The sequence below is a fragment of the Typha latifolia genome, chromosome 1 (genome assembly GCF_019914945.1).
Source record: "Typha latifolia isolate L0001 chromosome 1, TyphaL0001v2, whole genome shotgun sequence".
NCBI classification, from domain to species: Eukaryota; Viridiplantae; Streptophyta; class Magnoliopsida; order Poales; family Typhaceae; genus Typha; species Typha latifolia.
In genome coordinates, this window is record NC_133086.1 from 9,347,785 (window position 1) to 9,490,117 (window position 142,333).

General features: G+C 38.2%; 5 protein-coding genes and 1 long non-coding RNA gene across 9 annotated transcripts; 4 read left to right on the forward strand and 2 right to left on the reverse strand.

Annotated features, from left to right (window-relative positions):
• Positions 1 to 36,982: 36,982 nt before the first annotated feature.
• LOC140782120 (probable sarcosine oxidase) lies at positions 36,983 to 38,476 on the reverse strand. Its single transcript, XM_073128521.1, has one exon. The coding sequence runs from the start codon at positions 38,401 to 38,403 to the stop codon at positions 37,171 to 37,173; it is 1,233 nt and encodes a 410-aa protein (XP_072984622.1). The 5' UTR covers positions 38,404 to 38,476; the 3' UTR covers positions 36,983 to 37,170.
• A 6,756-nt stretch (positions 38,477 to 45,232) lies between these two features.
• Positions 45,233 to 61,962, forward strand: LOC140799117 (uncharacterized). Of its 3 annotated transcripts, none has more exons than XM_073153285.1 (9): positions 45,233 to 45,611; positions 48,620 to 48,829; positions 48,939 to 49,041; positions 49,129 to 49,208; positions 49,289 to 49,366; positions 58,251 to 58,342; positions 59,713 to 59,824; positions 59,946 to 60,071; positions 61,499 to 61,962. In XM_073153285.1, the coding sequence occupies exons 2-9, from the start codon at positions 48,683 to 48,685 to the stop codon at positions 61,619 to 61,621; spliced, it is 861 nt and encodes a 286-aa protein (XP_073009386.1). In that variant the 5' UTR covers positions 45,233 to 45,611; positions 48,620 to 48,682; the 3' UTR covers positions 61,622 to 61,962. The 3 variants fall into 3 exon arrangements, with proteins under 3 accessions (XP_073009386.1, XP_073009372.1, XP_073009380.1); XM_073153271.1 differs by having other exon boundaries at positions 45,235 to 45,527; XM_073153279.1 differs by having other exon boundaries at positions 45,249 to 45,555.
• Positions 61,963 to 64,854: 2,892 nt separating this feature from the next.
• Positions 64,855 to 67,250, reverse strand: LOC140801619 (transcription factor bHLH35-like). The gene is made up of 5 exons (XM_073156820.1): positions 67,189 to 67,250; positions 66,894 to 67,065; positions 66,555 to 66,806; positions 65,463 to 65,633; positions 64,855 to 64,991 (listed from the first exon to the last, which is right to left on the reverse strand). The coding sequence occupies exons 1-5, from the start codon at positions 67,236 to 67,238 to the stop codon at positions 64,893 to 64,895; spliced, it is 744 nt and encodes a 247-aa protein (XP_073012921.1). The 5' UTR covers positions 67,239 to 67,250; the 3' UTR covers positions 64,855 to 64,892.
• A 15,130-nt stretch (positions 67,251 to 82,380) lies between these two features.
• On the forward strand, positions 82,381 to 86,853 carry LOC140780559 (probable inactive purple acid phosphatase 28). The gene is made up of 4 exons (XM_073126193.1): positions 82,381 to 83,028; positions 83,122 to 83,269; positions 83,828 to 84,219; positions 86,298 to 86,853. The coding sequence occupies exons 1-4, from the start codon at positions 82,840 to 82,842 to the stop codon at positions 86,736 to 86,738; spliced, it is 1,170 nt and encodes a 389-aa protein (XP_072982294.1). The 5' UTR covers positions 82,381 to 82,839; the 3' UTR covers positions 86,739 to 86,853.
• Positions 86,854 to 87,256: 403 nt separating this feature from the next.
• LOC140780560 (uncharacterized) lies at positions 87,257 to 90,872 on the forward strand. Of its 2 annotated transcripts, XR_012107531.1 has the most exons (5): positions 87,304 to 87,441; positions 87,545 to 87,631; positions 87,736 to 87,815; positions 87,886 to 87,984; positions 90,669 to 90,872. It is a non-coding gene; the product is annotated as an uncharacterized lncRNA (long non-coding RNA). The 2 variants fall into 2 exon arrangements; XR_012107532.1 differs by lacking the exon at positions 87,736 to 87,815 and having other exon boundaries at positions 87,257 to 87,441.
• Positions 90,873 to 118,579: 27,707 nt separating this feature from the next.
• Positions 118,580 to 122,574, forward strand: LOC140781396 (protein SMAX1-LIKE 4-like). The gene is made up of 3 exons (XM_073127344.1): positions 118,580 to 120,235; positions 120,665 to 120,893; positions 120,980 to 122,574. The coding sequence occupies exons 1-3, from the start codon at positions 118,896 to 118,898 to the stop codon at positions 122,477 to 122,479; spliced, it is 3,069 nt and encodes a 1,022-aa protein (XP_072983445.1). The 5' UTR covers positions 118,580 to 118,895; the 3' UTR covers positions 122,480 to 122,574.
• Positions 122,575 to 142,333: the final 19,759 nt, after the last annotated feature.

The window sequence follows — 142,333 nt, forward strand, 5'->3', positions numbered from 1 at the left end:
CTCTATCGAAAGGTGACAAGATTTACCAAAACCAAGTCTATAGGGACGCGTACCTAAAATTATTTTACATGTAGTACGTATACCCAAAGTGTATTAGTAAGCCACAAAGACCAATCCTCACAATTAGGATTATGATACGATCTCCCCTTTTGACTAATGTTCAATCTCTTCCAATTCTCAGATCTGGACTAATTCTAGTACGTAACTTTATAAATAGATCCCAAAAGATACGACCGTCGGATCGATGTGAACTCTGGATATGTTGTAGCCCCGGAAAAGATCTTTCCAACAAATTAAGTTTTAGGCAGATCAAATTGGGGATCTCGAGATATCATCCGATTAGTAGACGAACATCAAGGGGTTTGATCAGGATCCGTGGATGGAGGCACGAGATCCTATATGATGGTGGTTGGGAGTGGACCGACGTTAATGGGGTGGCACCGGTGAAAAGTGGTGGTGGAAGGGTTATGGTTGATGGAAGGGTTAGGGCAAGTGTTGGATAGATTGAAAGAAGGGGGAGGAGAGGGCCACCCCTAAGGGACTAGGGGGAGGAGAGGGCCACATCGTTTAGAGGCTAACCAAATAATTCAAAATTAATCCTAAACAGTACATTATCGCCGACCGCGTTTAAACGCGCCTGCTTGCATTCGAACGCACCTAGTTCGCTTTTTGATGGATTTGCGAACGCGATGTAGACGTTCGAACGCGCTGTAGACGTTCGAACGCACCTGTTTTCCACTTCTCTAGATTTGCGAACGCGATACAGGCGTTCACAGCGCGTTCGAACGCACAATTCACACTCTCTAGACGTGATGCAGGCATTCACAACTGCGTTTGAATGCACTCAGCTCGCATTCGAACATGACTTATAGAAAACTTATATTTTTAGGAATTAAACATTAAAACAAGAAATAAAGACACCCCTAAAGTGAATCCATGCTCGAGACGACATCGGTGAAGTCCGAATCATATCAGATTAATTATTTTTATCAAGATATGTTTGATCTCCCTATTGGCAAGCTCTGGTTGCTCATTTGTTTGTGGGTGATAAGATGTAGAGATTTTATGAATAAAACCATATTTAAGCATCAAACCTTCAAATGGACGATTACAAAAATGAGAGCCTTGATCACTAATAGTCACTCATGGTGTCCCAAAATGTGAAAAAATATTTTCTTTTAAAAACTTGACAATAGTAATATGATCATTATTTCTACATACTATAGCTTCAACCCATTTGGATACATAATCCACTGCTACAAGAATATAAAGATGACCAAATGATGGTGGAAACGGTCCTATAAATCTATTCCCCAATATTAAAAAATCTCAATCACTTGGATTGGGTTTAATGGCATCATGCATTGGGACACTGCTCCTAATTTGAGGCATCACTCACAGGCTCTACAAAAGTTGTTTGTTTCATTGAATAAAGTTGGCCAATAAAATCCACAATGCAATATTTTTGCAGTAATTTTCTTTATAGAAAAGTGGCCTCCACAAGTTTGTGAATGATAAATTTTTAAGATACTCAAGATTTTATCATTGGGTATGCAATGTCTTATAATTAGGTTAGGATAGTACTTAAAAAGATAAGGATCGTCCCAATAGAAGTTCCTAACCTCGACCAAAAAACTTACGTTTATCTTGTGTACGCAGTTAGAATGTATTTCACCTATTGCCAAATAATTAACAATATGGGCAAACCATGGCAGGCGAGTGATAGAAAATAAATGCTCGTCAGAAAAGATATCCTAAATTGGTTGTTCACTAGTGGTTTCCTCAAATGTTAACCTAGAGAGATGATCGGCTACTACATTTTCTACAAGCTTTTTATCTTTAATTGTTAGATTAAATTCTTGTGGAATCATGATCCATCTAATCAATCTTGCCTTAGCACCCTTCTTCATAAGAGGGAATTTACGGGCTGAATAATCAGTAAATATGATGATAGGGGATCCAATCGAATAAACACAAAGTTTATCTAACGCAAACACTATTGCTAGTAGTTCCTTTTTAGAAGTTGTATAGTTCATCTGAGCACTATTCAAGTGTTTTTCCTCTTGTCGTTGTCCTAACACCATCCATATGGCTTAGTCACTTGCGTCACCCATAATTTTAAAAGGAAGACTCCAAACAGGTGATTGAACAATAAGTGAAGAAGTCGACTTGCCAATTAGTGTTTTGAAGGCTTCTTGACAAGTTAAGTCCACTCAAATATTTTTGATAGCCTTTGGTGTAGGAAACTTCAAGATCAGTTCTATCTTGGATTGATCGATCTCTAATCTTTTGGAAGACACTATATGTCTCAATACTATGTTAGAAGATGCCATAAAATGACACTTCTCTCAATTAAGCACAAGGCTATTTTCCTCACAGCGAGCTAAAACTCTTTCTAAATTTGATAAACATATGTCTAAAGAGTCTCCAAAAATAGTCAAGTCATTCATAAATACTTCCATACATTTCTCAACCATATCACTAAACATACTTAACATGCATCTTTGAAAAGTAGTAGGTGCATTACATAGGTCAAACAACATCCTACAAAATACAAAAATCCCAAAAGGATATGTAAATATGGTTTTATCCTAGTCTTCGAAATAAATCTCTATTTGATACTAACCAGAGTAGCCATCAAGGAAACAGTAAAACAGATGGTCAACCACACTTTGTAAAATTAGTTAAGAAAAGGAAGTAGAAAATGATCCTTTCTTGTTACGGCATTTAACTTTCTATAGTCAATGTGCATTAGTCATTCAATCACGAGTTTAGTGGAAATGGATTCTCGTAACTCATTTGTTTTTACAGTGATCCCTGTCTTTTTAGGGACCATTTGGATAGGACTTCCTAATTTACAATTAGAGATAGGATAGATGATATCTACATCTAATAATTTTATGACTTCAGTTTTCACTACCTCTTTCATGGTGCGATTAAGTCTACACTGTGGATATCTATGAGGGTAAGCCCTTGCTTCCATATGAATCCTATGAAAACAAATCAAAAGACTAATACCTCATACATTTGCTAGAGTCCATTGAATGGCAGATTTGTGTTTTCTTAATATTTGAATTAATCGCCTGCTTTGGGACGAGGTTAACTTGGAAGAAATTATAACAGGAAATGAGTTCCCTGTTCCTAAAAATAATATGCTTTAACCCTTTTGGCAAAGGTTTGAGCTCCATTTTAGGAACTTCCATACTTAGATTTGCTAGTATGATAGGAAGCTCCTCAAACCTTGGTTTCCAATATTTCATTTCATGAATGCGAGATGTGATAGGCAACTAGCTATCATTACGAGCTGCATTTTCATTATAGATGCCCCTGAAATTAGAATTTACCAAAAGATAATCAAGGAGATCAGTTCTACATGACGCAACAACCAACTCTTCTATAAGAGTGTTAAGTAGAAAAGTATGTTGCATTGTCAAATGGTTGTTTGCCAATTCTGAAAATGTTAACCTCTAAGGTCATGTTACCAAAAAATAATTTTAACAATCCATTCCTACAATTAATAATAACATTGGCAGTAGCAAGAAATGGTCTACCTAAAATGATTGGAATTTGTGAAGTGAAGTTAACTACATATTGATTATTTAATACTAGAAAATCAATATGATAATAAAAATTTTCAATTTGGATTAAAACATCTTCAACTACCACTATTAGTTTTTTTCATAGATCTGTCAGCTAGTTAAAGTACTACTAACGTGGGTTTGATCTCTCCTAACTCTAATTGCAAGTAAAACGAATAAGGCAGAAGATCTATACTTGCTCCAAAATCAAGTAAGGCTTGCCCAAACTCTTGCTCCCCTATAATACAAGTAATGGTGGGACATCCGGGATTCTTATATTAGGTGGAATCTCATGTTCAAGTACATCACTAACTTGCTCAGTCAGAAAGACAGTCTTTTTGATATTATGCTTCTGTTTAATGGTGCGTAAGTCTTTAAGAATCTTTGCATATGTAGGTACTTGCTTGATTATATGCAAAAGGAGAAGATTAATTTTGATCTACCTAAGGTTCTCTAAGATTTCATTGCTAGGATCCAATACCCTTAATTTGGATTTCAAAGCTTCTGGAAAAGGTATCCTAACAGAGGCCTTTGTGATTTCAGGTTCTATCGACGTTTATTTAACCTCATCATTAGGACCTTCTACAATGTCCTCAGGTGTGTTGGATACCTCGATAACCTATAAAGTTTTACCACTTTGGATAAGTGCTACATTTACATTCTTTAGGTTGTTTAGGTCTGGGCTAAAAGTGTGGGCCATATGTTGATCCTAAGGGTTGTTTTGAGCCTAGGATGAAAATTTACCCCTATCATAAACATTTAAAGAGTTTGTCAACATAGACAAGTGACTCTCAAAGTCTTTTTGTTTATTAGCAACCTATGTGATTAATGATTCGTCACTAATTCATTTTATTATGTGCCTATATGAATAAATGCATAGTTCATTCTAAAGGATTCCTTAAAAAGGGTTGAGGTTGGTAGGATGCAGAATAAGGGCGATATTGTTGTGGCGACTGAGATATAGGTTGCTGCTGAGCTTGTTGCCCATTTTCCAACTAAAGTTGGGATGGTTCTTCCAACCTGATTGTAAAGCATGTTCACTCATGATAGGAGATTGGTCAGAATGTTTACTCATAATAGAGATATGTTGTGCTTCTAAAAATTGTATTATAGGCCTTTTAGCATATCTACCTAACTCGTCCCTATACCTTTACATTAACTATAAGATATCTCAACTCTTTTTTGCTGGAAAACAAAGCGTAAGAAGAGTAAGACAAAAAGTATAAACAAAAAAAGAGAGTTGACAAGAATATACATAACAGAAAGTGAAGGAAGTAAAAGACAAAATGTAAACTAAAAGCCTATAAAGAATAGGCACTTATATGTTCCAATAATGGAACCAGTATAAATAAATGACTAAAAAAAAATACTGATATGTAACGGTAACGAAATCAGTATAAAGTAAATGACTGAAAAAGGCACTGATATGTCCTAGTAATGGTACCAATATAAAATAAATGATTGAAAATAAACACTGATATGTCCTAGTAGTGGAACCATTATAAAATAAATGACTGAAAATAAATACTGTTATGTAAATTAAAAAAGAAAAGAAAATGGTTATAATAATAATAACTAAAAAGTAAAGGTAAAAAGAATATGTTTTTTAATATATATATACATATATATCAAATATCTTTTTAACATTTTTTTGAACTATCTCTCTAGCAACGAAGCCAAAATTTGACTAATGCTCAAAAATACCCTACAAGTACCGTGGCCATTTATAGTATATAGTAGGGTTGTCAAATCCACAAGGAGATGGTGGCAAAGAATACACTGAAAGGATAGAAACAAGTACCAAATAGATTACTTTGTTTTAAAAAATTAAATAAACACAATAAGCAAGTAAGATAAATTGAGAAAAGAGAGTGACTAGGCATCGAGGCTCTTTCAAACTATTTAGATTTTATCTGATTTTAAATCCAATATTTATAACTCAATTTAGAAATTTCATATCTCAAACCCCAAAATTGGATGATTTAGTATTATAATATGGAAGAAAATCTAAAGCAATTTTATCGACTTTTTTTTATCACTTATAACTAGTTCTATTTAGTCTAGTCCAAGGTTGACAATGTATCTGAAGGTGATGATGCAAGAGGAGATCAAACTACTAAATAGAGATTAATTTATCTAGACATAATTATGTAGATATTAACTATCATAGAGCAAGTTAGAGTACTTGCTAGACGCCGACGACGACATAGTACCAGATTGGAGATGGAGATTCTAGTAGAGTGGCTTGACCAAGCCATCTGATAAGGCTACATGAGAGTTGGAGACTGAAATTTTGGAGCATTTTCCCAACTTTTCACCTTGAGGGAAAGGTGGGGAAAGCGTGGTGGGCTGATACATTTAGTTAAGATCTTTTCTTACTGCATTAGTTATTTATTTTTATTAAAATAAAATTTCTGTAAGTCGCATTCGAACGCAGGTGGGGTCGCATTCGAACGCCCTTGCGAACACCTGCATCAAGTTCACAAATACAGAGAACGCATATTGTGTGTTCGAACGCGGTCGGGCGAGTTTGAACGCCCGCGTTAGAACGCCTACATCGCGTTCGCACATACAAAGAACGTCTCTTGTGCGTTCGAACGCAATCGGCGGGAATATTTTAGAATTAGGGTTACATATTATTTTAGGACTTGTTGGCTAGCCTCTATATATATGTGGATGGTAGCCAAATTCATTATGCCGTTAGAATATTGATATCTTGCCTCTCTATCATCTATCTACCCTAATCTCCCTCTTCCCTCTTCACCATCCTTCCACCTTTATCGTTGGCAAGGTTTCTCCTAACTTCTAATCTTTCTCGATTGTCGAGCCACCCCTCTTCTTTGGGATCTCGACCACTTCGTTCCCTTTGTCTATATCCCTTAATCACATGCACAATCCACCTTCATCTCCATACCCATCCATAACCCTAACATCCACTCCACCCATCACCACGACCATCACCCACGTTATTCCATGTTTTTGTTTTAGTTACAGTTCGAATCTATGAATGGCATAAATACAAAAGTTGTAGATAAGAAATTTACGGATCTAATCCACTTAGTTTCATAATTTTATGACTACCGGAGAATATGTGACGAATAATTTTCCACGGTTGCGTGGACTGATTCCTATAATACATCCAGATCTTGAAGAAATCGTTGCGTAGCCTATCTTTAGTTCGAGAACTTATCATAGAGAATTTTATCATCTTCGAGAAGAAGATAGCCTTAGAGCTAAAATTGCTCTAACAAAAGAGACAGAAACTCTCAAAATGAAAAAAAGGTAATGGTTATTGTAATATTCCCACAGAGAGGTGCATCCCTTTTGTTTTATTTGTCAAAGGGTAAACTATCCATGTAACGATTGTCCAACATATACTGAAATGAGGAATACATATGAAGAGCAATGTAATACGTTGGGGGTTTACAAAAAAACCTTACTCTCTTATTCAGACATTTCATATGAATGCAATGTAACTGAGCAATATCTCTAACAAAAATTTCAGCTAGCGACTTGGCTGAAAAGGGATGTGACAATGTCGAAAAGTGCAGATACTTGTTCAATCTATCAACCACCACAAAGATAACAGAATAACCACATACTAGTGGAAGACCCTCTATGAAATCTATAGAAATGTCTTCCCAAACACGGTCCGGTATAGGTAAAGGCTGTAGTAATCCGGCCGGTTTCAATATAGTTGCCTTAGCCCTTTGACAGACTTCGCAAGCACGAAAAGAACTCCTCACATCCTGCCTCAATCTTGGCAACGTGCAACTCTGAGATATCCTCCATAAGTCCTCAAGACACCATCATGACCAGCCTCTAGAGTTTGGTGAAAGCGCTCCAATAATTTCTGCCGCAATCCATCATTTGCGGGCACCCAAATGCATCCACGGTCCAGCAGCAGACCGCCTTGATTCTCCAACTCTAGATGGCGCTCCGGATCATCCATCACCTCCTACAACAACATTAAAATATCTGGGTCAGATGTACATGCATACCTCAGCTCATCAAGGAAGGAAAAGGTAGGAGAAGAATAGGCTGCAAGCTCGGCAGTATCGGATTGCCGCGATAGTGCATCCGTCGCTCTATTTTTCGTTTCCTTCTTGTATTAGATTTCATAATCATACCCCAACAATTTTGTGACCCATCTCTGCTATGCCGGAGTGTGTATATGCTGTCCCATAAAGTATGGAAGACTCCTTTGATCGGTTCATATAATGAATCATCTACTGATCAAATAAGGTCTTCACTTTGTCACCACATGCAGAATTACCGACATCTTTATCACATAAGTCGATAATTGCTGAGATTTTTGTGATAAAACTTTGCTAAGATAATTGCTGAGATTTTTGTGATAAAGCCTTGCATTAGTACAGCTCCTATGCTAACACCCGACGCATCACATTCCAAAATGAACTCTTTGGTGAAGTCCGGTAGCGCTAGAACGGGTGCCGTCGTCATTGCTATTTTTAGTTTTTCAAAGGTTAAAGTGGTTTCATCCGTCCATATAAAAGAGTCCTTCTTTAACAAAGAAGTAAGAGGAGTAACGATCTTGCCATATTTGGCAATGAATCGGTGATAATATCCGGTCAGCCCCAAAAATCCTCTCAATCCAGTGGTAGTAGTAGGACTCCCCATAAGCACTTGGACTTTTTGATCTTCAATTGGTTTTGCGTCAACAAATTTAGCACATACTCCAAATGTCGCCAATGCTCCAATTCAGTCATGTATACACCAAAATATTGTCAAAAAATACCAAAATACCTTCGTAAGAGAGGCCAAAATATATCATTCATGACACCTTGAAAGGTAGCTGGAGCATTGGTGAGACCAAAAGCATCACCCGAAACTTGTAATGCCCGATCGGAGTTTGAAATGCAGTTTTGTGCACATCCGCTGGGTGAACTCTAATTTGATGATACCCGATCCTCAAGTCAAGCTATCTAAATATAGTCGCCCCTGCAAGCTCGTCCAGCAACTCCTCGATAACCAGAATAGGATACCGGTCCTTAACGGTAATAGCATTTAGTGCCCGATAGTCGACACAAAAATCCCATGTCCCGTCCTTTTTTTCGCACTAATAGCACGAGGGATGAGTATGAGCTATGACTTGGTTGAATGAGACATTGCTCTAACATCTCCGCTACCATCTTTGAGATAACTTCTTTTTGCACATGTGGATACTGATATGGCCTCACGTTCGCCGGTGCAGCCCTAGGTACATTCTCTATGCGATGGTCTGCCACTATCCTTAGTGGCAACTCCTATGGCTCTTCAAACAGTCTAGAAAAGTTATCTAATAAATTAGATAATTCAATGGTAGTACCTGAACTCGTTTGAGGCTCATCTCTTGCTGGTCCTAACTGAAGAAGATAGGTTTAATCATACGCACAAGGCAGCCCCACCATAGGCTGCATTGTAGGAATTGACGAAGATCGAACACCATCCAGCTGCACATCTTTATTTCCTTGTTTAAATTTCATTCACATGCTTCGGAAATCAAATGTGACGGGACACAAACTCTGTAACCACTGAGTACCAAGGACAATGTCCGCTCCTCGTAGCGCCAACAGATACAAGTCCACAATGATGTCATATCCTTGCACCTATATACTGACTCAGCGTCACAAGCTCTCTGCCTTAAGCTTTGTGCCTTCTCCAATAGCAACGTCAAATCTCATGGTCGGTTCGGCATCCAAACCTAATCTCCTCACTAACCATCCCGAAAGTTGTGTGTACTCCCCAAATTAATGAGGATGTGCACATAATGCTTTCTAACGAGTCCTCTACTCGTAACGTCCTCGGTGCGGAAGTACCTAAATATGCATGCATCGATATTTCAACTTGGATATCTTCTTCCACACCCACCTCAATGGCCTCCTCTGGACAATCTCCATCATCAACAAGCTCATCATCCTTCTCGAGACCATCGATGAGTATCACACTCCCGATCGGTTTGGAACACCGATGACCTAGGGTGAAACGCTTATCACATCGAAAGCAAAGGCCCTTCGCTCTTCGCTCCTCCACCTAGGCAGGTGTAAGAGTTCGAATGGGGGGTCTTGTGCCTCTAACATTAGTAGCAGCCGCTGTCCTTGAATCTGCAGAATTTCCAGCCGGCGTTCTAGGTGCAAACCGCCCATCTTGGTTGCCCCAATTGATTTTCGCTACCATCTTTAGAGCCTTACGCTTTTGCCATATCCTCGCGGCCTTCTCAAAAGCCTCCTCAAGAGTAGTAGGATAAAGAGCATGAACATCTGCCTGAATCTCATCCTGCAGCCCTGAAATAAATGTGCTCATTAATGTCAGTTTGGGCCAAGGTTGCTCACAATGACTACTAACTCTTTCAAACTCAGCTTGGTACTCCAATACGGTCGTCCTCTAAACCATCTTGCTTAATATGGGAGCAAAATCTACATATGGCGCTGTCCCAAATCTACGTGTAATCTTCCTACAAAAATTAGCCCATCCGGTAAATCTTTCACCACGAATAACCGATCTATACCAATGCAATGCCGTTCCCTAGAGATGAAAGCTTGCCATCTGGACCTTTGCATCTTCCGCTACACCTTGACAATCAAAATATTGTTCAACTTGAAATACCCAATCCGTTGGATCACCGCCTTGGAATTTAGGAAAGTCCAAGTATGCGGTTCTTCCCCGAATAACATTGTCGGGTTCACGAAAGTTCCTTGGTTCATGTCTAAACCTTTATGCATGTTGATCACCTTCCCTAAATCCTCGAGCATGTCCATCTCCATCTCCATATGGATCAACCTCATTCTCAAGGTGCCAATTCTCCTCATCGTCAAAGCACACCGGTGCCGCAAGCCTCTCGGGTTCCACCACCGCCGGTCTTGGGTTTATAACAGAGGTGGGGGATGATGTGTCGGCATAGGTAAGAGGGGATTATTGGCACTCATATGATGCAACTGGATCTGTGGGGTATCGGTTCGATGAGGTCCCATCGCTGGTACTTCTTGAAACTCCGATCGTTGTCAAGGAGATGACGAATCAAATCGGTTCATGACATATTCCTTGAAATCATTGTGATCCTTTTGAATTGAGTCAACTTTATGCATCGAGTCTTCCCTTGTCGGTGTGCTCTCCATAGGTCTTCTTATTGATGTCATCTTCCTTATTTCAACCATTAATGGAGGTCTGAGGTTCGCCTGCTCTTATACCAATTAATAAGTTCTCGAACTAAAGATAGGCTACGCAACGATTCCTTCAAGATCAGGATGTATTATAGGAATTAGTCCATGCAACTGTGGGAAAATATTCGCCAAATATTCTCCGGTAGTTATAAAATTACTAAACTAAGTGGATTAGTAACTTCTTGATCTACAACTTTCGTATTTACGCCCTTCGCAGATTCGAACTGCAATGGGGACGAAAATATGAAATAACATGGGTGATGGTGGTGGTGATAGGTGGAGTGGATGTTAGGGTTATGGATGGGTATGGAGATGAAGGTGGATTGTGAATGTGATTAAGGTATATAGACAAAGGGAATGAAGTGGTCAAAATCCCAAAGAAGAGGGGTGGCTCAATAGTCAAGAGAGATTAGAATTATATCATGAAAGGAACTCATGCTATTGTGAGTCTTGATAGAGCTGACCCTAGGAGCCCTGATTGGCAGTGGTTTATGCTTGTCGGATCCGATGTAGCACCTTCCTCTTTTTTGTTCTTTTCTCTTGTTTTATGTAGGTTTGCTTCCTGCCTGGCCCTATATAATTATCGGAATATATAAATCATGCGATAGAATAAATCAATATTTAAAATTATATAAGCATTTTAGAATTATAAATTTTAAAAAAAATTAAATATATCCTAAATAGGGGAGAGGCATCCCCTAGCTACGTTAGTATGATTAGCTACTCATAGTAGCTTCCTTCTTTCTTTTCTCTCTCTTCTTTTATTTCTTCTTTTTTTGTCTTTTTCTTCTTCCTTTCCCTTGTCTCTACTTTCTCTCTTTTTTGGCATTTTTTTGGGGATTTTTCTGATATTTATTTCAATGCCTGTACCCCTCTATTTATAGGAATTTCTAAAAAAATTGTTTATAGATATATTGCAGGAATACAGTGCGACCGGCTAGATGGGCAACACGGCGTATGCTGATGCCACATGGCTAGGCATGGCCCGCTAAGGCGTGCGCTGCATATGGCATGTCAGCAGGGGATTCGCTGCAAGGAGATTGACTGAAATCGGTGCGTCCGCTTGCGTGACTTTTTTTTTTTTTTTTGAAATTAAGGAGCTGAATGGCCAGACCCGAGCTAGCTAGCTAACCCGGGTTTTCATAGCCCAAAATGGTACAAAGATCTGGGGGAACCGGGCTAGCAAGATCCAACTTACCGGTGGCCCCTGCCACCTTCCCCCGGTTGGCTGCCCAGTCCGCCGCTCTATTTGCCTCTCTGAATACATTTAGTACATTCCATTCCCTACACTCCCTAAGCAGGCTTTGGCATTCTTCTATTATGTTCTTAATGCACCACGGAGGGCTCTTCTCACTTCGCAGGAATTCAGCGAGCTCCCGGGAATCTATCTCGAGGTGCAGTTGGCTCACTTTGCCCGCCGACCGGAGACCAAATCTTGCTGCCCACGCTTCCGCATATAAGGCGGACTTATTAGGACATGGCTCCCACGTTAGCTGCAGCACCTTGCCTGCCTCGTCCCTGAGCACCATGCCTACACCCCCTTGGTATCTGCCTAGTTCATAGGACCCATATGTATTAAGCTTTAGCCAGCCCGCCTCCCGAGCTTGCCATTTGGCATGCGCCCTTTTCGTGACCTCCTTAGCTACCTTCTCACCCTTGGCATATTCTTTGGCCATAGTCATCGCCCTCCCCGTGGTTATCCTCGGCCTAACTCTACCTCCATCGAAGGTCACTGCATTTCTTTGCTTCCAGATCAGCCACAACATCGATGCAATAATGGCCTTCACTTTCACGTCTTCCTCAGGGATTGCATGCCAGGTAGTGGTCAGCTAGTTCTCCTCCACTTGCGTCTCCAGCCTCCCCATGTAGGCTTGTAGCTTGGCCCAGCATTCGAGGCCGTATCTGCATGTGAAGAACAGATGGTTGATAGTCTCTTCATGCAACTCACAAAGCGCGCACAGCGCCCCGTGCCTTAGGCCTAGTCCTCCCAGCCAAGCATTGGTGGGAAGCCTTCTCCAAGAGAGTTTCCACATGAAGGTGCGCACTCTAGGTGCAACCTGGAGTTTCCACAGCAGCTTCCAACCCGGCCAGTTATCCTCCGCTGCTGGGTTGAGGAAGGAGTAGATGGATTTCACTGTTGGCGTACGTTGCGGGTGCGGCCACCAAATCCACTGATCTGCTGTTGTAGGGCTCCCGGCTTGGAACGTCAGTATGTCGAAGGCCAGGTCTTCACCCACCTCAATGATTATCTGGTGTTCAGACCACCTCTGACGATCCAACAGGTCCCTAACCTTAACAGTCTCGTCCAGAAGGCTTACATTCATTATCCTCGGTAGTCTGCTCCATGGAATAGGTGAGAGCCAAGGCTCTGCCACTGCGCTGGTCGTGCTGCCGTTGCCTATCAACTTCCTGAGACCGAGCTTCAGACTTCTCGCCACTCCGTAGATCGACCTCCATAGCCATGAGACATTCTGCCCTCCTATGCGGGTCCATGGATTTAGGAGACCATACTTAGCGATAAGTAGGTTTACCCATGGAACCCTCTCCTGGTTCAGAACCTTTAATGCCAACTTTCCTATGTGTGCGGTTCGAGCTCTCCTGAGATCTCTGATTGCCAGACCTCCTTCAGCTTTCGATCTGCACACGTCTCCCAGTTAACTAGGTGCATTCCACGTTCGGTTGATTTATCCCAGAGAAATGATATGGCTATTTTGGTGATCACCTCCAAGACCGAGTCTGGGATCCAAGTGCTCCCTAGCCAATAGGCTGGAATTGCTAAGAGGGTAGAACTGATGAGAGTGCACCGACCCGCCGTAAACAGCACCCCTCTCTTCCAGCTCGCTAGTTTCCTACTCACACGATCTACCAAAGCTTGGTGTTCGTTGACTTTCACCCGTCTGCCTAAGATGATCACCCCAAGGTAGACGAAAGGTAGAGCCGCAATTTGTAGGCCGAGGCTACCACTAAGCTCTGCTTGCTGCTCTTTAGGCATCCAGGTCGGTAGTTAGAGCGCAGATTTTTGGAAGTTCACTCTCTGGTTTGACAGGGCCTCGTAGCGGCTGAGGCATTCCATGATGCAGTTCGCATTGGTCCGCGATGCCTGAGCAGTTATCAGGAGGTCATCGGCATATAAGAGGTGGGATATCTGTACCTCCCCGACCTTGAATGCTAGCATCTCTCCAGTCCTCACCTTCTTGTTGAGCAGACCGGACAGCAGCTAGGACACCAGGATGAATAGGTAGGGGGAGAGGGGGTCTCCTTGCAGGAGCCCTCTATGCGGTCGGATCCATTTCGACGGTTGCCTGTTGATCATGATGGCGTAAATGGGCGAAGAAATACATGCCCTTATCCACTTTCGCCAGGATTCCGGGAAGCCCATCCTCTCAAGGGTGCCTACGACCGCCTGTCAGCTCACCCTGTCGTAGGCTTTTTCCATATCTAGCTTTGCCATCATCACCGGTGGGGATCGCTTGTTAGAGCACATAGAGTGCGCCACCTCCTGAGCTGCTAGGATGTTATCAACAATGCTCCGCCCTGCCACGAACGCCGCTTACTCCGGCCCTACCAGGGATGGTAACACCGGCTTAAGGTGACCGACTAGAATTCTGGCAATAACCTTGTAGGCCACATTACAAAGCGATATCAGTCTGTATTCATAAACCCAGGTGGGGTGATCTTTTTTAGGGATGAGGGTGATGTAGGTTTGCCCCCATCTGTTGGGGAGAGAGGAGTGCGTGAAGAAGTGGTTCACTGCCCTCATCAAGCTTGCACCCATGATATCCCAGAACTGGATGTGCACCTCGGCTTGTAAGCCATCCGGCCGAGGTGCTTTCCCGCGGGGCATGTTCCACAATGCAGCCTTGATCTCTTCCTGGGACACAGTGGCCTCCAACTGCTGGGTGTCTTCCCGGGACAGCTGCGGCAGCTCTGGCCAAGCATCTTCAGAAGGAGAGGTGATGACCTCCGATCCCCACAAGGTCTAATAGAAGTCTGCGAACAGCCTGCCTACATCCGCTGTCTCTTGCACCCAGTTGCCATTAGTATCACACACACCCGGGATCCGGATGCGTTGTCTCCTAATCGTGGCCGAGAGTTGAAAGTACTTTGTATTTCTATCTCCTTCTTCAACCCAGCGCAGCCGCGATCTCTGCAACCATTTTAGGTTTAGCTGTCTGGTTAGGGCAGCCTTCTGGTTGTATAGGCTTCTCATCACGGCCAGGTCCACCTCACTTAATGGTCTTGCGGCATCACGGCCCTCCATCTCCATGATTCTCTCCCCAGTACACTTGAGACGTTGATCGAGGTTACCAACTTCATGTTTGGCCCATCTTCTAAGCTCTCTTTGAAGTTTACTGATCTTGTGCATGAAGTCATGCATGGGGTTGGCTCTACCCCCCCTGCCTCTAGATCCGCTCCATGACACTCCCACAGCTTTCGTACTCTAACCACATCAGCTCAAACCGAAAGGGGCGTGGTGCTCTTTCAGGGTTGATCTGCACCGTGAGGAGCAAGGGTGCGTGGTCAGAAGCCGATCTGTCCAGGTGTAACACCGTGTAGTGTGAGTTGTCCCCCATCCACCGTGCATTTGCTAGCATCCGGTCTAGCCTGACCCAGATACGGTTGGCTCCAACCTAGTTGTTGCACCAGGTGAACGGACTCCCTACGTAGCCTAGGTCACATAAACCGATGTTCTCTACAAAGGCTTTGAAGGCCTTACACTTCGGGCCCAGCTCCACACCTCCTTCGCTCTTCTTTCTCTTGAACCGAGATATAAGCGTTGAAGTCCCTTCCGATGATCCACGGCACATCTATGCCCCTTAAGGATGCCAGTTCCTCCCATAGTTCACTTTGAGCTTGTGGATTGTTGCTCGCATACACCGCTGTCCACATCCAAGTACCCGCCTTCCTACCGATGATCACCAGATGAATCGCATAGCAGGATACCGCCACTGCGTCCACCCAGCCTACCTCCATTTTCCACAACACCATAATGCCTCCGGATACCCCTAGAGTCGGAATGGCAAACCAGCTCCAACAGCGCCCCAAGGCTTTGGCCACCTTTTTAGCTCCGCCCCAGCTTATATGGGTTTCTAACAAAATCAGCATATCAAGGTTATGCTCTCTGTTCAAATCTCTACATCTGTCAAGTGCATCTTTTTTAAGAGCACCTCTACAATTCCATGTTACGGCTTTAAACATTGGATTGATAGTTGGTGGGGATGGTGTACAGCTAGGCCTGTCGCCCCCGCTTAGCTGCCCTTGGTCGGCCTTCTCCAGAGCTCTCTCCCATGTCTGCCACTGGGCTGTCCAACCTCCTAGCTCCAATCTAGACTATCGCCAGGCGCGTCTCTTCAATTTCTACCTCCATTGCCTCGGGGCCTTCTTGGCTTATTTCATGGCAGAGGGCCTGTTTTAGGTTAACCACCACAGTAGTGTGATGGTTTGGTGTCCCCTCCATCTTCTCCATCTCTGGCCTGACCTGGAGTGAAGCCAACCCCTTCTGCATGATCTCTTTGGGGAACTCGCTAGCTAGCATGGCTCCGTTGCTTTTCTGATGAACGGTTTTAACATATGGTGATAGGTGAGTACGTAGACCGCCGGACCCCAGTTTGATGGCCATTCCGTTGATGAGGGTTGTCCCGAGGCTTTGCATGTGGATATTATCCTTCTCCTGTTTGCGCGTCCCTGTTGCGACAGGTGTCCCGGTTGATGGGTGACAAGGCACTGTGGGCTGCGTGGCGAGATTTGGTGTGAGATCCTCCGTACACATTTGTTGTGGGTCAGCCACCGACTTGACCTTCGAACAGGACCCTACACTGGCCGCTATTGGCATGGTGTAGCTGTGGACACTATCGCCCGTTATATCCTTGCCTTTGCTTCTTATGTGCACCTCTTCGTTCACACGCCTGCCAGACTCCTTCTCATTCGGTTGCTGACCTTGCGTGGGAACCTTCGAGCTCTGGCACACCTGAGATCTTCTCGACATCTGGTCCTTTCCTTCTCTTATTTTGGGAAAGTCTCCTCTCTTCGTTGATCATGCAGGTTGCGTCATACCCGGATTAGCTTTCCTGCTCTGGCATGTCGAGCCACGTAAGGACTCCGTGCCATCTGGTTGCATGAAAGCACTTGCACCTTCTTGTCTCCACAAGTTGCCCCTTCGCCTCGCCAGGCTGTCGCCAGTGGAGGTGCTACCTTTTCTAGCTCTACGTTGAACCGTGAACCACGGCCCGTAAACCAAGCCTGGCTCCTCCGGCACTTGCTCCAGTACCGTATGGTTACCGCCTTGTTTCGGCGCCGTTTCTTGCTCCGCCATATGTCCAATCAACCCGCAGCGGTAGCAAAATTTTGGTAAGCTTTCATAGATCACAGTTTGCTCAAGCTGATCCTCCTTCGGTCCTAGCCAAACGGCCGTCTTCAGCGGCTTCCGGAGATCCACCTCAATATATACTCTACCAAACCGGCTACGGGTGTGGTCTAGTGTTGTTTCATCAATTCGGAGAGGCTTTCCGAAGTAGGCGGCAACCTGGACCAAGGCCTCTAGTTCCCAGTATTCCTTTGGGAGGTTATGGAGCTGGATCCACACCGGTGCCGTTGCAAAAGCTTCCATTGATGGCCTAAAGTTATTTCTCCATGGATCAAATTCAACACCTTGCCCATGATGGTCCACGGGCCATTCATGAGAGCATAATTTAGGTCCTCCTGCCTCTCGAACCGGAAGGCATAGAAGCCTTCCTGCATGTCTGAGACCGAGAAACCCTCTATCCCGTTCCATAGCTTAGCTAGTATGGCCTTCAACTGCATTAGGGGTATGCCCCTCCCCAAGAACTGCCTGAAGAGTGTAAGTTTCCATCTTGCTCTGCATCGCTCCAGTATCTCCGGGTCGATCACCACTGAGTCCTATAGTTGAGAGCGGATTTTTGCCAGCACCTCCGTCGGGATGGTATTCACCTTAGACCTAGGCGAGGGCTGCCAGCTTGCTGCAACTAACGCCCAAGAACGACCGTGAGCCTTGGCTTTGGTGTATCCAGGGTCCTCTGTCCAAGCTCGACCAGATTTAGACGAGGAAGCCCGGTGCTTCAGCACATCTTCACCCTCGTCCCCTATTGTTAACTGCTTGGATTAAGAACGGACGGTGGAGCCGAGTCAAAACAATAAGGGAAGGACCTGGGTTGGGGAAGGAGGATGGTGGAGCCGCTTGCGTGGCAGCATGTAAATAGATGTCTGTGGTATTTGTTGGCATGGCAAGATTTGATGCAGAGTCAGGTGCAAGGTTTTGGTACATCCAAAATCTAATTTTGATGTTTTTATCATCAAAAATTTAAATTTTTGCAAATCTAGCACATATAGATTTGGCACAATTTCTCTAAGCTTCATTCTAGTAATTGAATATAAATTTTAATCAATAATTTAGTATTTTTTAAGTGAAAGCATGAATTTAGAGAAACCTATCAAAAATAATTAAAATGATGTTTAGTTTTAACAATTAAACTAGTATTTTTAACATTATAAAAGCATTTTTATGCACTTATCATTGAGCTAAGAAAAAAAGAGTAACTCTATGGACCTCTCAACTAAAAGACTTTAGAACAGGAGTGTTTGCGGTAAAAAAAGTTTCAAAATATTTATTCAGAAAATAAAAATAGTTCATAGGATTTAAGTGAAATTATCGCTTTTCGTAAACTAGCCTAAATTACCTAAATCATAACTAATAAATAGCATCAGCTAGTCATTTTCAGCATAGACTCAAAACAAATACGTCTATATGTATATGTAGATTCATAGGTATATCCCAAATGACCACCTCAGACGTTCAGACTATAAGTCAAGAAAATACAAGAACTTTCCTTATCTCGAAGGAGCCAGATGCATCTTTTTCTTAATTTGTTCCCATCGTATCCGGTAAATCTAGGATAATTTAGCGGATCTTGATACTTAAATTTGTTCCATGGGATAATATTGCAACAACCAGCAGGACCACTAGTACTTGTCACTTTTTTTATTATTCTAGTAGATGAGTTGGTGTTATTATAATAGTATAAGCCTACCTACTCCTAGTTTTAATATTTTAACTTAGGATTTTTCAACCAATATCTAAATACAAGAAAATGTAAACTTAATTGTTGCAAGAACAAAAAAAAAATTATCATTTAAGAGCCAAAGGCTAGATATAGGCCAGGCAAAGAGCCAACCCTTCTTGAATATATAGCACTAAAGCCCCACTGAGCTTTAGCCAATATACTAAGCCATCTAGTCTAGACTTCAAACTGTGTGCGTCGTCGACTTATTGCTCCAAATTAAACGCCACCAAGACATTGCTCTAAGTTGTTGTGCTGTCGAGCCATCAATCAGCCTCAGCCGTTGAGCCAAGCCACTACTAACCACTAAACAATTTTCTCAACAATAATTATTTGAGGTTGGATTCGATCCTACAATCTCCTTGATTATAGAGAAGGGTACCTACCAACTTGGTTGGTAGAATAAAACATCTATCATAAATATTATACACCCTAAGCTTCAAAAAATAATCATGGATCCTATACAATTATAAAACCATACACTAATACGAGTATAGCATATAAGAACTTGCAAAAATACCTATTCATACTGAAAACTAAGTCGGTAATGGACTAGCTTGACTTTCCCTCAATATATTATTTTTTATGCTTGGATTTTAATCTCTGTAGCTTTTGAAGTTAAATCTTTCGACTTTGTGACCCTCGAGATGAGGGAGATCTGGAGCAATGACTCCTCAACCTTCACCCCACTTGGAATATGAGGAAGATCTGGAGGAGACCATGGACCCAGGTCCTAAATGCCCAATCTTGCGTATGCCTGCATTAAGGAGAGCTGACACGGCAACAAACTGTTATCGTACATCGACAATTCCACACTTCAAAGAGGATGATCTATGGGGAGATCTTGAGGATCCAATGCATCGATGACCTAAATCAAGGTCTGTGACTACTATAGAGGACGAAGAGCATATCCTCAAAAAGAAGAACAAGAATCGGGGATCCAAGTAGAGATCGTGTGGCTGAATTTTTCAAAGTTCAGCATAGGAGATCCACTTGATTGGATGCACCGTGCAGACCAATTCTTTGAAGTACCAACACACGCACCAAATCATTTCAATCATGGGAATTCGTAGAAGCGTTATGTGTTCGGTTAGGACTATTCGACTATGAAGACTTCCAACTCTTCCTTACTAAATTGAAGTAGAAGACCGTTGTGCGAGAGTACTAGGAAGAATTTGAGTGTATTTGAAATTGAGTCCGGGGCTAATTGGACTTGGTATTGAAGAATACATTTATCAGCAGCCTTTGATGCAACACACAGACTAAAGTTAAGGGCACTTAGCCATTGACACTCCTAGAGGCCTTCTCCACCTCACAAATGATGGAGAAGAAAATTCGAGAGTTGAGGATGACGATGAAGACTCTTGGACCACGGCAAATGCGAGGTCTCAACCTCAGTCACCTGTGGCCGTTGGTAGTGCTTTCAGCACGTCGCATGCTATTGGGACTCAATTTTAGCCGAGAATAGTGAAAACCCCTATTGAACCAAGGGGATCTCAGTTACCTAATGCCTCCAATAGCAACAACAATCGAAGACTTACCCTACCTAAGTGGAGTGGCAATTCAAAGGATTAAGTTTCTATTGCAATGAGCGTATGTGGCGAGGCATAAATACATGATTGTTCAATCACCCATTATGGTTCTAGAGGATGCCAATAAAGAGCTATAGGAGGAACCCATGGAGTTGAAATAAAGTTGAAGATGTGAAGGACTTAGAGCAGCAAGATAAGGATTCAAAGGTACATGTCAAGATCTCACTACATGCTTACTCCAAGACCGTCTCACTGAAGTACACATGACTTCCTCTATGAAAGGATTGGAAAGTACTATGAAGAAGCATGTAGTCCATATTCTCATGGACACAGAAGTACACATGACTTCCTTGATGAAAGGATTGGAAGGAAGCTTGGGTTGGTGTCAAGTCCCACCCCCAACTTTGACATGGCAATTCGAGATGAAACCATGCTTCGAGCCGGGGGTATTTGCTGCGGAGTGTTGCTGAAAATCCAAGGGCACATCTTCACCTTGGATCTTCATGCATTAGCCCTAAAGGGTGCTGATATTACTCTCAATACTCAGTGGCTACAAAGCTTGTGACTGGTCATGTTCAACTTTACAGACATGAACATGGTCTTGCGAATGAACATAGGAGGAGTGCGGTTAGACTCAAGTGCGGCACATGAACATTGTCTTGCGACCAGGCTCGAGTACGGCACTTTAGCCTTGATTGGCCTACCGCAGGTTGGTTGCCAAGAGCTATTGATGCAGCTAGTCCAAATGGGTTCTACGGCTGAAGACATGGTGGCTACGCCTGCTGATTTGGACTTGGTGCTGAAGGAATTCGACAATGTGTTTGCACGAGTGCTCCTTCTTAGTATTACTATGCCCACTTACTCCTCCCCGGTGTTGTTAGTGCTCATGAAAGATGGATCTTGATGATTTTGTGTCAACTATCGGGCCTTAATGCCATTATTGGAAGGATTTGTATCCTATACTAGCCATTGAGGAGTTGTTGGACGAATTCGTGGGTGCCGTCTACTTCAACGAGCTCAAACTAAGGACCCGGTATCACCAAAATCAAGTCCAACTGAAGGATGTGCACAAAACCACCTTTTGAACGCAGAACATCTACTATGAGTTTAAAGTGATGCCCTTTGGACTCACCTATGCATCGGTGACCTTCTTGAGCTTAATGAATGATCTTTTTAGATCATTATTAAGACAATATATGTTGGTTTCTTTAATGACATTCTCGTGTATAGTAGGACCTAGGATGACCACTTGCAACATCTACAAGAAGTCCCGTAGAATTTGCAGCTACATGGACTCAATGTGAAGGAGTCCAAGTGCTTATGGGGCCTGTAACGCCCCCGCCCAGCACGGCACGTGCACGCCCACGCGCCCACACGGCACGCGCGGCGCACGCGACAGGTCGGGCGGGGCCCGTCACACCCAGATACTCTCCTGTGCACATATAACCATGACATCATCAAATAAAACCTGTTAACCTATCCATGATCACATAATCTGGTAGGGCCCACACAGGCCACAACAAACCATCAAGATACAACTAAACAACTGATACAGAAGTGCTATAAATTCTGATATATACTATACAAATCATCATTCGATACAATAAGGCACAAATATAACAAACAACGATACAACTCAATGTCTGGTTAAACTATCTTCTATACCGTCTCGCATCAATAGCTCACCTCATCATCACTCTAAAATATCTTCTCAAGATATCTCAGGTCGCTATCACGTATCACAAATCTGAGGGGTTAGAAAAGAAATAAAGAGAGTCATGAGCAAAATGCTCAGTGAATAGACCTTACCCCGAATCAGTGATGTCAAACAGAGAGTAAAACATATACTGGATAATATGAATCAGAAAGAGTATCATGCCATGAATGAGTGTATAAATGTATCCTCAATAATATATAAATAAAAAGTAGATAACATATCATAACTGATAAAAGTATATATAATCCTCGACCATGAGTAAACAAATCTCCGTATCATACTATCATCATAACTCTCTCTCAAATATGACACATGATACATGTCGACCATGACCACGTTATGATATCAAATGCAATCATATATGATGAATATTGACCACTCCATAATCAGGTAATCAAATGATAATGAAATCATATGCATTTCTCAACATCATAATCATCACCGACATCTCAGTATAATATCGACATACTAGACCACTGTGCACAGTAAACACCCGGTACCCGGTCTCAACATCATGCCCGAAGGCTCAGAGCATACTCTGTCATCCGCAAGGAGTACCTCAAATATAACCATACCCTGCCATCCGCTAAGGGTATCAACATCCATCCAGACCGGGCACCCTTCTAGCTGATAGAAATCTCATGAGAATAACTCGCCACATATGCCCTAGCGAACGGCATGTGTCCGAATATCTGCTGCGCACACAGACTAATGACCTCGGACGTAAGGTCAACAGGATCGCGACCATGTCGAGCGATCAAGTGCGTCCTAACCCTCGCGCCCACTCGGGTATCCTCACGCTTTCTATCAACTATCCTATCAATCATATTTCATGCTTTCCTTCTAAATGACAAATCATATGCATATATCCAGTACAATAACAAGTTAATGCATAATAGGAATTTAGGTGGAATAGGAATCAAGAGAAAATGATACAATGTAATCTCCAACTGTATCGTCAACACATGCATACTTATGCTACAAATCAACTCGGTAAACAATCATAACAGTAGAATCATCTCTAATCATCTCTATAAATATCACCAATGTACTCATATCCCAAATCAGCATAATTGAATGCATGATAAAATATGCTCGACTGTAATCATCTCTAGATAAAATCATATAATCATACTGAAGGCCAAAACATGCATGTACATCATATATACTATAACCTAATTTGAGAAAAGCGTCTAGGGGATAAGACTACTCACCGTCTAATCAGAAGCTACAAACCACGCATCTCTCACGTCCGTCAGGTAACCAAGTGACACTCATCGCTAGCAAGGTCCACGGGGTCTCAAATAAGGGGGGTTCGGGATCTAAAATATTTAAGTAGTATGATGTTAGCCGTTTATCTAATTAGAATTAATTCAGTTAAAATATAAAGGTTTATTAGATTTAGAATCACTTTTCTTTATTTTTGATTACATAACTAGGTCTATAATATAGATACGATTCAAATATTATAATTCTTTATTATTATAAAAAGTTAGTTATAATATAAGGAGAAGAGGCCTGTTTCCTTTTATATAAGAGTATTTCTAAATATATAATTATAAAATAAAATAAAAGGCTAAATAAGTATAGAGGTGGTCTAATTTTAATTAATTTTATTATTCATACACTATCTTGATTAATTAGGGACAACGCTGTCTTTACTCAATAAAATAATAAATAAATAAATAAATAACAAAATAAACTTAGTATTTTATTTGTTGCAGAATAATCATAAAATTAATAGAAATACTTAAAATATATATGATGAGGGTATTAGAATATAAATCTAATAATTATAATTTACAAATCTATCTATTAATCTAATAGATATGTAAATAAATAAATAAATATAAGTATTACCTATATTTATACCTAATTAATCATTAATTATAAAAATTATAATTAATAAAATTATATTGAAGGATATATAATATTATTAAAATAGTTAATGTCCAAATAATCTATTTGCATTAATTAAGAAGAAGAATACCTAAATAAATAACATAAATAAACTAATTAATTAATAAATTAATTACATCTGCCATCAGTGCTGGGCCGAGCCCAACACTATGCAGAAGGACAGAGAAGGAGCTGAGGAAGAAGGAGAAAAAGAAAGAAAGAAAGAAGAAGAACAAGAGAAGAGGAAGAGAAGAAAGAGAGGAGGTGAGGGAGGAGGTTGCGGACCCGGGCCGGCGCCCGCAGCTCGGCTCCGACGATCCCAACCTCGGGCGAGAGAGAGAGAGAGAGAGAGAGAGAGAGAGAGAGAGGGAGGGAGGGAGAGAGAGAGAAGGAAAGAGAGGGGGAGTGAGAGATCTCACCGGCGGCGGCGGCGGCTCCAGGGAAGGTGCCGGTATAGATAAAGAGAGTAGAGTGAGAGGGTGGCCGAGAGAGAGAGAGAGGGTGGCCGAGAGAGAGAGAGAGAGAGAGAGATTTAAAGAGAGAGAGAGAGAAGGCGGTGGAGGAGTAGTGGCGGCGCCGGGGCCCACCGCGGCCAGCTGGTCGCAGCCGGTTGGTTGCGGCAATGGCCGCAGCGCGTGGCGCCCCCACCAAGCTGCATGAGCAGCTGGCATGGGCACGAGGCCGGCCACAGTGTGGCTGGTCGCATTGTGCCCATGAATTTTTTTTTTTGGGGGGGGGTGGGGTTGGGTTGTTACAGGGCCAATCAAGGGTTGAGTATCTCAACCAAATCATTTTGGCCGCTGGATGGAGGCCCATCCAGTGAAGCCCACAACGTGACTTAATGGCCTCAACCAAAGACGCTGCGGGAGCTTCGCAAGTTTCTTAGTTTGACGAACTACTACTTGTGGTTCATGGAAGGCTAGGACAAGATTGTTGTCCCATTGATAGCACTTCTGTGAAAGGGTAGTTTAAATGGTCTGATCAAGACACTGAGGCCTTCGAGGAGCTTAAGAAGGAGATGATGACGGCACTAGTTTTAGCACTAGCTAATTTTACGAAACCTTTTATTGTGGAGTGTGATGAATCGTGGCCTAAAAATTAGTCATACTCATGCAAGAAGGATGACTCATACCGTACATGAGCAAGGCCCTGTCCGAAAGATCATAATGGCTATCCACTTATGAGCATGAAATGCTCGCAAACATTCATGTCATTACCAAATAGAGAGCATACTTGATCAGATTGTGATTCGTTGTGGGGACAAACCAGCAAAGTCTTTCCTATTTCCTTAGCTGATGAATAGATACTCTAGATCAGGATATATGAGTGCCAAAGTTGTTGGGGTATGATTATGGACTGGTCTACAAATGGAAAATCAAAAAGTAAGTCATTTATGCCCTAATGTGCAAACCCAGTTCAATCAAGTTGGCCATCTGTTCGGTTCTGATTTTTTCCCTTTTATCTGAGTTGTAGGAAGCTTAATTGGAGGATCCAGAGAAGGTCAAGCTCATGCCTAAGTTAGAAAAATAACTAACTAGCTACCTAGGACTCGAGTTGCACGACGGCTAAAATTAGACCGTGGCCAACTCGAGCACCAACTAAGCATGAGTTGCAGGTCATCATGATTCGCCACTTTCATGACACACTTATGGCAGGCCACTTTTGATATGAAGGAAGCTCAAGCTTATGTTTAGGCATGTCAAGTATGCCAACATGTGAGAATGATCCGACCAAGCCGGTGGGGTTTATGCAACCCCTTCCCATTCTAGATTAGATCTGGGAGGATGTAGCCATGAATTTCATTGAGAGACTATCTTCAGTCAAGGGCTATTCTATCATCATAGTGGTGGTTGATTGCCTGACCAAGTGTGGTCACTTATATACGACAAAGAAGGTGGCTGAAATTTACGTAAGGGATGTGGCTAAGTTGCATAGGATCCAAGATTGATCGTGTGAGACATGGATCCGATCTTTGTGAGTCAATTTTGGAAACTATCCGTCAACCTCTAAGGAACCACCCTTCGGGTGAGCTTAGCTTATCACCTACAAAGGGAAAGCCAATTGGAGGTACTAAATTTGTGTCTAGAATAATATCTTTGTTGTTTAGTGGAAGTTCAACCCAAATAATGGCTAAGCTATCTTCGATGGGCCGAATGATCGTATAACATGACACACCATATAGCTATCGGGATGACTCCATTTGAGGTGGTTTACAAGCGCGCACCACCCACATTGAGACTCTATGACTAGTCTAGCTGATTGGACCACACCGAAGTCAACGTGGTGCTATCGGAATGGGATGCACTACTCAAGCGGCTTAAGCTCCACTTGGCAATGACTCAGAATAGAAGGAAGCAAATTTATGATTGCACGTATATTGGCAAACAACAATGCAGCCAGTACCCAACCAAAAGCTGGTGCACCATTTTTTGGTCTATACCAAGTCTTGAATCAAATTGGAGCAGTGGTATATTGTTTGGACCTACAATAACTTCTCCATTCTCGATCGTCGATCCTCTCTAAACTTATAGTATATGATTCGGACCACACTGAGTCATCTCATTCATGGATACGACCTATTGACCCTTTTTTGTTTTGATTTCTTAGTTTTCTTCAAAAATAAGAATTCTTGCTATCGCGTTTGAATGTCTGCATACATTTGCATACTTTCGCACATACAAAGAACATGGATTGCACATTTAACCATACTCAACCCCGTTCGAACACGCTCGGTCAGAATGCATTATTTCTAGGTTTATCATTTGTTAGTTTTGCTTATAGGTTAACATTTTAATATGTGAAAGGCAACTATTTGGGATTATCAATAAATATTGTATTTTCCTTCCTTCTTCCTCTACTCTAACTCTTCTCTCTCCTCGCTCAAACCCTAGCTGTGTGCCACCTCGATGTCGGTTACTCTTAATCCCCTTGACTCCCCCTCCATTCTTCACCCAAGCACCACCAAATCCATTACCACCATCATCACCATCACCTATTATCTCCACCTCCACCGTAACATTACCTTTTTTTTCTTTAGTTATAGTCAGAATTTGCGAAGAGCATGAATATAAAAGAAGCAGGTCAGGAAGATACGGTAGGATCCCATATGGTTTCGTAATTTTTTGATTACGAGAATATATTTAGAGAATATTTTACTCTGACTGTGTGGACTACTTCCCTATATTTGAGCTTGATTGAGTAGCGGACACTTGGTCTATATCAAGTGGTATCAGAGCCACCATTCCTTGGACACCATGCCAACAACTAGATCCATGACATCGAGAGGCCACAGATATTATCATGAAGGCACCTCTGTTAAGGGAGAGGCCATGGATATTATCATATCTGAGACAAACCCAAACTCATTGGTCGGGACTTCTCCAATGACTTCTTCCATCAACTCAGATCTGATCAAGATGGATAGTGGGCATGATGGAGACACAGCAAGCCATGCAAGCAACGAAAGAGATCCGCTCGATTGGGTTTATCGAGCGGAGCAATTCTTCGAGTACCAGCGAACACCTAATACACAAAAGGTGTTGCTAGCATCCTTCCATCTCGAAGACACTACCATCCAATGGTACCAAGCCACAAACCAAGACTGCTCCCACGGGCACAACTAGAGGTGAGGGGACCTCCTTGAGCTACCATGATAAGACTTACCCAAGCCCAAGTTGAAGAAAGAAGAGCTAAAAGGCTATGATTTTATTATGATGAATGATTCACTCACAAGCACAAATGTGCCCGACTAGTGGCCACGGTGATGGTGTTAAACGAAGCGGAGGATGTGGAGGAAGATGAAGTAATAGAGGATGAATTAGAGGACTTGGTGGAAGACCAAGAGGCCTTGGAGAGCAGCGAGGAGGTCCATGCCGAGATCTCTATGCATGTCTACACTGGCGCCAATGCACCAAAGACGCTTCGAGTCGACGACACCGTAAAGAATCAAACAATAAGGATTGACACTAGGAGCACCTACAACTTTATGGATGAACATGTGATAAAGAGGATAGAAATGGCTATAAATGCTACCTTTGGATTCGATGTAGCACTTGGAGACAGCATGACAATCTAGGAGAACGGAGTATGCCGAGGGGTTCTTTTAAAGTTTTAAAGGAATTCCTTCACCTTGGATTATTACCCTTGGTCTTACGAGAGGTTGACATTGTATTGGGGACCCAATAGATGCAAAATTTGGGCCCGATGACCTTTGACTTTTCAAAAATGTGAATGGATTTCAAGTGAAGTGGCAAACGAGTGTAGTTAGATGAAATTTGACCGCAACTTAGAGCCCAACTTCAGCCGATGGTGGGACTGCCAAAGGTTGGTTGCCATGTCTTGCCATGTCCAGCTTGTTGAAGGAATTCAGTGAGGTGTTTGAAGAACCACACAGTCTGCCGCCGGCTCGACCCCAAGACCACTACATTGAGATTACTCTCAGAGCTGAGCCTATTAATGTATGATCATATTATTATACATTTGTCCAAAAGGAGTATATCACAAGGTTTGTCAAGGAGATGCTAGAAAATGGAATTATCCAACCGAGCCAGAGCTCATACTCTTCATTGGTGCTCCTAGTGCGGAAGAAGGACGACATATGACGATTTTGCGTGGACTATTGTGCACTCAAATGCCATCACGGTGAAGGATAGGTATCCTATTCATGTCATTGAAGAACTCTTGGATAAGCTTTCAGGGGTCTCTTACTTCAACAAGTTAGACTTGCGAGTCAGCTACCACCAAATCCAAGTGAGACCCGAGGATATGCACAAGACCGCATTTTGCACACATGATGGGCATTATGAGTTCAAGGTCATGCCTTTTGGACTCACTAATGCCCCCTCCATCTTCCAAGGGTTGATGAATAACATCTTTAAGACGTTATTGGGGCGGTACATGCTTGTCTTCTTTGACGACATATTAGTGTACAGTCGTTCATGGAAGGAGCATCTTGTCCTCCTCCGCGAAGTGTTGCAAATTTTGAAAGACAATGAGCTAAAGGTGAAGGAGTCCAAGTATTTATGGGGTCAGCCAAGGGAGCTGAGCTTGCTAATGCATGACCGTATCAGTACATATTTGTCCAAAATGAGGAGATCACAAGGCTTATCAAGGAGATGTGGACAACGGAATCATCCAACTGAGTCAGAGCTTGTACTCATCACCGGTACTCCTAGTGCAGAAGAAGGATGACATATGGTGATTTTGCATGGACTATTGTGCACTCAATGTCATCATGGTGAAGGATAGGTATCCTATTCCTGTCATTGAAGAACTCTTGGATAAACTTTCGGAGGCCTCTTACTTCAGCAAGTTAGACATGCGAGTCTGCTACCAACAAATCCGAGTGAGACTCGAGGATGTGCACAAGATCGCATTTCGCACACATAATGGGCATTATGAGTCATGCTTTTGGACTCACTAATGCCCCTCCACCTTCCAAGGGTTGATGAATGACGTCTTTAGGACATTATTGAGGCAGTATGTGCTTGTCTTCTTTGATGACATCCTTATGTACAGCCGTCTATGGAAGGAGTATCTTGTCCACCTTCGCAAAGTGCTGCAAATTTTAAAAGACAATGGGCTGAAGGTGATGGAGTCCACGTATTTATGGGGCCAGCCGAGAGTGGAGTATCTCGGTCACATCATATCGATAGTGAGAGTGGAAGCTGATCCCTCCAAGGTGCAGAACATGGTGCAATAGCATATTCCAAAGACACCAAAAGAATTGCAGGTCTTTCTTAGATTGATAGGCTATTACTGTTAATTTGTTGCCAACTATGGCAAAATCACCGTCCCCTTGAGACATCACTATTAAAGAAGTGGGAGTTCTCGTGGACCGAGGTAGCAACAAAGACATTTGAACAAGGCAATAACCATGGCACCGAAACAAGATAAAGTGCTCAAGCTTCACCTAGCAGCAGCACAGAACCAAATGAGGCAAATGTATGATTGCAAACACTAGTATAGAAGCTATGAAGTTGGCGATTGGGTCTATGTTTGACTTCAACTATATCGGCAATTCTCGGTATGACCCATTTAGAACCAAAAGTTAGCCTATCACTTCTTTGGTCTATTTTAGATTCTAGGGAAGGTGGGAGTGGTCACATATAAGTTGGACTTACCCGAGTCACCTCGAGTTCACCCAGTCTTCCATGTATCTTGCTTGAGAGCCTCGGTTGTTCCAATTGAGCAGGTTGCAATAGAACTACCCAACTCGAATCGGAGGCAAATGAGCTCACTCCGGACAATGTCCTAGCACGAAGGAGGGTCAAGCACGAGGGATGAATAGTCATAGAGGTGTTGGTGAGCTGGGTCGGTCAGTCATAGGAACAACCTACATGGGAACCCAAGGTAACATTGATAGACTATTTTCCTAGATTTGCACTTTGAGGACAAAATGAGCGGAAGCATGGTGGAGTGATATGATTCGAACCACACTGAGCTATCTCATGAATGGATATGGCCTATGGAACCTTTTCGTGTTTGGTTTTAGTTTTCTTCAAAAATAAGAATTATGGCTGTCATGTTCGAACGCGAGGAAATCGCATTTGAATCCCCCATTCGAACGCTTGCATATGTTCGCACATATATAGAACTTGAATTGCATGTTCAAACGCACAGAGGTCGCATTCGAATGCCCCCCGTTTGAATGCTTACATACATTCGCACATATAGAAAACACGAATTGCACGTTCGAATGCACTCAACTCTATTCGAACGTGCTCGGCGAAAATGCATTATTTCTAGATTTATCATTTGTTAGTTTTGCTTGTAGGTTAGCCTCTTAACATGTAGAAGGCAACCTATTTGGGATTATCAATGAATATTGTATTTTCCTTCTTCCTCTACTCTAACTCCTCTCCCTCCTGGCTCAAACCTTAGCCGTGTGCCACCTCGACGCTAGTTACTCCTAATCCCCTGCGACTATGAGGTCCTCCCTCCTCGGGATCTCGACCACCTTCTCCCCCCTCTTCTTTCACCCAACAGCACCTCGTGCCACCAAATCCATCACCACCATCATCACCATCATCCATCATCTACACCTCCACCATAACATTGCCTATTTTTGCCCTAGCTTTAGTTAGAATCTGGGAAAGGCATGAATATAAAAAAAATGTAGATCAAGAAGATACGGAACGATTCCAACTAGTTTCATAATTTTTTGACTATGGAAGAATATTTTTCTCAGACTACTTCCCTGCATCCGAGCTTAATCGGGTAGCAGACGCTCGGTCCATATCATGTAGGGCCGACCCACTTCTTTCATTTCTTTCGGTCCATCTAATATCCTACCTATCCACTTTATTTTGAAGACAATTTGCACATTCCAAAGATAAATGCATAAACAACTTTATTTTGAACACAAATTTGCACATTACAAAGATAAATACATAAACAACATTCTTTTGAACACAAATTTGCACATTACAAAATAACTAACAAACAATTTTAAATTTCCATATATGAATTAAACATAGGGATTTACTTAAATGTTAAGCAGCAATACATTGATTACGTTCAGCAACTACTCTGCTGCTAAATTGTACATTTATTAGGGCTACGCAGTTTGCATCAAAACTAGGTGTCGAAGTGGAGTTGAGGCTGCATACATTACATGAATGGATGTTGATCCTATCAAAAGCAATGCAGTCAAGCTCAAGCTTGTGAAGTCATGTGGGGGCATCAAGAAGTGTCACAAACAAAGTTGTCTTTCTTCATGTATGATACGATCACACCTCTGGCTATGGAGCTCTGATACCAGCTTGATACGATCTCTCCTTTAGGGCTAAAGATCGATATTTTCTAATTCTCAGATCTAGACTAGATCTAGCACGGAACTTTGAAATAAGATCCCGACATATTCCGTCATTGGATCGACATGAAATTTTTATATGTTGTCGCCCTAGAAAAGAGCTTTCCAACAAATCACGTTTCAGGCGAATCGGAGTTGGGGATCTCGAGATATCGTTCGTTTAGTGGACGAACATCAGAATGCTATATTTTGGATCCGTGGATGGAGGCACGAGATCCTAGGTAATGGTGGATGGTGGAGGACCGGCGTTAATGTGGTGGCACCGGTGAAAAGTGATGGTGGAAGGGTTGTGGTTGATGGAAGGATTAGGGCAAGTGTGGGATAGATTGGACGAAGGGGGAGAAGTGGGCCACCCCTAAGGGACTAGGGTGATTAGCCGGACGAGGGAGGTTAGAAGCGGCGTCGCCGGGGATTGAGAGAACGGGAGCGAAGAAGACGAAGGAGGCAAGGCAAAACTCAATCTCAATAATCAATAATAATTTTGGTTGCCTTACACATCCTTTTATAGGCTAACCAACAACTCACATTAACCCTAAAACACAATTTTCGCCGACCGCGTTCGAACTCACTCCACCCACGTTCGAACGCGACTTACAAAAAACTTATTTTAATGGAAATTAAACACTAAAACATGAAGCAAAAACACTCTTAAAGTGAATCCATGCTCGAGACGACGTCGGTGAAGTCCGAATCGTATCAATCCACCACGCTTCCGCAACCTTGTCCTCAAGGTTTGAAATTTGGGAAGCGATCTTTGAACTCTGACTCAAGCTCCTCCATGGTATGATCTTCTACATTGGTTCCCCACATATATGAAGATATAGGAAATGTTGGTGCTGAGAAAGAGGCAAGCTCACTTGTGTCAGGTTGGCGTGAAAGGGCATCAGCTGTTCGATTCTCGATCAGCAAGTTCCAAGTCAAGCTCAGTCCGATCCGTCGCTGCGAGTCTTTCGTAGGCACACAAGATAGGGGTAGTGCGACCATAACCGCCTCAAAGGGGTTCATCCTCAGTCGAGCTTGGATACTCGTACTCCAACTAGTCCAAGGTGAAATTCGGGTCCATCTACATTGAGTCCAATTGGTCTCGGGTGGTCGAACCAATTGACTCAATGTCAGTTCAGCAATAGAAATCTGGTGCATCCGATTGCGCTCGGGAGGTCGAGTTAGATGCAGTTAGTGGATCCAGATTAGGTTCTCCCAGTGACTCAAGTTAGGTTCAGCTAGCCAAATTGATTGTTGGTTGTGCTCATAATCATTCTTCCCACTCCATGGATTAGGATCCGAGTCAAATGTATCCTGGTATAAGCAAACTCGTTTTAAGTCAAGTAGAGGGTTTCTGATCATGTCCCTTATTTGACTTAACTGAGCCCCGAAGTCCAAAGATGACTCCCACTTGACTTCCTTTGGCTCTTAGGTCCAACCCAACTAATGTCTAGCAATTCCACCTGGTCAAGCCCAACAATGTAGCCTTTTTGAAATTCTAACCACTTAGAGTCTTCAAAAAAATTTGAAATCCCTAATTTTTCTCTCTTAGTTCCATCTCCATTAGCCATTGCCATAGGAGTTGCCTTAGCACGTGGCAGCCTTGGCTGAGTAGTGACCACCTCCAGTAGTTGCTTAAGTAGGGTTCCCAACGGTGTGGCAATAGTCGACGGCGATGGAAGGCCGAAGTTGGCCCAAAAATTAAAATCTTCAGGTCCTTCTCTGTCCCGTTGCAGCCATGGCAAGGAGCCTTTGGTCATCCAGAATACTACAATAGTTGCTGGTGAGGCCCCTCTTGGGGTGGCAACGATTGACTGCTGTGGAAGGCTGAGGTTGACAAAAATAAAATCTTCATCTCCTTCTTCATTTTGTCGTAGCCATGGCAGGGAGCTTTCGACCGTTTGGGTGAGAAAATCATTAGCCCACAAGGTCTTTACGAGGCCGTCGTCGAGGCTGGTGCTGCCGTGGTTGGAAGATTGCGGCCTTCTCCTTCGAGTTGTAGCTCGGCGGGGAGCCGCAACGTCATCGCCGGTGATGGCACTATCGCGCCGACCGTCGATTGACCGAGGAGAATGGTGGAAGGTCACTAGAGGCCATACATGATTTCTTCATAGTTGCCGACTCGCCGTGGTTGCAAATGAAGGTGGTGTTAGGCGGCCCAAGTGCTTGGAACTTGCGGTTCGGATCATCTCCTCACCACCGATGAGGATTCCCGATGAGGAATATCCGGCGGCCACGTGTGGTCTTCCTCCATTCAACAAAGGGTTCGCACGGTTGTCGACTCGTCGAAGAACTCCGTTCTGACGTCAAAAGAACATTTCCAACTGTTGAGCTTGTCGAAGGAAACTGCTGCCTTGAAGCTAGACTCCTCGCCGTTTCTGCAGGGATCGGGAATGGTGCAGCCAGCCCTTCACAGTTTGTTGACGAGGTCTCCGGTGCATGGGAAGATGTGGAGGTTCCGAGGGCTGCTACAATGGTCGAGGATCCCATTGTAGCGGACAGTCGTTCGTTGCGGCTAACCATGGGTCGAGGTGTAGAAGCTCGATCTTGCCTGATAGCCGAACTCTCCCCTACTTTTGTGATGAACGGGGAGGCCGTGAAGGATGTTGGGTATGTTGTAGAGGGTTCCCCATGCTGCCTTGTGATTGCCCTGCTTGTTGAAGAAGGTTTCGGCCACGCCCGATTTCCCGCAAAGATCTCCATCATCATTTGATTATTGATGGCCATCTGCTTGGAAAGAGACCCCAACACGGCTTGAACGCCAGGTTCTTCCGTATTCCGATTAGATCGGGCGGTTCCGCGGGTGGAAGTCCCTGCAACCGTTTCTCTCTTCTCTATTGGGATAATATCTTCTTCATCATCTTGCCGTGCAGCCATGGATCTGGTTGTCGTCATTGGAAGCGCTTGTCCGAGGAAAGGTGGCTCTGATACCAGCTTGATACGATCACACCTCTGGCTATGGAGCTCTGATACCAGCTTGATACGATCTCTCCTTTAGGGCTAAAGATCGATATTTTCTAATTCTCAGATCTGGACTAGATCTGCCACGGAACTTTGAAATAAGATCCCGAATTATTCCGTCGTCGGATCGACGTGAAATTTTGATATGTTGTCGCCCTAGAAAAGATCTTTCCAACAAATCACGTTTCAGGCGAATCGGAGTTGGGGATCTCGAGATATCGTTCGTTTAGTGGACAAACATCAGGATGCTCTATTTTGGATCCGTGGATGGAGGCACGAGATCCTAGGTAATGGTGGATGGTGGAGGACCGGCGTTAATGTGGTGGCACCGGTGAAAAGTGATGGTGGAAGGGTTGTGGTTGATGGAAGGATTAGGGCAAGTGTGGGATAGATTGGACGAAGGGGGAGAAGTGGGCCACCCCTAAGGGACTAGGGTGATTAGCCGGACGAGGGAGGTTAGAAGCGGCGTCGCCGGGGATTGAGAGAACGGGAGCGAAGAAGACGAAGGAGGCAAGGCAAAACTCAATCTCAATAATCAATAATAATTTTGGTTGCCTTACACATCCTTTTATAGGCTAACCAACAACTCACATTAACCCTAAAACACAATTTTCGCCGACTGCGTTCGAACTCACTCCACCCACGTTCGAACGCGACTTACAAAAAACTTATTTTAATGGAAATTAAACACTAAAATATGAAGCAAAAACACTCTTAAAGTGAATCCATGCTCGAGACGACGTCGGTGAAGTCCGAATCGTATCAATGTAGGAGGGTTAGTTGAGGAGGCCATTAGATTTGTTCCTAATACCTCGTTGGTAAGTAGATTAAGCAAGGAGAGGCATGCCTTTTATCACTATGGATCCAAAGAACTTCCCTTGTGACCCTACCCTTTTAGGACCCTCCCCGAGAGAACTTATTTACTAGGTCGACGCTACTTGGAGAGGAACCAATGTGGGTGGCATTGGTGTTCTTCTGGTTATCTTCCCAGAGGAAGTCTGCTCTAGAAGAAGTGTCTTTGTTAACCAGTTTGGGAATACTCTTGAAAGAGGCACGGGTGGTGTTGGAGGGTCTTAGACTTTTGGCCTCCCAAGCAAGTTTGGGTTCCTACTAGCTTTTCACAGACTGCCTTACCTATCTAAAAGCAATTAATGAGGAGGAGCATGCCATCAACTGGTTGATTGCCTCTATTGTGCATGAATGTAAATGTTGGATTTCTGTGTTACCCTCCATAAGGATTTGTTTTTGCGTATTGACAACAATCGGGTGGCTCACTGCCTTGCTAGTGTAGGGTAGTGGAGCCGAGCACGCCACCACCAAGGGCCCAATCCTCCTCCACCCCCACTTTCTCAGAATCTCTCTCCCCTACACTACACCCATCCCCACCTTCTCCTTCATTTTAGTTGTGCAGCCTCCAACCCAATCATGCCCCTCCTCGGACATCACATCTGGCAATGCTTTTGCCCTTGTCTCTGCCTCTCTGGCTATTATTTTCACCAACCTCACTCTCCTTTGCCACCTCCACCCCTAAGCCGCGGTGCTCACTAGCTCCTCCAGTATGCTAGAGCTCTAAGTGGCAACCATTATTGGCCTCCCTCTAGTGATGCGGCTGCCACTCGATAGTGGATCTGCCATGGCGGTCGAAGGTTGGTTGCCCCACCCTCATGTACTGGACCTACTGCCACATGGCCAGCCACTATTAAGTAGGTGTTGACTTAGGGTTTCTCATGGTGGCTTGCTCTAACATGTTTTGGTGATTAGTATGGTTGGTACCATTCGGTTGGCTGGTCTCTATGCGTGTTGAATCTAATTTGGATGAGAAGAGTTATAGGATGTTGACTCTTTGATAAGATGTGCTTTGAGTTCAAGTCTCTTGCAACTATTCTTCTTCATAGTGTTGCCTCTATAAGCTAAGATGGAGGCTTGTTCTAGGGCCCATGCTCTATCCCGTCCGTTAATTTATATTTCCATGAGTACCTATATATTATTACAAGCTAATATCTAACATTTTAATGTTGGTCAATCTATTTTCAGCCAAAAGTGAGGCTTGTTACAGGATTTTCATCCATCTTGCCTTCTTCATTGTATATCATACTACAGTCGTTATTTGAAGTTTAATGGATTAACTATCTACGAACTTTATCAAAAAAAACTCACCTACCTCTCTAGTCTAGCAATTGAGAATTGAGTCACAAAGACTAGACTGATCTACCTACAGTTGATTGTATCTTTGAACTCCAATTCTTAAGCCTACAAACATTCATATAAAAAAAAGATCAGCAGGTGATTGCATTATTGACTCTTAAACTGCTTAAACACCCCTACTATTCTAACTACTAAAATTTCAAATGAATTTGCAAAATAGCATCCAAGAATTAAAACAAGAGAAATGCTAATTAAGAACTTACGAGAAGAACTAGCCTAAGATTCAAACAAATCTAAATTAAGCTTTTCTAGAGATTGACATGAGACGAGACCTGGTCCTCATACTCTTTTGCATTCCCCTTCGGATCCTTATCAAACCTAGCCATCCTGAACCACCTCAGATCCACCCCCTTTGCCTCCCCGTCAATCGCCAGGTCAGCGAGGATCCGTCCGACTGCCGGCCCCATCTTGAACCCGTGGCCGGAGAACCCAGCCCCGACCACCACATCCTTCCCGAGCTCCCCCCCGAGGAAGTCGATCACGAAGTCGCCGTCGGGCGTCATCGAGTACATGCACGCCTGTGTCATGACAGGCCGCCCGGCCTCGACGAGGTCCGGGAGGAACTCCTTGATCCATGCGCGGACCGCATCGACCAGGATTCCCGAGTTCGACGTCCAGTCCCTGCAATCGGGGTCGCACGGCTGTCCGCCGTGCATCGCTATTTTGATCAGCCCCGGGAACTCTGACGACGGCGTCCCGTAGATGTACGGCTGTCCATAGCTGGCGAACGTCGGGAAACCCTTCTCCGGCGTGAGCTCCTCCTCGTGATCGTCTTTAATTTTCCAATAGCAAACGCAAGTGTGCAGAGGTTGGATCGGGAGGGGGAGACCGGTAACGGTATTAACTAACTTTTTGGCCCAGCTCCCAACTGTCACGACGCACTTGGCTCCCCTGAACACGTGGCCGTTCGCCGTCTTGACCAGGACCCCTCCGGTTTCGTCCTTCTTGATCTCGTTCACCTCTGTGTGGTCTTTAAGAATAGCTCCTCTCTTTAGGGCAAGCGTTTGAAACATGGCGACGGCCTTCGTCGGCCTGATCACGCCGCCGACCTCCGTGGAGACGCCGATCCAGCCGTCCGGGAGCCGGAACGTGCCGGAGAAGATATCGTCGACCTCGGCGCGATCAATGACTCGGGCTGCGGCGGCGGCGGTGGAATTGGCGATGACGGCTTGGAGGCTGCAGTCCGCGGCGGGGCCGACGTCGAGGTGTCGGGTTTCGGTGAGGACGCGGTAACCGGCCTCCGACTCGGCTTCAGACCAAAGGCGGTAGGACTCAAGGACGAGCGGCGGGTAGTAAGACTCCGGGTAGGTGGCGCGGATGGTGCGGGACTCGCCGTGGGATGAGCCGCGGTGGTGGAGGAAGTCGAATTGCTCGAGGAGGAGGGCGCGGCGGCCGCGCTTCGCTGCTTCGTAGGCCGTGCAGCTGCCCATGATCCCGCCGCCGATGATGATCACGTCAAAGCGATCGCCCGGGAGCTCCATCTCTGTAGCTTCTCTGTTCTCTCCCTTGGTATAGAGGTTATGTGAGGGTTTGTTAATTTGGGTACTAGAAATTAAAAGCTTGCAGTAGTATTATTTTTTTTTAAGAAAATTAATGGGGTAGTATTATTGCATAGCTCGTACACGTGTACAATTTCTGTTCATATACCTGATAATGGGAACTTTCTAATTCACATGGTCATGAATTTAGTTTGAGGTAAAACAAACATACTCTTGCTTAGGCCCGATCACTAGTAGGAGGGTTAATTTGGATCCTTATTCCCAAGTAAGATGTTAGGATTTGAAGTCATGTATTAGAGACTATTTTGTTGCGTTCCCTACATCGACCCTAGCTTTGCTAGGGTTAGGGTTTGGCACAAGTCTTTCCTCTCTCTAGAAGGGATATTTTTCCTCGCCGTCGCCACCGGTAAGGTTCTTTCACTCCTCTCCCCTCCCTTGGCCCGTTGGCTAAGAGAGGGGGAGAACCCTCCTTTTGCCCCCCACCCCCACCTTCTCGTTTTGTTGTTCTTCATCTTCCTTTCCCAAAAGGTCGACGTGTCTTCACTCTTAACACACTACTGTCACCGCTCACCGTGCCCACCGCTGCCTCTTCCCACAGTCGCTCCTCACCGCCATAAGAAATGCCCGGAAGCTATTGTCGTTCCCTTCCTCGTCGTTGTTCTCCTTCATTATCTTCTTCCCATCCTTGCCAAATTCAAGGCCACTGTCCCTGCCCCTCACCACTCCCTCATTAGATCCAACCATGTCACTCTTCTAGCTCCTTTCCCTCTTAGAGGACCGGCTCAACCACTTTCTTTCCACATTCTTTGCATGATCACTTGTGCAGCAGTTGATCCACTACCGCTGCCACCGACCTCTCTTGCCTATTGGTGCCCATCTGTCTTTTGGCATCACTGACATGCCAAGTGGGTGCAACTATTCTAGATGGGGAGAAAGTCCAAGACCCATTCATAGTAGTAGCCTGTGCTTGCCGGCTTTTATGTTTCCGGTGACTCCTGATGCTGTTGGTCCTAGATGTCGTAATTTTTAAGGGTCCATAGCTGTGTTATTTTATTAGAAAATTTATATATAATACCTTGCTTTATAACGTAATTGTGGTTTACACCCTATATTTTAACTATTTACAAATTAAGCCCTATGATTTAACAAATGCATAGAAAATATCCAGGGTTAGATTTGAACTAACACAATAAGAATATTTTATCAATTAGAGATATTTTATTTCTAAAATAAGTAAAATATTTTTTCTAAAATGACTAAAATACCCTTAGTATGACTTAGTTGAGAGTATTTTTATAATTTTCTTAATATAGTTAACTTAACTCAAATATTTGGTTAAGTTTAACTAAAATACCCTTAATATAATTTTCTGCACATATTTGCTAAATCATAGAGCTCAATTTATAAATAGTGAATATACAGAAATCACAATTCCATTAAAAAAAATAGGGTGTTATATGCAAATTTTCCTATTTTATCTTGCCCTTTTGTAGATTTAGAGTGTTGAATCTTTTTCTTTAACTTGTTGTTCCATGTGGGTGATCTTTGATCCTCCTGCCTTTGTGGATTCTCAGAGTTGTGTCTTGGACTGCTACATTGACGAAACATGTAGGTTGACTCGAGGCTCTTCACTCCTGGCAATTTCTTGGGTTATTCTTTATTTAATTTTCTTTTGTGCCCCAAGCTTGATGCTTTGTTTCAAACCATTGTGCAATCTATTGTAAACTAATTGTGGGGCTTGTATTAAAGAGTCGTCGCTCTACTCGATCCCCATTTTCTTTGTGTATCCGGCTATATTTAATATAACTCTTAGAAATTAATGAATTAACCTGCCTACAAGCTTTCTACTCTACTCATTTTATTCTAATTTAGATGCTATTAGGATTATCCAATATATTAATTCTAATTTTTTAAAAGATAAATCCTTTCTTTTTTTTCTTGGTGTAAGAAGTCACATGATTATAAGGGTTTGAGATGTGAGATTCCATTCAGAATAAGCTCACGCTTATTTGTGAAAGATTCCGGTACTTCAACAACGTACTATTTTATTGATCTATCCCCTGGTACTCATGCTTCAGAAGCCCTATCTAAGCGAGGTTTGGCTTCTTGCTCCAACGCTTGCAGGCTCATAGACATTTCACGGGAGCATCTCTCTGAACCTTTTCTCTGACCCCATTTACATGCATTTCTCAGTCTGATCACAGTTGGAAGAGGAGGAAGAGAAACTCTTCTATCCTCCAAAATTTAGTTAAAAGAAAAAAGAATTAAAGACATAATTAAACTAGTATTTATAAGAGAAGGAGGACCGGGCTCTCTTATCTCTTCTCTTCTTCTCTCTCCCACCCCACCACCCTTATCTAAAGTAATTGTGGGTTCCAGCCAGTATGGGTTGGCCTGAGAATGAATACACCAACCTCTCCCAGACAAACAACATGTGATTGGTTACACATCTTTTTCGTTTGGTGTAATTAAAAATGGTCAGAGTGTTCAGGTTCTTTGTAATTTTCTTCTAAATTCTGCAAACGGGTCAGATGCTCTATGTGTCTGTAATTAAATTACATCTGATACCAATGCACCAAACTAATAAATAATAGTAATATGAGAAAATAATCAAAATAATCGCTCATATATTATGAGGTGCATGCTAAGTGCTCGTAGAAAGACAACATGTCAGATGGGAACTGATATCAAACTCATGCAATTGATTTGTCCAAGCTTTTCAGCTTTTCAGATCTTCCTTTTTTAGTTCTCAGTGACAGGATACCAGAATCCAACTCAACATTCTTGTTTTCAAGTATATGGAACTGGAATATTCCCTCTGTCAATCAATTTTGCTCAATAAGGTGTCGAATATTTATTGATGTAAACCCTTTGAAATCCTTTATTCGTGAATGTATTCCTTTCAAAACACTTGGTATATACTCTTGATGCCCATATAAAGTTAATTAATAGTTAAAACTTTTGATCCATTTAATACCAGAAGGTTAAGAACACCTTCATATTGTTTGGCATGAACAATTAAGTGAATTTGTATCTTTCTAATTTATAAATAATTCATCATTTAACATATAGTAAGTTAAAATAGTAACTACCCAAGCAAAAGTAACTCAGCTCTGCACCAGCCCTAGTTCTGCTAGGGTTTGGCCAAAGATATTCCCTTCCCGGCTAGAGGGAGTTTATCTCTCACCGCCATGGTCGAGGCTTCTCTCTCCCTTGTCGGTGCCTATGTTTTTAGGATACAAATATTATGTTTTTTTTGGATGTTTCTATTATTTTGCTCTGCAGTACTGAATTATGATGGTGGTGGTTTTTTTTTTCTTTATTAATTTGTGTTATAAGTGGGTGATCTTCGATCCTCTTATCTTTGTGGATTCTCAGGGTATTGTCTTGAACTACCGAACTGATAGAACCTACCGTTTATCAAGCTAATAATGTTAAATGTAAGGCTCCTTGCTCTGAAGAATTTCTTAGACAATTCTTCACTTCATTATTGTGCTTATGCTCTCGAGCTTGATCCTTTAGTTTAAATTATAATACTGTCTATTATAGGCCAAGTATGAGACTTGTGTTAAAGAGTCATTACTCTACTTTCCTACTTTTTATATATGAGACCTTATTATTATAATATTTAGAAATTAATGAATTACCTCAACCTACGAGCTTTCGCTCCAAAATAGAAAGAAGTAAATAGTAGATCAATTTGAAGGGTATATACACAAATACTAAATTTAAAAGAGTATACAAACAAATAAAGAGCTTTTGGGAGATATATATGTAAAATAAACTTTATATATATATTCTCAATGGAATAATGGCCTATATATAGTCAAATTTGAGTTCCATCTGGTAGTTAATTTAGCATACACCAGAGATGGTCTTAAGTCATGCAAACCTTTTCAGAACTTGTCATAAGTTTGCATACATGATCTTTCTTTAAACCTCGTGTTGGCGTTCAGTGAAGTGCTTCTTCTTCAAAATTTATCAATAATTTTATCTAATTGAACTTCAGATTGTGCCTTAAGAGAATCAAAACCTGTCTTGAGTTAACACTAGTTTCAGATGTACTGTTCTGTTCCTGATCAACCTGAGCTCTAATCAAACTCATCTTGAACTTGATTTTGAGCTCATGATCGATGATCAAGGTCACTCTTTCGACTAAATTTGAGCTTAATTTTGAGCAAGGAAAATACTTAGAAATAATACTTGTGTCGAATTTAAATCAAACTTAGGTTTAACTTGGAACAAGCTAAGCTCGAACAAACAAAGAAGGCGTTAGACACATCAATTAAGTTGAGGGTTTTATCACTGCATCCTATTCCTTTGATCGAATTCCCTCGCAACTAATCACTCATTAAATCATTAAAAATTTCAATCTGGTTACTGTTTTTGTCAATAAATAGTTGATTGCTGTTGGATAGAGAGACAAAAGTCCTACTTTGCATCAAAACATCAAACTCTCACCTTTCTGTAGAAAAAAATTAAAATACTGAGAATATCTAAGGGGTGTCGTGTAGAATAAAGTCAGTTTGGCCAAGCTATGTGACGATTTTGTTTGAAACTCCTTGGCATGAAGTGTTTGAAACTCCTTGTTTGAAACTACTTGATAATTGAAAATACATAAACATCATTTAGATACATCCATAAAGTACCATCCAAGAACCAATAAGCTACTAAAATCAATCTCCCGAATTATTCATACTATTATGATATGATCTATTAATAAAACAGTCGAAACCAATTTATTCAGAATGCCCAAGAATAATAATTATCAACCTTAATAACATATCTTTTCTTTTACTTAAAACAATTCATATCTTTAATTTTCTACTTCATTAAAAATTAACATTTCACAAACTATAATAGAATTAACAGTCCTATAATCATCATCTCCCAATCAAATATTTTTATCTTAAAACTCAAATGCCAACCGCTAAGTCATTACAACTATTAAGATCAATCTCATCATTCTAAAAGGCTCTCTCAATAACCTCTAATAATGATTTAACACGTAAGTTAAATGTTATATAAATGCCAATATAGTCACTTTCTATATATCACTATCTATCGCCTAGCAACATGATAAACATCCATCAATACACTATATATGAAAGATCATAGTCCTCTATATTCATTTCATTATCGCCTTATAAAGTAATTAATTTAACTTCCAAATCATCTATCGCCATAATGCATAGTCATATATGCCATATACTCTACATATAATTCAATCTAAATACCTCTCTTATTGTATCATCACGATAATATTATAATACCCAATTTAATAGGAGGTGCATGGCACCCCCAGGCAGCTCCCTTTTTGCATGGGCACGAGGCCGGCCACAGTTTTGTTCTAAGTTGTTACACAAGATCTCCTCCCATAGGCCACACATTGGGCACGATTTCAGCCGGTCCAATGTGTAGGCTATGAACGAGAATTCTAGTTGGGGCACAACACCATAATACTTTCCAAAGAAAAACCTTCGCTCTTGGGTTAACCCTGAGCTTCTACAATTTTTTTCCAATCTAGGCTTTCAGGCTAAATTCTCGGCCTAGTGAAAGAGTAAATAAATTTGGCTGAGGCTTTCCCTTTCAGATCAAGCCACCAAACCTATTTATCTTCAAGCGATTCAGTCGTTTATGCCAGAATAGAGTCACAAAGGGTCAGCCTAGCCCAATGGCTTCCCTAATACAGTTTTCATCCTAGGACCTATTAGTCATAAGATTCGAGACAAGCATGTTACTATGAAAAGTAGAAGTGTTCACAAAATACGACATGCATGCTAGAAGGCTGGGAGTGATCCAAGGATCCCCAAGACCTTAACTTTAAGACCATTCCCATTCCTAATATTTTTATCTCATTCCTAATATTTTTAGCCGTAGCCCACAAGACCCGCTAGGCCCAAGAAGCACCTTTTTTGGGCTTGGCAGCTCAATTATCAAGAGTGCCATACTTACACTTCATTATTTGAAAATTTAAAGACGTTTTTTTTTATTTTCAAACAAGACACTTTTGGTCAACCATAAATCTTTTATAGCAAGACCGCCCTCAACCTTTGGCCTAGTCACTTTGGCCCAATTCACTGGATGGAGGCACTTTCGATTCTTTTCTTTTTCTCATAGGAATCCCCTAGCAAGCTTAAATATCTGGTCTAAGGTATAATTCGAGATCTAAGTAGAAGCCAACCAATAATTATGAATGGAGTTGAGAGTAGAATTAATAAGGAAGGATCTGACTACCCATGAAGGATATGATATCGCTTTTCCAGCTAATCAACATGCTAGCGACATGGTTAACCAAATCAATCTGGTTGGCAACAGAGACGCGATTATAAAAAATTTTAGCTCCAAATAAACAAAGGGGAATTGGCCAAGACCAATGTTGACGATGGAAAGCATAGCTTCCTTAGTATCTATCGAAACATTAAACACTAGACTTATCCTGATTAACCCTTTGGTTCGTAAGGGAATAATACTTATCAAGAGACTGCACTAGCTAAGGCTTGGGTTACCTGAGTCATAATGAGGATATCATTCGTATAGAATTGATGAGTCAAATCCAGGCAACCCTTCTCTATAGGGAAGCCCTTCAATTGAGCTGGGATTTGATACGAGTTCGTATGTTCATCCGTAAGATCAAACATTCATGAAAAGTTGAATATAGAGACTGGTACATAATTAGTACAAGTGTATGTCACTTTGTGATGCCCTGATCCTCCTAGTCATTACATAATGAGAAAATAATAATAATATTTAAATACACCAAAATGGGCCCCAAACTCTTCTTTATACACACTAAAACTCAATAGTATCAGATTCTCCTTTCTTCCGACTGTATTTTTCCTGTGGTTCGCGGCTTTCGTTTGTGTTCCATGGAAGCCCTCCCCAGCTCCAGCTTTTCTTCCCATCTCGCCCAAATCCCTCCTTCCCGCCATTTCTTGACTTCCAAAGATCCCACCTTTCGATGTGGATTCTCCAGAACCTACGATAATCTGCATGCTTTAAGGCTCTCGGTGAGCGAAACAAGTGCGCTGAGGGGTTGGGGCAGGATCGAAGCTACTGCCGATGAAGCTTCCGCCAGCGGCGGGGGAGAAGATGGATTCCTCGAGGTATTCCTCATGTGGGAGTTAGAAACTTGTACGTGACCATTTGGTTTTGAGGATTGTTTCAAATTTCTGAATTAAATTGCATAGGTAAGTTTTCGTTCATGGTTAAAAGATTTTAGTTGATGATTTTGATTGTAGAATGTTTATATATATAGCGAGAAATAAGCATGAGGAATTGGAATTTGTGTGTGAATTAAGACTATCATGATAATGCCTGTTGTAAGCTTGTTTCTTTTCTAGTGTTAGATTCCCTTGAGATTGTCATCAGTGCTTAGGTAAGCAGGCCTTTGGTTTTTACAAAAACTTTAAGAAAATGCTATGAATTCAGAGACATGTAGAAGAAGTGAAACAATCAGTCAGAAACATACTACAGTAAGCTACTAAGATAATAGTGCAGGAAGATATTACATGGAAAATGTCAAACCAGGACAAACCAAGAATTAATGCAAAATTGCATTAGGACTTATTTTTCTCGTGAAGAAAGTAAAGGATGGTATCTTCAAGACTATCACTTGGATCACATCCTAACATGGTAGCTCTAGTGGATAAATGACAAAATCACCATGTATGGTGGGTTTGTACATTAGGAGAATATTGTTCTCCTAACTAGTAAAAAGTATATCATGAAAGTAACTCGTGCTATTGTGAGTCTTGACAGAGCTGACCCTAGGAGCCCTCACTGGCAATGGTTTAGGCTTGCCGGATCCGATGTAGCACCTTCCTCTTTTTCTGTTCTTTTCTCTGTTTTATGTAGGTTTGCTTCCTGGCTGGCCCGTATCTATAGTGGTCATGACGGAATCGCCGGAAGCTAGATTTTTTGTGTCAACGTAGAGGCTTGGACAGTATTTTTTTACTTAATTTTATGTACCCTTTGAGCTTGATACTATGTTTTTCTTGCTGTCCTGTTGTTTTTTGCCAAGTAGTGGGAGCTTATTCAAACTACCTCCCCTTTTTCTTTTTGTATTAGGCTTGTAAACATTTGATTGATATGAATGATATATCTAGCCTATAGGGTTTCCTTAAAAAAAAGGACTCATCAACTAGCTCTGTCTTGTAAATAGATCTTCATCATATTCTCCTTTGTGTGAAATGAACGTCTGGGTGTGTTACCCAGAGTGAAACCAACTATCTTCTCTTATTATTCTCCTTTTCTACCTATCCTTTTTTTTATTTTTTATTCTTCACTGCATAAATCTGAAGAGAAGACTTATTTTGGGTTCCGCCTGTATGGGCTTCTGTAGCAGTCCGTATGGAACAACTTTTCTACGCTCCTTTTTATCTTGTATATCTCTTCATTTTTCTCCTAATTCTGCACCTACAAATTAACAAAAGGCGATAAATACATTGATTCATTGATGCCTCACACCAACCAAGTGTTCAGGATGGAACTTCAAACAACATTTCTTCAAGGAATACAATTAGAACAATCTCGGTATCATTCATCTTGCATAACATATAGGTCCTAGGGTTTTGTCCTTTACATATTGTAACATATCTAATTTGTGCTTATATCTACAATTACATCATATGTATTAGGTCGGCATCCTGGGTTATCCTACATCATACACAACTACACAACCATATTGCCATTGGTGGATAGCTTTGTTCAAGCTTGGCTTGAAGTTAGTTTCGAGCATAAGTTACATAATCGAGCTTGGGTCATTTTGTTTCAATGCGAGCCTACTTTCTAGCATATTTCGATTCAAGCCAAGCTCAACCATAAACAAGCTGCATGATAAGTAAAATCAAATATATTTCAAGCTTGATTCAAGCTTATTGAACCATCTCATTTTCTTATTGAAAACTAAAGCCGAAACTCATTGGTTAAAGTTACCGAGATTTCTTATTTTGGCATTTTGATTACAATAGGCTAAATCCATTCTACTTTGGCTGACAATATTCATTTTTCCTAGAGGTCAAAACTGAAACTAATCGAGACTTTGAACCACAAAATGGAGGAGTGTCTATGAACTTATATATATATATATATATATATATATATTGAGCCTTATGATACACTTAGTTAGGATCTTTTCTTATTGCATTAGTTGTTTATTTTCATTAAAATAAAATTTCTGTAGGTTGCGTTCGAACGCTCTTGCAAACGCCTGCATCAGGTTGCGTTCGCATGCCTGTATCGCGTTCGCACTTACAGAGAACGTCTTTTATGATTTCGAACGCGATCGGGCGCGTTCGAACGCGATCGGCGGGAATCCTCTAGAATTAGGGTTACTTACTATTTTAAGACTTGTTGGCTAGCCTCTATATATATGTGGATGACAGCCAAATTCATTATGCTATTGGAATATTAATTTCTTGTCTCTCTATAATCTATCTACCATAATCTCCCTCCTCCCTCTTCACTACCCTTCCAGCTCTATCGTTGGCAAGGTTTCTCTTAATTTCTAATCTCTCTCGACTGTCGAGCCACCCCTCTTCTTTGGGATCTCTACCATTTCGTTCCCTTCATCTATATCTTTTAATTACATCCACCATCCATCTCCATCTTCATATCCATCTATAACCCTAACATCCACTCCACTTGTCACCACCACCATCACCCACGTTATTCCGTGTTTTCATCCCAGTTGCAGTTCGAATCTGTGAAGGGCGTAAATACAAAAGTTGTAGATCAGGAAGTTACGAATCTAACCCACTTGGTTCGTAATTTTATGATTATACGAGAATATTTGACGAATATTTTCCTATGGTTGTGCGGACTGCTTCGTACAATAAATTCAGATCTTGAAGGAATTGTTCCATAGCCGATCTTTTGGTACAAGAACCCATCGCCTTACTAAACCAAGCTCAAGCCAGCTTGATCACTTTGACAGTGGTGACATATGTGATGCCCTGGGGTAAATCTTTAAAGTTAAATATAATATTTGTTGCAAGTACTGTGGCTTAAATGTGTAAAGCTGGATTTTCTTAGTTGTTTCTCATATTGGTTGGAGATTTTTGAGTCCTTTTTAATCTTTTATATGTTTATCAGAAATACAAACTATTGATTCTACTCTTTTGTTGCATCAATTGTTCAACAACTAGATATGAGAATTGAGAAATGATCTATCGCTTTTTCTCTTGTACAATTAAAGAGCAATTTGAGTCACGAGACTCACAATGAAGTTCATGAAGTGGACATAACTGAGAACTTGAAGATGGTTACAGCTGCCACTAGTGGAACTGGTGCAAGTGGATCTAGAACTGGGTTGTTTAGAACACCCATTTCTGGAGGTGTGCAGAGTGCAACCTCTGCTCATGATTTACCTCCTCCAGCTTTGGCTGTTCGCAATTTGATGGAACAGGTGATTTCTTTGTAGATATAGATTTTAGTGATAGCTTTTGTGTTGGTTGATGTCTCATGATTCCCTTTTTATTGATATGTTATTCCTTTTCATTTTATTCTATAAGCAGGCTAGGTTTGCTCATCTATGCACTGTCATGTCGCAAATGCATCATCGTCGTGCAGGGTACCCATTTGGTTCACTAGTTGACTTTGCATCAGATTCAGTGGGCCGTAAGTTGCCTTACTGTTTTTATTCTTCCATATAACATGCTATAAACTCAAAGCTTTTTATCCCTAAAGTCTAAGCATCACATGCAGATCCAATATTTTCATTATCACCATTGGCTATCCACACAAGAAACCTGTTGGCAGACCCAAGATGCACTCTTGTTGTACAGGTGTCAACTTTTGCATAATTTTAAATCAAGAGAATCAAAATTGTATATTTTATCAAACTCAAATCTTATTTTATTCCTAGATACCTGGATGGAGTGGATTGTCAAATGCACGTGTGACAATATTTGGTGATGTTATGCCCCTCCCAGCTGACCAACAGGTTCTTTGAAGCTACATTACACATTTAATAGTATCATGTACTTAGTTTTCAATGTCAACGCATTTTCTATCCCGCACAGAGAAAAACATCTTGATTCTGATTTATATATCTTCCACTCCCCTCCTTCTGTCACTATGTTATCTCACCCTGAGTTAAACTGTAAATTAGGTTCTTTTCTAAAGACCATAAAAAAATAAAACCGACATTAAAGCAACTTAACAGTTGTGTCTACTTTAGAAACTTCTATTGCCAATTTTCTATCTTCTTAAGGTCTCCTACAAACTATATTGAGTTTTCGTGTTGTTAATAATCAAAGTAATCCTTCTCTTCTTTTACTCCTTACATGGTGGTTCTTCACTGTCTACAAACTATATAGACTGAAACTGATTGTTTTCTTTTGAAACTGACCAGCTTTTTCTTAAACTCAAGATAATGATTCTATAGTAAAGCATGTGCTTTCTTGTTAGTTGTGTGTTGTGTGAGCATCAAAAGCAATTAGCTTGATTCCATTGTTGATTGTCAGTTAGCTTATTTATGGGAATTTATATATATATATTTTTAATTTTTGGATATATTTTCTATCTAAAAATTAGATTTGGCTTTAGAGTGTTCTATTTGGTTAAACCTCCTAAAATCTAGGAGATTTTGTTGTTTGTTTTAGAAATGTTTTATTAGGATTTAGTTGATTTATAAGTAAAAGAATCTAGTTTGGTTATAGATTGATTAGGAAAGATTATGATAAGTTTAGGTTATGAGGTGATGTAATCTCATTGTCTCTTTATGTAGAGATGATGGAATTTAAAAATTGAGAAAAAGAAAAATCATAGAAAATTGAAAAGTATTATTATTGTGGAGGATTCCATATTTATCCTTTTTCCTTTCTCCTCCCTATAGTTCTCCTTATTCTTCTCCTTCATCTCTTTTGTGGTAGATTATATGCTTTCTTTATCCCATACAATCTATATGGGTTTTCTTTTTCCTCAAAAGTTAGGTTGGTTAATTTTTTTTTTCCTACAACTTGGTAGGTTTTATTCAAGCATCTAAGTGTTGGAATCAAGATAAACCACCCGAGAAAATAATACATATCAACCATATTGGCTGTTACAATATTAGACTTTTTTTAATTATATAAAATTCTAAAAATCTAGATTTTTTTTTAAAATTTTTGAGGAAATGATAAAAAAATAAGAAAATAATTACTATATATGAAACCTAAAAACAAAAAGGGGATATAATATTTTATCTCCTTGTGGTTTTACAAAATTTCCATGTACTTTTAACTTAAGCACTTATTCCTTTGGTGGTCTTGATTAAAGTGCGGCAATTATTTTTTTTTCATTATATTTGACGAAACTAGAGACTGAATTTATAGATACTCATTAGAGATAGTTATAGAGAATTGGATAAGATATCCAATCCATCTAAGATAATATCGATTGAATTTTAAATGATAAAGATATGATAAATGTATTGAATAGATATATGTTTTTGTGATATCTTTGTCATCTAAGTTTGATCGGTATTATTTTAGATACGTTAGAAAGTATATTCAATCATCTACAACTTTGTTTCTACTTTCTAATGAGAATCTTCAAGTTCGACCTATGTTTGATCAAATATGATGAAAAAAATAACAGGTTACATTTTAGTTAAGAACACAGGGATTAAGTTCTTAAATTGAAAGTACATGTTGGTTTCATGCAATTGAGTCAAACCACATAGGGATAAAGTTCAATTAACCCATAATAAAAATGTACTCACACAAAACTATGATGAATACTGAGCTGGATCCGGTAAATTCTTATGGTTGTCATCATTATCACTATAAATTTATAAGTACTAATGTTTAGGATTTGGTATTCCAAAGAGTGATTGAATTAAACTAGTCATATAAATAGCTATCTTTTTTTATTGTGTCTGAGAATAACAACAAACAATATATGGATCTTGTGATGACTCTAAATAATTACTCGATGAATCAGTCATAGAGAGCAACATCCTCATGACGACATCGCTGATATGTATATGCATCCCTAATTAATTTGTCTTCAATTGCCGTCTTATTGTCTTCTCTCAATAAATAATGAAAGGACAATCTCACGACTAGTTGTATCATCAGGATAATGAATTTTTTGCCTTAATTTCTTTCTCTCAATCTCATATTATAATGATAGAACTAATTTTTTTTAATTGTCTCGTTGTCTATGTATTATATACTTTAATGTAGATAAAAAAGAAAGTAGTCCAATATTTTTCATACCGTAATGGAGGCACAATTTGATTTAAGATTTTTACTTTTAGTATTAAATTTGGTGTCTTCTATCTAAAATTGAGTCACTTTTTAGCTAGAATATTATGCGATATAGTTGTAACAAGTTTAGCAGTATTAAATTGCTCAATTCTCAATCTATATTTCTCCACCTGCAATATATTATTGCATAAAGTAGGTTAAAATTTAAAATAAATTATAATAAAATTATTTAATTGAATCATATCTTATATCTCACTTCTTTATGGAAAGGATTTATTTACAATTGTTAGACTCTAGTTTGCTAATTACATTCCTAACTCTCATTAGAATTTTAATTTCATTAGTAACATTTTCAGAGAACTAAAATCCTTGATTTATGAGATACCTTTTAGATATTGTAATTTGAAACTTGTAGGTATTCGAACTTCAAAGTACTTATAAATTAGTAAATTACAAGCACGCTTATCAGCATCGTGCATAGCTTGATGTAGCTCTTTGTTCCATCTAGAGTCAGTCAACTTTCACTTTCTGTAATTTTTTGCCTATATTTTTTATTGACTCCTTTGCTATGTGCATAACATCATATAAAAAACCTTTTTAAAACTTGGCCTTGTTGTGGTGGCAATTGCAATATTATCCCAAAATATATTTTTAAGAATCATGCTCTTTAAAGTTTCACCTAATCTTTGATTTTTAAGTTTTATGCTCTTAATCTTTATATATTACACTTGTGATATAAACATTTGCATAATATCACTTTTTTATCACATGATACTCTCAACAATAGTAAATGAGTGGCAAATCTAGTTATCTGCCTAAGTAAATTAAGAAACCCAGTTATAATTATATATAAAGTTTGTCAATCTTTGACCTACACGCAACACTTTGTTAATTTCAGAATCTTTAACAATATCCTCTAATATGTCATTAGGATAATGTGCATCATATGACATTCAATATAAATGCTATATCTTCAACACAAGTAAAGGCTGAGACTAGCTCGTTGGCTAGTTTCAGTTGGGGTATCGGCTGTATTGTCGACCCTACTCGAAATGGGCTGGGATTGGTCGATCCGGGTCGGATCCTACCCGTCGACATCAATTTTTAATGTCCTCACTTTCCTAGCCACCTCTCCTTTCTCACTCTCCCTCTCTTTCTTTTCGCTTATTTCTCTCTTTTCTTTTCTTTCTCACTTTTTCCAAGGTTTCACCACTGGCGACCTCGACCTCCAATGACGTTTTCTAACTTTCGACCGACCTTGGGTGAGTTTTTTTTTAGTTTTTCTTTCTTTACTCTATTCCCTTTCTTTTTTCTCTCTCCTTGCTATTGTAGCAAGCTAGGAACTGCAGAGAGAGAGAGGGAAAGAGAAAGAGGAAGAAGAGAGAGGGAGAGAAAGAGAGAGAGAGGAAGAGAGAGAGAGATGCGATAGTTAAGAGGGAGGGAAGAAGAGAGAAGGGGTTGGGGGGAAGAGAAGAAAAAAAATCATAAAAAAATTGGAAGGGTTATCTTTTTCAATAATTATTTTATATTTTATTTTGTTTGTTTATATTTATCTACAGTGAAAAAATGGCTCCAAAAGATAACTTACATGATATTGACATTGGGTGGCAATATTACAACACTATTGGGCAAAATAAAAAGCATATTAAAAGCAACTGGTGTGAAAAGAAAATAAGTGGAGGTGTTAGTTATTTGAAAGAACATTTAGTTGGAAGACAAGAAATTATAGCAGCTTGCACTCAAGTGGTCATGGAATTTAGAAAATAAATTTTGACTCATTTAATAGGCAAAAAGAATAATAAACATTATACACAATAAAAAGAGTCAATGATTCATAAAAAATTAATACATAATTCTGTACACACTGATAATAATAGTAGTGAGCAAAGTGTGAAGAATGATGAAGAGAGAAATAAGGAGGATAATGAAAAAGAATAGAAATATGCATAGAGAGGAGGAAGAGATCAGAAGAAGCAGTGGGTAATTTTTAAAGATCTAGATCAATTCATATATAAGACAAAAAAAAATATGTGGGTAGTATATCTACCCTTAGAACTCGTGGTGTTATAGCGTAGTCTGAAAATATTGGACCAATAGATACATATATTTAGAGAAAAATGAGTCATTTATAGGCTTCTATCAAGATAGCTCTCAAAGAAATTAAAAATACAAAGAAAGATATTGGTAGTACTATCTCTATATTTTTCTTCTACGATCATATTTTTTTTAATAGAGCGGATAGTCCTTATTATCACACTATGGTAGATACTATACAATCAGTATGACTTGATATTCCGCCTCTTAATTTAAATGATATTGCTGCTAAATATCTTATGTTAGAGATAGATGAGCTTCACGTTTATATTGAGACATTTAAACGGTATGAGATGAATTTGATTATACACTAATGTTTGATAGGTGGACTACACAAAATAGAAGAAATACATTTAATTTCATGATATACTCGGGTATGAGAATAATATTTTTGAAGTATGTTAATGTTACTGCTCGTTTTAAAAGTGAAGATTATATTTATCAGTTGATGGATAAGGTGGTAGAAGAAATATGTTGAAAAAAAGGTAATCTTGTGGTTACTAATAATATGGCTAATTATAAGGCTATTGAAAAATTACTTATAATGAAGAGATCTTATTTATATTGGATGTAATATGCTGCACATTGTATTAATCTCATATTAGAGGATATTACCAAGAAATTTGAAATTAATATGGTTACATATGAAGGTCAGAGGTTGATAAATTTCATATACAACCATGGTTTGGTTTTTAATTTATTTAGGCATATTACTAGTAGTAGGAAGATCATCAAATCCAACTTTACTAGATTTGAGAGAATCATACGCTACAAGGATAATACCATGCGAATGTTTACATTACAGGAGTGGCCTATAAAAATTAAGAATATGAAACCTACAGATAAACCTTTAGGTAAAACTTTAAAAAACATGATTTTTGGAAATACATCTTGGATAATATTACAATTGTCACCGCAGTATTTGACGGTATTACGACTTGTAAATAGTGATGACAAGTCTGAGATGAGTTTTTTATACGAGGCAATGGATATAGCAAAAAAATAAAAAAAAATATGGGCAAAAGTCATAGGAAGTGGTGGAAGTTAATTAATTTCAGATGGAACAGACAACTATATAGAGATAGATACGCTACTGGTAGGCATGCTTTTAATTCACTAATTTACTTTTATTATGAATATATGAATGCTTACAAATTTTAAATTTCTACAGGTTATATTTTTAATTCAAGATTTCAGTTATCTATAAATGTCAATTATGATGTTGAAGTCTTGTTGGGATTAGGAAGGTAATTAGCAGAGTAAAGCTTGTCATTCATAAACAAATCATTTGCGATAAAGAAGTGAATTATGAGTCAATTAAATAATATTATTATTATTTGTCTCAAGGTTTAAGTTTCAACATAATTAGTTTCTTATTAAATGTATGTAATAATATATTTCAGATGGAGAAATATAGATTGAGAATTGGTCAATTCAGTACTGTTAAAGTTGCTGCAGCTATATCTCGTAACACTATAACTGAATGGTGGTGTATTTATAGATGGAATGAGGCATCATCAAATTTGACACCAATAAGAAAAAATAATTTAAGTCATTGTGTTCATCACAGTGCGAAAAAAATTGGACTACTTTCTTCTTCATTCACACTAAAACACGCAACAGAGTGACAATAAAAAAATTAAAGAAGTTAGTTTTCTATCATTATAATATGAGATTGAGGAAAAAAAATTTAAAAGGAAGGTAGAAAATGAAAAGCTAATTAATTTAAATTATATTTTTGATGAAGAAAACTCCTTGACTCCATGAATTTTAGAAGTAGAGGACATATTATTAGATAAGAAATAACTCATGGTTAGATATAGAGGTGTCAAAATAAATGAGCAGCTCGAGCTTGACTTGGGCTCGGGCTCGACTCGGCTCAGTTCATGCTGAGTCGAGCCTAAGGTTATTTTCGAAGCTCGATCTAAATTTTGAGTCGAGCCTGAGCTGAAGCCAGCTCGCTCAGGCTTGGCTCGATGGGCTCGTTATGGCCTTTTTCTCAGTTAGAAGGCAAGTACTAGCTATATGCACATATATATATATATATATATTAAGACTAATCAAGTAATAGAGATGCTCATGGTATACTATGCCTATGCCTATGCACCTATGCCTATGCCTATGCGTTATATGAGCAATAAATGAAGTCTCTTGTCAAGTTGACATCTCTAAGCAGAGGTCTAGGCTTGTCAAGTCGAGAGAGCAGTTGCTTATGGAGCTAATAAGCTAAAACTATTCCTATTATTTCAATGAGTGATTTAAAAGAGAGAGCATTTATTAGTAATACTAATCTCATAGTTTCCCATTTCAATCTCCCCTTTGCCATATATATATGTGTAAGTGCAACCAAACTCCAAACTCTGGCAAGAGGGTGAAAGGTCCAATTTTAGAGCAGCGACCACTTTAGAGAGAGAGCAACAAGGAGCGGAAGAACTCAGATAAAGAAGATAGAAAACTCAACGCAAAGGCAATCCACATTCTATAAAAGAAGACGTGCCTAGCAAAATCTCCTTCGGCCTCCCTTTCCTCCATCAACCTTCTCCTCCTTCGGCAAGCCGCCGCCGTCGTCGCATCCTTCTCCAATTAGGCTCGAGTTAGCTCGACTCGTTTTGAGCAGAGCCGAGCCTAAATATTAAAGTTTTTAATCGATTACCCTCCCTCTCTCTCGATCTTTCCTCCTCCCTCGAGCTAGGGTACTCGACACAAGCTTGCACAACGACAACAGCGAAGGCGATCGAAGATGGGTAGTTCGAGGACAAGGTTGATAGCGAGCGGCGAAGCTGTTAGGAGGGGTGTCGTGCGACACCCCCCTCGTGCCACGTGTCGGTATGCCGGCAAGACAAGTGCTGACCGACATGCCCCTTTTTGATTGGCATGGCTATCCATGACTGTAATAGTTTATACTAGTATATCCTAAGGTTCTTAGTTTCGGCCGATTTCGAGTGAGATTGGCCAAAACAGATTGTGATCGACCCTAGCCAATCCCGTTCCCAGCTGAATAGGTTTCGGCTGGGGTATCGGCTGTTTACGGTTGATCCCGTCCAAAACAAGCGATACTAAGTCGAATCTGACCCAAGGAACATCAATAATTGATGTCCTCCTTTACCTACCGCTCTCTTTTTTCTTTTCTTTTTTTCCTTATCTTTTCTCTTCTTTCTCACCTCTTCCATCGGCGGCCAAGTAGATCTCTGCCGACCTTGACCTCTAGCGACGTTCTCCGACGAAGACAATCTGTAGATCTCTGCCAGAGGTTATGGTGATTATGATGATGAAGACATAGAAATATATGAGATATTAAAGTTTTGAATTTTGAGTAAGTTAATACATTTTTTAAATTTTTACGCTTTATATGTGAGTAATTTTTATTTTGTTATTTTTTTAAACTTTTAGAAAATTTTCTATATTTTTAAATAATATTTAAAATTTTATGTAATTAAAAAATAGTCTAATCCAATAAAAGTGGCCAATACGGTCAATATGTATCATTTTTTTAGACGGCCAATACTGATCCCAATACCGAGAACCTTGGTATATCCTCTCTATGCAAATATAATAAATGAGCATATAGCTATATCGGTATAGAACTTATTCCACAAGTGAACACTCCTTAAATTTTTCTAAAGTTTGTGGATCTCAATAACTTCACATATTATCAGCTATGTTTAAGAGCCAGGGAGCATTGCCTAGATAGAGAAATTGCATATCATCCTTTGATATGTTTAGAAATTGTTGATATGTGATTTTATTGGAAGTAGTTTACCAGTTTTTTTCGTTCCATAAGTTTCTTAACCAAGCTAGTTGTGGTTTTCATAGTGCCCTTAGCACTTTTTGAAGTAAAGAAAGGTTCCAGAACAAGATTAATTATAGTTTACCATCCTTAATTAAGCTAGTTGTGAGTTTCGTGGTAATATTTTTGGGTTGTATCCTAAACATACTTTTGTGTAAGTTTAGATTGACTCATTTTTACGCAGCCTAAACTATTTTATAATTTATTATTAATCCTAATATGATTTATATCCATATCCGTATAAGATCTCATTCATATTCGATTTATATCTATATCCGTTTAGTCGGGATATGACTTTTCATTTTGGTATCCGTATAATATCCATGTTTGAAGCAAAAATATAGATCCGATCTGTATCCTCTCCGTTTTCAGTTTTTCACCCATAGCCCCTTTTTCACCTAAATGGTTGGGAGTCTTGCACAACAAGCTCATAGATGAATAAGATTAAATAAGGCTTGTACTAAATATCTCCTCAATGGAAAGAACCTTGCAGAGTTTTTTTTTTCAGCAAAAACTGATTTAGCGGTTGCAATGATCTCTTGAATGGTTCTCTTATTTTGCTCATATCGTAAATCTGGAACTCCCTTTCTTTGTGGTTGCCAACACTTCTTTTCAGTGAGGTATGATGGGAAAAATGATCTGGAACTCCCTTTCTTATATTGTTTTCTCAAAATATTGGATTAACCTTTTTATTTGTTTATAGGTTATTGTTGACTTCATATCATGAAAATTGTTACTATTGCCTGCTTCAGGAATGGGCTCGTCAGCAGTACATAGTAAAACATCAACAATGGGCATCCCATCAGTGGGGTAACTTTTACTATTATAGGATGGAAAACATAAGGTTTGTTCCCCTTCTTGTTGTGTAAAAAATGCTCTTACATCATGACAATTATCCTGTTAATTTTTTAAGGCCCTACAAGCAAAGGGTGATTGATATAATCACATTTTCCATATTCTATGATTCTATTACAACTAGACAGTATTGTCGCTGTAAACAAGTGAAAGGAAACTGATTCTTGGTTAGATTGCCATAGATTGTACTGGTGCTTAGGTTTCTTCATGTCTATCTCAATCTGATTTTTGATTACATAGAGAGATGGAATCAACTGTTCAAGTTAATTTCTGACTCTTTACATTATTAAGATGAGAAGCTTTTGCCTAAAAGACTAAGCCTTCCTTTAGTCTCTTTTTCTGAATACAGAAATTTGGAAAATCACTCCTCAATTACATTATACTAAAATTGCGAGAAGATAAATAGATCTTCCAAACTGCTTACTGGCTTAATTTGTTTCATGTCATGCCTCTCTCTTGCTAAAATCCTTGGACTCTTAAGATTGCCTACAAGATATCAGGATAATACTTCTCTAGAGGCTTGTGGATTTGGATTATGAACTTTAGTCCATCTTAGGGAAATTTATGACTGAGGAAATAGTGAACCGCTGCTGCAGGGCCTCATGCTATTCCTAACCCTTGTGTAATTCCCAAAAAGGCATACAGCCTTGAGACTTAAGATAGATAGGAGCTCCCCTCCCCTCGAAGCGCAAAGATCCTAGCTATAGTGCATATTTGATACATAGGTTAATTCCCTAAATATGAGCCATATCAAGAGCCCTCAGTATCATTGAGAGATGGGGAGAAAGTCTTTGTGATTGGTTAACTATCTGTGCCTTCTGGACATTTCCTTTCCGTTGCTTAAGCTCTCATAGACCGTGGAGGTTTTCAAGTTCCACATTTAGATCCATCCTATAGTCGCAGAACTCGTTGAAGATCTCAATCAAGTGAATATACAATCTATAGCCACGATGGGATACACACCTAGGGGCTGGCTGCCCAATTTAATTTATACCTACTATTCTGTCTGGTTTTTGGTTCCATGTCTAATTTTATTAGTAGCAATGATTCGGGCTAATTCTTCAATAAGAATGCAGAAGAAGCTTAAGATCGTCTACAAGATATCAGGTTAATACTTCTCTAGAGGCTTGTGTTTTTGGATTATGAGCTTTAGTCCGTCCCATATTACTTGGGGGAATTGATGACTGAGGAAATAATGAATTCTTGAATAAGAATGCAGAAGAGGAAAAGTGTGGATAGGATAACAGGTTAAACATGGAAAAGATATGTATAAACCTGATGTTTTTGTCATCTATTCTTGGTTACTTCTCCTTCATCAAGTACTATATTCTCTTTTTCACCTGCATGTAATTATTGCAGTGACATATATTTCATTGGAGGTTTTGGTACTGTGGCATGGGTAGATGTGAAGGAATATGAAGTGATTCAATCTGATAAGATTGCTGCTGATGGTGGTGAACAGAATCTGAAAGTAATTTAATAAATTCCATATTTTTTCAATAAAAAATTGATCGGGCAATTCTTTTTATTCATATTCTTTCTAAAGCTCTTATTGTCTCTGTTCTGACTCCATCCTTGTGCTTTTCATATAGAAACTCAATGCAATCTTCTCAAAGCCACTCAAAGAACTTTTATCTGCAGAAGCAGAGATAGATGATGCAGCTCTCATATCTATAGACAGCAAAGGCATTGATATACGTGTTAGGCAAGGTGCACAGGTACAATGTCCTAGCTCAGATATTTAGTAGTACTTGCTGTTTTCACCTTCTTGAAGGGAATGGATGTTATCAATTATTACAGCTTTCGTTGCACTCACATTTTGCCTGCATGAGTTACGAGAAGTGCATAATGATGACTTTCCTAGGGCTTAGAGGAGATGAGTCAAGTAAACTGATTGATTGAATCTCGTGATCAATGTACACTAGATATGTGGGATATCTTTTGGTCACTGCGGCATGAATTAATGTCAGTTAATTAAGTAAATTGATATGCAGAATTTGAAAGAATCTTGATGGTATATCCATTCAAATACTGTATATGTACAAGATTTAAGTCAGCAGATTAGCTTAGATAAGTTCTTGCTCCATAAGGCAACATAAAGCACTTTCATATAACATCCTGGCAATAATCGAAGAATACACACGGGGAATTTCCTTGTTGGAAATACTCAAGGATTAATATTAGGAAAATGGTTTACTGAAAGATAGAGGTGCTGTACCTTGTAGATTGAGCAGCTCTAGGGCCATATATATGAATGTGTCAATTAGAGTAGAATAGGTGACTGTCATAGAGGAGTATATGAGGTACTTGACATAAATTGGCAGCTCTAGGTTATCAAGGTACAAGTCAAAATTTTAGCTATCCATAATTTGTGGAATCCACGTTGGTTAGAAATTAAATTTTGATAGGATTTGAAGCCCTGGGATTATGGGGTTATTTGCTTGTTCAGTTGATTACATTTGTGCTGCAGTATTATTACCAGCACCTGCCAATTATAAATTGTTCTGCTGAGTGCTATCTAACTTTGACTATACAATTAAAGAGTTGACGGTGGACACTCCCACTAAGAGAAATTATAGAGATTCAAAAATTGTGCTTCCTCTTGCATATGCAAATCCGTAATACTATGAGGGCATTATAATTCTTTCGCACGTCAGTTATCAACTCTGCTTGCCTACCCTAGATAACATAAGTGCTGTCATGGAATGCATCTCCTATAATGTCATTTGGATTGTCATTTTGGTTCACACATAAAAAGTAATATAAACTAAAAAATATAGGGGGTTGAATTAGGGATAATAATAAAAGCATGAAATTTATTTAATCTTTAAAAGTTCCAATATATTGCATATCAATTAGAGAGTCCCATGCAGAAATCCTACCTTTAGGATGTATTGATTGCATGGATACGAGCAGAGGAATACTTCATGGACATTTTTTTTCCCTTAATTGCAATTGTTTTCCTATACTGGATGTTATCAGTGTGTGACTGTACCTGCATTCATGCGATGATGATATATAATCATTGGAAAAAAAAGGGAAGGAACTAAGGGAACCATTGTTTGATAAATTATTTAATCATCTAGTGATCTTGTCCTTTTATGGAGTGGATACTGCTCAAACTCATATAACTTTGTTTATGCAGTTCAACATTCAAAGATTATCCTTCGAGGTGGATCATCCAGTAGAGACTCTGGAGGAAGCAAAAAAGGCACTTAAAAAGATAGTTGACAAGGGCTACAGGTCAAGATCGCACAAGAGAAGATGAAACTTTGCAGCAGCTCCATTTGCCTCTTCCTCTATAATCCAGGAGAATATGCATACTTAATATGTATGCCTAAATGAGCAAATTATGGATCTTATGTGCTAACCGCAAATGGACAAACATCATTTTAGTTCTTTCCTGTACCTTTGCTTCCTCTACGCTCATACTTACAACTGGTGCATGGATCATTATGATGTACAAGTAATGCCAATTGTGCCAGGCAGGCAATCACCTCCTGATGCTCGTCTTACTCTCTACAGTGTTGTAACACAACAACCTACCTTCTTGTGTGGTTTAATGATTTCTTCGAGTCAAACGTTTTTTACTTCTCTTTGCCCATTCGACATCGAATTGGTGAAAAGCTATTATTGAGTTAAAATATTTTGAGTTCCCTTCGAACTTAATGCTTGAACTGAAGTGCCCTGAATTCAGCATGTGCAATTCTTCTACACTAGTGAACAATTAAATTATTTGTGCTTTCATCTCCATGAAATAGACCGGAGCAAGAACTAAGCTCTAAATCTGTAAACAGGAGATCAAGCTGATTGGGTTTTTAATCTTTGTTGCTAGAGATGTATGGGACTGTTTGGGACTGTTTAAAAAAGTTCATGCATATCAGTATATCAAGATGAGGGCAAAGTTTTGGTTGACAGAGCCGAAGTACGTAGGGATGGCAAAGGGACCTAATAAGGATCTATTCGAGTTTTTCTATTGTCTACAATTGATTGGTATTGTTCCATTTTATCCTTTATACTGTGCCTTTTATTAGCTGTATTACTCCTCTGTTTCTCTTTGTCATCAACTGGAAAAAGGAAGACAGGGGACGGACACAGGGCAATGGAGGCAGCTGCCGCAAAGCTGCGTAGGAGAACAGGCCGGCTGCTGTAGAATTAAAATCTAGAACTAAACTCAGTTAGATTAGAGTAGATAATAATTAACTTAAGTAAATCTTAAAATATATAATAATTATTTCGTGTCTTATCGAGCCTTATCAAGCTTATTTGATTGAGCTGGTCTCATTTATCAAACTTGGCTCAATACACATGATCTTATCTAATTTCAATACAAAATATTTGGATAAAAAGTATTATCACTATTATGGTACATCCTGGAATAGTCACAATCTCTAGTTCAGCAAGACATCTTCCATGATTTTCACATAATTTAAATTACGAATTATATAGACTACTAGCTTATTTAAATACCAAATGTCTTGTGATTTGAAGTACTTTCTCAAATAAAGAGTTTCTTAACTTTAATCACTATGACTTTATTCAAAACCTTCATCTAATGAAGAGTTTCTTAACTTATAACCAAATCATCCACATCCAAGCAAATAATAAGTACACTATAAAAAGTTGTAAATTTAGAGAAATGCATTTATCAACATAAGGACTTTCTTTAGGCCATACGAGGACTTTAATTATTATAACTTACAAACTTTCTTTTGATTTTCTTGCATAACAATTATTTTATGCACTGATTCGTATATAAGCAAATAAATGGGTTAAATAGATTACCCCTATACTTTGGACCAAAAATAATTTTATCTCCTTAACTTTGTTTTGTTTCGATCACTGTGCCTTATACATTTGACTAAGTTGCATTTCATCCAAAATTTTACAGTACCGTTTTAAATAAAAATAACTTTATTTTCCTATACTTTTAGTTTGTATCAATAACCCATCTTGAACTTTCTCTTTGAATACATTTATGTTTATGTTTTTGTCAGTTATTTTATCATAAATTGTTAACCGAGTTTATAGTTGCAATTCAATCAAAAAGTACAAAGAGGAGTAGTGGTATAAAATAAAGTTGGAGGAGTAAACTAATTTTGATCCAAATTACAAGGATAATTAAGATGTATTTAATCATTTATCCTTTCCTTTTCCTTGGATCCTTTTACTTACTAATCTAGCTTAAGATTTGAATAGACCCACCTTTATTGTATTTTTTAAATAATTATTTACAGACAACATCTTTATATATTTCTATAATATTAAAATCTAAGTCTTAACAACTTTCTACAAATCGGATGTGTACAATTTTGGAAGCTATTAGTTCTAACTAAGCTAAGTATTTCTTTTGTTTTTTGTTTTACTAAAAGGATATAATTCCCATTATGCACATCACAAGAAGTTAATAGCTCTTCACCCCCATAAATTTATAGGATATATATACTATGGAAGCTCTTGAAGAGTACATTAAAATGATATTACCACAGACTGATGAGAAGATATCTAAATCCAAGGATATATTCCTCCTTTTGTATCAGTCTAAGAGATAGAAATAAGAGATATATGAAGTAATTATTAATCATTAACACCTTAGAGAATTTTTTTTTGAGAAAAGTTTGTTGGAATGATCGTCTCTAATCCTTTGATATACTTGCCATTTCTCTTTTAAGACTGAAAGCCAAATGAGCTCCATTCCAAGTTCCATGATATCACCTTTGGTAGAAAATCGACATGACTTTGTTGACTTCATCTTCTAAGAAAGCTAAGGAGAGATGAAAGATGAATGAAACGATAGAGCTTTCGCAGTAATACCTTCTTATTATATGTAGTAATTAATGCAGGAGAAAATGATAGAAATAAATCTTGATTAATTCCTTTGGGGATCATAGTCTGCTTAACTATGATGGTTACTGTCACTTTTGGCACTTGCACAACAAAGTAACGTAGACTCTCATATAGTGGTAGTGAAACTGAAGTACAATAGGGCCTGCTAATTGTTATAAGTCGAAGAACACATACCATATAAAAATAGGTAATCTTTATATATATATAAATCATCAACTTTACTTTCGTACCATTAAAAAGAGTTAAGTTCTAGCTAAGGTCATATTTTGGCACCACAAGAAATAATAACTGAAAACCTAGAGATCTTTTTGTCTATGTAAACATGTACACAAATATCAAGAACTTCATGCTATATCTTTGAAGAATAAAGATTTAATTTCTTTTCCACATACTCAGGGTTAGGTATTGTAGATTCTGGGAGACATTTGATTGTTAGAAATTTGTTAAATTTGTCCCTAAGGATTTAAGATAAGTAATTTCTAGTCTAACCTGCATATCGATCCTTAAAACAGAAAATCTAAGTAAATTACCTCTATTAAGTGTAGTGTTCTCTAGACAACTGCCTCAATTAGTACTAGAAGTTGGAAAAAAAAGAAGTTAGCAGGATCAGAAGAGAACAATTTCTTTTTTATTAAAAGAAAGAGAAGTGGGCAAACTAAACAGCAACAAGAACTTCAAAATATCCTACTTGACTAGAGACTTGCAGAACTTATTAGACTTCTTGAGGTATCAGCTTCAACAATCGCATTCTTGATCATTTCTTTCATTTGGACACTGTCCGTTTCATCAGTCTGAAAGAAGAAAAAAAAAACCTAACTTAGTTAAATTCTTTAGAAAACGAGATGACCAACATTTTCACAGGTTTACATACAGTAAATGGAAGAGAATATCTTTAGTGCTATGACATTATGTGGACATGGCCCAAGATTTCAAATCCTAATGGCAAGATTTTGCATGTTGAATTGTAATAATTTTCTTTAGGGGCACACTAAAACAGATTAACATTAGCATCAACTATTCAATAACAGTATTTATTTTATTGTAAACGAAGATATAAAAGAAATTAAGTTGTCAGTATATACTAGATTTAAAGATTGCATTTCATGAGCATGCAATAAATCCCAATATGGAATTGAAATGACAAATACAAAAAAGGTGATGTAGAGAGAGAGAGAGTGTGTGTAACCTTCTTACAAGAGGCTATCTTCATTGGGGAGAGAGAGAGAGAGAGAGAGAGAGAGAGAGAGAGAGAGAGAGAGTACCTCAACAAAGAGAGTATGCAAGAGGCTATCAGAGAAAGAGGTGATGTTGGCTGTAGTAATATTGAGGTGTAGAGACTCCAAAACCTTGGTCAATTTAATCATGGCCCCCCTCTTTTTATTGCAAGTGATGCTTATGAGCAAAGTCCCATTACCTATTTCATTCACCCTTAGCTACACACCAGAAGAAAAATCAATGAGTGCCAAGTTATTTTTATTTTACCTACTCAAACTGGGAACTAAATGATCAAATCCATCATTCATCAGATTAACTTTTAAAAAAATAAGGGCATTGAGGGCATTTGCACCCAAAAAAAAATCCCTAAATTTTTGTAATAGCAAGAATGGACTCTTAGAAATTAAGCACATACATTTTCTATACTAGATATATACATTTTTTTATAATGGAATAAACACAATTTACATAGGAGTTGTACACTTGAGCTTAATCTTGCTACTTTAAGAACTAATGGGTTTTTTGATACATACTCCCTTAGTAATATATCTTAAATTCTGCTCTTGTATCTTGAAGGCAAATGATGATTCAACTACGGTCACTAAGCCCCTATTTGGTTTAGGGTTAAGGAATTTCTTATTCTACAGTAAAGAACACTACTCTAAATTTATAATTAAACATCAAAATATTCCTACTTTATATTAGAAATATTATTCAAATTATTCACAAATAACCCCAATTAAATTTTACTTCTAATTTGACTCAGGCTATTTCCAAAATACTCTCCCCTCTCCTACTAAGGTTAATTAGTTTTCTCGCTCAATTTTTCAGCTTATCTCATATCTTCTTAATCAAGTATGCATTGCATAATTATAAGAAATAAGAATACTATAATTTAAATTTATGTTTCAAACTAAGAGTATTTGAGTTAATATTTTACTTCTTGTTTATATTTTTACCTCAACTGTAGATCACATAAAATTTATCATCAAACATCCTATTTAATGTTTTCCTATTCTAGATTAGAGTACGAAAATATAATATCTACTTTAGAATATTTAGGGACTAGAGGTATACTTTTCCAAAATATCTTTGGCCCATTCATTAAATTATCGAAGCGAGAGAGAGAGAGAGAGTACTTCGAGAATATTGATGGATAGAGAGCTCGAATCGGTGGAGGATATTGGAGCTGAAGGCAATCTCTGCGTGCTTCTCTTCTTCTTTCTTCGCATATAGGAAGGACGATCATCATGCTCAAGGTCACATAACGAGGATGCCGTACCCTCTTTCCCTGACTCGAAATCGGATATCTCTGCCGAGATCTTCCTCTCTTGTTCTTGAAGCTCTTGGATGTAGTCAATGGCGTCCTTGATGATCGACGCCTTGTCCATCTACCACGCTCAACATATGTAATAATGTAAGCATACATAATACGTCAACAAAGTGATGGGTATTATTTATATTACATTAATCTTTACCTTAGTGATGTTGGGGACAACACTTCGGAGGGAGTAGAGGCTTTCGTTCAACTTCTTTCGGCGGTTCCTCTCGGTGGCTATGTTCTTAGTTGCCGCCGCCGTCGACGATGATCCTGCGCCGTCGGCGGAGCTCTCGGCAGTGTAGCCTGAGATGGCCTCATCCAACCCCCAACTGCATCAAATTAGAGAATTAATGATGTCCAAATTTGGGCAAAGACAAGAAGACCCACCAAGATTACTCCCCCAAGAGATGGGAATAAGCAGAAACCAATCAAGTTGTTAGCTCTCAAAGAACCTCTGTGTCTCCCAGTAGAAGTTGAACTCCTGTTCCATGTCTTCATCCATGCTGCTCCTTAGTTCAATCTCTAGCAAAGTGAAAAGAGAGAGAGAGAGAGAGAGAGTGGACCACATAGGTACTATTCTTTGTTTAAATAGAGGAGCAAATGGGTTTGTTGAGGTAGCACTGCGAATCTAATGAGTATACAAATTAAGTAAAGAACGTGGAACATAAGAGAAATGTGCCAGATGTGAGTGAATTAAATGAGGTTGAACAGGTTTTGAAAATTTGCATATAATACGCTCCTTTTAGTTAAATGTATATTTACACACTATATTTTTATTATTTATAAATCGAACCTTATAATTTGGGGAATATGTGTAGAAAATACCGTTAGATTTGTTAGTTAAATTTAACCGAACATTTTGATTAAATTAACTATAAGAAGATTATAAAAATATTCTCAACCCAACCCAACCCAACCCAACCCAACCCAACTTAACCAATTAAACCCAACCCAACCCATTAACCAACTAAACCCAACCCAAACTAACTAACCAACTAACACCCAACTCAACCCACTAACCAACTAAACCCAACTCAACCCAACCCAAACCAACTAAACCCAACCCTCCTCCCTCCTCCCACCTCATTCTCTCCTCCCTCCTCATTCCTTCCTCCTACCTCTTACCTCCTCCCTCCTCGTCATCCCAACCTCTCTTGTAGGGATCGCGCATTTGCGACGTGATGGCCGGGAGCAGCCCTCCGCCGAAATCGAGGGTCAACCTTGAGGACTCAGGCGAGGCTCAAGGACACCGGCAAGACTTGAGGACGTCGACGAGAGGTGAGCGTCGAGGACGTCGGATGCCCCATCAAGCGGGTCTCCTCGGCTACGCCGCCGAGATCGAGTGCTCCTCCTATTACTCTCCCTTGGCGGTAGCTCCGCCGAGATCGGAGTCAACCTTGGGGAAGCCGACAAGGGTCGTGACATATATTTTCTCACAGTGTTAATGGAATATTCTCACAGTGTTAATTTAAATCTAACTCAGGATGTTTTCTACATATATTTTCTAAATCATAGGGCTCGATTTATAAATAGTAAAAATATAAAGTGTAAATACAAATTTAGCTAAAATGCAGGGTGTTATATACAAATTTCCCTTTTTTTTAATCTTGTTGAACTCAGGTGACGTTATGTGATTACTTCTCACGAAAATTTTCAAAAACACACCCCTTATCATACTGATTTTTAATTTGTTTCTAAATGTTGTTGTATGGTGGCTAGAATATGAAGGGAAAAAAACTTGTCACTTTTAAAATCTTCTCTAATTTTGATGTTTAGTTGTATAAAATAAATTAAAGAGTAGTTTAATTTCACTTTTTTATTTTTAGTTTCGAAATTTTAAAGCGCCGCGAAGCACAAATATAGATTAAAGGTAACAAAGGCGAATCCTATCTTTTAAAAAAAAAAATCACACACCCACACTTCGACTCGACTAGAAAGAGAACAATATAAATAATTAAAAGAATGGGATTCTTTTAATTATGCGGGATTAACTCCGACTCGACTAGCTAGTCGTTCGCATAATTAAAAAAACTTTCATGTAATAGAAAAAGAGAATAATATAAATAACATCCTACATTTTGAATATATTATAAATAACATCGTCTTTGTTTATTAGGGTGCACATGCACATCTTATTAATTAATGATGCTGAATTAACAATCACAATATTTTTATATAACAAGTTGGAAATTTAAGGATATAGAAAGTTGGGAATTTAATAAGCGAGATTAGCACATGTTTGTAAGTTGATCACAGTGAAATGTGCCAAATTTTATGGAGCATCATCTATCTTGTGAAGAGTATGAAACAGGTGGTTTAAATGTATATAAAAGCTAAGTTATAAGATAATATGAACAACTCCACCTTCCCCTGGTTCAGAAGTGTATAAACACTAGCTTTCATTACTTTTTTCTTGGTGATAATGGCACATTCATTCCTTGTATTTATTATGATCTATCTGCTCTGCTCTCTAAGAAAATTTTTAGTTCAAAAGACTCTATGTATTTTTTATTTTTTAGTTCCGGGGATCTATATGGATATTCTTTTTAGTTTATTTAGTGGGTTCTATGTGGATAATAAAAGAAGAAATAAAACTTTTTTACTCTATGAACTATCCCTAAACTATCAAAAGACCTCACTTTACCTCTTCCGTTAGATAGTCATTATATACCCCAGAAAAATAAAAAACTCAGGGGTCATATCTAGAGAAGGTTGATAGCTTAGGAAGTAAAAAATAGATGTATGTGAAAGAATGTACTTGAAAAATAGTAATAGATTATGAGTCTCTTAGATAAAAAGACTAGTCATTTTCGATATATAAGTTAGACAATTGAGCCAATCATCTGAAAAAAAAATAAATAAACTATAGTGCATATAACACTTTGATTGAAAAAAAAATCATCAAACATTAATTCAATGCAAAGAAGTTGAACCCTTAATCTGTGTTATGAATTGGTAAGATTTAACCGTCGGACAATTCGTATATTAAATAGATTGGTCGTTTGACTCTCCTTAAGAACAATTAGAAATTTTGATTATGAATATTGTAGCAAAAAACTTCAGCGAACAATTTAAAATTACAAATTTGCCCATTAATGATGATTTAAAATTAAGTTTAATTTATTTTATGTTTAATTTCTTAAAATGATAATAAACTATTGTACATTATTTTTTGCTTTTTAAGCCCCGCGTAGTATGAGTTTTGTGCACTGAATTCTGTTTTGCAAGCTCACATTCGGAGATGAAGTATTTCTTATTGAGACCAACAAAAATGGTAGTGAGAATTGAAATGTGTCATGCATGAATTATTAATTTAAAAAATTGAAAATTATAAATCTAAAGGGAATATTTTTTTATAAAAAAAACAATGCCTAATTGAATAAAATAGAATACATCATTACCTTGACTAGCTCATCATGTTAATAATATGGGTAAATATGGGCGGGATTAACTCCGACTCGACTAGCTAGTCGTTCTTATTCGGATCGAATTCGGATAAAAAGTTTCTATCCAATCTAGATATGGATTTTTTTTCTGAAAAAGAAAAATTTGAATACGGATTTAGATTGTTACGAACCAGATCTGAACTGATTCGAATGTAAAAAAATTATAAAAATATAGGTAATGGTAGCTTCATGAAGTTAGGGTTCTAATGGCTCTAGGTTCACCTAAATCTGAGGTCGGGATAAAAAGTTAAAAATAAAAAACTGGAGATAGGTCAGAACGGGGCAGAACGGTAAATAATCGATGTTGCAGCGGTCGTTGAAGGGTGGCGGACGGCCAAGGGTGGTGGCGAACGGCCATAGGGTAGGGTGGCTACTAGAGGAAGGTGGTGGTTAGAGTTTAAAAGTGTTGGAGCTTCTACAACTATAATCTACTCTTAGAACTTAACTTAACTCAATATTCATTCCATGATACTATTCCATGATTATTATCAGCACATGTCCACTCCTATTTATAGGAGTAAAAATTCTTAGCGGATCGGATCCATATGCAGATTATCAGATCTATTTAAAATTTAAATAATAAGATAAAGCTAACTAACTAACTTGACTAAATCAGCCTTCCTTATCTTTCTCGGATTAATCCTTCATTTTGTTGCTGAATACGAGAGTTATAGATCTAGAGGTTGGCGATTTTATCCAATTGGTTTGATATTATTTTAACGTCTATAAAATATTTTGCGAATATTTTCTCAAAACTACACAGAGTTAAATTAGTTAACTAAGAAATTCTAACATAATAAGACTCTAATTAAAGCAAATAAGAAGATAAGATAACTATACTCAATTCATTGAGCCCAATCTCCTATTGATGTGATTCGATCTGACCCGGTTCGCATCAATCCACCACGCTTTCGATCACCTTGTCCTCAAGGTGTTCATGGTGGTTTCCAAACCTTCGTTCGCTCTCGAACTTTATGTCCTTAATTTTCATATGGATCTAGTCTACGACATAGAGGAGGGGCCTATGGTGGGTTCTGCTCTAGGGCCCACTGTTTTGAGCCATAGTCTATTCTAGCCGCAGGTGGCTCAAGCCAAGGTCTTAGCATATGTGGTTTAACCCATAGCTCATGCTACGAACTAGATCTGGACCTATCCGGATGTAAAAAAATTATAAAAATTTAAGTAAAGATAGCCTCGTGAGTTAGAGTTCTAATGGCTTTAGCTTCACCTAAATCAGAGGTTAGGATAAAAAGTTAAAAATAAAATAGTGGAGATAGGTCAAAGAGGGTATAACGGTAATTTTTAATGTTGTGACGGTCGTCGGAGGGTGGTGGATGGCCAAGGGTGGCGGTGGACAGCTGTGTAGTAGGGTGGTTGCTGGAGGTAGGAGGTGGCTAAAGTTTGGACGCTTGAAAGGGATCTACAGTTATGATCTACTCCTATGAAGATAAAGACAATCTAACGGCTAAAGTAAAAAATAAGGACGAAAATAATAGCTGGCTAAACTTAGATTTCTCTCAATGCTTGGATTATTAGATTCTTGGATTCTTAGATGAATAACAAAAAAGCCCCGCCTCTCTATATATAGAGGTGGGGTATAATGAGTCATACTCGGACTTAGCTCTAAAGGCTAACACGACTTGAATTAGAACTTGCCTTAAAGGCTTACATGACTTAATTGGACTTGTTTAAAAGGCTTACATGACTTCATTGAACTTATCTTAAATGCTTACTTAACTTAATTAGACTTGCCTTAAGGGCTGCTAGAGATTTATATGAAGATGGGCTTTAATTAGACTTGCCTTAAGGGCTCAAATTTGGTTTATCTTAGTCGCGGTTGGCTTAGACCAAATTTGAGCCTGGGTCTTAGTGCATATAGATTAGGCCATGACTTAGGTGTAGATGGTCTAAGGAAGGAAGTGGATGTGATGGCTTGGATCGGGAGCACCTGGATCGCCTTCGATGAAAAGGAAGAGTTTTTGGCCCTAGCTTCCACCGCGAGTGGGGAAGACAGCATCATGACCGTTGCTAGGGGCTGCTCTGGTGTTGCTATGATGGAGTGCTCGATCTGCAAGGATGGAGGGTGCTCCATTTCAATCGGAGAATGGATGGTTGCCACAGTTTGGATGATCTTCAAGGTTTTACCATTATTAGTACTTGAAAGTGGAGGTGGTGCCTATTCCATGGTGGCCAATGACGCAAGTGGTGCGGGGAGGTGGAGGGCGACTAGTAGGACCTTTGTCAAGGCCTGAAATGAGTCTTTGAGGGCAGTTTAGATCTCATTCGAGTTCTTTTTCAATTCGGTTGAAAGTTCTTTGAATAACGCCTTCCCGCATGCTGATGGCTCATCATCGAGGATGGAGATGATTTTTTGGTCCTCCATGGCAGTGGTCTCCCCTGGGTTAGCTTTAGATCACGTGTTCACCATTGTCTGAGGAACATCGGCTCTAATACCAATGTTATGAATCATATATGGACTGATACGAACATAAGAAAATTATAAAAATTTAGGTGGAGGTGAGTTAGGATTCTAATAATTATTTCTAACTTTATACTATTATTTTATTATTAGTGGAATCTTTCGTCTGTGGATATAGATTTTAAGTCAAATCATGTAAACTCTTATTTGAATTTCTTGTACTTTTACTTGAATTCTAGGTCATCTCCTTATCGTGCCGTCACAGCAATTTATTTAATAAGAAACCCAATAATGGAATCTAACTAATCTACTCTTTTCTTCCAAATATATAAATAAACAAACAAATAAAGTTGTCCTATATGAAATACAAACCTCGTGATAGATCAACTAAACATTTACTAGGTGATGTTAATGATGCATGGCACGTTTATTAGGTGAAATACTATGACAATTTATATAGATCGATACAGCAGTAGACCACCAGATTAATTTTAAATTGAGGTTTAATCTCCAATCTTTTCTTAATATAAAAAAAGGAAACAAGAAACCATCTTACGCAACTTATTTATTTGAAAATTTAATAGTTTATAAACTAGTAGGACTTTTGTTTTATTTATTTTCTTCCTCTTTTTCTTAGCCGGATCTCTATTGGTGAGTATTCCGAAGGCCACCTTATGACTGATTTGTTAACGCTGGTACGATCTCAGGGTATGGGCATACTAGGGTTGGTACTGCTCCAGCTCAGCTTTTGTGGTTTTTGCGCTATCTGATTAGAAGTGAAAACGGATTGGATAGTGCTTAATCTATATTCGGATTTATATTTTTAGTCTAGATACAGATTTAGATATGGATATTGGACGTATAGCAAAATTTAAAATCATATCCTAACTAAACGGATACAGATAATTTTCGGATAGAGCATCGGATCTTAAACGGATATTGATTGAATTTAAAATATTATAATATTTTATTTAGATATAATTAATATAAAATTATTAAGAGTTTTATAACAAATAATTTTTTTGTATGTCAAATATATAAAATTAGAGAAATTAATCTCTATAAATAATATATAACGTATTATTAGTAACAATATTAATATTTACTATTTAAATAAGCAAACTAAAAACTGTAAATCATTTAAAAAAATATGCGGGTAAACGGATATCCGATATTCGTATCCGAATCCGAAAAATATATCCGACCCGTATTGGAATTCGTATGCCAATTTTTTTTTTAAAATTCTATCCGTATCTGAATCCATATCCGAATGGGATAGAAATTTTTTATCCGAATTCGATCCGAATCGGGTCGGATAGCGAGTTGGGTTAGAGTTAATCGGACCCATTTTCACCCCTAACACTGATCTTAACGAGACTTTTTGCGTTCACGGTGATTAATCAATAATATATACACATATGGAATGCCAATGCCTTGATTAGCCTTTGAATTAATTGGGGTAAGAAATTATCAAAAAAACCGATCCTCCTGAGGATGGGATAAAATTAATTATGATATGTCTTTCTATTGAAAGAGTAGCCAATTAAGACACTATTTTATAAAAGTCAAAGATGCTGACTTGACACCCTTGTTGGAGTCAAATTCTCTTATTAAGTGTCTAAAATCTAAACTCATGGAAGAGATTAGGACCCATGAGTTATAAAAATCCAGGAGTTTCCAATGTAAATAGTTATAATTGTTCATGAACAAAAGTCATGGATTATAAGTAGAACCAAGCATTGTGTATCTCCGCCTACTCGACTCGACTGATCCTAACCACCTTTTTATTAGGTAAAATCAAAGCTTTTTTTGACTGAATGGACCGAGCCAGGAAAGTTTAAGCTCAATTAAATATCAGGTCGGGCTTGGACTTGATGACATTTTTATAGACCAGATCGACCTGACTCAGGTCACTATTATATATTTTCTATATGTATATATATTAAAATCTAACTAAATATTATTTATACATTTATACTAGAGTTTTTTAAAGTTTATTTGATCTCATTAGTTCTTTATCAGCTCACTATTATATATTTTCTATAATATATATATATATATATATATATATATATTAAAATCTAATTAAATGTTATTTATACCTTTATAATAGAGTTTTATAAAGTTAATTTAATCTCTTGGGCCCTTTTAAAATAATTGGGCTTATAAGCGCAAGAGTGATTAGAATATCTATATAAAGGCACATAAATGTGCATTTAGCTTCAAGAGGAAACAAAAAGGTAGTAGAACGTTGAGTGTGGTTATTATTTTGGTAGTTCCCAATTGAAGTGATAGGAAAATGGGAGTTGTTCCCCCGGATCCGGTAAACTTAGGCCATTGATAATCCGGTGGTAGCTCCTACTTAGCAATGACAAAGTCACAAAAGAGAGGGAGTGCAATGTCTCCTACACATGTCTCATTATAATATAATTTTAACATAATAAATCAAAGTTTATCAAAATTAATCCAACAAAGAATTTAAATTTATCACAGGTTGCAATAAGTCTCTAAAATATATTTCGGTGACATAGTAGATAAATACCTATCCAGGAACAATGTTGACTAATACTATAAATTAAATAACAATCTAACTAATCCTTACTTGCTTTTCCACAACCTTGATTGCATTTATTAATTCAAAAAATATTCCACCAAAGGGTGGTAAGTATAAACTCTAGTAAGTATATGCATATATAATATAAGAATAGTATAATATAAAATGTGATAAAATAAATCATGCTTAAATGACAACATATTAAACTCATAAATTTAATAATGAAGGTTCTTTGATAAAACAAGATCATAACTCATGGCAACATGTTCTCCGAGAGTCAAGTATGAAGCATTTAACAATATCACATACTCTTTGAGAGCCTCAATATCATAATAAATAACATCATAAGCTTTCCTAAAGTCTCAATCAATGAGGAGGATAGATATTTAGTGGTAATGTCGTTCATAAACACTTAACAACGTTACATATGATCGGATATCTGTAGCCTCAGACTAAACTTTGATCGTAAGCCCATCCTCACTCATCACCGCACCTAGTGCAAAAAATCATGAGCCTTTAGCTCGGAAAGACATCCTAATCATGCGCCATTGGGTACTGCTAGTGCTATAAAGCCTACCTCATAATCATTATTTTCAAGATCAATAAGTGTCCGACCTCCATACTCGGCAGTAAACACACCTGCTCATACTCGTTTCAATTATGGGGTGTAAATAAGTCAAGCTTGAGCGAGCTAGGCCAGCTTGACTCGGCTTGAGAGGTAAAAAAGTTTTACTTGGCTCAAGCTCAAGCTCGATTCAATCTAGAAAAGTTGAGCTCGGCTCAACACATCTCTAGCTCAATGAGGCTCGAGCTCGGCTCGACAGCTTAATGGGAGGATTTGGGGCCCAAGCATCGATGAGGCAATAAAGGAGGGAGATGGCTGAGGGATGTTATAGAGAGGCCATTAGCATTTCCAATTCCTTCCTGGACGAGAATGAAGGCCATCGTCTTCATTTCGGCCTCGTCGAAAGAAGCCCTCGCTAGTGACGACAAGAGCTTGCCGGAGAGTGGAGTCTTCGCACGTCTCTCACACCTGTAGCTAGAGCAGAGCTCTCACAAAGTGGTGACTCCGATGACGATGAAGAGGATGATCGAAAATGCCATCATTGAACTCGACAAGAAGTGCCAAAAGCATAGGAGTCTCCATCCTTGACTGCACAGGATGCTCCAATGTTCGATGAGGATGGTCAGTGAGAACTGAAGAGTGTGGGCGCGATCTAAGGTTACAGAATAAGAATTGAGAGAGCGAGGGCATCCTGCATCTGATATATATATATATATATATGCTATAGTATCGAGCCTAATTAAATCGAGCTTGAGCGAGCTAGAGCTTGGCTTGGCTCGATAATACATTGAGCTTAAAAAATTAGCTTGGCTTAGCTTATTTAGAGCTCGAGCTGAGCCCACAAGCCTCACAAACCCATAGGTTTTATTGACAGCCCTGCTTACAATCTCAAGCGTGGACCAAGTAATATAAATGCACTGCCACTAACTCTAGCTGTGTAAGTTCAATGGTATTGTTGAGATGAGATTTAACTACTTGGTAATACGTGTATGTGGTGTAATGTCTTATACACATAGCATGATCATTGCAATATAAAAGGAGTACAATGTGCAAAACATATATTCAATAATTATGAAATAATAATACATAAATGCTAATAAATAACACATGAACATATGTGTCATAATATTACTATAGTATTATCACATCATGTTTACACTATTCATAGATTATAGAAAAGTCACTTGCCTAAAATTGCTCATAGTTATTTGCTTTCCACTGTGTCACGAAGATCCTTCCTATATAGTTGTGGATCTAATAATATGATGAATATAATTCCTCTCTATTCTCTTTTTATATGATATGCTATTTTTTTTTTTTCTCCCTTCTTCTTTCAAGTATAATTTCTATTTTTTCAGTACCGACGCCATAAATCTTAGGTTTTTATTTTCTTTTTTTTCTAAGCCTCCCTATTTATTTCGATAAAAAATATAAGTCATAATAGGTTAGGGATTTTTATCTCTTTTCTTACTTAAAGATATACTTGATAAAAATATTATTTCAAATTAATCCAAATCTGAAGAATTAGACCAAATATCTTATTATCAAAATAATTATATTTAATTAATTATTTATTTGTTTATTTTTAAAATTTTGGGTTGTTACATTCTACTCTTTTTAAAATAAGTTTCGTAACTTTATGAAATTTGAATTGTTATGATCCTAATTCATATATACTGGCAACATGAATAATTTGAATTATTATTTTATTTGCAGTCTCTATGCTTCATATGGACAATATTCTAGAGATCTGTCAGATTAGTAGTAAACCTAACTTTAGTACCAAATTGAAATACCAACTGCCGTACATCGTCCTCACGTGGATAGAACTCATGTGGTGCTCACGTGATCTGTTGGTCAAACATTTCAACAAAGTATCTATAATAATAAACCAAAGTTTACCAAAATTAATTCAACAAAGAATGCAAATTTATCACAGGCTGCAGCAAGCTTCTAAAAAAGCTTCTAAAATACATGTCCATGATATATCTAGATGTAGATAATTACCCACACATAGGCAACATGACTAATAAATAATAATTTAGCTAGTCCTCACCTGCTTCTCCACGACCTCGATTGTATCTATTAATCTCAAAAATATTCCACCATAAGGTGGTGGGTATAAACCCCAGCAAGTATACGCATCTATAGCGTAAGAACAGTATAATACAAAATGCAATAATATAAATCATACTCAAATAATAATATGTTAAACTCATAAATTAAATAACAAAGGTTTATTGATAGAATAAAATCATAACTCATGGCAACATGCTCTCTAAGAGTCTCAAGTTCATGGTAATTAACAATCCCCACATGCTCTTCGAGAGTCTCCATATCATAATAAATAATATTATAAGCTCTCCTAGATCCTTAATCAACGAAGAGGAATAAATATCTCGATAATGTCGCCCATATATGCCTAATGACGATGTATATGATTAGATATCTATAGCCTCACATTCATTACCGCATCTAGTGCGAAAAATCACGAGCCCCTGTCTCGAAAAGATACCTTAATCGTGCGCCATCTCGTATTGCTAGAATTATAATCATAATCATTATTTTTAAGATCAATAAGTGATCGATCTGCATTCTTGACAATAAACCTGCCTACTAAAACTCGATGTATAGTTTACCTAATTGTCCACCTAAGATTAACAATCTCAGATGTGGACCAATATATATATACACTCTCTGTCCTTAACCCTAACTAAGTGAGTACAAGGGTACTACTCAGATGAGATCTAATTACTTGATGATACGTGTACGTGGTGCAAGGTTTAATACACACGACATGGTCATCATAACTAAAGCGCATAAAATATGCAAAACATGTATTCAGTCCTAATGAAATAATAATGCATAAATGCTAATAAATAACACATGAACATAGATATCATAATATTACTATAGTATCAAAATGCTAGCATTATCATATCATATTTATACTACCCTTAGATTATAGAGGAGTCACTTTCCTAAAATTGCTTATAGTTATTTGCGTTCCTCTATGCTAGATCCTCCCTATATGATTCTGGATCTTATAATATAATAAAAAAATCTTACATTCAATCCCATAAAATTTCTCATTTTATAAATAATATTTTATTTATGATCTTCTCAAAAATTATTATTTTTATATAAAGAACTCTTATATTTTATTTAGTGCTCGAATATGTTATTTTCTAAAAATATAATACTAAATAATTTCCTAAATATAAAATTCATTTAAATTGAAATGTTCCTAATATGTTAGAAATATAAATATCACAATCCCTTTTTATTTTGAAAATATAATAAAACTGAATTTTCTATAAAATGTAAATAATCTTGATATCTCTAATTCTTCAATGAAAATTCTTAAAATAATAAATTTCTTAATTTCCTATATATGTAGCATAATTGACATCAACATATTAATTTCTTATCTCATAAAATTGACATGATAAGAATAAAAGAGAAACTTTTCAATTCATTAACTTTATATTGTTAGAATAATAAAAATTTAAGAAAGTATGAGTGAGAACTTGTTGATCGCTTAATGCCAATTTATCTAGTTTTTAAATCCTAATCATCATCCACATGGATTCCAATGTGCCCCATCATTGTCTTTCTTTCTTTTTTCCCCTTTTTTCTCTCATTTTCTTTATATTTATGTCCGATGTCATAAAGTCTAGGGTTTCTTTTCTTCTTCTTTTTCTAACCCATCCTTTATATAGATACAAAAATATAAGTCCTAGGTCAAAAATTCTAATCTCTTCTCTTACTTAAAATATACCTAATAAAAATATTAATTTAATTTAATCCAAATCCTAGTATTAAGGATCAAACTAAATATCTCATTATCTAAATAATTATCTTTATCTATTTATTTATATTTATTTTTAAAATTCTAGATTGTTACAATAGTATAGAAAAGACATATCAGGTTTAGAAAGACATCCTAAAATGAATCATAGATGTTTCTCGTATCAATTTAAGAGACTAAGAGCCAAAGTTTATGACATCCATCTAGGTGAGAACTCAAAGAATTTCTAGGCTCAAATTGAAAGAGTGTTTTAGTTTTTCCATAGAGTTAAATTCTAATCTAGTGTTAGGAGAACTTGTTTATATATTTGAGTGTTTAGCTTTAATAGATATTGATTCTAAAGTATTGAAGGAACTAAACGGCGTCTACATAGGCTACCACCATTGACCACTAATAATCTATCACTGATCACCTAAGAGTTTGATGAGTGATCCACAGCGATAAATTGCGAATATGATCCAGAGGCAATCTATTCATAGAGTAGTTAATTAAGATGAACTTAACATAAGATACACAAGCTTCAATAATTAGAGAACGGTCAATCTAAGGGTTTGTAAGTATTTCTTATTTCTACAGACGATGTGATATAAATTTATTTCATTTAGACAAATCTGTGGTTTCTTCCTCTCGGCGCATCGAAAAGTTTTTCACGCTAAAAAAATTATGGGAGCGTATCTGTCGCGCGTTTTACTTTTACTATTCGTTCTCGGCTTTTCATTTCTAGGCTCATTTTTAATTTTTTAACTTGAGTTAGGTTCTCATAATTTAGGTGGTATTTGATTTTTTTTTTACTTGGTTTTAGTTTTCTTAATAAAATTCATTATTTTGGTTTTCTTAAACTAGTAGGATTAGGCTTTCCAAATTTTATTTAGATTTGAACTTGGACTTTGCCTATTTTTCAATTTTTTTTCTCTCTATAGACTAAGTAGACTTGATCAAATGGCCCGGTTTAGGCCCAACCCAAGCCTGAACTACCCATGGGCGACACAGGCCAGCCCTTTGCCCGCCCGACCTGGCCCAGAAGCTCGCTCATTTGGCCCGCAACTAGGCTCGTCCGTTCTGCTACAGTAGCCCGCCCGTTCTGCTATAATAATTTGCCCGTTATGCTATAGTATTTGCCGTTCTGCTACAGTAAAAACCAATGGAAATTTTGGTATTGTACCGTTTTGCATTATTTTAAGCGCACCTTTAAAAAAAATTTAATTTATTTTAATTATTTTTTAAATGAAGGAACATAAATATTTTTTTTTAAAAATAAGCTAATAGTAAAATAAATTTTAAAAATAGCTAAAATGTGGGTTGGGCCGAGTGATTGGTGGGTCGGGCCGGCCCGGCCTGACCGGCTAGCTCGATCTCTCACGAGCGGTAACGAGCTATACTATTCTAATCCGACCCGAGTGATTAGTGGGTCGGGCTGTGAATAAATACTTAAGCCCGATTGGTCCGAAAAGCCCGACCCGAACCCGAACCCGGCCCGACCCACCCGATGATCATGTCTAAGACTGAGATTAAATATCCTATAATGTAATTTCTAATTTCAAGGTCTATTCACAACTACTTAGTTTGGTAAGCACTGATGTGCTCTCCAACAACTGCTCCATGTTTTGACATTTTATCATTCTAACCAGCTTTTTTATTTCACTATCATATTTAATGTCATTGGGCCCTATCATAATTAAAGCAGTCTAATAACAAGCAGTATACACCGATTTAAGAGCCATAATCTATACGAAAAATAATAAGAAAACTAAGTCATAGTAAATTTATATCATGAAATGTGTACATATTGACACAACCTCCTAGTATTGAAGAATGATGCTCAACTAACAAGTTTAGACTATCATCACATTCACAATGGAAGCGCTTAATGACATTAACCAGAGAAGAACTTAGACAGATTGAGAATCCAACAAAGGCTATAAATAGAAAACTTAAATTTTCTAGAAAATAAAATCCTAGGAATTTTACAAATTCGAAATAAAAAAATGTAAGTAAATAAAACCTATATAAAGGTATAATCACATAATACTTTTGTGTAGTTGAAGTAAATAATGGAGATGAAATAAGACATCAGACTGAAAGGAAAAAAAAAACAATAGGAAGAACATGAGAAGGAAGAGAAGAGAAGATGCAAAACCAAAAAAGGATAAACTGATTGGTAGTGACTCCTTAAGTTTCTTTGAATTTATTAGTGAAACCTCTAGCATAAAATAAATTAAAAAAAAAAAAAAACTAGCTTAAATGATAGCACCTGAGATGCCACTTATGATGCAAGGTGATATAAGGAAATCAGAAAGTGAAAGGAATTACCCACAAGGGGGAAAAAATTGTTTATATAGATAGTACCATACCTAGATATTAAGTAATGGATATTTACAACAGGATATGCTACAAGAATCACTCATTAGAAGAGATTAAAGTGTAGAGTCAAGAGAAGAATGACAAATGCACCTCTCTAATAAGTTTTAATCTCAGTTTCACATTTATATTATCCAAGTGTAATATCAATAAAACTTCCACAAACTCCCACAATTCCATACATTCATATTGTCACTTCCACAATTTCCAATCATCTAATATTACTTAAAATTGCTTAAATTTTCAGCAACTCCAAGAGAAAGCCAATAGAATCATTAAATTGCTTGCACTATATCCTTAATATTTCTTTAAATCTGTAAGTCCAAGAGGAAGTCCAAGAGAATCTCATTGAACTCATGCATTAGCATCTCAAATTTGGCTAGAACTAGGTGTATACAATGAAACTGTCCATACCTGCCCATAATTTGGCTAGAACTAGCCAAAGAGTTTCAAAAGGTATAGACTTGCCCCGGAAGCTTCCGAAAAGAGTTGAGTTTCAACCGAGGTCGACATCTTTCAAGCAGTTCAGGATCCAGGGCAACACAGTCGTTCGTCTCCTCCGTTATCTTCTTCAGATGCCCAACTCTTCTTGGCCCCTTGAGACTCAGAGGTTTGGTTGAGGTCAGGAACATCCCCGCATTGCTCCTTGCTTCCCCCGATAGGTAGCTTATTTGCTCCTCCAGGGTTAGCAGCCAAACCCCCCCCCCCAGCCCTGGGGGCTCTTTGCCACCATTTTCAACTTCACGAGCTCCAGAGTTTGGGATGCTAGCCCCAGTGCTTTCGCCTCCCCGAGAGCTTTCTCCAGGCTTTTTTTTTTGTTTGTTTGTTTGCTAGAGAAGTTGACAGAGTGAGAGAGGAGAGATAAATGCCTTAATTTTCTTGTAGCAGTGCTTTTTGGTCAGCAACTTGTATAAACGAGAGCACTACCGAGCACGTGTGTCACGTAGAGAATGTCGATGTCGGGCTCCCATCCATGGCGTCAAGCCCTCTCTTCCCTCCTCCTCCTGCTGCTCCTCCTCGTCATCGTCTTCTCTCTTCTCCTCTCTTCCTCTCTCTTCCAAGACCCTGTTCCTCGCATCAAGAGGTCCCCTGATCTCCCCTTGCGCTTCCGATACGATGGCACCTTCAAGATCCTCCAGGTGAGTGACCTCCATCGAAATCTCTCGATCCATTTGGGTTCTGGATTTTAGGGTTTCTTGACCGTCAAACTTGGTCTATCTTGGGTTGGGTAGGTGGCGGACATGCATTTCGGCAACGGCGCGGTGACCCGTTGCCGAGATGTCCTTCCCTCCGAATTCGCTGCTTGCTCCGATCTCAACACCACCCGATTCTTGAGGAGGATGATCGAGGCGGAGGATCCCGATCTCATCGTCTTCACTGGTCCTTTCCTACTCCCCTTACTTCTACTAGTGTTGTGCATTAAGAAAAGATCAACCTTTGACAACGTTCCTTTTGAAATGCTGAATCTGGATGCTAGTTGGTTTCCCTGTTCTTATTTTTCTCTCTCTCTGTGCGAGAGATTTAAGTTTTAGCTGAAAAGAAACGAATCCAGATTTTGGTTAGAAAAAGATCAATCGTAGTAGATATCTGAAACCATAATTTTAGTGTACACACTGCTCTGCTTTATCTTCTAGTTATATTCTTGATTTCTTTCTCCTAGCGGATTAAACGAGGGAATATTGTTATAAGATTTCTATCTTGTTACTGGTACCTAAGAAAAAATATACGGTCTTGACTATGTTCTTGAAAATTTTGCATTTGCTTGCTAGTTGGCTTCCCAACAGTTAAATCTTACTAGGAAAAATTGAATCCAAGAGGCAAAAAATTTAGTCTACATGCTGGTTTATTCTTTCTTCTAGTTGCATCCTTTTGCTAGTAAAAATGAACCAAGAAGGAAATTGTGAGAAGATTTCTGTGTTCTATTCTGATGTGAATCAGGGGACAACATATTTGGGACTAGTGCATCCGATGCGGCAGAATCCTTATTTAGAGCTGTTGGGCCTGCTATGGAGTCCAGGACTCCTTGGGCAGCTATCTTGGGTAACCATGACCAGGAGTCCACAATGTCTCGAGAAGAGCTGATGTCATTCATGTCCCTCATGGATTATTCTGTGTCCCAAGTCAATCCTTCTGGTTTTACCATAGATGGTTTTGGCAATTATAATATCAAGGTGCATGGTGCTTCAGGTTCGGCGATGGCTAACACTAGTGTGCTTAATCTCTACTTCCTTGACAGTGGTTATCGTGCCGTAGTTGGCGGGAGAAGAACTTATGGATGGATTAAGGAATCTCAACTCTCTTGGCTTCAAACTATTTCTAAAGAGCTTCAGGTACTCGCAGATGTAATGCAATGAAAATTACATTAGATAGTTCCTAACTTTTGTGTAGTCCAGATTTTGTTATAATAAATAGTTGCAGCAACGGCCCCATCTTTATTTGTCAACCATTTAATAGAGGCAACTCTCCTGTATCTTATGGAAGCTCAGCTAGGATAAAATCATGTCGGAATCCTTTTCTAGATCCCACTATGATTGGTTAGTGAGGGAAATCCTCTCACGAATTTAATCCAACTTTTGGTTCATAGGATCAAATCTTAATGAAAACGATTCTCTCAACCTTTACTTAGCGGTCACTATGCCCTTATAGTTTATATATGCTCATTTTTCTATCCAAAATTCCTAAATCTCAGTTTGGCCTTGATTTGGATTGAAGATAAAAGATAAGGGTATCTATTGACTGTAAAGTGGTTGTTACGATTCAGCTAGCTATGACTTTTGTTTATTTTTTTTGTTTTAGAAATAGCTTTTGTTTTGAGAAGAATAGGATTTCTGGAGGATTTCTGGCAGTCGCGTTCAAACGCGACCATCGAACGCTTGCATACTTTCACAAAACAGAGAACGTATTTAGTGCATTTGAACGCGTTCGACCACGTTTGAATGCACCATTCAAACGCTTGCACACATTCCCAATGATAGAGAACGCGCAATCCGTGTTCGAACACGTTCTATTGTGTTCGAACGCAATCGGCGAACTATATTATCTTAGGGATATCTTTTAATTATCTTACAGTTATCTTTTAATTATTTTGTTAATAGGCTAGCCTCTAAATATGTGGAAGGCAACCTAATTGGGATTATTGATAAAATATTGAAGTTTCCTTCCCAACTTTCTCTCTTTCCTCTAACGACATCTAATTTTGGATGTCGTCTTCTTCCTTCCTCAATCTGACTGTGCCCCCTTGCCTCTCAAGGATCGATCCACTCTCTCCCCTTTGTCTAGTTTAATGCTCTACCCCACTACCCCACTACCATAGCCACCATATTCCATAAAACCAAATCTTTATTTCCCTATTCCATTACCCACGTTCCTCATGTCACCATCTGACCCACGGTCAGCATTTTCCCCTTAACTTTTGATCTACAAGTCCGATTGACGTGATTTCGATTGCGTTGGATCCCTTATTTTAAGAGGAACAATCTCTCCAAGTTACAGATCTATTGGACGGTTAGATCTCCCGCAGATCTCTTCAAAAGTTCCGCTCTAGGAAGAATTTGGGCTGATCTTCAGATTTTGCACCCTAATTATTCCTGAACCTGTCAGTGGTTAACATGAATCTTGTGATTTCCTTTGGTGTATATTTCGTAATTCATTGCAATCTTATTTAGCTAAGAAATGCTGGAAGTTTGAAGTTGTTATGAAGTTATCAATCCTAAGATTTCTGGAGTAAGTATGACTTTGGTGTCTCTGGTCTTAAAGGGATAAAATAATTTCTCTTATAAGAAATTAAAGGCAAACGGGAATGAAGAGGAAGAATCCATCTCTTTAGTGGTAGAGCAAACTAATAAGAATCTGAAAACAAGCAGAAAATATTTTGAGAAACAAGCGCCTAGGCTCAAAAGAGGAAGGAAGAGAAAGAAGAGATGGAGAAGATCCATACCATAAGGAGGTAGAAACTAGTAAGAGCATTCACTCTTGTTTTCTGCATGAGAAGAATTCCCAATCAGTTTTCTCTTTAAGGCTGCCTTAGGTTTACATTTGTAGATGAATGTGAATCCTATTTAGGTAAAGGCACTATTAGGATTTAAATAGGATATCTGATTTTAATTTTGTTCAATAATATTGAGTTTAGGTCTATATAGGGATTAGGGAGTTATATTAAAACTTCCTGCATATGATGAAACTTCTGAAACTATGGGATTCTTAGACTGGTTCCTGTCAAAACTTCAAACCTTAAACACGATCAACTTCTGCATCTGGCACTCCTGTTGAACAAATTCCTGACTGTGTTTTGCCTGATCTAAATTGATAATTACTGTCTTGTTTGGAAATGATAGGAAAGTAAGCGTATATGTTATTGGGTGCTTTGCTAGATGGAGTACAAAGCTGATCCTGTATCTTTAACTACCAGGGCATCTCCCCGGTTCCAGCGCTTGCATTTTTCCATATACCAATTCCAGAAGTTCGAGACTTGTGGTATAAGGAAATATGGGGTCAATTTCAGGAGGCTGTTGCTTGTTCATCTGTTAACTCTGGTGTCCTGAGGTCTCTTGTCTCAGTAGGAGATGTAAAAGCTGTATTTCTTGGTCATGATCATCTCAATGACTTCTGTGGCAACATAAATGGTATATGGTTGTGTTATGGAGGAGGTTTTGGATACCATGGCTATGGGAGGGCTGGCTGGCAAAGGAGAGCAAGGGTAATTTTAGCTCATCTAATGAAAGGGAGAGAATCATGGACAGGGGTTGAGTCAATCAAGACCTGGAAGCGACTGGATGATGAAAAACTCTCTTTGATTGATGAACAAGTTCTCTGGATTCGTCCTCAAGATGTTTATGACAATCAGATGTGATTATAGCATTTGTAAATTACAAGTTTGTTTCTATATTCAACAGTTTCCAGTTCTTTGTTTATAACAATTTATTGCTAGATAAATTGGAGATAAATGTAGAGTTCAGTTTTTCTAATATTCAAGTTTACAGTTTATTTTTCCACAACTATGCAATTAAGTTAACAAATATAGCCTAATCATAGCTATCTCAGGAAGGTACTACTTTTTCTTTGGTTATTGGGATCGTTTTCTTTGGTAGTCAACCTTATCCTTGCTCATGCTTGGCTTATGATATGTTGTATTTTATCTGGTAACACCTCATCCTTGTTCTAAGTTCTGCAAAAGAAATTATATTTTGTCACTATTTTCCTTGTATCAATTTCTGTAAAAAATTGTAGAATCGAGAATGTAGGGGTGAAAATATTAGTTTAACTATCTGAAGTAGGATTTATTCTGTTTGCTTGACATTCCTTGCTTGGATACCATTCAAATCATAGTTGTAATTTATGCCAAACTTTCTCTTTTCATTCTTCATGAAGTGACAAATTTGAACTTACTGCTGCTAGCATCTTCAAAGATTGTGTGAGGGCCATCTCATGGTGTCCTATTACATGAAGGATGAAGCAGTCTAAGCAATTGATGCCTGATCTCCCAATATTTGAGTTGCTTAGGCTTTGTGATGCTGGCAAACTGATTTGATCCGTCAAGCCCCTAATGTCAGATGGTAGCATGTCTTGATCCGAAGATAATTAATCATGTATTTTGCTACGTATTTTTCACTTTTCTCTTAATCAGTAGCCATGGATTGTATATGATTAATTATGCAGTTTGATCCATCAAGCCCCCTAATGAAGAGCCTCTCCGGAGGTCCAATTCTGCCTGCTCAAAATGCATTGTAAGAAGAAAAAGATGAGGTATGTCTTTACTCATAATTTACTTAAATATCTTTCATTTAATTGTTGGTCAGTTATTCATCTGGTTATTCTCCTTCCTACTTGTTGCCACATGGAATTCGCAGTAATAGCCTATGTCATTCTTCTAGTGCTGCCAAACCACGGTTCCTTTATGCCTAGTTTCCCAATCTCTGGATTCTGTCAGGTGAAAAGTTGGAAGTATGGCTATTTCTACTTCATAACTGAATTGATCATGTGGTCTGATTGTAATGCAGTGTCATTATGTGCTACAACCTTAGTGATGCAAATCTTGTACGCTGCTGAGTATGAAAAGCTACCAGAGACTGAAAGCTGATGTCCCACTCTCTAGGAAGGTATATCTTAAGTGTAAGAGTAATTTCTTCCAGTAATTTATGAGGCAGTATGAAGGCATGTTCCTACTAGTATTGTTGTATGATATCCTTCTGCAATGGAAGGCTTCTTGGTTCACGATTGATTTTAATATTATATTGTTATTTTTACCTTCTTTTAACCGTCACAATTATTCATATAATTGTGTGCCCATGCTAGAGATGTATATCTATTAGCTCTGGTCCAACTCTATTACTTTTTAATCTAAGCAAGTGTAACCGATCAGAGGCTTAATCCTAATCTCATGTGTACATTATTGGTTCATTACCTAATAACTTTAGTTTTAGGGTTAATTGGTTATCTTACATCTCAGCTTAGCAACAATTGTCTAAATCATAGCTGAGATTGCATTCCTTTTCCTTTCTCAAGTTAAACTCTTATGCAGCATAATTTAATTAGCTTTGCTACTACAGTGCATCCTGAGTGGCTGTCATACATTAACTGTAGCATGGCAAAATTTTATCATTCTTCATATTCTTGTCATTTTAGTTGTTCCTCGTGATGCAGTCATTGTGGAACTTGGTGGTTATGCAATCTGCATGCAAGACTTATTTCTTATGTTCGTAAGTTGATTATCACATGTGATGGCTAAGAGTAGTATTTTTGACTCGAGGATCGCCATTGTCTATGCATATTGTCTTGTATAGATTCTTAGGCCTTCATCTAGTAGCATGCATAATGCTCGCCATAGCACATTGATCTTTAAGGGATGGTTGTTGTCAGAACTAGAAAAAAAAAAAAGATTTCATCTAATCCGAATCGAATTAGATTTGATCCTCTTCTAAACTATAAATTAAAAACCCTAATCTCCTCTCTCTGCCTTAACCATCTCAGCCCCCTTCTCTCTTTTCTTCTTCCCCTTCTTCGTTTTCTTATCTTTTCTCTCCGTCGGAATCGCGACGAGGGTTCGGCCTGTCGAAGCATCGCCGGAGGAAATTGGGACCACCACACTCCTCCCTAGTGAGCCCTCTCTCATCCCTCTAGTTTAATTTAAATTTAAAGAGGTTATTAGAAATACCTAATTCGTGGAATTTGGCTTCGTCGGCAAGTCAGGCCGGCCAGCGGCTTCGGGTCGCAACCGCATCGTCACCGGAAGCTTCGTGCTCCAAGCCGGTGTCGGTGATGTCTTCTAGGGTGCCCTCGTGGCCCCAAATCGATGTCGGCCTCGGCGTCTGCCATCGGTGGTGAGTTCTCCACCTCGCGAGGGCGGCGACACCGTGTGGGTGTTGGGAGCTAAGGGCGTGCGCCAGCCGGCGAACCGTCGTCGTGATGGCCGTCGACATCTCCCTTTCTCTCTCTTTTCCTCTCTCTTTTCCTTTCTCTCTCTCTCTTTTCCTCTCTCTTTTCCTTTCTCTCTCTCTCTCTCTTCCTTTCTCTCTCTCTCTTTTCCTCTCTTTTCCTTTCTCTCTTTCTCTCTCTCTCTTTTCGGCTTGGAGAAGACCGACTCGGGCAACTCGAGTCTAGCCTTCTCCCAATTAAGATGTTGGATCCGGGTCGGGTTGGATCCGAATCCAAGGAACCCGACCTGGTTCCATTGGTTAATTGGATTGGGCCTTGGGCCCAATCCATTTAAGAATATGTTGGGTGGGCTGCGGGCCAATTGTAGCCTAACCCAACTGATTTGGGCTTATTTTGGCCCAAATTAATGATTATTGAGTTAAATTATAGAAAAATTTTAATATTATTTTTTTTATTAAAAATATTATTGTTATTTATTATTAAAGGTGGTGATTTTTAGCATGTGAGCTAGGGATTTGAGATTCAGTTGTCTTGCTTAGACTCAGATAAGTGGGTTCACTCATATATTTATTTTATTATATTTCGTACCTTCGTCAGGACCATGTAAAATTTCGTGTGCAAATTATTTATTTCACCTTTACGTGTAAAAATTTAATTGTTACATTTTCTATGTGCAAATTTATTTATTTTATCCATACGTGCAAAATTTAATTGTTATATTTTCTGCGTACATTTAATTATTATACTCAGTACATCACCATACTTTGTACAAATATTGAAATTAGTGAAAAGAAAAAACGAGACTAGTATTGGTACGACATAGAGAATAGTTTCGGTATAAATCACTTGCGATTTTTCGTGGTGACTCAAGTCTATCTGGAAGTCCAGAGGAAAGTCCTAAATCAGATCACTGCAGTGACTTTCTTAGGTGACTCTGGCGGGGTTAGGGAATAGTCCTAGGATGAATGAGAAAATTTCCTAGGTGACTCTAACTTCTTTCAATGGTTAGAGGAAAAGATAGAGTGTGTTGATCACAGGGTGATACTATCTGATGACCCTAACCGGATCAGCTATGAAGAAAAGTCTCGAGCGTCATCTCGAGGTGACTTCTAGTTGATGTGGATTCACATGGTTTAGACCCATTGAGACATATGACATTATAAATATTGAAAAGATGTTAATATGTTGAAACCGTGCAAGGTTACAAGTTGTGACTCTTTCTATTGTTATCATTGTTATTATTTAAAGAGCATGCTTATTGCAAAATTATCATGGATATTATTGCTTCTAGTTTAATCTTTTTCAGCATTAAAATAATATAGAATTTATTTGGTTTTCGAGTGGATTCCACTCACTGAGCTATAGTTGTTGACTCATGGATTCTATTTTTTTTTGTATTTAATCTCAGGTAAAAGTCAGCGGGGCGACTGAGCGAGATGTACCCGGACTCCACCTCCACTTAGGATTCACCTATTTACTTTTCCGCTCTTTTAGATTTTATGCTATAGATTAGAAATTTTATTTAGTTTAGAGACTCAAAATAAAATATTAACATTGTTTTATGTTTATTGCAATTAGTTTTAAAAATTTAATAAAACATATTTTTATTTTATTTATTTATTTTGCCATCGTACGCGTAGAAAGTATTGATAAGGTTTCATGTATCTCAAGCATATTGAGATGCATGGCCGATCATGATTTCTATTTCGGGTCGTGACAGTTGGGTTAGATACCACGAGACTAGGAAATCTTTCATCTCCATTAGTATTCTGTAGCATTAAGCTCAATAGGATATTTTACGGGCAAAGGTTTTTATACCCAGATAGTCCAATTTGACCCTTTCATGCAAACTACTTTTTGATGGTTTAGCACAAGTCCTTGGAGATATTAAAATAACTATTATAATGAAGGAGTTTGCCATGTCATAGTATTATTATGCTACAAACTAAATCTGGACTATTATAGTATTATGTCACAAACCAAATCTAGATTGATATGTTCATAGGAAAGTTTTGAGATTTTTATCGGGTGGTAGCCTCATAAGTTATGAACCTAATAGCTTTGATTTTATTTGAATTCAAAGTTGAGGTAAAAAGTTAAAAATGAAATGATTAGCAAGTGTTAAAATGGGCTAGAGGTGAAAATATTTAATATTGCGGCGGTCGTCGGAGAGTAGCAAATAGCCATCGGGGATGGTAGACGGTCGTAAAGTAGGGTGATGAGGAAGATAGTGGTTAGGATTTGAAAGCTTGGAAACCTTTAGTTGTTACGATATATTTCTATAAAAATAAAAATAATTTAACGGCAAATACATAATAATAAAATAACTAAACTCAATACTCATTTCACTCATTATATTTAACCTATGGTCACTCTTATTTATAAGAGTTGATTGAATCATAGCATATCGGGTCTAATTTATCTTATTGAGTTTATATTCACTTATTTAAAATTTAGAATAATAAACAAATTTATCACTCGACTTGACTCGGTCGTATCGTATCATATCAGTATTATATCATGTTTATTTCTGTATTATTTGTTCAATTCGCATATATATATATATATATATATATATATATATATATATATATATATCCACAGAAGAATATGAGCAGTTAACCAATCTAATATATGAACCACTGAATTAAAAAAAAAGTGACAGATAGAATCATAGAGTGCAATTGAGAAGAATTAGATTGTATTGAAATAATACGAAAGATGAAGCTGAACTAACTTTTCTAATTAAAGTTCCAATCTAAATTAACTTGAAGCTTTGTTTTTCATCTAAATTACTACACTACACTAGTAAATTTTGCTAGTTGGAAGAGTAGGATTAACCTATTCAACACATCTTCTGATGATCAACTCAAATGCATGTAGATTTAACCTATTCAACAACAAACTCGTAGATTGCAGATTTAAAAATAAACGTAGCAAAATATTAATATATAAGTTATACATATATTTATATGCAAATATTAAAAATTATTAATAATTGTGATATTCCTTTATAATCAGTTCATTAATGAAACCATTCTACAACCACATCATAGTTACCGAAAAGAGTGTCATCATCACTGTGAATGGTTGTTCTTAAATCATATGCTAGAGAGGTTTCTTTCTCACGGAAGGCTTACCCTTTCCCCCTCATAAACAGAGAAAAGAGAAACTATCTGAGACTCTGGATCTTCTACAATTGCATATTTTATGCAATTCTACCAGGAGGTGACAGGCTGAGGGCTATTGCAAAAGTTTGTTTTTTTCTTTTGGAGTTTTTTCATCTTTGAATTCAAGTCTACCTGATCCTATGTACTTCAGATAAAGGTTTTGATGGCAGATGATGATGACGACAAGTTATACATAAACCTTCCAAGGATATATAGTGAATGGAAAAGTAGATCTGAAGCCAGGCATTTGAAGAATTTTAGGAAGTGTAATATTTGTGTGTACAAAGTATCCTGTCAAAATTTTTTTGCTTTGTTAGAGAATCATTAAGCATCTTATCTTAGCAGAAGAAAGTGTCAAAGCAATCCATCTTATTGTCCTATACTCTGTACTTACTGTGAAAAGATGAAGCACAAGGATATATCAAATTCAAAAACCTGGGGTTAAATCTCTTGGAATTTTTTGCAACATGCTGAAGAGTAGAATATATTCTTAAGTGTGAATATTTTTATTATGCTTGTCGTACAATATTCTCTTCATTCTTTTCACTCAACCAGTAGGAATGCACAGAATTATCCGAATGCTCTGCTTTCTCTGATTGTTCCAGTCCCAACTGTTAGTTTTTGATTAATTCTCCATTTATGGTACCTTCCAATGTGCTAAAAACAGTGGATTGTGCAGAAGCCTCTACTCTTTAACTGGTACATTATCCACGAATAAGTGGAGTTTATATCTAAATTCTTCTGATTAAAAGGGTACAGTTAGCATCATTGTTCTTTACCTTTTTGGACTCTCAGCCTTTTTCTTGTACATAAAGGCCTGAAATGTTTTATTAGCACTAACACTTTGCATGCCAACTTTTTGACGGATTGTTCTGCAACTATTCTGGGTTCAGTAAAGAGATCTTCACATGGAGATTAGCAGGGAAGTTTAAAAGAATCTAAATTTGAACTTTAGTCTTCAACTTGTTACCAACTGTAGCCATCTAACCTGGCATGAAGATCCCACCCTAGTGGCCTCCTGGACTTTCAAGTCAGTAATAAAATTCCTAACATTCTCATTATTACGCTCCAAAATACTAACACTATTATTAATCACCTAATCAGCTCATGTTTCAAAGTGACTAGGCTATGCACTTGGCCTTTCATCAGGGAGCCCCCAAGAGTACCAGTCCTAATAAGAATACACAAGATCTTTGCCCTCAAAGTAGTCATACTAGAAATTCTCAAACAAGAACAATTTAAGCCTCCTAAGGAGAGGTCTAGTAATAACAATAAGTGAAGGGGCATGGTACGATCCAATCTTTTCAAGGTATGAAACAAAACAAGGGGGAAAGTATTCAAACCAATTATGGGAGCTTAAAGCTCTGTCCAACCACCCACACAAGAATCTATAAAAAAAGACCCAACTCAATAAGGTTACCAGTATCAATAAAATTTCTACAAAGCTCACAGAACCTACAAGACGAATAGGATTACCACCACATTTATCTTTCTTGCGCAAGAACCGTATCTCCTATAATTTATATAGGTCCAGAAGTTTGTACCAGAGTAAGGACTGTTCCTTAATACTGTTGTTGGCATATATGACTGAGAGAAGAGAAGGTGAAATGTCAGGGGAGGACACCACCACAGGAATCATTTGCTTTGATATAGATCGAATTCAATAGATAGGAGGGACCGCCTCCAAGCAAAAATGATTCCTCTAGAAGTGCCTTGAGTAGGGATAGCATAATTCTCTTAGCCTCGACACAACTTACAAAAAAAATGTTCTTGGCTCAGAGTGAAGAAGATGAGATTCCAAAATCAAAATACCAATTTAAAGTATCACACTTTAATGCAACCCAACAATTATTCTACACGATGTAATACATAATTAAACTTAATTAGAAAGAAGGGATGGAGTTTCAAAAGACTTCTACAAGGACTTTCTTCTCCTTTGTTTATCCACAGGTGTAGTTCTAGGGGTTACAAATAGAGCCTGCTAAGGTCTGATACCGTGGCACTTCCTCGCACTCTTGGGGTGCCCCCACGAGCACATTGTCTATCATTCTAAGCTTGTCCCTATCAACCCGTCCTCCATTTGGGACGAGGAAGCTTGATCTAGTAGAGGCACCATCTTCTCTCATAAGGAGAGTCATCACAAACAATGTTTGAGAGTGAGAAGGGAAAGATGAAACACCACTTTGAGAGAAAAACTTCAACCCTGAGGTAGGTTTTTCTACGAATCCACATGGAAAATCCTAATCGGTAGTAGAACATGCCACTTTGAGCGCTAAGCTAAATCATTTTAATGCTTTGTTCAAACAGTTTTCCATCAAATGGATGTAGAAAGCTCTTATCTTATTAATTAGACTGGGGGAGAGGGGAGGGGGTATGAATACTAAGTTCCTTCATAGATTTACTTTGGTGCGTACACATCAAAATTAGATTAAACGCATTAAAATAATGTTGGTGTGTTAGTTTTTTTATTTTAATGCTATTGAGAATGAGTTTATGATAACAATAGGAAAGCTTTGGCTTGGTATCCTACCCTGTCATCATTTATACCTGGAGAAAATAATTTTGATATAAATAAACTTTTCTCGATTGATGAAATTAAATCTGTGGGTTAGAGCATGCCTAATTTCAAGGCCTTAGGTCTAGATGGCTTTCAATGGATTTATATTAAAGTATTGGGCTATTCACTATTGTGGGTGATGATTTGATTAAGGCTACGTACTCTTTTCATGTGTTCGAGTCCATCATTAACCAATGAGTTGTGACCTTTATCACTCTCATTCGAAAGTGGCTAATTTTATGCATACTAAGAATTAAATGCCTATATCATTACATGATGTGTGTTATCATGTTCTTGCCAAACCGATATTGCATGGTCTTATTAATTTGCAGTGAGCTGCCTATATGGGTAATTGCTAAAATTCTAAAGACATCCTCATCTCCCATGAGGTTGCTAAGTCCTTGCATGCTAGGTTTTAAAACCTGTCTAAGATCATCAAAGTTGATATGGAAAAGGTGTATGGCAAACTTCTCGAAAATGTTATTTATTGAGATTTTGCAATGAATTAATTTTTTCAGCTAAGTTTTTGTCATTGGATTTGAGTGTGTATTTAATTACCTAAATTTGTGTCTAATTAGTTTTATGGAATCTTTGGTATAAGATAAGGTGGTTTGTCACCCTATTAATTCATCCAATGTTTTCAGATTTTACCTGCCTCTTTTAATTAGTTTTTGCTCATATAGGTAGGATCAGAAAGATACCTATAACTAGGTTTCATTATGGGACACCAAAGATTGCTTGTTGGACACACTTAAGTTTATGGAAAAGGTTGTTGTAGATCTTGTAGGTTGTCACTATCTCGTGGATAGTCCAAAGCTTATGTTGGCTTTGAACTTATGTATAGCTTGGAGTATACTTAAGTCTCTTGTCTCTTAGTGTAAGAATAGATTTTCATTGAAACTATAAAAACCTCATTGAAAACTCAAACTTTGTAAGCTGAAATCTGTTAATAGAAAAGAGTTTCTATTCAATCATCTACCTTTCTCTTTTTTCTTATTCATGATTGCACAAAATTGTTGTGAAAAAACTTGCTTGACTTTGTGAAGAAGGCTGAGCATTCCACGAACTTGAATTCTAAAAAAAGACTAAATTTATAATAAGTTATATTAGAACCACTATGATTTTTGGGAGAGGTCATCTTCAAAAGCTACCGTCGTCGACAATATGCTTGAGAAGAAGAGGCACTCCATGCACGACAAAAGCAAGGAGCATGTAAAGGATGTTGTATACATGGAAGATCACTTGTGTGTGCTTGAAGATTACCTTAGATACATGGACGACCGGTTGGACCTACTGAACAACTGTCGCATTGGCTTCAAAGAACATATGTGCACTGTCGAGGAGAGCATCCAAGTCGTGATGCGCACTTTCATAGCCCAATTTTGTGAGATCATAATAAAACTAACACAATAAAATGATGAACAAATAAATAACACATTTTGTGAAGACGTTGATTAAGATCGGAGAGAATGATAAACTCAAAATCAAGGTTGCCCTTCTTGAGAATGCTATGACACATGGTAATTCTTTTGAGAGGGATGCACTATGTCTATATGTACCTAAGCCTCCATATTTCATGAGCATGTATAACACCAAGTAAGTTAAAAAGAAAATTTTTTTGAACATGGAGTGCTATCAAGGTACTGCAACTTGAGAACAAAGATGAGAAGATCTAAACAACATTGTCGTATCTCATCAATGATGAAATGTTGTGGTGGCGTCAGTAATTTAAAGAGATCGAGAAGGGCCTCTACCAAATTGAGTCATGGGAGGATCTAAAGCGCAACATCAAGGCACAATTCTACCCCCAAAATGTACACCTTAGCTCAAAAAGATTAACGGAAGGTGAAACATAATGGAACTCTCAAGGATTATGTTAAAGATTTCACTCGCTTGATGATGTTCATATGGAATATGACTGCACAAGACTGTATGTTCTACTTTTTTAAGAGATTGCAGCAATGGGCACACAAAAAATTGGTAGTCGGAGGTGTGAGAGACCTCAACAAAGAAACAACTACCCTGCCAAACCAAAGTCTTAAAAATTTGGCAATGGCTAATATGAGGGAAACAGTCACAAAAAGGGTGCTATGCCAAGGGACTCTCTAATAGATACAACAAGACATTATCATCCTAGTTCAAAGCCAAGAAAATTTCTTACTATGTCTATAGGGAGAACCACTAAATACGTGACTACAAAAGCAAAAGAAAATCAATGCTATCCAAGCTACGGAGGATGAGAACAATAGCGAGCCAATGGTCAAACTGCTCCTACTCATGAATGTTGCCAAGGGACAAGCTAGCTATGGCAAGACCTCTCAAGCAGTTGATGTACGTTGACATGTGGCAATTAATGGGACTATCGCCAATGCCATAATCAATATCTGTCACAACCTACAACTTCATGTTTGACATTGAAGCCAAGCAAGTTGGCTTTAAGTTTGAAAAAGATGGCAGTTACATAAAGATCGCCAATTCCAACGCTCGCTCTATGCTTTGCATGGCTAAAGGCATCAAGATTATCCTAGGAGCTTGGACGGGCCAAGCCAAAACTATAGCGACTAACCTCGATAATTTTTAGCATGGAGTTTCTCATTATTGTGAAGGTTGTGCTTTTGCCATATCTTCGATTAGTTAGTATAACGGAGGAGACAATATTGCGTATGATACGGACTAGTGAAGGCTAACTCCTTAAATCAAAGATACTTTTAGCTCTACAACTGAGTAAAAGGAGAAAGCAAGAGAAGACCATATACTTTGCATTGCCACTCTCAAGCTAAAAGATGAGGGCCTTGCTAAAGTGATACCCCAACGAAAGTCACTAATACCCTCAAAGAGTTCAAGGATGCTATTACAAGAGTTATTTAAATGCTTGCCACTCAAGTAAGAGCTCAGATGAAGTCCACATCCATAGCTCCTTCAATTGCCTCTCAAGCTCTTCAAGCTTTGAAGGTGCCATTCAACAAAGCACCCTTGCTAATGATGTTCCGAAAGAAGAGCAATGAAAGTTGTGATTATGTATTGACTATCGAGCTCTTAAAAAAGTTGCTATAAAAAAATAAGTACCCAATACAAACAATTGCAAACTTGTTTGACCAATTTGGTGAAGCCAAATACTTCTCCATTCTGAATCGATAGTTAGGCTATTATTAAGTGTAGATCACTGAAGATGGCGAGGCCAAGACATTTGCATAACTCAATATGATTTTTATGAATTTATGGTTATATCCTTTTGTATCGGTTCTTGATAAAGATATAGATTAGATATGACCAACCCGCCTCAAACTAAATTATTTTTTATTTTTATTTTGGATAAAATAAGAAAACTTCTAGCTGATGCATTCAAATGTGATCGAAGGGCGTTCAAATGCCTACACAGCGTTTGCATATATAGAGCCCTATTTCTGGCCATTCAAACATGATCAAAGATTATTCAAACACTCGTCGATTAAGTTGTTTCGTATTAAGGTTTATTTAGGATTTTTGAACTATTAGCTAGCCTCCAAATATGTGAAATAATAGCCACTTTGAGATTATTGAATACTGGAGCTTTAGTTTTGCATATAAAGTTGAACCAACCTTTTCGCTCTTCATTTCTCCCTCTTAGTATCCACCTAGAGCTTCCTTCTACAATCGAGGTTAATCCTTCGTCATTTCTCCCTCCAACAACTAGCTATAGTTGGAAGCTCCTTTCTTCTCCCTCATCTTATTCAAGATATTATTTCACCCACCGTAGCCATCATCATCTTCCATAATCTTAATTCTAACCATATTACGAACTTCCATTATCCACGACCATCTCACTATCTCCTGACCTTTGATCATTCATTTCTCCATATCTTTTGATCTACTTGCCCAATTGATAAGATTTCAGTTGCATTGGATTTCTATCTTCTAGAGGTATATCTGAATCTCATATTATTTCAACGGTTAGATCCATCCTTACTACATTTGAAAGTTTTATATTTTATTCTGTCTAGAATAGCAATTCGAATTGACAATCATCTTCCTCGAGGGCGATTGCAATACTTTAGGACTAACAAATACAACCATAACTTTCTCTACTTTGAGGAATAAGCCCTTCTATCTCTATATTAATTGCTACATTAACGACATTGTCATCTATAGCTAGACTCTTGAAAAGCACGTCAAACACTTGTCAACAGTGTTGATAAAACATCCTAAAAGAGAACTAATTATACATCAAGCGAGAGAAGTGTTCCTTTGCCCAAGAATTCAGCTTCTTAGGGCATTGGATTAGCAAGGGTTTTTTCCCAATGGATAAGAAGAAAATTTAAGTCATCCTCAAGTGGAATACGCCAAAGTCAGTGGCAGACTTGAGGGTGCTTTCTCGGGTTTGTCAACTACTATCACCGCTTTATCGAGGGATACTCAGCACTTGTTGCACTACTGATGAACTTTTTGAAGAGGAACAAACCCTAGTGTTGTACTAAGCAATGTACAGAGGTATTCACTTAGCTAAAGAAGGTTATAATTGAAGAATAGATGTTGCTACTTTCGAACCCATCTAAACCCTTCAAAGTACCTGTAACTGTCTCTGGCTTCACCATTGGTGGTGCTCTATTGCCGATGAGAGCCAATAATTTAATGATGAGTGCTGCTACACCGTTCAAGAAAAAGGAGATGATTATCTAGTGCATTATTTGCACAATTACTATCACTACATCTTGAGATCAAAATTCTTCATCCAAATGGATAATGTCAGGATGATTTTAGAGCCAAAAAGAGTTGTCCCTAAAGCAAGCTCTACGATAGGACTTCCTCGTTGAATTTAATATGATCCTAGAATAAAATTCAGGAAAAGAAAATCCAGTTGCAAATGCCTTCGGTTAGAAAGAAGAGTTGGCAAAAGTCTGCCAACTCTAAGGAGACCTATTAGGCAAATCGTGCCAGCATTAGTGAGGACCCTATAAGCAAAGGGCTACCTAAACTTTCAACAGAGGGGCAAAAGCAATAATTCTAGGTCATTGATAGGTTGATCTACACCAAGGGCCAGCTAGTGTTCATTTTTAAATGAGACAACTTATGAAGGGACTTGATGAAGGAGTGTTAGGACACCAGATGGGCTAAACACCCTAGTAAAAGAGAACCTTAGCACTACTAGGATTAGCCTATTTTTGGCCACGAATGCATAGCGACATTGAGAGTTACATGTGGGTATATCTTGTTTGCCACAAGATAAGGTAGAGCACAAGTGGCCAGTAGATCTTTTGGAGCCTCTGACAATGCCTAACTGCCTATGGGGGGAGATTCTCTATGGATTTTATCTTTATGCTGCCCTGACTTGGAGGCCAAGGTTCCATCATGGTGTTGGTGGACCAGTTCTCAAAATATAAAATTTTCATTGCTACATAATAGATTACATTATTGAAGAGACGACCCAACTCTTCATCACTAATGTTGTGAAACTTTGGGGTTTCTTGAAAATATCGTAAGCAACAGGGATCCTAGATTTATGAGGAAGTTCTAGACCAAAGTGTTTAAAATATTTAGGACAAAGTTGTTATTTGTCATCAATCTTTATTTGTTGATCGATAGGCAAAGTGAGCAAATCAATACCTTACTAGAAGAGAACTTGTGGTATTATGTGAGTGTCAATAGTGAGATTGAGTTCATCAACTTGACATGACCCAATTCTACTACAACATACAACTTAGTAAAGCTTCACACCCCCAACCCATTTGAGATAATAATAGGGAAAAAAAATATTTTCATGCTCCATACCACTACTGCTGCAAGACTGAATTGCAGCCTGGTGGTTATCCAGTTCATGTTTAAAATGAAAGAAAAAATTACTTTGTGAAGGCATTCTTAGAGAAAGTCTCACGAATAATAAAGAAATGGGATGATGTTAAGCGAAGGCCTTTGGAGCTCAAAGTGGGTGGGTGCTTATGAAGTTCTAACTCTAGTAATTCAAACTATTCCATACGGTCCACAAAGGGCTCATTCACAATTACGATGGCTACTTCCTTGTGGTTAAACAAGTAGGCAAAATAGCCTACAAGTTATACTTGATTCCTGACCTCAAAAGTCATCTAGTCTTCCACATTGGCTGCCTCAAACCGTTATATAAGGATATGAAAGACCCCAATAGAGGGGTGTCTCAGCATGCCCTTGCAATGTTGACCGCCACCATTGATATAAAGGAAGAGAACATCCTCAACCTTCATATAGTGCACCACTGAAGAGTCTCAACAGTCACTATATACTTGAAGTAATAGAAATATTTACTGTAAGAGAAAACTAGTTGAGAGAAGACGAACATGCCGTGTAAATACAAGGACCTCGTCAAAATCTTTACCAAATGGTGCACCATCGGGACGTCTATGCAATAGATGGGAAAGAATGTGGCTTGGTGTAGTGGAAAGACTTACCATGAGATAAAACTAGCCAGGAGAAGACGGACATGCTGTGCCAATACAAGGGCATCATCAAAACCCACTACTAGGATGTCTGTGCAATAGCTAGGGGAGAATGTGATGACTCAACCAATTTTTGATCAAAACCCAAGTGGCTAGGGTGCACCGAGTAAGATAAGTTTCCTTGGTGAACACTGAAGATTTTCTGTTCGACACTCCAAGTTTGTCGAAGAAGCCGTTGTTTATGTTGCCTCTTGCCTCTAAACTTATGTATAGTCTGTAGCATACTCAAGTCTTTTGTCTTGAAGTGTAGGGATAGATAGATTCTATTCAATCATCTATCTTTCTCTTCTCTTTTATTCATTATTGGGGAGAAAAGTTTGCAAACGTACAGACTTAAAAGCCTAAAGAAAAAGACTAAGTTCATGACATGTCATTGGTTTGGCCCATATTTGCTTAGTTGATTATAAAATAGAATTATTTTGCAAATCGTTCATTAGAGAGTAGAGATCTTTGTCATTTGCACTTACGATTTATATCACTATCACTTTCGACAAGAGAGAGAGAGACAGAGACAGACAGAGAGAGAGATGGAGCAAGAGGTACACCTAGAAAATTCTCGTGCTAAAATATTCTCATCACGTAGATCAAAGAAGATTAGCAAAAGGATACTCTTAACCCCACCTCACTCGAATTAACAAATAGTACATGGCACTTCTCTTGAGAGAATATATACAAATATTAAATGCGTTTATGAGCATCCAATCATCCCCTACAAAGGAATAAAGATAGTGATAAAATCAAAGTTATTGGCTTGCCCACTTGGCCTTGGTCTTGGTCTTGGGCCCAAAGACAACAAAGTGTTCACCTCCACCTCTTGAAAAGGAGTGATAGGTTTTATACTGACAAAGAGAATCCATGTAGAGATGAGATGAAGCTTCAAAAGGAGAGCCCAATATTATAGAGAGAAAGAGAGAGAAGCATGCCCAACCTGCAAAGGTGGCCCCTCCTAAATTCTCTTTAAGGGGGAATTCTAGGGCATTGTGTTTCATCCTCTTGGCGTTTTGCCACATTCCTTAGTATCCTAAGCTTATTTGTCTCCTATGCCATTTATCTATCAACCTGCACTGCCTTACTTGTTGATTTGCATGTTTGCAAATACCACAAGAACATCTCAATGTACAAACCCCCCCTCACCTCAAGTCTCAATCTCTATCACTTCCCACTTCATCTTTTTGTTCATCTTCTTGTCTTTTTTTGTGGCATACTCCTGCCTTTGTTGTGCTTCTCAAGGAAGCAGAGAACTGAGCTAGACTACATTCCTATCTCTCTCTCTCTCTCTCTCATCCCCCCTTGGTCACTTTCCCATATTGTGCAGAGTACCATATAGAGAGGACATAAGTCGTGATAGCAACATTACTTTCCTTTTATCTCATTTGCTGTCCCTCCTTAGCAAGACAAATGACTTATTGCACACTGTTTTGCAACTAAAGCTGAGATATACCACCTAATAGTGTAACATAAAATGTACTAGTTTCCATAAGCTGCGCTTAAATTATCCTTTCCGTCGTATGTGCCTTCTATTATTTTCAAAAGTTAAAAAAAAGTAAAATAAAGACGTCTATGAGTTGATGAAATATACAGGTAAAGTAACTATAAAAAGATAAAGTAATGAAACTTTTGTATTCGTAGTGTCTTGTGAACTCCAAGTATATCAATTCCTTGGAAGAATCTTCATCACCATGAAATCCTAGATTAATTATGGTAATCTTTGATGCATGCAAAACATTTGTATAAATTCAATTAAACTCATTTATATATGTATTTATGAATAGAGATGTTGAACAAGAAAAAAAAAAAGAGACAATCGTAAAGGAATTAATTTTGGAAAAATAGTTCAATTTAGCTTTTCAAAAGGATTGTCATAAAGTTCTTTTCTCTATCCATATTTTTCTTTCCTTTCTCTTGAGTATATCCACAAGAACATAGAACTGAGCCAGACAAGGTGATGATAGCATGCTAGCTCAATTGTACTTGATCTTGCTACAGCTAGTTTAACTCGAAATTGGCCAAGATGTGGACTGATCAGACCACAAGATCCATCAAAGGGACCACAATGCTTGCATTTGATGCAGTCTATGATTCAATGGGCTGTCTTTTGATGGGCTTGAGTTGCCAAACACCAAAGATTGCATAGTCTGATCGTACTTTTATTATCTGATTCAATATTTTGATTGATCTGTCTTCTGATTCATAATTTACAATTCTTTTTGCTATCCAATTGGACGCTTTCACGTGATATTTAAATATTTGAACATATTTACTAATATAAATAATTATGTTGAATTCTAGTGCTTTTACTATAAAAATAAATCTCTTTGGTTTGTAGTGATTTGCTCATTTGGATGAATAACATAAAGGGACGTGTTTTATTTATAGCTCACAAAAGAGCATATCATATGGATAGATCAGAAGTAACTGCACTTATCAAATGAAAGAAACAATATATTCTCTTTTATATTGTTAATTTAGCCAACGGTAGATGAAAATTTGACTCTGGGTATTTTTTTTTTTCACAATAAAAGCAAGTACAAGAGTCAAATCCTATCATTGTTCTAAATGGAGAGAATGAAAGTGAAAATAAGAAAAGAGAAGTTGGATATATATTTGAAAAGAAACGGAAGAAAGAGAAAAGTTAGAATTTTTCTTTTTTTCTCTATATCTCTATACTTTCATAGAGAGAAAAGCTTTGTGTTCTCTTTCCTTCTCTTTCATTCTCTTCTGTTCTCTTATGAAATCTATCTAAATGTTTCTTTTCGTCTTAGTTTAACTCAGGCCTCTGTTTTAATGCTATGTTAACTCATCAACTACTTTTAAACTGTTAGAATATTTTTATATTCTAACACTCTTTCTCCCTCACTTACATATTTAAGATATTTCTATAAACTCATAAATAAATTAATTTAATTTAAATAATAAATATTTTCTTATATAAAAAGTCTGGCAAAATTTAAACTCAACCGGATACAAGTCGGTAAATTAGCATTCTCTCTAACAGATCACGGTGTAAAAACATAGATTTCTATTTGGAAATTTCTGTAATTCTTATGTTATTATTACTGTTATATATTGTGAAGAAGAAGGACATGCAAAGTAGGCTTATGAAAGCCTGCTCTAATACTCCACCAGCATGCCGGGTCGTGCTCTTTGTAGTATCATGCAGTGCAGTGCAGTGCAGTCTTTTAAAGGCACCCTCTATGATGTATATATTTATGAGAGAGAGAGAGAGAGAGAGAGAGAGATGCAGAAGCATGAGGGAAGTGTGGATGTCCCCCCCCTAAGAGAATACTACAAGGAGAGAAGGTCCTAAAAAGGTGGCAGAGTGCCACATAAACATATACATATCTACATGCAAGCATACCTTTCCTTTTCTTTCTGGGCTTTCTTTCCCAGATGCGTGCTTTTACCCATGCATTCATCGCTCTCACGCCTTTATTCTCACGTACGAATTAACCTCATGCATGTCCTTTTACTTCTCTACAGTACTCTCCCTGCATTTCCCAACTGTCCCTAGACACATATGTGGGGTTTATCTTCACTATGCATCATCATAATATAATTGCTCTCTTCTTCTTTTTTTTCTCTTTTTTGGTTTGATTGATCTAGACGTTGAGAAATTATTATTTTGTGAAATTTATCAAGAGTACACTATATTTTGTTTTCATATATTGTTATTAGCATCTTATCATTTGAATAATTAATATTCAATACTAGTTATATATTTTCTTTTAATGCCTCACAAAACACTCTTAGGTTGATTCTCTTAACTGTCATTTATGATAGAAGCAAAATGACAGTAAAACACTTGACTAAGTTTTGTAAGATTAAAGTATAAATAAAAGAGGAATTAGATTTTAGTTTTCTATTATTTTCAAAAGTAACATAATATTCTCTAGCCGTTCAAAGAAAATTGTAGGGCTCAAATGATAAAAATCTGTATGATAATGTATGAATGATAATAAATATAAAAATATATGGTATTTTACAAAAAGAAAATTCTTTATTTTTTATTTTGAACAAAACAAGTCAGTCATTCTCTCTTCCTTCTGACTTGTTTAGTTCCATATGAAATAATCAAAGGGTTGTTTCATTATGCTAGACTAACTTACACATTTAAGCTAGATTTTGGATATCATAGTTTCCATTTCAATTGACTATTAATTATGTCTGGATTTAACTACTCATCAACGAAGGTTTGAGTCATCCCCGCCTGGGGTTTATATTGTTGAAGGAAAGGTCTCAATTATCATGACAATGATCATCAATAGTTGTAATTATAATGATGCCAATGTGATTATACTCAGATAGTACAGGAGGCTCATATTATATAAGTATTATCTGATTCGAATTTGCCTATTGTAGAATAATAAGCTGGTCGATAACTCTTGTACTATAAATTATGAGACTGTGAATTAAGTTCATAGATATAATAGAGATGGATGACAAGGGACATTAAAATTCTCTCTCTCTCTCTCTCTCTCTCTCTCCATCTGTTATTCTTCTTAAGAGAGGCTGAGGAGGATAATTTCTTATAACTTTCATCTGCTATAGGAGAACAGAAATAATGGAAAATATGTCCTGTTGGTGGAGTCATGATAACTCATTAGCAATGGTGTGCTTTGATAAGTAGGCTCAAAGATTGGTCTTGGGCATGGTTGTCACAATATAAATTAGGGCTCTAGGAAAAAAATTTATCAAGGCTCTTCTAAATTAGAGATTATAATTAAAATACTATTTTAATTATGAAAATATTGAGCTTTTTACACAATTGCTACTACAATCTTTTAAAATATTATAATTGCCACTTTTAGCTCTTTCTTGTGAGGGGATAAAAGATAGTGGAGAGAGAGAGAAAACAGAGACTAATTAGATCAGTTCAACACATACTCAACTAGGATGCACTCCCATGTTATATAGGAGACTATCCTGAATAGATTGACAAGCTAATTTGGCTAGGATGCAATCAAAAGTAAATAATAAATTGGTTCGAACTAACCATATATGGACTCAAACTACTGCATTAAGTAAATGACTAATTTAAAATACAATAAATAAATAAGTCGACTCAAAAGACCCACTAAATCAGACTAGCTAGGACTTAGACTCGGCCTAGATTATAATAATCCATTATGCTTTTATCTTGTCCCCAATGTGAGAACTCCAAAAAACCAAGCCATGTAGTTCATCTCAACCATCCAGGTTGAATCAACTAGCTCCTTCATCAACATGATAGTAGCCGATTTTGCACACTTGTGCCCTTGGACAAACCTTTCATTGCAATAGTAGCATAGGCAATTTGCTCGTCATTCCTTGAGTTGGGATGTTGTAAGACGTTGTGTATGAGGTTGCAGCTTTTTCTTAAAATGTCATAGGACAAGATTTGGCCGCGGGTGGTTAAGCCAGCTTATGCATATCTATCATGGTCACAGGTGTGGCCGCTAGTGTCCCAAGTAGTCCTCGCGTGTCTGTTTCATTATGCTAACTGGAACCATTGGATAGCGACATCTTCCATATGGAAAAAGGCCAGCAATATCTTATGCTCCTTTAGTGTGCCTTGATACAAAAGAATTGTTTCACATGATAAATCTAATTAAGGAGTCTGCAATGATGAGTTTTAGAAAATCCAGCTATGTAGTTCAACCTTAGATTGCTGGTCCACAAGGGTCCCCACATAAAAAGTATCCTTAGCCATAGTAGGCTTCTCCGCTACCTTCTAATAAGATTGCCTTTCATAGTGATTAGCCTACGGATTGTGTATAGGGTGGCACAAGTCTGCAGATCTGGTGTGTACAACAATGACGTATATAGTATCTGTCTCGTTGGTAGAAGGGACATGTCTTCATGTTTGGACATCCAATCGTTGACCTAAATTTGTCTTCGTTCTTTATCTCGAGGAGGACGTTGATGTTCTCTTTAACGACTGATTTAAATTCAGTGAGAGAAGAGCATGACCATTAGTGTGTGAGATTTTTTTTGGGGCTGGAATTGACAGTGTACCATCTTGTGTGTCCCTAATCTCAAATTTTGTCAGTAGACCGAGTGAATCCATAGTTGACTTTGACTAAATCAAATCGATGGTGCTTCTTCTTATTGCCATGGACCGTGTATGGCTAAGGAATGTTGGCTTGGCACTAGCGTTACAATCCTATATTAGGAAGTAACCAATCTTAGGTAAAGTAAGGGCGATTGCAATAAAGTGCTCTCAACTAGGGCTTGTGTACAAGGGAGGGAGGTCAAGGAGGCTATGGTTACTCTCGTCATAGTTGGTCTTTGCCATGGGGATGGTGGTGAGGCACATGAAGGTAGTATTTGATCAAGATTTATGGATTTATGTATTTTCTACCAATCGAACATATGATTCAAACTCGATCCAAGCAGGATCTGGTTCAAACTTTAATTAGGCCTGACTTTGAAATAGATATACTTGATATTTTCATACTTATGTGTAATGCACATGTACTCATTTCAGGATTAAAAACTATCCATATAAATAAAAAATACAAAGGTGCACTTATAGGAGTACTTTTTGAAAATATAATGAAAAAATTAGGATTAATAATGATATTTTTGGTGCTAAGTGAAACATTTCAAGGGTCGAAAGAGAAAAAGGCAGGGTTTAAGATATAATAACCATATTAGTCAGGGCTCCGAATATAAAAAAAAAAGAATCCCTCTAAAACAAAAGAAGCTTTCCACAATAAAGTTAGAAAGTAGGTGGTTATATGGTAAAAGAAACTAGAAGGATAAGAAAGTAAAAAAGCAGAGTGCCTCTTTCGCAGTTCCCAAAAGTCTGCAGGTTAAAAGACTGGTCAATAAAGATACCAATCAAAAAGAGAGCTAAGAAAGCATTTTAAGAAGTTTAAAACCTCTCTCTCTCTCTCTCTCTCTCTCTCTCTCTCTCTCTATCCACAGTTAAAATTTATGTAAATTTATAAGTAACACCCTATTTTATAAATAATTATGATTTGTATATTATATATTTACTATTTATAAATCGAGTCATATGATTTACGAAATATGTGTAAAAACTATCTTGGGTTAGATTTGAACTAACATTATGAGAATATTCTGTTAAGTAGAGATATTTTATTTTTAAAATAACTAAAATATCTTTATCTCTAATATTATAGGCTCAATTTATAAATAATAAAATATATAGCTTAAATTATAATTTTATTAAAAGATTGAAAGTTATACGCAAATTTACATAAAATTTAGGGCAGTCACCGGTGAAGATCGTACTTTGGGTACATTCCTAAGTTCTCTCACCTTTTCATTCGGTAAATAACTGCACAAAATACTAACTACTTCCCCAATACCATATGCCATCATGGCCTGAAGCTTTTTTCCCCTCCACACCTTCACACCTTCACACAAAGTTAAAAGGCTTTGGAGTAATAAATGTGATTGCTTTTTTTTTTTTAAACCCAAAAAGAAGTGAGATTTCTTTCTTTTTTCCTCTTCTTTTAGGAGGGTTTATGGTTGCCAAATCTATGTTGGAAGTGAGATGTATCCTAAGCAGAGGTGGAGCCTTTTATTAGTACACCTTTTTATTACTAAGTAACTCTTGTATTGAGATAAACGTTCACTTTTAAGATAAGAATAAGTATATTTTAGTATAGGTCTCTTTATATCATATCGCGGATAATAAGTAAATAACTACTTAAACTTATTGTTTTATTTTTTAAAAAATATAATTTTAATCAACTATCATATCAATGACACACTCTTTTTCATCTTCCTCTTCTATCTTCTACCCTCATCTACTCATTATAAAAAGTAATTTTAATTATTTATCAAACTATTATTTTAACTATATGTCATATTAAGTATAATTATTATATAGTATATTAAATAATAGAATAGTTTATACTAATATGATACGACTTGGTCCATACCGGCTCCACTCATGACATTAGGTTTATTGGGATAAGTCTATTTATCTAGTTGATTTTTGTTTAAAGAAATAAAAAGTTTTTATCGGGGGTCGTTCGGACGCAAGGATCGCGTTCGAACAGGCCATGCAAACGCCTGCACGCGCTCACTAAAACAGAGAACGTGATTTGCACGTTCGAACGGCCTCAGGCCCATTCGAATGCGATCATTCGAACACCTGCACACGTTCGCAACGACAAAGAACTATATTTCTACGTTCGAACGCGATCAAACGCATTCAAACGCACCGCGGCGAAAATTGTTGGTTTGTTAGGGTTTTAACTTACGTTGAGTCCCTAGGGGAGCCTCTATAAATATATGAAGGAAACCCTAATTGGTGTTTTATCTGATAATTGAAATGACATTGTGCCTTTATCTCCTTCCTTCTTGCTCTAGTTATTGGTGCACTCTCCCACCTCCTTCCTTCCACCGCTCAAGTCCTTGGTCGGCTTCCTCTAATTCCTAACCTCTCTCTTCTACAATAACTTCTCCCCCTTTACTTCGAAGGAATTAACCTAGCACCTATCTAGTCATTGAAAGGCTAACAAGCTAGGACTCATCCGACTTTCAGCCACTATTCAGCCACTATCTCAAGATGTAGCCGTCCAAACCCTATGATCTTGGATTCGTTGAAGGGTGACAACATATCAAAACTTTAGTAAGATCCAATGGCTAGATTATCCACATCTTCCTTCGAAAGTCACATCCTAAAATCAGTCTAGAACCATTACAAATCATATCAAGCCGGTTCATAACAAACTGGTATCAGAGCCAACGTTCCTTGGACTATCATGGCTACCACAAGATCGAAGGCAGCAAAGCAAACGAGCGACCAAGGCTTGGAGACGGACCACATGGCACCGTCAAAGTCGCCATCTCTACATCGTCCGCAAGATCCCGTGGAGTACCTAGCAGGTTTAGCCGATCTACCTCAAGCCATAGCTTCCATGAACAAACAATGTTAGAGATGAAGGCAACCCTGGTGGACATGAACCAAAATCTTCAAAGGCATACCCATGAGCATATTAATAGTGGGGAAGTTAATCAAGGTAGCATCCCGCCTAGAAATAATGAGGAAGATTCAACTAGGGCTACAACTTCTGTGGCTCTACCACCGGTTGCTGCCCAACCAGATCGTCGACCTCCACCTTATGAGCATTATCAAAGACAAGAGGATCATCCCTTACCATAAGATCAGGTCCGGCAAGGACCGATCCTGGCGGCACCATGGCAGCAACACAACGAACCACAAAGGCACCGCACCGATTTACCACCCTTGCACCTGAGAGCTCCCATGACCCCATACCCAAAGGAGGAACCTTGGAAGGAGCCCCCACAAGATCGGGTCTGGCAAGGACCGATCCTGGCGGCACCATGGCAGCAACATGACGAACCGCAAGGGCACTGCACCGATTTACTACCCTTGCACTCGAGGGCTCCCATGGCCCCATACCCAAAGGAGGAAACTTGGGAGGAGCCCCCATATCAACCAAGGGTCTAGCAACATGAGCCAGACCGAGGATGTGAGAACGGACGTGATCAAATGCTAAAACCTCGAATCGTTCAAGTCGATTTTCCTAACTTCAGTGGGGGCGACCCGTTGGATTGGATCTCTAGGGCAGAGCAATTCTTCACCTATCAAGGGACACCTGACCACCAAAAGGTGCTTCTGGCCTCATTCCACCTTGAAGAGATAGATGTGAGGTGGTTTCAAGCAGCACATCACGCGCGTGCCTTCATCACTTGGGAGGAGTTCTCCAATACGTTTTGTGTGCGTTTCGAACCCTCCAAGTATGAAGACTTCCAAGCCACCTTAACAAACCTAACCCAAAAGACCTCTATAAGAGCCTAACAAGAGGAGTTCAAAAAAATTTGCAATCGAGTACACGGGTGATCGGTCTCCGCTCTCAAAAGCACTTTCATCTCCATGCTTCGTCGTGATATTCAAGCAGAAGTCAAGATGACTTGTCCCACTATCTTGTTGGAAGCCTTCTCAGTGGCTCAAATGATGGAAGAGAAGATAAGGGAGTTAAAGGAGACACACCGTCCAGCGTGGAGCACTAGCGACCCGCTCTCCAACCCTAGATTGCTGGTCTCAAGTGTGGCATGTTCGGGGTGGGTTCAGCCAAACCCCAATCAGCCACCCCCACCACGGACAACCCTTAACCCTAGGGGACACCACGGATGATGGGTCGATGCCTCACACCAGCGGAGATCGAAGATCGGCATTCGAAGAGTTGAAGAGCCTATGCTTTTTTTATGACGAGCGCTTTGTACCGGGCCACAAATGCTCCAAACAGCTCAATGCTATCATGCTCATGGAGGAGATGATCAAGGATGATCCCATTGAAGATCTTGAAGTGCCGCAAGAGGAGGAAGGTGGCCAGACCGAAGAGGACAACCCGCTTGATGTCCAAGCCGAGCTCTCCCTTCATTCTTTCGCCGACGAGTTGACTCCGAATACTCTTCGGGTCAAAGGTATGATCAAGAAGAATAAAGTCCTAATTCTTATTGATTCAGGAAGCACCCACAATTTTGTAGATTCTCGAATGGTGAGGCATTTGGGATTGGAGTCAGAGCCTTCCAATGGCTTTGATGTGTCTATCAGTGATTGCACCATGTTGAGAACGGAGGGCATATGCCGTAAGGTCCAGCTACAAATTTAAGGTCATGTCTTTCGAATTGATCTATATCCGTTGGTTCTACGAGGAGCTGACTTAGTGCTTGGGGTGCAATGGCTTCGGGATCTTGGATTGGTCACCTTCAACTTCACCACCATGGCGATGGAGTTAAGTCATGAAGGCCAACCAATCTAGCTACTAGCCGCATCAAGCAAGGAAGCTAAGGGAGCACTACAGTCCCTAGAAGGGTTGCTGAAACCCGGGTGTCGCGGATTTCTCATGCAACTCATCGAAGGGGCTAAGGACATGGATGATCCAACGCATTTACCCGTTGACTTAAAGACTATTTTGCAGTAATTTGTAGATGTATTCCAGCAACCACATGGATTGTCTCCATCTAGGATGCAAGACCATCGTATCGAGATCATGCCTAGGGCGGGTCCAGCAAATGTTAGGCCATACCATTATCTTTTCATTTAAAAGGAGGTTATAACGAAGATGGTCCAAGAGATATTATCCAGCAGGGTGATAAGACCAAGTCGAAGTGCCTATTCTTTACCGGTCTTGCTCGTGCGGAAGAAGGACAGATCATGGCCGTTTTGCGTGGACTATCGAGCTCTTAATTTCGTCACCATCAAAGAATGATATCCCATGCCGGTGATCGAAGAATTGGTGGATGAATTGGTGGGTGCATGCTACTTCTCAAAGATGGATTTGAGGGCGGGGTACCATCAAATCAGAGTAGAACCATCCGATGTGCACAAGACGACATTTAGAACTCATGATGGGCACTACAAGTTCCTCGTTATGCTCTTTGGTCTTACCAATGCTCCCGCCACCTTTTAAAACTTAATGAATGATATCTTTAGGTCTCATTTGAGGCAATATGTGCTGATATTTTTTGATGACATATTGGTATATAACCGCACATGGGAGGAGCACTTGCGACATCTTCGGATGGTACTTGACCTATTACGGCAATACAAATTGAAGGCCAAGGACTCCAAGTGTTCATGGGTGCAGCGAATGGTCGGCTACTTGGGCCACATCATATCTAAAGATGGCATGGAAGCTGACCCTAAGAAGATCTAAAGCATGATGGAATGGCTGCTGCCCAAGACTACCAACGAGCTACACAGCTTCCTCGGCTTAACCGGCTACTACTATCGGTTTGTGGCAAACTATGGCAAGGTTGCAGTTCCCCTCACAGTATTGCTGTGGAAGGGTGCATTCACATGGATGGATAAAGCAAGGAAAGCATTCGAAGCCATAAAGAAGGCGATGATCTTAGCCCCAATCCTTACTTCAGCAGATTTTACCAAACCGTTCACCATCGAATGCGACGTGTCCGGAATCGGCGTTGGGGCTGTTTTGATGCAAGAAGGTAGACCCGTGGCTTGTATGAGCAAGGCTCTTTCTGAGCGTAGTTTCTATCCACTTATGAAAGGGAGATGCTCGCCATCATCCATACTATCACTAAGTGGATGCCTTATCTTATCGGGTGTCGATTCACGATCCGCACCGATCAAAGGAGTTTGCCATACTTTCTTGGGCAGCACATACACACACTTGCCCAGCAAAAGTGGATGTCCAAGTTACTTTGATACAACTACGAGTTGGTGTATAAAAAGGGGACTGAAAATAGCGTCGTCTATGCCTTACCAAGGCGCCCGAATCCAGCCGAGTTGGTAGCGATTTCAGCGTCGATTTTTCCTTTTTTCCAGCAACTGCAGGAGGCCTACAAGAAGGATCCGGACACCATGAGGATGTTGAATGACCTTACTGCAGATCCTAGATGTATGCAAGGAGTTGTGGTGAAGGATAGACTCTTAGTGAACCAAGGTAAGATAATTGTTCCAACTGATCGCCACTTGCACATGGAGTTGGTGCGCCACTTTTATGACACCCCTATGGCTGGACATGAGGCTGAGCTAGAGTTGCACATGGGTTGGAACGAAGAATGATGTACAAGCCTACATCAAGGCTTGTGAGGTGTGTCAAAAAGTGAAGACAAAATCGGCTAAACCTGTCGTCTTGCTACAACTACTTCCGATTCCAATGAAGGTTTGGGAGGATGTCGCCATGGACTTCGTTGACGGTCTACCCAAGGCCAGAGGTCATTCGGTGAATGGTGGTGGTGGATTGCTTCAGCAAGTATACACATTTTTTAGCCTTGTGCATCCCTACATGACAAGAAAGGTTGCGAAAGTTTATGTGCACGACGTGGCCAAGATGCATGGTATGCCAAAGTCGATTGTCTCAGATCGTGATCCTATATTTGTGAGTCAATTTTGGTGGGAATTATTTACTCTCCAAGTGACTACCTTTTGTGTGGTGCATTATCGGCGAGTGACCGCGGCAGTAGCTGCCTTATCTGTCATGGGCAGAATGGTCATATAACACGGCCTTCCACTCGGCCATTGGCATGACTTCATTCGAGGCTATCTATGGTCAGCCGCCTCCAACCTTGCACACATACTTGCCATTGCCCCAAGCCGACCAAACTGAGATGGATGTAATTTTGCGAGATCGTGAAGAGGTATTGAGGAGACTCAAAGTGCACCTAGCAGCTGCCCAGAACCGAATGAAGCAAGTCTATGACCAGCGGCACCAAGAGAGGTCCTTCTCGATTGGGGATTGGGTCTACATCAAGCTCCAACCATATCGGCAAAGCTCGGTTAGACCCATTCCTAATCAAAAGGTAGCTCCAAAATATTATGGACCTTATCAGGTGACTGAGAGGATTGGACCCATGGCGTACCATCTAGACTTACTTAAGGAGGCGCGGATATATCCGATTTTTCATGTCTCAGGCCTTAAGGCTCGAGTTCTCCCTGTCGAGCCGATTGGAGCTGTTCTATTCAAGCCAATAGGGCTGATCCAAACGAGTCAGAAGCCGAACTAAGTACTCCTATTCCAGCTCGGATCCTAGCCAGACGACGCACTCGAGTCCAGGAAGAGTGGGTGATTGAGATTTTGATGGAGTAGCGTGGACGCATAGTGGACGAGGCAACTTGGATGCCCGAATCCGACTTCATAGACCGCTATCCAAATCTGACACCTTGAGGGCAAGGTGAACGAAAGCGTGGTGGAGTGATATGACTCGGTCCATATCAGCTCCATTCATGACATTGGGTTCATTGGGATGAGCCTATTTATCTAGTTGATTTTTGTTTGAAGAAATAAAAGGTTTTTGCCGGGGGGCGTTCAGACGCAAGGACTGCGTTCGAACGGGCCATTCGGCTGATATCTCAAAATCTAGCCATCCAAACATTGTGATCTTGGATTCATTAGAAAACCCTATTAAAGGGCGACAACATATCTTAAAATTCAGCAAGATTCAACGGCTAGATCATCTGCAACTTCCTTTGAAGGTCATGTCCTAAAACCGGTCAAGAACCGTTACGGATCAGATCAAGCTAGTTCGTAACATAATATAAGCTTTTTTTATGATAGAATAAAAATTATAATAATTATATTAGTATTAGCCTTGTTCCATGAGTGAAGGAGGCATTAATATTTATAACTATTTCCCTTTTCAAATCATTAAACTATTGTATTATTATAGAAAACCTCCTCATGATATGATTCTTATAAACATTATCAGTGTGGTTTTTAACTTTATATAATTTGTCCTTGCAGTTAAAAAAGATTCATTTATTTCCAATATTTTTATTGTGAATTTGTATATTTTATTTTATTTTATGATTGCCTGTTAAATTGAAATTAATGGAGTAATTTTGAAAAGTTAGCAAACCACAAGGATCACATGTAAAAATACAAAACCATTTGAATCTATTTACCCTAAGGATCACTTTTATAAAATGAAACTAGAGGGACTGATTCTATAAATTCGAAAACTGTGGGGATTGATTTTTGTAATTTTCTCAAAAATGTAGCATGAAAACTCCATTTAAATTGACAGTGATCGAGCATACTTTTGCACCAAAAGAGAACAAAGTAATTAGAGTAATCTTACATAAATGATAATTTTGAGAAATTCTTTTAATAAGAAAAAAAATTTACGGGGCAATAATAAATCCAATATATAGCATACAAAATATATAAATTCTAAAATATCTCACATAAAACAACTATAAGTCAGAGAAACTCACTCAAATATACATATCGACTAGTATAAAATCTCATACATGATATATCAGAAGAGATTCTCTTACTACATTTTATTGTATGGACTGTGTGTCTTTTATAAGATAGCGCACGAGTGCTCCTACATCACCTCTGCGGACCCCTAGTGCATCCGCCATGAGTCTTGTTCCCCATATGAAAGTCTAATTCTTTATGTCTTTACATAGGTATCCAAAGCCACTATTCTTCTCCTAATTAAATTATGGTATACTATAACCCTATTACGAGACCTCTCATAATCTCATAATTTTACTAAAATGTTCTCGCTGTCTCCTACCTTATCAATAAAATCAAAGACATAATTAAACTTGTATTACCAATTAGAATAGAACTCTTTATGGGCTCCAATTAAGCTCAAACTAAATCTAATTAATTCAAAATTAATATTTTAGGTTAAGCTTGAAATTAATTTCAACCTCAAATCTTGGCTTGAGTATAGTTGTATGTCCACAAAAGCCACCAAATTTGTTGCATCAAACCGCTTAAGAAGAGATGCAACTTTTCTCGGTCTAATATGATGATCATGCCAGATTAGAATATAAAATATATAAATCGTTGTACTCTAATAGCTTAAGCTTTTAGAGCAGTGGTGAATTAATATTATCTTTACATAAAAATTATAAAACTCTTCCCATTTAAATGAAATTCACTTTATGTCCATCAAAATATTTCAGCGCAAAAATAACAGAAAATATTAGAATATAAAATATATAAATTATCGTTTTTTAAAAGCTTTAGAGTAACCCGTGAGTTAACTTATCGTATTCATAATAAGAATTTTTTTCGGTCTCCTTATCTATCTTCTTACTGTTAAGCCTTAAAAAAAGAAAGAAAGAAAAAACTCCTTTTTCACATCTTATTGTTAAGCCTTAAAAAAAAACTCTCCTTGTCGCTTCTCTTCCTTCGTAGTATTGCTACTTTATGCCATACCATTGTTTTTGTTATTACACAAATTAAGTCCGTAGCTTGTTAAAAGTAGAGACGATCACTTCCTTTGAGGTAGATGCTGTGTATTTTGTTATTATACCATCACCTCTTGTCCTTGTGGTAGCGATGGCCGATGGGATACCCCTCCCTTGGGATCGTCTCGCTCTCGTAATGGGTCGGTTTTATTTGTAGGTTCCTCCAAGATCAGGAATAGGAATGCATTGTCAGGAGAAGGTGCTGTCTTGCGTGCTGCCCTTATTAAAGTCAAATGATTCGATTCCATTAATCCGCCATGCCTCATCAAACATTTTAAGCTCTCCCATGTGTACTATAGAAGCCAAACTACGCATTGTGTTGTATGGAATTCTTGAATCCATGCTCGGATAAATTTACCCTTTTTATTAATAATAAAAAGAAGAAGAAGAAGAAGAGGAAGAAGAAGAAAACAAGAGCAGGAGCACATGAGGGTAAGAGAAGAAGGTGTTATAGGACAGAAGGGATTTAAAATATAGATGAACCTTTTCGGAGGCCTGAAAGAGCCCAACCCAATGCAGTGTGGTAGAGGAGCAGACATGGGTTTGCTTTTTGGATACTTGGAGAGAGAGAGAGAGAGAGAGAGAGAGAGAGAATGAGGATTTGTGTGGGATGGCTACTATTTGTTTATTTTGATTAATCTTTTGAGACAATGAGATAACACTCATATGGCTTGTCCCAAAGCGAAAAAAGAAAACACAAACAGTGAATGAGTGTATAATGTTAGCATTCTCTGGTGCTTTAGCCACCCCCTTCTCTTCCCCTTTTGTTGTTTTGTTTAATCCCCTTGGCATTTCTGATGGCTTTGTCTGTCCATTCAAAGAATGATGTGAAAAAGGAGGGGAGGCCTCTGGGCTCATATGACAAGTGGGGCCCCTCTCCTTCTTTGCCACCTTTCTGAAGGCATGCCTATCAGAAAAAAGTTTCAGTGTAATTATATGGGCAGCAACTTAGGATTTAGCCTAATTTTTGTGATCTACTTGGAGGAGGAGTGCTTCTTCTTTTATCAAGCCAGATCCTTATGAGTGTTAGTAATCATGAGCCTAAAGTAGTTCATAAAGCTTCTCTTTTGGAACAAGCCTTGTGAAATAACCAGGCAAGTGTGAATTATTTCTAGACCAATTATTTCCAAGAACTTGAATCAAATTTTGCTCTATGTCATTTGGATGCAGCATGATCCTGACAATTTGCATAGGCTTCAGCTCACTTCGCGTCACTCCATTCAAAAAATTACAACCATATCTATTCTTGGCTCCACCATCATTAAGGAGAAAGGTTTCATAGGAGTGAGAGATTAGTGGTATTAAGAAGAGAATAAAGAAGCCTTACAGAAAGAGAATGTTAGAAATACCTGAAGTGGTATAAGGCAACAGCAAAACACAGAGTAGAATAGTGACAGACCCAGAGAGAGAGAGAGAGAGAGAGAGAGAGAGAGAGAGAGAGAGTTTATTTATATAAAGAGTAAAGAAGCTAGCATGGCTGTGTAAAGCTCCCATACCACCCACTTCTCCATCCCCTACAAGCTTTTCATCCAAACTCTCAATCTCCCAAGTGGGTAGTAAGCACTAAACTCAAACGAGGAGAAAGAGTTAGCGAAATAAAGCAAGCACCTTTCAAGCACCCTTAGTTGAGACACAAGCAGGAGTGTGTTTGTAGAGAAGAGAGAAGAACCAAATAGAGAGAGAGAGAGAGAGAGAGAGAGAGAGAGAGAGAGAGAGAGAGAGAGAGAGAGAGAGAGAGAGAGAGATAGGAAACATCCATTTCTTTAGGTGGGTTGGGGGTTGGAGTTTGGGTTTCTAAGTAATGCGCGCAGGAGCTGTAACAGTTCATCAGGCCCTCACAGCAGAGGCTGCCACGGTGCTAAAGCTCTCCCTGAACTTAGCCAGGAGGAGAGGCCATGCCCAAGTCACCCCTCTCCATGTTGCTGCCACTCTCCTAACTTCTACTTCTTCTTCTTCTTCTTCTTCTTCTTCTTCTTCCTCTCCTCTCTCCTACTCTCCCTTCTCCCCCTCCACCAGAGACACCTCCAACCTCCTCAGAAGAGCCTGCCTCAAATCCCACCCTCACCACCCTGCCTCCCACCCTCTCCAATGCAGAGCTCTTGAGCTCTGCTTCAATGTGGCCCTCAATAGGCTTCCTACCACTCCTCCACCCTCCTCTGCTTCTCTCACCAACTCGTACCCCTCCCTCTCCAATGCCCTCATTGCAGCTCTCAAGAGGGCTCAAGCCCATCAGAGGAGAGGCTGCATTGAGCTCCAACAACAGCAGCAGCAGCAGCAGTCACAGCAGTCACAACAACAGCAGCAGCAGCAGCCTCTTTTGGCCATCAAGGTGGAGCTGGAGCAGCTCATCATCTCCATCTTGGATGACCCAAGTGTGAGCAGGGTGATGAGGGAGGCTGGCTTCTCCAGCACATCCGTCAAGAACAACTTGGAAGAGGAGAGCTTTGTTCTGACCCAATCCTCCCCATTTTGTTTTGAATCCCACAGTGATCTCATTAGCCATGGCAGTTTTTGGCAGACCCAGTTCTTGAAACCACCTCCTGAGAGGAACCCTCTCGGCCTAGCTTCTTCTTGTAAGGAAGACATGAGGGTTCTCTTGGAGGTGATGCTAAGGAAGCAGGGGAAGAGGAGCAGCATTGTAGTGGTGGGTGACTCTGTCTCCATAACAGAGGGGCTCATGGCCGAGCTGATGGGGAGAGTAGAAAGAGGAGAGGTCCCTGATGAGCTAAGGTCTGCCCACTTCATCAAGCTCCAGCTCTCCTATATCCATCTCAGGCTCATGAGCAGGGGAGATGTGGACATGAAGGTGTCTGACCTCAGGAGAAAGGTGTGCTGTTTGGCATCAGAGAGAGCAAATGAGGAGGGTGTGATCATCTATGTGGGGGACTTGAGATGGGCAGCTGATGAGGATGCCAAAGATGGGCATGGCTTCAACCCAGTGGAGCACATGATCTCAGAGTTAGGAAGGTTGGTATCTGAGATCAGGAACACTACTAGCAAGGCATGGCTATTGGCAACTGCAAGCTACCAGACATACATGAGATGCCAGATGAGGCAACCATCGTTGGAGTCGCAATGGGCGCTGCAACCAGTGATGGTGCCTTCAGGCGGGCTGGCATTGAGCCTTCAAGCTCCTTCACGGTGAGTCCAACAAGCCAAACTCCCCTTTGTCTCTTTCCGTGTGTATGATGATGATTTTCTTCAAATGCCAATTCTGTTGTTCCTACACAAGGGATGTCATTTGTTTGCCTTTTAACTGTTATAGAATTAATGTCTCTGGAACTAGGACCACCTTGGAAGAGGTTGGTGCGCACAAAAGAGAAGAGAGTCGTTTTCTTTCTCTTTCCTCCTTTTAGATACCAACCCTAGTCAATTTTGTAACTTCTAATGTTAGAAACCCAAATAGGCTGGAACTAGTTCTGTATGTCTGTTTCTCTATCCTGATCCTGATCCTGAGTTAGTGAACATGGGTCATGGCAACCTTTACTCTTTGAATGAAAACAAAATACTGTAGGTAACATTCAACTGATCAACTTACCAGGGTTTCCATTTTGTGTTCATGTTCTGCAGTGGTCTAGACTCAAGGGTGACAAGACTTGCTCAGTATCCCTTCCAAGTGCTCACTCCAAAGGCTTTCAGCTCTGAGGAGGAAGAAGAAAAGCTCATCTGCTGTAGTGAATGTAGCACCAACTATGAGAAAGAGGCATCAGTTTACAAGTCAGAAACCAAAGGGGCTAACAATGGCTCAACCCAGCTGCCAGTTTGGTTGCAGCTACACAGGCCAGACAACCTTCACAAGGTAAAGAAAACAAATTAATCCTATCTTGGTTCTGATTCTTTAAATTCCTTGTAATAACTCTAGCCCATGCATTCGTCTCTATTCAGGATAACTTGATCGAATTGAGGAGAAAATGGAACAGACTATGCCAAAGACTTCATCATGGCCAGAACAGCCAGGTTAATCCATATCATTCCTTGTTCAATCAGAACCTAGCAGGAAAAACCTTCACCTATTCCTCATCAATTCCATGGTGGTCTAGTAGCTTACAACAGAATCAGAAGAAGCTATTCATCGAACCACATTCTCTGTCTTTCACTGAGACCACTCCAAAACATAAGAATGGAATCCTAAGCTTTCCAAACCAAGTAGAGAATGCTAATAGGAACTGGCAGGAGAAAGATGCCCCAAAACAGTGGTCATCTGAGGACATCTTACATTCCCTTAAGGATCCTGAAAACCAAGATGTTAAAACTACTCTGGCTTTGGGTAGTCCTCTATTTTCAGATTCCGCAACATCGCATGATAAGAACAAGAAGGGCAGCACTGTAAACATGGGAGAACTGGAGCGGCAATTGCAGGAGAACATCCCTTGGCAATCAAATGCCATTGCTTCCATCATGGAAGCTTTCCCTGATTGTACGACAAGTGAGAAGAAAGGTACATGGTTATTGATACGAGGGAGCGATCACATCGCCAAGAGAAGAGTGGCGCTGGTGACTGCGCAGATGTATTGCGGATCAACCAGTACGTTAGGTCGCGTAAACATGAGGAAATCGACAAACAGAGGTAGTTCATGCTCTGAGATCCTGAGAGGAATCTTGATGAAGGACCAGAAATGTGTGATCTTGATCGAGGACATAGATCAAGCAGACACAAAGTTCCTCCATTCACTAGTAGATGGCCTAAAGATTGGGTCTTTTCTCGATCCATTTGGTGGGGAGCTGGTTCTCTCAAACGCAATCATAATTCTTACTACCTCAGGATCTGACAAGTTCAAGGATGCAGATGACAATGCCGATATGGTCACGAAGATGAGGATGTGGTTCGAAGAGACATCCTCTAATGATCTCAAAAGGAAGCCCCAAATTGACTCACCAAACAAATCCAAGAAACTACGGACAGGCGAGAACGGTCTAGACCTGAACCTTTGTGCCGAGGAGGAAGAGGAAGCTCTCCCCAGTGATATAACCCATGAAAGCCATTATAATGATGATGGCGATGATCTCCCAAATGCGCTTCTCGAATTAGTCACTTCGTGCTTCACCTTAGATGCCAGCCCCTACTCCTCTCGCCTGATGTCCAATGGCATCTTGTCAACGCTCAACCGGGCTTTTGAGGAGATTGTGGGTCGTCATCTCTCCGGCGATGATCAAAAGGGTGATCTCTCCGTCGACGAGGCGGTGCTGCGGAATTTCTCGGGAGCTTATGGCTCCTTTCTTGAGAGCTTGTTTGAGAGGTGGGTGAGAGAGGTTTTCCAAACTTGTTTGCTAACGGTCGAAAAGGGCGGGAAGAGGGTTAGGTTGGGATTGGAGGGTATAGAGGGAAATTTAGTGGAGTTTGGGTTCCAGGGTTCTGTTCTACCCAATAGGATTCATGTGGACTGAATAGCTACCTATTTATTTGTCACCGCTTCTCAGCTTTGTAAGATATTTAAATGTCTAAAATGCCATCTTGTACCTTTCCTTGGCATTTTATTGCACTCAGGACTATAACTATTATTAGGTATATATATATTATTTTTTATTTTCATTTCAAGTCCTATATTGTGTTTTTATTGCGATCCATACACTTGTTTTCTTCATTCAACCAATACTTTTAAACTGAAATAAAACACATAATGCAAGGTGTGATTATTATTAGTAGTATTAGAGTAGTATTAAATTGCTAAAACTTTTTGTCTGCAAGAAAGTAGGCATGACAGAGGACAAATTCCTGGCTTTTCTATTGCTTCCCTTTTGTTTGTTTGGATTCACTTTGCATGCACGCTGGAAAAGTCAGTGGCAGCAAGCTAAAAAGACATGCTTGCTGCTTCCTATGTGCAAGGGCAAGAATGACAAAAATTCCCAATAAATAAAACTTTCCACACCTTGAAATCTTTGAATCAATCCATTGCTCCTTTGGAGAAGCACCAAGTTGCATCCCACTGACCATTAGATGGATGGGTGATGCATGATGGTTAATTCTCCAAGAAAGAAATGAGAGCGCCATCTACTTTCTCGTTTTGCAAAACAACAAAACTATCATTTTTGTTTTAAGTTATTTGAAGGATATCATGTATACTTGCTGAAATGATATTAGCTCAGAAACTAATTTCAATTTCACTGCTAGTGAGCTAGGATAATAATCTTTACCTACATATATATATATATATATATTACAAGGAAGTGAAATGAGTGATGTACCTATAATAAGTGTGCGTATGCAATCACAGGAGAGAATTATCACTACTTTATCTATGCCAATGATGTCTTTGGAATATGAAATATAAATATTATCATTCTAAAACAGTTTAAACTTTTATAGTAGTTTGGCGAGTTAACAAAATTGATTACTAAAGAAGTCATTTTTGTGCATTTTGAACTCACACCCCCACGGTATTTGATAGTAGGCCTTACCATCAATCAATGCATGTAGCTGAGTGAAGACTTAACTATCAAGATGAGTATATAATTAGCTGAGAAAGAAGAAGATCTTGACATAATGGAGAAGACATGGAACTCACTCAAAATGAGCAGCCCAAGAACTTCATATCTCTTACCTTTTCCCATCTATGTCATCACACCCAATAGCAGTCCCATTATGGTTCAAAAGGAAAGGAGTCGTCCTCCACTAGTTCAAAACCATGGATCATTTCATCTTTATTCATCGAAAAGAAAAAGCTTTTATGCTCCATATCATTCCTTTTGACCAAACAATGTAAAGGAGCATTCAAATGAATAACTTTTGCTTGATCAACCACAAGCACAGAGGAGAACAACATTGGATCCAATGGAAGATGTGGGCCCTCATCTTTATTAAGGTTTTTGGCTAAAAAGAAAAAGAAAAGCATTCATGATGATAATTTCATGCCTTAAAATGTGGGCACTCATGTCTTCATTCCAGCTTTTCTATTCCTCAAAGGAGTAAATATTGAAAGCTAAAGTTGTTACCCTGATCACCATCATTTCCAACCCAAGGGCTCTCCTCATTCCAGGGAACAATACTTTCTGCTCTACTGATAAAAGAACAAAAAATTTAATCAACCATATTGTACTTGAGTAACAATCTTTTGATCCACAACTGACAACACCATTTAGGCCTTTTCTAAGGACTACATTGAACAAAATCCTAACCAACCCATCATTGTGTAGCCCATGATAGAGAAAAGAAATAATACAAGCTGCTTGATAGATTCAGGCTGAGGAAGCCTTTGACTCAGATAAGGTATCCAACCATATATTTTTGACTGTTTAAATCTTAACATTTCTTCAATTAATGGGTCCTCCTACTTTTAAATTTGTTTTTCTTAATGCATGTATATTCCTCCAAAAATTGATATTTATATTTATATATATATATATATATCCCCTCAAAACATTTTGGTTTTTGCATACATATTCCTTACAAATCTTATGCCATTAAAATTTCATCAAATTATCTTATACGAATAAAAAGAAACAACCGCAAGGGCATTCACGTAAAGAAAATATAGATTTTAAAAAATATATACGCAAATATAAAATATAGATTATGGCCAGCCAAATACATGCCAATGAATCCCAACCCTGAAGATTATGGCCTACCTCCTTTTGCAGAAAGTATTAAAGACAATGAATAACTTAAACCTAACTCCTGAAGTAGGATTAGGACTTGAGAGTGCAGACCACCTTACACTTGAGAGACTTTTACATAAATAATGTTCTTCAACTTTTGACATCTGCCCAACACCTAGAAAGAATGGAAAAGGGAGGGAAAAAAGCTTCCCACCTAATGTGTGAAATGCCACTAGCTCCCTAATGAGTGAGGATGGTGCCCAATTCTCTTATGTTGCATAAAGAGAGCCTTTTGCATGATCTTAAAAGACATGAAGTATAAGGATAAAGCAATAGGATATTGGATTAGGTTAGATTAATGATTGTTCACTCTAGTGGTGCTAAGATCTCTAGAGATTTATCTATGTTTATGTTGATTGCAGATGATTGATTTAGAGAGTCCAATCATAAATTACAATAATTGAAGAAGCCACTGAGAGTGTGTAGAAGAAATTTGAGAAGATTAAGTAAGAATTTACCAATATTGACAGTTTGAGTTTCTTTGGGAAATATGGAGTTTAAATTTCGGAGGATTTTGTCCTGGATTTTTGTATTGCTTTGACAACTTGAAATATGATAGTATGAAAATCACAAGATTTTTCTAGTGCAGGAGGTTCCTAACAGCTAGGTTTAGTAGGCAATTTTTATATTATTATTATTAGAGGTGTTTCCAATTTTTTGAGACTCAAAAAGCTTCAATGAGGTTCCAAATGGTATGTCTTACCATCACATTAAATAATACTCTTAATCCGATGTGTCAGCGTGTAACACCCCCCGCTTGGCACGAGCACGTGTACTCCTATGCACCACACGGCACGCGTGACGCATACGATAGGACAAGTGGGACCGCCATACATAGATACACCTGTGCTCACATTATCCACAACAACTATACTATACCTCTACATAATCTAGCAGAGCCCACATAGGCTACGACAAACCATCAAGATACAACTAAAATTACTAACACACGAGTATAATATATATCTGACATGTATTATATAATTCATTGTCTAATACAGTGGAGTACAAATAACCAATAACGATACAACTTGATATCTAGATAAACTATCTTCTATACCATCTCATATCTAGCTCACCCCGTCTTTGTTTTAAAATATCTCTTTAAAATATCTCAAGTCGCTATCAAGTACTACATATCTGGAGGGTTAGAAAAGAAATAAATAGAAGTATGATCTAAATCCTTAGTGAATATATTTTACCTCGAATCAATGATGTCAAATAGAAAGTAAATCATATATTAGATAATATGAATCAGAAAGGAGTATCATGTCATGAATGAGAATATGAATGCATCATTAATACTATATAGATGTACGGTAGATATTATGTCGTAACTGATTAAGTATATAATTCTCGACAATATATAAATAAATCTTTAGTCATACCATCATCAAAACTTTCTCAAATATAACGCATATGATATATACCAACTATGACCACGCTGTGATATTAAATGCAATCACGTATAATCTATAATGACTACTTGATAATCATGTATATTAAATGATAATGAAATTATATATATTTCTCAATATCTCAGTCATCAATATCGACTCTGAATAATATCATCATACTAAACTATCGTGCATGATCAATACTTGGTATCCGGTCTCATCATCATGGTTGAAGGCTCAAAGCATACTTTGTCATCCGCAAAGAGTATCTCAATCATAATCATATCTTGTCATCCGCGAAGGGTATTAACATCCATCCAAATCGGACACCCTTTAAGCTGATAAAAACTACATGAGGATAACTTACCACATATACCCTAGTGAATATCATGTGTCCGAATATCTGTTGTGTACACAAATTAATGACTAGATGTAAGGCCACAAGATCGCGAATAAATTGAACGATTAATCATCCACTAAGAGTTTCCTAACCCCTCACACCTACACGACTATCCTCACGCTTTCTATCAACTATCATATCAATCAGATTTCACGCTTTCTTTCTAAATGGCAGATCATATGTATTTTATTCAGTACTATAACAATTCATACATATATAGAATTTAGGTAGTAAGAAAATTAACATAAATATATGATGCGATGCAATCTCTAATCATACATGTATCATATGCATACTCATGCTAAAGATCAAAGCTCTCATGCGATCTCATTATAACATTATGTATTTGCTAGTTTCAAAGTTAAATCTTGAAGGATGGATAGTGGTCAAATGAACAAAATGTCCGAGTAAGGAGTTGAATTGAGGCCCAGCCTAGCTTGCGTCGTTCCAACAACCGTTGGGGAGCACCTCACTATACGATCACGCATTGTAACTAGGAGTCCTATTAAACCTAAGGCCAACTTCCATTCACCAAACCCGGGTTCATCTCATATAGTGATTGTGGACTCATATAAGGATATAAAGACATAAAGTCATAACAGTATAGTCATCTCCAATCATCTCTATATATCAACAGCATATTCATATCTAAGATCAATCTAATCACATAAATGATAAAATATGCTCAACTGAAATCATCTCTATATAAAATCATATAATCATACTAGAAGCCAAAATAGAATGTGTACACATATAAATATAATATATCCTAATAAGAAAGCTCATTAGGAGGTATGACTATGACTACTCACTATTTGATCAGAAGATACACACCATATATTTCTCCCATTTGTGAATTAAACGTCAACTCATCACTAATAGAATCCATAGGGCCTCAAATAAGGGTTTCGAGATCTGAAAATATTTAGGTAGCATGAAGTTAGTCATTTATCCAATTAGAATCTGTTCGTGTAAGATATGATGGTTTATTAGATTTTAGAGTTAGTACTTATCTTTATTAACTAGTTAGATTTATAATATAGATAAACTTTTAATATTATAAATGTACTATTATTATCAAAATGCTAGTGATGAAATAAGATTAAAAATAGTCTAAATATGTAATTATAAAATAAAAGGCAAAATATGTCTAATCATAAATAAAAATATAAGTGTTGACAAAAATGTAATTACAACTAATTTATGATTCTTATTGTTTCTTAACTAATTAGAAACTACATATTTTTTACTTAATTATATAACATAAGAAATAAACAAATAACTAAATAATCCTATTATCTCATTCTAGACAAAATAGTATAAATAAACCGATGGAATTACATATTGGCTATATATATAATGAATATTAGGGTATATTTATAAATCTTATAACTATAATTAATGAAACTAAGTATTAATCTATCATATGCAAGTAATATTATATGTAAGTAATAGTTATATTTAAGTGTTTATAATATAATTAATCATTTAATTATACTAATTATAATTAGCTAATAATTATATTAGCGAATATATATATATATATTAATTTAATTAACATAAAATACTTGATTAAAAGGAAAAAGAAGAAGAAAAAAAAAAGAATCAGTGTTGGGCCGAGCCCAGCACTATTACAGCGAGGAGAGAGGAACCAAGGAGGAGAAGAAGAAAGGAAGAAAAAGAAAGCAAGAAAGGAGAAGAAGAGAAGAAGGAGAAGTGAAGGGAGGAGGAGCCGGGCCGGCAGAGAGGGGCTCGGCCACTGCTGGCCAGCCAGCGGCCAGCCTCTCGCCGGTGGTTCAGTTCTGACGAACCCGAGAGAGAGAGAGGGAAGGAAAGAGAGAGGGAGAGAAAGAAGAGAAGAGGAGGGGCTCACTCAACGGCGACAAGGAGAGAGAAAGGGATAGCTCGGGAGAGAGGAGAGTGAGAGAGAGAGACCAAGGAGAGAGAGAAATTGAGATAGTGAGGGAGAGAGAGAGAGATTAGAGAGGAAGAGAGTGGTGGCGGGGAGAGAGGATGGCAGCGGCTGCGGCGGTAGTAGGACCCGTCGCAGCTAGCTGGTCGGCTCGGTTGGCTGGGCCAGTAGCTGGGGCGCATGGCGCCGTCACGCGACCCACAACCATGCATGGCACGCGATCGTGCCATGCAACAAACTATAATAATTATTATTTTTTCTTCATTTTTCTTCTTTTTATTTTAGTTTAATTATATATTATTATTATTATTATTTTATAATAATATAATTACTACTACTATTATTTTTTATTTTTTATTTTTTAGGTCTTGGTTTTTTACACGGTGCAAATTTTGCATTGGCAAATTCAAAGACGCAAAATATGAAATATTTGTAATGTACGGTCTAGAAATTTTGTATAGTCTAAGTCACATAGGTTATGGAAGATCTTGTGCAAAGAAATCAAGATGAAAGAAGTATAATTCTGGTTCAGCAATACAGTCGTCAGAACCTTATCTAAACGAGGTCAGGGGCGTTTGAACTGTTGGAATGTAACACTTAAAGGAAACTTAAAGTGGCATTTGGATGGCACCTAAGTGTATTCGAAAGACGCACAAATCTGAGAAAGAAAATTCAAATTTAGAACCAGACTTTAATGTTTCCTTTGGTAATTTTTCTTAATATAGCACGATGATGTTCCTCACTTATTTAAAGGAGCAAAAGGTGAACATCCATCTAATAGAGAACCTAAGATGTACAAATCTAGTTTCACCTTAAAGAATTTTTGTTCTCTCATGAGCATAACTTGCAAAAAAATAAAAGAGTTGCTACATATGTTTGAGTATTGTTTCTTCATTGGAGATCAATCAAAAGTACTGGAGCAGCTGAATTGAGTCATATGCAATGACTATCACTATTGACCACCAAGGAATTTGAAGAGCGATCCATGGGCAAACCAAATACAGAATCAACCTAATCATGAAGTAGTTAATCAAGACAGATTTTAAGCAAGAAATATGAACTTCAACACTTAGATAGTAGACTATCTAGAGGATTGTGAGTACTTATTACTATGAGTGATATAATATAGATTGCTCTGTTTTAGACAATACCATAGTTTTCTTCTCTTGTTTAAAAAAAAATCATGGTCATGTGTTCGTCGTGTTTATTTTTTCCATTCTTTTTTGGCTTTATATATATTTTTTTTCACTTACCTGGGTTTTACTTTTTGACTGAAGTTTAGTTTTCATAATTTTGGTAGGATTTAGATTTCTATCTCCTACTTGGTATTGATTTTTAAAGTATGATTTACAGCTGAACTTTTTTTAAATCTAGCAGGATTTGAAATTCGATCTCTCCCGAATTTTTAATTGATATCAGAGTGGTTTCTCTTATCTTAAAGATATCCTTAAAATATAGATTTTCCTAGAGAAGGCATATGAATCATTAAGCATCTACTCCTTTAATTAACTATTCTTATGGAAAAACTAGGATGTGTTTTTTAAAAATATATTGATGTGCTTATTTGAATTTTTATTGTACATAGTTATTCTTCTCCTACTAAAAAATTAGTAGTTAGTAGGGTGCTGAAACCAATTAAAAAGTGGAATAACAATAATATGAAGTCATGGGATGAAATAACGAAGCAATACTCAAGATGAGTTCAGAAGAATCAGTACTTATGAAATTTAAAAGATTCATAGAACATACTAGAGACTACACATGAAGGTACGTATATATATATTATATTATCAATTATAATTTATAACCACTTCTTTTGAGACTCTCACGCTGAAAGAATCAAATATCTTAGACAAGTTCTATGGCAAGCTATGTGACACTGACACTGTGAACACTAGTAATAATCTCGGCAAAAAATTCCATGTAAGTAAAATCATCATCAAGATCCTTCGATTATTATCTAAAAGTTTTTAAATGAAGGTAACTACGATTAAGGAAAATAAAGATGTTGATGTAATCAAAAATTGAAGATTTGGTAGGAAATTTACACTTCATCTTCCTAAAAACATAAATAGTATTGCTTTATCGTCTCTAGAAAAAAAGAAAATTATAATTTTGACAATGACATCAATCCTGAACTTATGGCTTTCTTTGTTAAGAAATTTAAAAAAACTTAGCATAAGTACTAATAATATTGTAAGGGACTCCAAAGGAAATGATTTTGAGAAAGGAAAACCATAAGCTACTTTTGCTACTTTGATTTAGCAAGGCAAGGCAAGGCAAAACAGTTTCAAAGTGATGAGATACAGTGCTACAAATTTCAAGGTTATGGACATGTCTCTAGATAATGTCCAAATCAAAAGTAGATTGGAAAGGCAATGAAATATGCACCCTGAGGAATCTTAGAACTCGTAGATAATTTGCTTGTAGTTCCATAGAGTTCTCCTTCGGATGAATACCTCACCCTATGGCTCTAAGTCCCTTGAATACAGGTGAGAAAAATATGTGACTTGTACTAGGATAATCCTCCAAAGGAATCTTCAAATCTGTTTCTGAATCTGAACTTTCATTTGCTATCCTATGCGTATTGTCATGATGCCAGCTAAATTTTGTTAGCTGTACTGTTCTACCTATCTAGATGCCATTGACCCTGTCTGGATGAGATTCTAAACTCTACTATTGAAGTATGATTTCTGCTTCAAATAACTTAATGCGTAGCGCATGATCTGATCTTTTGTAAGTATATAACTTTACCATACACTTGAATCTAATTTGTACAACTCAAACATATATGATTGTTAATGAATTTGCTGCTTATAAAAATGCTGCAATTACACTATATTTATGAGACCCATGCATAACCATGATGACAGATTCTATGATTAAGAAAATATTTGTTATAGATCTTTTATTCTTACTTGTCATACATGCAAATAAAAGTCATACTAAATCTAGATATTTCCTTCTACCTAGCACATTAGATACATCTTGCTATTTATCCAATGTGGCATAAAAAGTCACACTAGATGTAGATGTTTCTTTCCACATGCATAGTTTTCATGATGAGGACTTTATACAAGAGTAGATTTATTGTTCCTATGTTGAATATTTCTAAATATTATTGCGAATAATCAAAAGATTAAAATATGAGCCATTTGGGTGAGAAAAAGTTATCTCGCCACACCCCTTTGAGGTGATGCACTTGAGTGATCCACTCTTAGATTACTTTGGTAGAGGTTTTATTTTAAAGACTTAATTACACTTGGTTCCCATATACTTTGACTTGATATCACTTTGCTCTCCTATACTATAAAAGTGTACAAATATCTCCTAACTTTTGAAATGTAGCAATACGTAGCAAGTAAGGGTAGATAGCTAATTTTAAATTATCAGCTAATAAAACCTAATATTTTCCTCTAACAACATAGGGAGAGAAAGATAATTTTAGGGCATCTGTTAATGACATCTAAGGGGTTATAGCTTTTCAAAAGTCTAGGGGCTTTTGTATATTTTTATAGTACAGAGGGGCAATGTGTAATTAAGGATTGATTTTCTTTTTGATTCGAAAGAATATATATTTTGATCAAGATTTTTTTTTCTTTCTTTAGGTTAGTTTACTCTTTGGTGTGCTTTTTTTATTTTTCTTATTTTAAAAATCTATATTTTTTTTTTAAAATACTAAAATCACTTTGAGACAGAAACTCCCTTTTTTGAGTCCCATTGATTATTTACTTATTTGATCATTGCACTTTATTCAAATAAGTTATATATTTTCTGATGGATAGATTACCATGTTTGATAATGCATTCTGAATTTAAAACACATGACCTAGAGTGCATGCATGGTAAGTCAAAAGTTCATTTATGTTATCATTAAGATCTAGTAGGTTGCATAATGTCCATGAATTGATCAATATTTTGTTGCAATGACATATTGCATCAAAAAAGTCTATCTTGAAGGAGAAGTGGAAAAGTAACCTTTGACATGAGTATTCAAAAAAAAAAAAAATCTTGACTCATTGGGTTTCATAAAGTGAATAATTTACTTAAAAAAGAGTGCAAGAATAGAAGAATATTTTGATTTTCTTTTTGTATAAATTATATTTTGAAAAGATTTAAGAAAAGTGTTATCTTATCTTATAAGTCTTATAAATGTGTAAGCCACCATTGCATATCTAATCAACCTATGTTTATATATTAGCACCTGATAGGATTTTTTTTTAAAATTTAGTGTCTAATATCATATATAATAAGTGGTTAATATGAAACACTCAAGTTCTCCACGTCCTACATATGAGGTTGCCCTCATGTGACCCCTGAAGTGGGTAGAATTTTTTTAATACAAATATACATGCTGAAACATAAGATAAAATAAGAGGGAAAAGACATACTCGTTCTTACAACACTATTACATGATAAACAACAAAAGGGGGCCTAATGCCTCTCTAAATTGACTATTAAATCGACTTCTGCCACAATTGTAGTCCTCTGCAACATATATCAAAATGAATTGGCCCAACACTCTACTAGTGGCTAGGCCCATCTGTCATCACTTGTACTCTTTCTTTTATTGTTAGACTCTAACAATAAAATCGTCATGCTTATCGCCCAATGAACAATTGACTGATAATCTACCTTATCAGACTAAGAACCTCAAGCATAGGCCCATCATTGTCATCATCACCTTGAGTTAGTATCACATCTTGAAGCTACCTATACAAGCTTTTGGTTCATCATCATGAAACCTCCTTAGCAGAATACACCTTTAGTTAACATTGCACCTTGATGCTTCCCACATAATTCTTCATTTGACAACTGCATCTTAACCTTACGCATCGGGTATCTCTAGGTCTATAGCATCCCATCCTCTAATTAGATCTACTCTTAAAAAAATAAATAGCTAGGATTAAAAGAAAATAATCATAATTTAATCTAAAATAAATTATGACCATATTTATAGGAGTAGAGTCCTAGAGGATTGAATCCACATACAGATAATCCACTTTAGTTAGTAATAAGTAAACTAGACAAATTAGACTCGACTGACTCGACCCATGTTATTGGATCATAACAAAGTATAAGTGAAAATACCTTTATACGATAATACGTATTATTTCATGAATATTATTTTGACAAATTATGTATCATTCACAAGTACATGAATCTATAGAGTAGATCGACAAGCAAAGTATTAATCCAAAGTATTGATTACATAAGGACTTGTTTCAAAAGTTGAAATATTTGAAAATCTTAAAATAATTTTAATCTCGTTGAAAAAGGGTTTAGAAGATTTATAGAAAAGAAAATTTTTATGCAGATTTTTATAATTAAGTGTGAGAGAAATAAAGTTTTGGAATTCACTTTATGGATAATATATTTCTACTAGCTAATTTAAATCTCTTCTTTCTACGGTTTACCAAGAAATTGATTGAATTGAAAGATTATCTTTGAATAAACAATTCAATTTTTCAATTCTTTCCTTTAAGAAAATATGGAGTAAGAATTTTAAATCATTAGACGTATCATTTTGAGAAAAGACAATCAATATCTAATATCTATCAACCAATTTATAGTAGAAGAAAAAAGAACATATTTAGCAATTAGGGCAACTTGAACGTTTAGATTAATAGGAATATATCAATTACAAGCTTCATTCTTAACCTTAATGAGATTAGCAATCCATCATAGTAGTTAATACTATAAATCTAATATGAGTAAAAAATGAACGTTTGACTAATGAACGTTAACTAGGTGAAGTAATATTAAACTAGAAAATTCTACACAATTGTTGAATATCGAAGTTAGAACAATTGCAGAAAATGAAATTTTAGAATCTGAAAACGAAATTAAAAAATCTGAAAATAAAAATTCAGAATAAAATTTCAGATTATGAACAATTTCATAACTTAAAATCAAAGTGAATTCTCAAACCAACTCTCAAATAAAAAGAAAGAGAAAACTTGTAAATGCTAAAACAATTATTGAACAAATGCTAAAATTGTAATATAAATTCATTTGAAAAGTTGGACTTACAACTCAATTCGATCTAGCAAAAAAGTGGGTAACAAACTTGAAAAATTTCAAGATTTGAACCGAAGAATAGAAGAGAAACTAGCGTAAAAATTAAACTATAAAAGTCTAAAAGCTGAAAAAATCTCTCAAAAACTGCTTGCCTCTCTGTCTCAAAATCCCTCTATTTATAAACTTTTCGGACCTATGAAAATATGTTTTAAATCTGTTCGAAATCTACTATGATTATGGTTGAAATCTACTGAAAGTGTGTACGAATTCTGCATATATATGCTGAAAATCTACTAGGATTACTACTGAAAATATGCTTGCTAAAATCAGAAATCTACTGCTGCAATTATTAGAGATTTATTGCTGCATTTGCTGAAGAGATCTTGCTGAAAATCTGCAACTTGTTGGTGAAGATCTTGCAGAAATTATGTTAACGGAGATCCCACATGCTGCTGCCATTGCTAAAGAAGCACTATATTTTAGAAGGAAAGGAAAGAGAAAATTTTCTTTCCAACTTGACTTAAATGGATGAATGCTGGATTTAGTGGCTAAGCCCAAGTTGGACCATTTTCAGTGATTAAATGGGATTCAATTGATCAAAGTTCTAAACTGAAACACATTAATTAGTTGAAATAAAATATTAACAATTATATAATTTGGGCATAATATATGATAATTATAATCTCAAATCATGATAATCAAGATAGGCAATCATTATAGAAAATACAGTCATGTCAACTATTAGATTGAGTCAATATGTACAATTATGTCGGATAACCGTACCATGTCATTCATGAAGTGTTCAATGTATCACCTAGCATAATATATAAGCTAGTAACAACAAGGGAAAGTAGTCTACTTGTTTGAAATTACTAAATTTTCTAGTGACAAGAATGCTCCATTTTATTTATGGTCTATTCTTGGGTGTGCATTGGTTCCAAAGAGATCTATGGTAAAATACTAAGTCAATATCAACTTCTCAATATGTAAAATTAAAGAAGAACAAGGCTCCTGAGGGGCTAGGGCTTGGGCTAGGCTAAATGGGCTCGGGCATAGCCCTCTATAGCTCATAACCTAGCACAAATGGGCTTAGGCTAAGCTAGTCCAACCTGCCTAGTTTAAGCCAATCCAATCCAACCCAACCCAAATGGACTCAGGCTCAATCTAGCCTAACCCAAGGGATCAACAAGGAGACTGTAAAGTTTCTGGGGATTGCCAAGAAAAGATCTTGCAAAGATAGGGTCCATCAAGAATTAATCAACAAATAATAAGGCAAGGAAGAAATAAGCGGGAGCTAACACCACTTGGACACTTGGGAAGGAAAAGAGAGGCGGCAAGGAAGCTCGATATAAGCGAGGGAATGCGATCAGAGGGCCGCCACCATCCTAGAAAGACGCCGGTGGGAAGCTCAATGGGTTAACCAGCTACGAAAAAGACACCCACGACTAGGCTCCTATGGGCCTTACCAAAGCTAAGGAAGGTCCAAGCTAAAGCCCATGTCCTTAGCGAGCTCACTAACTATGAAGGTCGGCGGACCGGTTACCATCAACCAACCAATCAACATGCCCTTCCCACTGGTGACAAGTGTCTAAAACACACATCAAGAGTTTGAGATACCTAAATAAAGGGAGGAGGGAGGAAGAAAACTCACTAGCAAAGGGGTTGGTTAGGGGAGTCATTGACTCCAACCACTGCAATATCACCGAATATAATGACATATCATGTATAACAATAATAAAACTGGTCACATCAATGATGATGCATGATGCATGCCAACCACTAGATAATCGTATATGTCAGAGCCAAATATAATCCGCATATCTCTCACTATCATAATCAACTATCTCAACTCTGAATATTATCCACCATGCTGGACTACGGTACTTGGCCCCAAACTCGATACACATCATGTCACAAGCTCAGAGCATACCCTATCATATGCTAAGAATATTTCTGTAGATGAATCATACCCTGCCATACGCTAAGGGTATCTCTGTAGATAAATCATACCTTGTCATACGCTAAGAGTATCTCAGAAGAAAGTAATCATACCCTGCCATACACTAAGGGTATATCAATGATAGTTGTACCCTGTCATACGCTAAGAGTACAACCATCAGTCATCACCATACTCTGCCATACGCTAAGAGTATGTCCAGTACCAGTCCGGACCAGATACCGTTCCAGCCATCACATCATATCACATCACAACACATCACATACACATGTACTTCTATGATTTCCTATACATGATAAATCATATGCATATATTCATACGATAACCAGATCATGCAACTTAGGAATTTAGGTGGTAAAGAAGCCAAGAGAAAAAGGATGCAATGCCGACTCTAACCATGTATCTAACACATGTATACTTTTGCTAGTCTATCACATGCATACTCATGATAGAGATTATCCAAAATCATAACAGTATAATCATCTCTATATATTACCAATGTACTCATATCTCAGATCAGCCTAATTTAATACATGATAAAATATTCTTGACTGACATCATCTCTAGATAAAATCATATAATCATGCTGAAGGCCAAAATATGTGTCTACATAAGATATAATATATCATAATTTAAGAAAGGCGTCTAGGGGATAAGACTACTCATAGTTTGATCAAAAGACACAAACCACGCATCTCTCATGTCCGTCAGATAACCGGGTGACACTCATCGCTAGCAAGGTCCACGGGGTTTCAATTAAGGGGGTTTGAGATCGGCGACGGCGACTTCGAGAAGGTGGCAGCGGGCCAACGTTGGCAACGAGGAGTGCGAAAGAAAGTCGAGAGAGAGTGGAGTGAGAGAGAGACCGAGCGAGATAGATAGATAGAGAGAGAGAGATTTAAAGAGAGAGAGAGAGAGGGCGGTGGAGGGGGGTTGCGGCGGCGCCGGGGCCCGTCGTGGCCAACTGGCCGCAGGCCGTTGGCTGCGGCAGCGGCAGCGGGAGCGTGGTGCCCCCACCACGCAAGCTACGCATGTAGCTTGCATGGGCACGAGGCTGGCCACAGTGTGGCCGGTCGCGTCGTGCCCAATTTATTTATTTATTTATTTTATTTTTTGGGTTTGGGTTGTTACAATAATGATGGTAGTCCTACACAGTGTCAAGCACGCTGACTTGTGAGGGAGAAGGGGTGGGCACGTGCACAAACATGTGTGCAATTAATTTCATTTTTGGTCGTTACATGATCTCCGGATGCTTTGATTTATTTTGGCATCTGAAATCAAAGTCAAATAGTTTTTTCTTGCTTGAAATATTTTTTCTTAAATTAAAAAAATTTGATAAAAATTGAAAATTTAAAATCACTTTGTAAGTGTGATATTTTTATAATGGCAAGTTCATAAACAAATGCACATATATTAAATCAAATAAAGTAGAATTAAGCATTCAAATAAGTAGTTTTAGGATTTGATCCAGATAGAACTAAGGGCATCTAGACAGCTAGAAATACATTATTTAAGGAAACTTAAGTGGCATTCAAATGGTACTTATGGCATTTGAACAACATGTGCAAGATAACAAAGGCAACTTCATATTTTGAATTGAATTTAAAGTTTCCTTTGACAAATTTTTCTAGCATGAATCATAGATGTTGCTCACTTTTATTTAAGAAACTTAAAACCAAAAGGTGAGGCATCCATCCAAGGAAGAACTCAAGGAATTTCTAGTCTCACATTAAAAGAGTTCTCTTGTTTCCCTCAAGGGGTTAAATTTCTATCTAGCGTGAAGAGAGAGTCTTCATTTGTCCAAATATTGAGCTTCAATGGACATGATCCTAAAGCGGTCAAGGAGCTAAACATAGTCTATATCGACTGTCATCACCATCCATCAAAGCATTTGATGAGTGATTTGTAGCGATGTACTATGAACTAGACGCAGAGACAATCTAATTATGGAGTAACTAATGGAAACAAACTTTCAGCGGGAGACATATTTCCACACTTAGATGACTTTAGAAGGTTGTAAATATATTTTATTTCTATGATGATATGATATAGATTGGTCTAGATTGAAATGTTTTCTATGTTAAGAAATTTATGACTATGTGTTTGTCATGTTTACTTTTTCTATTTTTTTTTCTCTTAGTCAATTTTATATTTCCTATACTTATTCAAATTTTCACTCACTAATTTGAGTTTGATCTTCATAATTAAAGTAGTATTCAAATTTTTTCCCACTTAGGTTAGATTTTTAAAGTATGATTCGTAATAGTTTTTTAAACCTAGTAGGATTGAATTTTCTAGTTTTGTTCAAATTTAAACTTTGACGTTCACTTAGACTTTGACTTTTCTTTTCCATATTATTAAACCTAGTCAAGTAAGCAATCATATATCCTCCAAATTTTTAATTAGTATTAGAGTCAATTTTCCTTCTCTTAGAGAGATCCTCGATATATAGATTTACCTAGAAAAGATCTATCAACTATTAATCTCCCACTCCTTGATGGGTTTAACTATCCTTGATTGGAAGCTAGGATAAGATTTTTTTTTTTTTTAAATCCTATTGATGAGCATGGTCAGATTTTCATTGATGAGTGTGTTCGACATCTTTGTCAAGCCCAAAAATATGGATGAGATTATGGGCCAGCTTCAGATAAGAGAGACTAGAGGAAAGAACATATTTTAGCTGCCTTCTGGGCTTTGCATTTTGTTGGTCCATTTTGAGTGTTGTTTTGAGGTTTTTGTTTCTTCTTCTCTTTATGAAAATCATATTATGGAATATTAGAGGACTAGAGGGCCCCTTGTAGAAAAAGACAGCTTTGTAACTTAGTGCTTTCTTCTTTGTGCGCCTTTCTCTGCATTTAAGAAATGAAGCTAATATATTCGAGTTCTTCTACACTACGGTTCATTTGGAGGTCTCACCTTGACAGCTGCTTCTAGAGGCCTATTATCTTTGCTTTCACCACCTTATCCCCACATCAATTGGGCAATTTCTCCATTATCGTGTACTCTTTCGATATCCCTTTCTCGATCATTAATGTTTATGGCCATATAGTCTTCGACACAAAGAATTCTTTATGGGTTAAGCTCTCTTCTATTATTTTTGTGGCTAAAGATAATTTATATATTTGTGGGGATTTCAATGTTGCATATTTCTCTCATGAAAAATCCAATAGCTCTATCTCCCTAGCTGATCTTGTTGCCTTCAATAATTTCATCATCTCTTTGGTTTGATTGCCCTCTAAAAGAAAGACATGCTTATGCGGTCCATCCACCGCTATTTGTCAACCTTATCTTAGTTCAACAAGGTTCTCCTATTGTCGGATGGGATGCTTCTTTTCTGAGATCTAGCTTCGTTGCTTCCCTGCTCCACCTCCATTTACGTCTAGCTTTGTGCTAACTTAGGTCGTATTCCCTGGCCTCCTAAGTTATTTTGCTTCGAGAAGATTTGATTTCTACACCTGGCCTTAACAACCTTATCTGCCACTAGTGGGACTCTACCCCTTCTTCCTTCAATGTGCAACTTCCTTTCTCCTTAAGCTATTATTTCTTCGAATCTTCTTGCTAATATTCTCTCCCTTGATAAATAGAAAGATATGGCCACCTTGCTCATGACTGACCAAATGGCGAGAGCTAATCTTATCCATAACCTTAGCAATATTCTTATATAAGAAGTGATCCTCTAGTGACAAAGATCACATTATGTTTGGCTCAAGGAGAGATCGCCAACACCAAATTCTTCCACTCTTACGAGAATAAAAGATGGAGAAAAAATTTCATCTCTTCCCTATTGTCGATAGTCATCCCGTGTCCAATCAGGAAAAGAATTCATAACTCTTTTTTCTTGGCCTACAAGAATCACTTCAATCCCTCCCTCTCATCCTCATTGTTCTCAATAAATTGGCCCTTTCTCTTTCCTGATAGCGGCCCTAACCTCTCAGAGCTTGCCTTATTCCTTTCAAAGAATAAAATCCACAAGGCCATGTTTGACCTCGGTGCAAAAAAGGCGCATGTTTTGAATGGATTTCTAATTCTATTTTATCAGCGGTTCTAGCATACTATCAAAGACGGTCTCCTCAAAATCTTCCACTAGGTCCACTCAGGATTGGTTGACCTTAGCAATTGGAACAAGGCATTCTTCTTCTTTATCCCTAAGACTCAAGGTGCGACTTCCATCTCAGATTACCATCCTATTAGGTTAATTAATTGCAACTTCAAAATCTTTATGAAGTCCTCGCCTCTCATTCAATCTCACCTTAAAAACCTTGTCCTCGGCTCTTAGTTATCATTCATCAAAGGCCAATGTATTCTCGATAACTTTGAAATCGCCTACAAGCTCATTTTCTCTTTTGCAAGGCTCACTTCTCCGGGTGTCTTAATCAAGCTTGAATTCTTAAAGGCCTTTCACTACATCAGTTAGGATACCCTCCACATCCTCCAAGCACACTGCTTCCAGTCAAAGTGAATTAGATGGGACAAGCTCTACTTCTAGTCCTCTAAGGTTACGGTCATAGTCAATGCGCACACCCTTCCAATTTTTCTCCTTGAGGAAGGACCTTAGGTAGGGAGACCCTCTCTCCATTTTTCTCTTCATTTTGATCGTTGATCTTCTTGTTTGTCTCCTTGTCTAAGCTCAAATTTTGGGTTTAATTGAAGATTCGATAACCTTCCCTTCTCTCTCCATGTCCCATTGATCCTCAACCTTAAATATCTTGCTCTGGTGTCATTTCTTTTATTTTCATCAACAAAAATAAAATTTGCACCATTCTTAACCCTTTATCTAATGCTTTATTCTAGATCTCCATATTTGGTTGCATGCTAGGTTCCTTTCTGGTTAAACATCTTGGCCTCCCCCTTAAACTTAGATCGCTGACAGTCTCAAACTCATTCTCGACCAATTGACAAATGTGTTAGAAGAGGATGTCAGCCTGGAAAGTTAGGACCTTAACAATTGAAGGACATTTGACCCTTGTCAAATAGGTGCTTTTGTCTATCCCCGCCTACTTCCTCTTAGTTTTTGAGGTTCCCAAATAGATCCCAGACAATCTATGTTCTCAGGCGAGCTTCCTCTAGAGAGGGATAACAAGATTTTTAGCTTTCATTATTTTGTCAACTAAGAGAAATTGGCCAAAACAAAGTTGTTTGGTGGGCTAGGAATATTCAATCTTTGCCTCTTTAGTATCGCTCTTACAATCAAAGGCAAATAAAGGTTAATGTCCCAAGACTCATAGAGATGTTCTCTCACTTTGAGAGGCATTATCAAATCTTCCAAGGTATTTTTCCATCGGACTCATTTTCTCTCTGATTGAAGGGAACTGGAGCAAATTCTAGATGGATAAATGGGCAAATGACTTGCCTCTTTTGACCTTGTACCTTAAGGCATTCCTCGTGTCTTCCCAATAGGGCATCTATTTCAGGGGCAAAGGATCGATTTGCTAGCCCAGAAGAATTGACCAAGCCACTTCCTCAGACATTCAGGCTCTTGAAGATCTTCTGCCACGCTTGATTCTCCCACCCTGAGCCCCTTCTCAATTCTACAGAAGTTCAGTAATGCCAACACTTTTATCTTCTAACTACTACTACAAAAATATAGACTTTGGAAGCATCCCTGTCCCATGGCCTCGAATCCAATGGTGCACCTCCCTCCCTAACAACAAGGTTAGGATATTTCTTTGCTTGGCGACCATGAGATGTCTTCATACTAAGGATCCCCTTGCCATCAAGGGAATATATACATATGCCCCTTGTTTGCCCCTTGTGTGCAACAAGGGCCTAGAATCAATTGACCACATTATGTTATATTGCTCCTACAGCTCAGGGTTCTAGACGTTAATTCTCTCCGAGTTACGGTTAACTCTCTGACGTTATGATTTCTCTCTAAGAGCTAGAGCCAATGAATCTCAGCACTTTCCTCGGCCTTTCCTATTACTCCTCCTCCCTCTTCTCTCTACAAATACTAGGGCTTT

Coding starts and splice junctions, on each gene's coding strand:
- LOC140782120 (XM_073128521.1), bottom strand. CDS start 38,403: ATGGAGCTCCCGGGCGATCGCTTTGACGTGATCATCATCGGCGGCGGG.
- LOC140799117 (XM_073153271.1), top strand. CDS start 45,291: ATGGAAGCCCTCCCCAGCTCCAGCTTTTCTTCCCATCTCGCCCAAATC. Junction 49,042..49,128: donor TGCATCAGATTCAGTGGGCC/GTAAGTTGCCTT, acceptor CATCACATGCAG/ATCCAATATTTTCATTATCA. Junction 49,209..49,288: donor GATGCACTCTTGTTGTACAG/GTGTCAACTTTT, acceptor TTTTATTCCTAG/ATACCTGGATGGAGTGGATT.
- LOC140801619 (XM_073156820.1), bottom strand. CDS start 67,238: ATGGATGAAGACATGGAACAGGAGTTCAACTTCTACTGGGAGACACAG. Junction 66,807..66,893: donor TTGTCCCCAACATCACTAAG/GTAAAGATTAAT, acceptor TGAGCGTGGTAG/ATGGACAAGGCGTCGATCAT. Junction 65,634..66,554: donor TATCCATCAATATTCTCGAA/GTACTCTCTCTC, acceptor TCTGGTGTGTAG/CTAAGGGTGAATGAAATAGG.
- LOC140780559 (XM_073126193.1), top strand. CDS start 82,840: ATGTCGATGTCGGGCTCCCATCCATGGCGTCAAGCCCTCTCTTCCCTC. Junction 83,029..83,121: donor GCACCTTCAAGATCCTCCAG/GTGAGTGACCTC, acceptor TGGGTTGGGTAG/GTGGCGGACATGCATTTCGG. Junction 83,270..83,827: donor CGATCTCATCGTCTTCACTG/GTCCTTTCCTAC, acceptor GATGTGAATCAG/GGGACAACATATTTGGGACT.
- LOC140781396 (XM_073127344.1), top strand. CDS start 118,896: ATGCGCGCAGGAGCTGTAACAGTTCATCAGGCCCTCACAGCAGAGGCT. Junction 120,236..120,664: donor AGCCTTCAAGCTCCTTCACG/GTGAGTCCAACA, acceptor CATGTTCTGCAG/TGGTCTAGACTCAAGGGTGA. Junction 120,894..120,979: donor GGCCAGACAACCTTCACAAG/GTAAAGAAAACA, acceptor GTCTCTATTCAG/GATAACTTGATCGAATTGAG.